The 144,179-nt window shown below is 38.1% G+C and overlaps 1 protein-coding gene across 1 annotated transcript; it reads left to right on the forward strand.

Moving 5' to 3' along the window:
* Positions 1-24,145: 24,145 nt before the first annotated feature.
* On the forward strand, positions 24,146-98,052 carry SLC15A5 (solute carrier family 15 member 5; the record flags this gene model as incomplete). The annotated part of the gene is made up of 9 exons (XM_081127804.1): positions 24,146-24,506; positions 28,641-28,863; positions 39,991-40,160; positions 46,111-46,331; positions 53,914-54,100; positions 65,134-65,322; positions 74,503-74,634; positions 92,678-92,792; positions 97,905-98,052. 9 exons carry the CDS (start codon positions 24,146-24,148, stop codon positions 98,050-98,052), a joined length of 1,746 nt encoding a protein of 581 aa, XP_080983930.1.
* Positions 98,053-144,179: the final 46,127 nt, after the last annotated feature.

Here is a 144,179-nt window from a genome sequence, read left to right on the forward strand (position 1 = left end):
AACACTGCAGATACAAAGACAAACAAGATAGAAATAAGGTGTCTGGCCTCATAATGTTCTTAGAGGAGAGAGAGGCTTTTACAAATGAGATAATAAAGAAACAAGACAATTACAAAAAATTGTGATATAAGAGGTATGAAGAAAATGAAATATGTGTTGTGATTGCAAATTACAGTAGGGAGATCACTATGAACACAAATTTCTGACACATCATGAGCTGGGAGAGAGCATTCCAAGCCAATGAGACTAATGAAAAGGCCCCCAAAAGAAAGCAACCACAATAGAAGCAAAAGGCTTGATGTTTTGAGAAAGAGAATGAAGTCCTGTGGCTGTTATAAAATGAGGTTGGAGATTGGCAAAAATCTACTAATGGGAGGCCTTCGAGGCCGTGGTTAGATGTCTAAATTTTACTCTAATCAAATTGGGAATCAAATGAAGGGTACTATGCTGGGCCAGGTGTGGCTCAGTGGTTGAGCATCGACCTAGGATCCAGGAGATTGTGGTTCGATTCCTGGTCAGGGCACATGCCCAGGGTTGTGGGCTTGATCCCCAGTAGGGGGCATGCAGGAGGCAGCAGATCAATGACTCTCTCTCATCACTGATGTTTCTCTCTCTCCCTCTCCCTTCCTCTGTCTGAAATCAATAAAGATATAGAATTTTTTTTTTTAATGAAGGGTTCTAAGTATGGTCTCTGTGTTGAAAGGAGAAAATTTTAGGGGGGAAAAACAAAAGTTGGTGTCCCATCAGGAAGTCACTGACATTGTCAAGGCCACATAGTTGTTGAGAGGTGGATAATTTCAAGTATGTTTTAGAGGTAAGGCAGACAGTGCACCTTCCAAGGGTGAGTACCGTAACTCTGAGAAGCTGTTTCTCAGTGAGCCAAGAAGTGAGGCAGGCTGATGAGATTTCCACAGAAGTGAAGGAGGAGGACACTTGGAACCAATCTGTTAATTTAAATTATAAAGTAAATAAAGAGAAGAAAAAAAAGATCCTGAATATAAATGTGCTTGCAAATGACTATACACGATCAAAAACATCCTTTCCAGACAGAATTATAAGGTAGGTAATGTTTGTCTTTGGTGTCACAATCCACACTTTAAAAAGTATTATAGATAATTTTTGAGTGCTTACATAAACTAAGGGTCCTTCATTCATTTTCTCATTTAATTCAAACAACAGCCCTATCAGCATTTACTAGGATTATGCTCATTTTTACAGATGCAGTGAAATTGAATTTCAGTGGAGTAACTTTCCCACAGTGATAGAACTAGGGAACACACAGCTAGGATAGAACAAAGATGCCTGACCAAGAGCCTGAGCTCTTAACTATTAAATAAAACCACCATATTCCACCACTGATGGCACCTCCCAACTCTCTCTCTCTCCCCCTCTCACCCCCCTCTGTCTCTCTCTCTCTCTCTCTCACACACACACACACACACACATACACACACCTCTTTACAATAAAAATCTTCCCTCAAGGAGAATTTATTACTCTCAGTCTCTCTAAACCCACTAACAACCTATGTAGTTTTGATGAATTACATCTTTCATTTAAATAGGAGAACCACTAATTGTGAAAACCAAGCTTGAGCAAAGCAGTAGAAGAGATACTTCCTGAGACAGAGCTGCCTTACTGGTACCTCTGAGAGCACATCAGATCCAGCCCTGTGGATAAATGCGGCCTTATCCAGGAAAGGATGAATGATAGATGATTTGGAAGAAGTAAATGACAGGAGTGTAAAAATGTTTTAGGGCAAGGGACATTCAAATAAATGCTATTGGGTGATTTATTTTCCAAAAGGTGTTATATTCACTGCTGAAACACACCTACATGTCTGCCAGAAATGTGGCTGTAAAAAAAATCTATGTATATAAAAAATTTACACTGTAGCAAGCTGACCTCAACCTTTTATTTACTAAAGCCACCATCTTAGTGCCAAGAACACATTTCCAACTTCCTCTGAGACTTCAACACCTGGATGTCCCACAGCTCCCTCAAGCAGAATGTATTCAAGATTCAGCTCACTACTTTCTAAACATTTAATATTTGAAATCTCAGTTAATGCAGCATTTCAACAGTTGCCAATGCTATAAACTTCCAAGTTTTCATAATTGCCTCCCTTACCCTCACTTGGCTCTCCAATTCTAATCCAAGGCAATGGCAAATACAGAAACTCCTTCCCTTAATTCTATCACACATCTACCCCTCTTTACCATCTGCAATGTGACTCATGCAGTTCAAGTTTTCAACATGGCTCAAGTGCAATACCTTAGCCCAGGTTTTCAAAAAATCAGAGCTTAAGGAAAGCCTGAGTGCTAACATTTGCGTGAGGGCAAGAATTGGAGGGAAGGAAAAGTGAGGCAGAGAAAAAGCAAAAGCAAATATGAGATAACCTATTCCTGAATTAGCACAGCTTCTCAGAGAAATCCAGCCAACTCCTCACGTCCACAAGGCAGAAGGAAAGCAGCACTGGGAAGAATCTACGGGAGAGGAAGGGCAAGCAGATTATCTGATGGTCCTGTCTTCCATCTCTTACTGCACAAAGTACAGCTCCGGGGTTTTAACTTCCCAACACTTCCATTTTGGTTACCAGGTCTCTCTGGATAGCCACTGGAGAAGTTGGAGCCTCCAGGTATCAAATCAATAGCCGCATGCAGTGTCCCAAAGGTTATATTGATTACTGCCGTAAAGAATCTACATATGACACTGCAGTCGGGGTTACACGCTTATGGTGAACCTGTCATCGTCTACCAGGTTATTGCAGAAGCCAGGAAGATGAATTCAGCAGCGATATAATGGGAACCATTATCCCTCTATCCTTCAACCATTTAATGAAAAGACTCATCTGTGACATCCCTCCTGGGATGTAATATTGCTTCTGATTCACTATGTTGCCTGCGGGGTAGAGAGGAAGATTCTTCAATCGGTCCTCCAGCAGATCAAAGCTCAACATCTCTCCTTATGCTTCACCTCGGCCTTGGATTTTCAAGTTTCTCACTATCAACTCCATCATAACTGTTATTTATGGTCTTGCATTATGCTAGTTGCTAGAAGAGTAGTGAGAAAAAAGACCAAAAGTTGAGTACAATAAGAATCTCTTATAATCAAGGAGGTTAAAAGCATATGTGTACATAAATACTTATAAGACAGAAGACACTACATAAAGAAGTAAGTTGTGTGTATTGAGGTGAGAAAGAAATCCTACCGTGGATGGGGGTAAAACAGGACCAGGAAGAGTTTTTCAGAGGAGAAGCATTAAAAAAGGGCTTTTAGGAAGGAGCAACATTTTTTAAAAAGAGACAGGAACAATAAAGGAATCAAGCTTGACCAAACTTGATTGTATTTGTGGAGCAGAGAGACAAAGTTATGTGGCTGAAACATACCAAAATGCTATTTTTGTAGGTTAAAATTGTATGTTAGGGCCAAACCGTAGAAGATCTCCAATGTCAAAATAAGGAATTTGCATAGATACAGAGAACAGGCTGGTGGTTGCCAGAAGGGAGAGGGCTGGGGGCTGGGTAAAAGAGGTGAAGGAATTGAGAAGCACGAATAGGTAGTTACAAAATAGTCCCGGGATGTACAAATACAGCTTTGGGAATACAGCCAATGATGCTGTAATAACTATTATGGCGCCAGGTGGGCACTGGAAATATCAGGGGTATCACCTTGTAAAATACATGATTGTATAACCACTACGCTGTGCACCAGAAACTAATACAAAATTATATCGGATGTCAACTACAATGGAATGAAAAATTTTAAAAGAATAGCACAAAAATAAAGGCATCTGGGCTTGTTTTCTTTAAATATTTGGAGACCTTGAGAGGGCACAAATGTGACATATTTTGAAGACTTACTTGATAATCATGAGTTCAGGCTGAAAATAGAAATAGCTGCTGGGAAGCTCTTGCAAAACTGGGTGTCAACCCAATTCCCAAAGCTCCACCAGACTTATATGCCATTCAATATCTCCGCTGTCCTACTTCCTACACCCGGCACGTTTCTATTTATTCAACATCCTTGACCAATTCTTTTGGCCTCACCTGGTACCCCTGTCTGGTCATAGGATTCTTGCCTCTGCGTCTGGATAGGCAAAGCGCAGCTCAGCAGGGAGATGGGGTCAGTCTACACTTGTAATAACGGCTCTTGGGATGCTTTCTCCATGTTACTGTAATATTTGCTTGCGTGTCTCCCTCACTCCTACCTGACTGTGCTCTTCTGAAAGCAGTCATCATGCTTTGTCTACGTGCCTCGGGCCCAGCAGGATGCCTGGCACTCCCCAGGTGCTTGATAAATATTAGTTCGGTGAGTAAAATTTTCACCATATCAACTGGGGGGGGGGGGGGAGCAACAACAACAACAAAAACAAAAACTTGATGGTTATGTAAAAACTTTCCCTGACCTCCTATTCCACATTCAGAAGAGGATGCAGTCACTGAGCCCATGGCCCAGGTTTTCTGGGAAACCCCCAATCTAAGATAGCTTATACTTATGTAAAACAAATTTAAAAACCCAATCCTATGATACTATTTCATAGAGCCATATTTAATGCATTTTTTTACATTTTCCTTGGGGCTTGTCATGCACAACTCTGGTCACGTAGAGGTGCTCAGTAAACATGTGTTTATTGATTTGTTAGATAAGCATTTCAGAAATAGTAATTACCAGTCACTCAGAAGCATTGTACAATATTAATCTAACATGTAGTCATTGACACCTCCTATGTGTGGCACCATATCAGGTACCAAGGGAGACTTGAGGATGTCTGCAGAGTGTGCCAGAATCCCCAAAGAAGTTCCAATTGCATCAGCCTATTCATACCACTAGCCAAATAAAACTCGAAAATTGACCTGATGAGGTGATCTAAAAGTCTCTTTAGGCTCATAATTTTCCAAGGCTCATTATACAATTTCACATTAGAGTTTTCAGCTCTTTAGGTCAAAAAGTAATAGACCAAAAACAAACTAAGAATATAAGCCATATTTAGACCACTGTTGGAAGACTCATCCCCCTCTCAGCTAACTGACTGAACCAGAAAGTCTAATCAGCGCTACAATCACTTTATACTGAAAAGCATTCACTGTACTTAAAACAATCTAATGTTAATCAACATTGTACATTAAACCTAGATCATGTTCATTAGCAAGGAAATCATTTTTAATAGAAAGAATTCAGTTTTAATGTTTTGTAATGGGCCATTTATTAGTATACAAGAGGGTCAGAAGAACTAATTAGAGACTATTTGAGCGAGTGTAAGTAATATGGTTTTCCCAGGTTGCCAACTGGGATTCCAAATCCCAGAACAGAACACTTAGATGCAGATATAGTATCATCAGCTTTTACGTGCCTATGGGATTACTTGAGTGCCCCAAAGCTTAATTTAAATGCTGGGTTGTGAAAATTTGCCTCACTAAAGCAAGTTTAAGTCACATTCGTCCTTTTGATTTTTATGAGATCTGAACAGCTAAAAGCCAGCTTAGTTTTTTAAAAATTAGCTCTATGGCATTCTTTTTTCATTTTATGTACTTCAGTGTAAACATTAAAGAGAAAAAATCTTTTCTCTTTCTCACATGGTCCAGCATTCATGACAGTAATTATCTGAATTGCTTAATTCCCGCTATCTTCCTGCCTGCGTGTAAGACACTTTACCAAAACATCCTCAATGTGAGACCTTCCTAACAGTTTCTTTTTTCAGCAATTGTGAGGAAAGTTGTCTAGGAGAGAAAGTAATTTTGGGATGTGATAGCAAGGCCCCTGAGGATATAAAAATTCACTCAAAATGCATTGCACAACTGCCTTGGGCAAGGAAGGGATACCCGAGCTGTGAACATCTGGCTTGCAACTATTCTTACACAGGGAGCTCATCCTTCCCACCCTCAGTGTTTCCCTGAGTCCTCTGCTCCTGCCCTTGGGGGTGCTCCAGAATTCAGGGAGCCATCCTAAGCCTCGCCCGGCCAGCTGGGAGCCACATGGCTATGGACTCCTTGCCTCGCTCTTCAAGATCAGGCTCTCGCCCTGCTCCTCACGTTTACCTTTCATGGCTTGTACTTTCCTTATTTCCAAGGGGTTTTTGGTTTTTCTCTGGATGTATAAGTTTATTCTTTAAGCAACAACAAAACTCTTTTTTTCTTCTTTTTAAAGATAGTTCTTTACCAGTTACCTCTTTATTTTCTCTTTAATTTTGAACTGAAATTATAACCCATGTAAAACAAAGTATAAAAGTCAGGCTTATGATAAACTTATGCAAAAGAGATGTGTTTAAGTAAATGTAAAAACAAAACAAAACAAAAACAAAAACAAATTAACTAGACCCAAAAATGTCCCCTAGATTAGTCCATAAAGACAATGGAATCTACAAATGACAGTCTCATTCTGAAGGTGGATAGAACAGCAAAGAAGACTATCCAAGATAATCTTCCATAAGAAGAGCAAGGAGGGGCGGGACATTAGTCTTATCAGACACCAACATTTTTGTTAAAGCTATAATAGGACAATGTGGCATTCGCACAGGGTTAGAGAAACAGAATAATGGAAAAGATAGAGTCCTAAAATAATCACACACTAATAATATGGAACAGGAATTAGAGATCAGTGAAGTGAGGGGGGGCAAGATGATAGTTATTCAATCAGAGGGGCCAGGAGAATTGGTTATCTATAAGGTAATTAATTAAATTTTATTCTTAACCCATAGCATATCAAAAATTAGTTACTATCTGTAGATTTAAGACAAATATGAAAGGTAAAACTATAGAAATTATAGAATAAAATATAGAATATCTTTGCAGCCTCAGAGAGCAGAGAATTTCTTAAACAATGATAAAATCTGCACACTATGAAGTAAAAGGTAGATATATCACTACATTGAAACTAAGATCTTACATTCATCAAAAGATGTAAGGGGTTAAAGAGACAAATCACAGGGTGGGAGGTTTTGTTATACATATTTTTATCTGTAGAATCAATAAGAAAAAGACAACACAATGGAAAAATGAGCAAAAATATGAATGGGCATTTCACAGCAAAAACAACACAAATAGCCCTAAGCATGTGAAAAGATGCCTACCTTTACTGGTAATCAGGAAAATGTACATTAAAACCACAGTGAGAAATAAATAGTTGATTTTTGAAAATTAAAATGATTATAAAAAATCAAAATTGATTGAATTTTGATATTCTTATCATCATTTTAATTTTCAACAATCAAATGAAAGGTAAGAGCCTCTAACACACTGCTGGTGATGATTTAAATTGTTACAGCCGCTTGGGAAAAAGTTTATCCTGACAATGCTGAGGAAAATTAAATAAGAACACATCCTATGATTCAGCATTTCCATTCCTAAACACACATGCTGTAGTCAAAATGTTTGTACAATATCCCCCAAAATTTATATGTTGAAAACTAAACCCCATGATATTAGGAAATGAGGCCTTTGGGAGGTGATTAGGTCATGAGGGTAGAGCCCTCGGTGAGTAGGGTCTTTTATTTAAAAGCAGAATCTTTTAAAAATAAATATTTATTTAAAAATGGAATCTAAAAATATAAACAAACAAAACAAAACAGAAACAGACTCATAGATACAGAGAATGAACGAATGGTTGTCAGAGGGGAGGGGAGGAGAGAATGTGTGAAAAGGGCCAAGGGGAATGAGAGGTACAAACTTCCAGGTATGAAACAGATAAGCCATGGGATGTCATGTACAGCACAGGAAATATGGGCAAAGTTGTAATGACTGTATGGAGACAGATGGGTACTGGGATCATGGTGATCCATCATGACGTATATAAATGTCAAATCACTATGCTGGACACTAGAAACTTATATAATATTGTATGCGAACTATACTTTAATAAAAAACGTTTTTAAAAGAAAAAAGGTAGCCTAAAACAGCTCCTTTACCCCTTCTGCCATGTGAGGACACAGAGAAAAGGTGGCCATCTAGGAGCTAGGTCCTCATCAGACACAGAATCTGCTGGTGCCTTGATCTTGGACTTCCCAGTCTCCAGAACTATGAGAAAGAAATGTCTGCGTGCGTATAAGCCACACAGTTTATGATACTTTTGTTATAGTGGCCCAAACAAAGACAGAAACTACCATAGATAAACTCTAATCTATGAGGGAAGGAGGCTTGTATAAGAATATTTTTAATAGTCCCCAAAAGGAAATGATCTAAATGTCTATCAACATGACAGTGGATAAACCGTGATGTATTCACCCAATAAATAAGGCCTAAGGGTGGAGGCTAATGAATTCCTATTATATGCATCAAACAAGACCCCTGGAGAACTGTCCATTCCTGAAGATTGAGGCTGGATTCCTGGTAGCACATGCATATGCCAGCATGTGGGAAAGAATAGAAAGATGCAGACAGTCAATCGCCTCCAAGGAGGTGACTGGCAAGCCACACACATCACTTCTAATCATACTATCTTGGCAAAAACTTAGTCACACGAGCATACCACAGCTGCAAGGAAGACTGAAAAACACCATCTCTAGCCAGGCAGCCGTGTCTCTGAAACGCAGGTGAAACGTTCTACTCCTGTGGCAAAGAAAGGGGGTAATGTGATATTGCAGCAGAGCCGAACCCCTACGACAGCATCTGCTCAGTTCCGTTCCCTTCCAGTCTCCCTCTGAAGATAACCTCTGCCCTGAACTGGCTGTCTATCACTCCCATTCAGACGTGTGCATCCATGACAATTACTGATTTTGTAGATTTGTAACCTTTATATGCGTGGCATCAAGCTGCATGTGTCGTTTTGCACGCTTTTCCCATTCATCCTTATAGTTTCGAGTTTTTCCTTGTTAATACATGTAGCTCTAGCTCACTCCAAGAACCGGCTCTATAGTATTCACATGTGAGTGGAATACAAACTACTTATTAATTCTCCTGTTGGTAACCATAGGTTGCTTCCAATTGTACCCCAAAGTCCAGAGCGCAGAAAAAATGTGTTAGTGCTCTAGTCCAAGGTGAAGATAAGTGTGCCCTGAGCTACATGCTATGTCTGCACTATAAAAATTAAGGAGATGGAGCAGATTGGGGGAAGAAAAACTTGTTTTAAATCTTCATTGGCACGTCTTCCTCTTCTTCATAAATTTTAGTTTTCCCCAGTCTTGCTTTTTTCCTGGTTCTATAAGCTCTCCATGTGCAATATTATCTGTTCCAATTAATCAAAGTATAGAGTTAGCCACTGCAGCAGTCAAGTTTTCAGTCTTCCTTCACCGCTCAGACTCCCTGTTTGTCCCTCTTTCCCACCTTCTTCCCTTGTCTGCAGCTCCCCTAGACCCCCACCCCCAAGTTACTAATGGAAAATGGTTGAGCTCTCTCCAACTCCAATTGCCACATCTAATTCTGTACCTTATTTTTTGAGAGTGGGAATATCTAAAAACTAAAATAATAATAAAATTTGAAAAACTATGTATGGAGATTTGATTAGGTTCTTGACGAAGGACTTCTGTCCCTCCAGCCCACGTGTGTTCATTGTTACTTGGGGCAGGAGGGTTTTTTTGGGGGAGTGGGCAATTGAAAGGGAATGGTAATGTTTCCAGTTACAAATACCGGGGTATCAGTATGTGGTATCCTCCTTTGTGTGTGAATGTCTGAAAACTTCTTTTGTGTGTCTCCTCTAAGCGTGAATTGGCACTGATTGATTTAGATACCTTTGTGTGTTTCAGCCACTTTCCATGATTTGAATCTTGGGCTTGAGTATAGTTGACCAAAGTAGCTCAAATTAATTAATCCTACTTTATTTGCATACCCGGAGTAGGGTCTCTAGGATATTAATGCAGATTTATGTAAAAGGCACCAAGTTAATATAGCTCTGGCACTTCTGGAATGGAACTGGAGCCTAGTTCCAGAAAGAAATGTTACAATAAACATCCACCCTTGGAAACTATTTTTCTTCAACCAGGGATGATTTTGATGTGTCTCACAGAGACTTATTTTTTAGAAATCAGAAAACCTCTTAAAATAAAATATGCAAAAAAGAAAAAAAGAGAGAGAACTCATAGACATGAACAACAGTGTGGTGACTGTGGGGGTAGAGAGGGGTAGGTGGAGGTGAAAGAGGGCATAAACAGTGATGGAAAAAATAAAATAAAATATATGCAATTTAAATGCTAAGGCAAAAGTAAAACTTTGGGAAAAACAAATTAGAGAACAAAGAAAGGTTGGATTCTTTTTCCTAAATCATAACTTAGCTTGAAACAACCTAGAAATTTTGTTACCACTAGGTTTTTTACACCTAATCTTCTCAAGACTACAATCCACGCAGCAGTTCACCCTCTCCTGGGTTTCCTACAGGACCTTGATTGAGCTGGCTTCCTGCAGGCTTAGGTAGGGCGAGCAAGAATCCATCCCGTGGTGTGAGGCTGGAACCCTCCTGCGTGACCCTCAAACCACACCCATATCCTAAGTGCAAAGATTCCATTGCTCTTATTATTTAGGCAACAAATAGGATATACAGTAATACAAAACAAATAGGAAAGCTTTGAGGACCTAAAAACAGCCTGGAGGGCCATGGAAGCCTGGGAGACTGGATCAAGTCAAAGGGCATAATACTTCTTTCACTTGCTCTCAACATTCCTTCCTACCCCCAACACGCATGCACACACACACACTTTGCTTGTTCTGATAACTTACTTAATATAATTGATCAATTAATTGTAAGTGAGAGGAAAAAAGTCTTCCAGAATGTATGAAAAAACTTTTTGTGAAACATTTACATGCTTTTGGCACAAACAAGCAAGACTGAGGTGCCCCAAATAATATTTGAGGATAGAAAGATACAATGGGAAAAAGTTGAAAGGACTTTATAGGTCAAGAGGGAGTTATTAAGGGGATGCAACTGATCACTAAGTGGATAATATATTAGCAGTAGCAGGAGTATCTTGAATTTATATAAAACTTTCTACTTAATGTCAGTTGTAATGACTTATTAATAATTAAATATAAAGTGTGCCTTGATTTCCTATCTCTATAAAATGGGCGTTAAATTCATCCCACATTTCATCTACATTTTCCAACACACCCTCCCTGATGGGTGTAGTAGAATAGTATTCTTAGCAAAAGGGACAGGAGAAAGAAATCAAAATTTTATTGAGTGCCTACCATGTTCCAAAGCACATTAAATACATTATTTCATTTAATCCCCATAACAATCATATAAGTATTATATTATTAATCAAAACTTATAAATTGAAATCAGAGATTTAGAAAAGCAAATAACTTTTTTAATGTTTCATAGGTAGAAGGTGGAAGAATTAGTATTTGAATAGAAGTCCATCTGGCTTCAAATCCCAGCAAGCTTTCTTTCCCCTGTGTTAAATTCCTCCCTAATGAATGTAGTATGTAGCTGTGAAGAGTTAGCAGGGGAAAAATTTCCTGTATGTCCATAATCTAATTTCCAGGATTATCTTAATGGAAAAAATGAGCATCAAGCCTCATAGCAAAACCTGCTAGTAGTGAAAGTCTTTTGGGAAATCTTGGAATACCAATCCCTTTAGTTAGTTTGGCAACATGGCTTTGCCTCCTCCTACTAGGTCATGCACAGCCTAAGCCTTTCAGTAAAATGCTGCTGATTGCAAGTGACTTCCAAACCCAAACAAGCGTTTTAGGTCTATTTAATAGATCAATACAGTAATTCGCTGCTGGGCCCCTGAAATCATTTGTTTGAACCTGATGTCTATGTAGTCAGATTGAGGTGTATACATTAGCGTGTGCAGGGAATTAACACAAATAACTTGCAATGAAAGATGTTGGACCAATTTAGATCGTGTGAAGGAGGTAGTATTTAACTCATTTCCAAGTGACTGGGATTAAATAGGTCATTATAAAGGCAATGCCTTCAAGGAGCATCACAAAGGAAAATAAACCAAAGGCCAAAGGATATGTTCCGTGATGTGTAGACACTTCAGAATTCAACAGAGCAGAGGCTATGAAGAAAACAGCTAAGAAAATACAGATAGATGATGAACTTATTGCCAGAGGGGGAAAAAAAGTAAGAAAAACTTGATATAAATTGAAGGGTGTATTTTTTCTCCTTTTCCTGTTTCTTCTTTTGTTTTAATCACTTCTATTTGACAGTGAAAGACTCTCCCAAGGGAAATAGTAGAGGACCTGTTGCTTGATTCACTTAAACTCAGTGGACAAAACACCAGAGGGGAACAATTTTGCCTTAACTCCCCAGAGGAACAGGGTGTATGTGGAACTAATAATAATTTTCCATCTCTAATTTTGATGACACGAAAACCAGTTATGTGCTTATTTGATCTAACGTTGGATTGGATTCTAGAAGCAGCATTTCATACCAACTGAAGTCTGTTAATTATGTGTGCTGGGCCATCAGCCAAAAGACCATGACAATAGCCTGAAGGGAATAAAGTAAAAAGTTTTAACATGGGTCCTTCTATCAGGAACAGAGAAATGGCCATAAGGAGGGAAATTTCATTGCAGTTGAGGTGTGGCTCATTTGTCAGGTGTGGAGTAAAAGAGGGTTCTCTGTAAGAGAAACAAAAGAGAAACTCTTGAAAAGAGAGTTAAAGGAAGTCCTCTGCTGACCAATGAATGACTTGAATGTGCCCATCAATGTAATACTGATAACACAGAAGTCATATAAACATTCATTTATTTATTCCATCATCAAACAAACAGATGTCCTACAGCCAAGTACTTTGCCAGGTGTCAACAGGAAGAAGAATAAGACTTCACCCATGTCTGCAGGATGGAAAGACAAGCTGGGGGGAAGATGCAAACAGACAGTTATAATGTAATTCCTCAAAGCACGGTGTTACAGAAGCATGGGCAAAGAACACATCGCCTGCCATGGACTAAAGCATGGAGACATCTTCCTAGAGGACAGGAAACCTGAAATATATCTTGAAATACGAATAAAACTTAACCAGCTAGGGACAATAGTCTTCATGAAATAGGAGACAGAATGGGCTGAAGGAAAGTGAGGCCAGACTTGTGTTGGGAATAACAAGTAGTTCAGTGCAAAAGCAGAGAGTTTGCTGCAGGATGAAGAATAGAGGCCAGACCATGGGAGCAATGGGAGTCTTCTCCAGGGGCAAGACCTTCATTCTGGAGAGTGGCAGGGTGAAGAGGGGACTATGGCAGATGAATAGAGACGGGATTGGAACATCACCAAAGCGGAGACAGGGTCATCAGCAGGAAAATTCTTACAATAATTATGGCAAAGGGTAATGTGGGCCTGAGGAAGGAAACTAAGGACAGAGAAGAGAAGACAATCTGAAAAATACCTGAGGATAAAAATGGGCACAGCCTGATCAATGACTGGGTGTGGGGGAAAGTGAAAGAAGACATATGCAAAACCTCAGAAGTTTAAGTGAGAAAGGGGAAGGCAGATATGAAAGGTAACAACACTTAGCCATGGGTCCAGGAAATCGCCTAAAAGAAACCATGTTGAAGACATGTAGAGAGAGACTATCTGAGAAATCCTGGTCACAGCATTTCCTGAACATATGTCCTCATTTTTACTTGGAGTACTTGGTTTGAGGCCATCTAATAACATATCCAAGTCTATTATATTTGTTTTCTGGGATTTTTGTTGTTGTTTTTTACTGCATAGTATATATCTATATGCTACATATAAAAGTGCCTAAGTACATTTTGGTTGACTGGGTTTGAATCTAACTCCGCTCGTATTTACTGTGGCATACCTGCTTAAGTCAGATGCCAAGCTAGTTTTATAATGGTCTTTTAGGCCCATCATTTCTTTCTCTTTTCTTTATTTTTCTATCAGCGTCTCCAATGGACTGAGGCACAACTGAAAGTTCCTATCCAACCTGATCTTCCTGCAGCATAATTTTGATATGAATCAGCACTTTTATTACATAAATCTCTATTTTCAGCTCAGGACACCAGTATATAAGGCATTATATTGCCTGCCATTTAGAATTTCTGACTCATTCAGAGTTGACCTATAAGTATGGGTTAGGAAATGATAAAAATCAAAACATAATTTTGGTAGCTATTTGGACAGATGGAACATCAACATGCCCTTTCTATTCTGATTTTTACTAATCTGCCATGACATATAAATTTTTTTATTCACTTAACAAGTATTCATTGGACACACTATTTTGAGGCCCTTAAATGTTTCTGTGGGAAGAAAAAAACAGCAAAAATTTCTGCCATTATGAAATTTAATTCATCTACAGGGAAACATTCAATTAAATGTGTGTGTGTGGAAAAGGGGGAATGTATGTGTAAAAAGTAGATAGAGAGATGATAGATTAGATAGATGATAGATGATAGATATAGATAGATAGATGATAGATAGATAATAGATGATATAGATAGATGATTGATGATGATAGATGTAGATAGATAAATGATTGATAGATGATATAGATAGATGATAGATAGATGATAGATAGATAGATAGATAGATAGATAGACAGACAGACAGACAGACAGACAGACAGACAGATAGATAGATAGATAGATAGATGATAGATAGATGATAGATAGATAATAGATAGATTAGATAGATAGATAGATAGATAGATAGATAGATAGATAGATGATAGATAGATAGATGATAGATAGATAGATAGATAGATAGATAGATAGATAGATAGATAGATAGATGATAGATAGATGATAGATAGATGATGATAGATAATAGATAGATTAGATAGATAGATAGATAGATAGATAGATAGATAGATAGATAGATAGATAGATAGATAGATAGATAGATATAGATAGATAGATGATAGATAGACAATAATGAATTTGGTCAGAGTTAGGGATATAGGACTGAGATGTTTCTTGGGATGTGGGACTTAGAGTGTTAAAACCAGGAAAGTCTCATGAAAACCAGAACAAGTTGGTCGCTCTAGAGTGTGAAGCAGGGACACAGTAAACAACTGTAAAGAGGACTCTCAGTGAAGGCCTAATTGAGAAGATGGTATCTGAGTAAAATCTTAAAGGTGAAGAAGTTGGACATGAGTATATCTGGGGGGAAAGCATTCTAGATAGAGGAAAGAGCTTAGGAAACAGCTCTATAATAGGGGCTAGTTTGGGGTGTATGGACATAGTGAAAATACATATACAGACAGACTATGCCTACAAGGCAGCAAAATTTAAAAAGGTTTGAGTCAGAAGAGCAGTATTTAAATCCAGCATCTTCTACTTCTTAATATTTTGATATTGGACCTCCCCAAACTCTCTAGGGAAATAATTATACATTATTAGAAATATAAAAACAGTAGATTTAAATAGTGAATGGATAAAATTATATTTGTGCTGAATCAACAAACCAAAAGAACTTGGACCCAAATCCATTGTAGCTGTTCTTTAATATCTTTTGAGTGATTTGGACTTTGTCAACATAAAAAACATGAAACCAATCAATATAATTTTTCTTGTACATATTTCTGCCTTTTACTTTAACAATACAATAAGAGTGTAGGAATCCTAAAATATTCAATAAATATTTGGTATGACCATAATAACCTCAACCTTTATCTGTACCAAGACTAAGTAAACATTTCGCACATACACAAAAAAACCCGGAAACTTCCATTTTCTTATTATTTTACTTCTTAACAGCTTATCTAGATAATTCAGTGAAAAGAATCTAGCTGAGAAGGATTTTATATGAATTAGCTAGAATTATTGTTTCAGCAAACTATACAATTAAATTTCATATTCATTTTGCATGTTGTGAAAAGTTTTTACTTGTTCAGCTAGAGTGAACAGTTTAAATAAAACCAGATTTACAGAGCTCCAAATCTTTCCTCCCTGGTCATTTTCTACTCAAGGATATATTTTGGCCTAACATGTACCAAATCACAACAGAAGTCCCTTTCTTTTCATTTTTACCACATCCTAAGCAATTCCTCCAAGGACTTTCTCAGAGTTATCTGCAGATGGGAAAGGCAATTCACAATGCAATAAAATTTATAGCTCATAAAATTATGAATAAGCCAAACGTTAAAAAAGAAAAGTTAAACTAGGTTTAAAATGATTTTTATAATATCAACCACATGAATTGACACAGAAAATGAATTGCAAATGTAAGGGAATGCAACAACTAAATGCTCTGTGCTCTCTGGGTGTTAAATGGAGATTGTCAGCATAGCACAAAAAGATTCAGGAAATCGTCATTGATTTCTCTCAGCAGAGGTGGCCGAAGGAAGGCCCAAAGTACATTTTTTTTAAAGCAGATTAACTGGGTATGACTGTAAGGACAAAAGTCAAAATAAAAGAAGATGTTTGGATATTAGATGATGAAGTGAGTCAACCTGTGTCATCATAATTAGCTAGTTTATTAATATTAATAATAGAAGGAGAGCAAAGGGGAGGCTCTTTGCTCTCCCTTTGTGGTGAAATTATAAGCATGGTCGCTTGGGCAGCTTCACCAGAAGCTACAGCTTCACGGTCCCCAGGGAACCACCAGTCCATTCCCTGCAGATCACTGGGAGAAGGGATCAAACCAAGCGGGAGATGGGCACAGGTGCAGTGAAGTCAGGGTGGTGTAGGGAAGGTGCTTGTCTGTCAGTCTAGCTTGGGGAACAATAGGTTGGCTAGGGAGTGAACCCCAGTGCAAGGCCACAAAATCTTGGAGAGTTAAAATCCCCAAAGAGCTCCCTCTCTCTTGCTTGCCCTTGCTCATTTGCTCTCTCCTGCTCTGTGACCCACAGCCACCCATGTGTTCGCATGTTCCCTCTTCATAGCTCTATGGCCTTAAGCAGCCACACGGCCCATGGCTGTGCGGACCCCACGTGCAATGGACTGCAGCTGGGAACACAAGCTAAGCTAGCCAGATGCTGGACTGGACTGGACTTTAATATGGAACAGAAATCCTGGGCATTGGCCTTAATTCTGGCCCTGCTGAAGACATGGTTGGACATTTTCCATGCCGGGATGTTAGAAGATGGGACCTTGGAGGGAAACCTCTATATTTTTTTATTACTAATAAAGTTTTCCATGAAACTCCACCCCCCTGTGGGGGCCTCAGGAAATTCTTTTCCTCGAGGCACCCCAAGAACTCCACTTCCGCCAATAACAAACCCAAATTATTGGTGTGATTATTTTGTTAAAAAGAATAAAAATACAAGAAAATAAAAATTAAACAATCCAAACTTTACTTTCTCTCAGTAGCAGTCCTTTTTCAAATGAAATAATAGAATTCTTAGCAATATTAGAATAACCTCAATTTTCCATCTCACTTACCTAATTACCATGGATACCCCTTAGAGACAACTTCAGAATCTAGAAGGATGATTGATGAAAACAGACATTACGAATATCCAATCCAGAATTTTTGAGTCACCTAAAGATTTGTGTACACACTTTTCTTATCATATACACTTTTCCTGGATAACCTCATTTATTCTATTGGCTCTAGTGACTATACAATGATTCCCAAATCAACATCATTATGACTCATATTCTTGTGCCCCAGACCCATATTTCTTTCAATATTTGAATGTTTCCTGGTAACTTTAACCATATGCTTAAATTCAAGCTAAATATCTGACTCCATCCTGATTAAAGGCCATTCACCCAAATGTGTGTAGAAGGGACGGGGGGGAGGAGGGATTAAGTCACGTTTTATACATCCCCCTCTGGCCAGTATACCTGCCCCATTCCAACCAATCAGCATATTACTTCTATACTAGCCAGTTCCACTGGCCTTCCAGCCATTCTTCCCATTGCTTCTAGAAAAATGCTTCTCATTGCTCTTAGAATATAGTTGGTACTCCATCAATTCACGGTGGAACACTTCTGATAACTTTCTACTGAGTTCAGAATAAAATCTAAACTCTATCCCAACACAAGACTCTCCATACTTTTGCCCTGTCTAGCTTTTCTCTCACCACCCCTCTTTACAGTGTGCTCTAGTATAACAAAATACCTGCAGGTCTCAAGCTCTCTTTTTGGTTTCACACATCATTGCCTGTGGCCCACTTCTCCCTCTTCCCAGAATGCACCTCCCTTTCTTCTTGGCCTGGAAAACCCTTTGCTCCTCGAGATTTCACTCAGGCATTACCTCCTCCAGAAAATCTTTTCTGTACAGTCTCATTAAGGTGCACTTCAGCTGTTATCCCAGAGTGCCCTGTGGGTACTTCTACGAGAACAATTGTCACTGTTTCTAATTGTATTTTTATTTCAGTCTTACCATCAGACTATGAATTCCTTGAAATCCAAACCTGGGTCCTTCTTATTATAGTTTTCTAGCACAGAACAAATAAATATTTCTTGAATGAATGAAGTAATCTTATCACAGTTAGATGTATATGGCATATCTAAAATACATAATATATTTATTGGAGGAAATTGAAAGTTAAAGATCAGACCTCATTCACCACTGAATCCTTAGCACCAAGCAGAGTGCCTGACAGACAAAAGGTGCTCAATAAATGTTGAATTTTTAATAGTCCTAAATTGGATTGAGTTGATTTGATGCCGGAGTTCATTGGAAAATCATGCCAACCCTCTGTTCTCTTGTCCTATGCCAAAACTTAGAGTAATAGTCTGTCATTTGAGGACTTATACCGGGCAGAGCAGTACGAAAAACTTAAAAGTCTGGTCTTTATTCTCTCGGAATTTTACAATCTAAATTTATACATAGATGCATATATATGTTTAATATCAGAATCCATCACATGAATGAGACAGACAGGGTCTTACTAGGCCTATAAAATAGTTCACCACTCCCCCGGCCTGCCATGGATTCAGAGATAACATTGTCCACATTTGATTATGCTATTTTACAATACAAAAACTTTTCTAAAATACAAGTCAGGAGCTAAGAAATGAGTCAGAAAAAGACATCTCATCCTGAGATAACTCACTCCAATTTCCTCATTAGTGAAAACGACATCATCATAAAGAATATCTGCCAACAATCTGATATAAAAATGTACATGCATCATGAAAAATAATTGCTGTTCCATTACTACTGAATTATAAAACCATAGTACAGGTGCAATAATGCAAGAGCCTTGAAAATATGAAAAACTGCTTAGCTTAGGTAATTACATGTGTTTGAATAACGTCCCCAGAATAAAATTTGCAGAGTTTGAAGAAACAATGAAATCAGAACCAAAGTGCTATTTATAACCATATATATTTTTTAAATTTTGTGTTTTTCCCCCTGTATACATTTTGAAAGGCCAGGAATAATTTTTTAACTCTGGGGTCCAGGGAGGGAGAATAATACAGGAGCTCTTGCTCTGTTTTCTTCCTTCCCTACCTCTCCTATTGGATCTGCAAGGATAGTAATGCACAGATAGAAATCTAGCCCTAACCACGGTAATTGCAACTTTTAAAACACTTAAATCTTACGCCCTCCGTGCAGTTTACATAGACAAAAACCAAAATTTATAAGAAGACAATTCTATTACTACTATGAAGAGGATATATTTCTTGTAAATTTTCAGGGTCTTTAGGAAGGAACACTAGAATCAGAAAGCTAGAAAGGGCCATAAATATCATCCAATCTAAAGTCCTTATTCACTATATAAGATAGCTGAGGTCCTAATGAGTTAAGTTCAGTGTACAAATTTGTGGAGATAAGGGAAGAACTGAGTCTAAAAACACTTCTACAATATTATGGATTTGATTAAGCATAAGCTCTCTTCATCTGGGTTAATTTCTAAGTTTCAAGATACGCAAACTTAAAAGCTCTAAGACAGATTTTTACCCAACTACAGTGTTTTAGAAACAAAATTGGACTGGCAACAAAAGGGCATACATTTTATTGCAAGACAAGCTATTAATTAGCTAAGTTAGCTTAGACCAATCATCTCAATTCTCAGACCTTCAGTTGTAAAACACCATAAAACAAGGGATTTGTCCAAAATGCCTTCTTTCATATCTAAGATTGTATCATTTTGAAATTAAGGGATGGTTGGTCTAAAATTATGAGTTTTTTAAATCAGGTGCCATCATTCTACCTCTATATCTACCATCTCCAACCCCATGGTAAGAGACCTTTCTTAAGGAAGACACCATTCCTTCAAAACATGTCTCTACAATGGTCAAGATCAGATTAGAAAGAAATGGTTGGTTTAAAAGTGGAAGCTTCGTAGTCATCAACATTTTAAGGCCAGTACTATAGAGGATAGTTATTTCCTCCTATATATCTTCCCTAAAATTGGTGCAGGCAAAACCCAAATCTTAAATGAGTGACAAGGAAATAATTTTACCTTCACATTAACATAGCATGTGATCCAAATACTTGCTTTTCTTTTCTGAAAATATAATCTATTGTTAAAGTCACAGCTAAAGTGTTTAGTTTAAGAAATAAAGAAGAAAGTGACTCTAAGATGTTCAAATTAAAATTGAATCAGATCCACATTTTGTGATTATTTTCAAAACAACTAAATTGTCTTATTTTAATAAAAACTTTTTCTCAAAAAAGTTAATTGTTGTTCTATTGTTTAGGGTTAGCCTTGACTATAGTTCCTACAGCCTTCTCTAGGTGCTTTGCACAGGATCGGCACAGTGTCCCCATAATTTCTTATGAAATTCTAATGCCATTCAGTAGGAGTGATTAAATAGTAATCTTCTAAGCTGCCTTTGCCTTGAAAATGTTTAACATTGTCACACAAAGTGTCATTGAAGGTTATGCTTCACCTGCACTCAAACAAGAAGTAACTCTTCCCACACACACAAGGAAGGGAATTTGATTCCCCTTTTATCATCTATTGCATATGCCAGAGGTGTCTCAAACTCAGGATGTCAAACAGCAAAATCCTCTTACTTTACCCCAGATCGGTGCCTTTGTTCTGAATATCACCACTGTCCACCGTGATGTCTGTGCTGGAAACCTGGACATCATCTTTGATGTCCTTCCTCCAATGAGTCCTAAAAATCCTGCCTCCAATTTTCTTCCAAATCCTGGTGCTTCTTGTTATTATTCATTTTTGTGTAGATTACTATGCGAGTACTCGAGGTGACGGTGGTAGTAAAACAAGTAGCTAAGGATTATTGTCTTGTCAATACCTCTTAACTGGTGCTCACACTTCTGATCTTGAGTCAAAAAAAATGATTTGTTATGAAAGACTTGAGTCCTTTACACCCTGCTTTATTGTAGAAATTCAATTTATTTGGACAGGTCCAGCATATAAAAGAGGAATAACTTCCAGAACCAATCCAAATTCTGTCTTATGGAGCCATTTGTGATCTGGCTTTTTCTTTTCTTTTCAGCGTCATCACTCATTTCTTTTCCACATGCCTGCAGCTCCCTGGGCCAGGCCTTCTGAATCTGCTCCTGCTCTGAACCAGTAAAAACAACCTCTTTAGGTCCTTTGAGAGTAACATGTTCTGTATTTTAGAGAGCATGCTCTCTGTTAAGTGTATCTCTGCTTTCAAAAACAATATGGACTTCTCAATTAAAAAAGAAAGTCTGAAGTTTGTATTGTAATTTGACATTATGTATTAACACACCTAAAACCTTTCCCACACTTTAACTCAGTAAAATTGTTTCTGAACAACTAGCCTAAAAATATAATGTGGGCGTGGGCAAAGCTTTGTGTGCAAATATTCATTCCAGCATTGTTGATAAAGGTGTGTTTTCTTTTCAATGTGGCTTCATGGTCAAAAGTTAAAGAAAAATTACTTATAACTAATCTGACACAAATGTTACCAACAGTGGAGAAATAGTTAAGTGAATGATGTGTCTATTAATACAGCCATAAAAATGTATGTTTACAGAGAGCGCATAATGGTATGTTAAAGTGCTTATAACATTACCTGCAAAAGGAGTAGAAAATGTATTGTACAGTAATTGTACATAATTATATAATTTAGATACTTAAAACCTACTAAAAAAAATAATCATGGAAGGAAAAACATCGAAACAAATGCTCCAAAAACTTTCACTGTTTGTTTTTTCTCTTTTATATCTATCTTTAGATATTTTCCAAATTGTATCTAATGTACATACATTGCCTCTAAAATTAAGGAAAAACATCACTTTATTCAGGGGGGTCACGAGGTGGAAGGAGAGGAAGAGAAAATAAGCCTGGAGGTGGGGAGAGTTGCATAAAACTAAAGTATGCGTAAGGCCCCACCCAACGTCTCAAACTTGCTGATCAAGATGATGACATTCAATATTCCCTGCCAAGTGCTCTCAAGTGGAGTTGGTATTTGTCTTTCAAGCTCATTCTGAGCTTGGTATTGAGAAATACCAGTAAGAAAGAGGTGTTTTCCCTCTTGCTTTAACTCTATTCAGCAAATGCTGCTTCTCTCCCTAACTCAACCACCCCCAAACCACAGGTTCCCACCACCTGTGTGGCCTGTTTGTGAGCAAGGAAACACAGAGGAGCCAAGAATTCTCACATAACCATCACCAGGCCCTGGGAGGGGCAGCTCAGGCTGTGAAACAACATTCCGAGAGTTCTTTGTCAGCTACAGAAAAACTCTCTCTGGCATCTGGGGCAAACATAAAGTGTCATTTAGGTTCTTTGTAAGCCACAGAAACCAAATGTGGCTAACTTAATCAAATCAAAGTTGATTGGAAATTGAGGCCTTTACAGAAGGAAAAACTAATCCTGCCTCCTGGAAGACAAGAACCAAGGAGGCACTGAATTCCCCATCAGAGCCTCCTGGGCAATTCCTTTCTGGGCACTGCCATCTAATGACTCAGTTTCCACCATGACTGTCTTGAGTCCTCCACTCGGAATTAAAGTTCCTGGGGAGAAAAAGTGAAAGGACTGTCTTTGACCATGTGCTAATCTCCTTGGCCAGAAGAAAAGAGATACCCTGATTAATAGCCCCACCAGGATCTCATGTCATAGATGCAATTCATTCCCCAAAGGTAGGATGACCACATGTTGGCGTTTGCCCTAGACAGACCCAATTTATAACTGTTTTTCAGGAATAACTATAAATAGCATCACTTTTACTCACAAAAGTGTCCAAGTTTGGATAATAAATTGCATTATCACTCTACACAAAGGAAAAATAGGGCATTGTTACCAAAGAGGGGGAAGTGATGCTGAGCAGATGAAAATAGCTACCATTACAATGAGACTATTAGCAGGGGTCAAAACAAAGTGTTTTGCTCCCAATCTTTCAGGTCAAAAGATAAGAATCAGAGCCAAAGCCCTTATCAGTCTTTTGCTTTTGACTCCAACATGAAAATAACATTTCTATCCTCACTCCCTATGTGTTGAATTATTATGACTTTGACCCAATGGTTCCATTGCCTTGTCTTTGTATGTCCTTGCAGCTAAACCCCTGAATGTTAAAGTGTTCTCTTTTACTGCTGCTTTTTTAGCTTAATTGGTGCCCTCCTGCTTTCCAAAATAGAATGCTAGCATCCATTCACCCAGCTGGAGGGTCAGGGTGATACCAGATCCAATATTCCCCAAAGCGTGTGTAGGATGGTTGCTGCACTCCTGCTGCTGACTAGTAATAAGGAGTCAAATAGCGCCTTTTGATTCTGATTTCCTCCGAGAGGCTGCTCTACAAGCATGGGGTCAACTTAAAGGAAGAGGGATTTTTGTTTAATATTTTCTCCTTTCATTAGTGCACTTAAATTACTTTCTTGCAAACTCTGCTTGTTACCTAAATGTACTAGCACTTTTGTTACCTAATTAGCTTTCTTATCGGAAATCCAACCAAAAATAACAAGAAATGTAATAATGATAAGGTATCCTGCCCCCTCGAAGCAGATTTCCTTTCGCGCTTTATCTCCTGGCTCTGTTCTGGCTTGTTTAATTAAAGTATCAGAAATTATTAGATTCAAATTATTTCTTGATCTAGTGCTCAAATTCTCCAGAAAAGCTGCTGCTTCTGCCTCAGTATTTAAACCTTTATCAGCGCGAGGCAGATGAGTTTCCACATGTATGCAGCTGGATTCAGGGAATTCGATATAACTTTGGAGGGAGAGCCTAATTTAGCCTCTGAGTAATTAGACAAACAAATCAGATCTGGCTACCCGGGGCCACCATGAACATTAAACACTCATGTCTCCTCTCCTGTGTGCCTGGGTCATCAAAACGAACAACATCAGTGTGCAAGAAACCTATGAAACTTCAGCGTGGAGTTGTGAAATTCAAAGCAAAGATCTCATTCATTTTTTTCATTAGAGAGGTAGAGGTAAAAAAAATCACCAAGTTCAAACCACTGACATAAGTCATAGTCGAGGAGGGTAGTCATGTCTGTTGTAGACTTTAACATAACGGAGGAGAAATCCCCCTTAAATCACGGCGTTGAGAAGGGGGAAAATATAAGATGTCTTGATTGCTTCTCTTCATCAAACTCTGTGAAAAAAATTCATGTTGGGGTCTGCTGGCTTCTGGTGGAGCTGTGTGAGAGGTTCACTTTCTTCGAAGTCGTCTGCAACGTGATCCCCTTTTGCACTGCCCAGCTTGGCCACCACAGCCACCAGGCAGCCATTCTGAACTTGTGCTTTATCGGAACCTCGATACTCAGCCCTGTGTTTGCGGGATGGTTTGCTGATGTCTGTCTAGGAAGAAGCAAACTGGTATATTCTTGCTTATTTCTGCATTTTCTAGGTGAGTGTCCTCTCCTGACTGGATTGTTTTGCAACTTAATTGAATGGCTTGTCGTTAGAATTTTTAGTTTATATTATTTCTACCTTGCTCTTAGGGTAAAGTGTGATTAATGAAGCAAGAATGCTGTTTCAATTTATTTCCTCTCCTGTATTATTTGAGCGATGCTAGGAAGCGTGTGTGTTGGAGGGTGCTTTGATACCTATGTCGTTGCACTGACTATGTTTTATAATAATTACCTCTTTACATTTCTGTCTTTCGTAGTCCTTAGAACACCTCCTTCACCTGCTCCTATCCCAGGTCCAAATTCATGACAAATGCTGTATGAAACTTGAAGTTCATTTACTTCATAACTGAGATGAAATATGCTAAGAAAGTCTTTGAAGTTCATGTAGAGTAATTGAGAAATATTTCCATCAAATGGTGGTCTTTTAATTAGTCAGGTAGTAATTAAGATTGCACGCAAAGATGTGTTTTCTATATCATGAAATACGGCTGTATGCTAAAAAAAATTGAATGAATTCAAACCCTACACTGTACCTCTTTACATAGGAAAAAATAAATGTATCTAAACTTTTGGAAGTAACAAGAAATGTTGGGGAAGTACCAGAATTGTTTGGGGTAAAGTGAACAAGTTGATAAACAGTCTGGAATTTTAGACTGAAAGGTTCGAATTGTTCTAGACAACAAGGACTCACTGACGATCTGAGGAAAGCATCTGGGGAATGCTTTTCTTCAATAAATAGGATGGTCCAGCACAGTGAGAGGTTAAATAGAGAGAAACCAGAAAATCTCAGGAGGGTGGTCTAGGCAACGGAGAAGTGTCAATCCAGGAGAGGCCGTGAAAAAAACAAAAACTAGGCAACTAAATTAGGACATAAATACGACGGAGGAACAAAAATCAGCTCCAAGCTCCTGAGTTGAGGAGCTTAGGAAGGTGGCGCGTATGCTATTCAGCGATATAGAGAAGTGCGGCAGAAATGCAGGTTTGGGGGCACAGTGGGAGAGGCGAATGAGGAAGGGATGGGTGTCAGATATGCAGCATCTCACGGTCTCAGGCAGGTGGCAAAGTACCACTCGCTGAGTGGATTAGAGTGTGACACAAACTCATAAGCTTCTTCATTGCTTCAGTCTGTGGAATAAAATCTAAGTCACTGCATGGCAAATATTCATTCACCGTTCAACAAATACTTCTCATTGACTACTCCATCCCAGGCATTGTTCTAGAATCTGGAAATGCAACAGAGAAGAAAGCAGTCTCTTCTCTGCCCAAGTAGACTTTCTGGTGCAGGGAGAGAGAAATAAGTAAATAGATACTATGCCAGGTGTTAACGAGTGTCACCATGAAAAATACGCTGGGTAAGGGCACAGGAGAGACTAGATAGTCACAGGATGCTATTCTGTATCAGGGAATGCTTTCTGATAAGAAGACATTTAAGCAAGGGCCTGAATGATTTACTCTTAACTTGGTAATAGGCCATATCAGTAGCATTTGGTAACTTCTTAAGATGGTCATTTCTGCCTGGCCGGGCGTGGCTCAGCCGTTGAGCATTGACCTAGGATCCAGGAGATCGGGGTTCGATTCCCGGTCAGGGCACATGCCCGGGTTGTGGGCTGGGGAGCCGATCAATGACTCTCTTATCATTGATGTTTCTCTCTCTCCCTCTTCCTTCCCTCTCTTTGAAATCAATAACGATATGTTTAAAAAACAAAACAAAACATGGTCATTTCTATTAGTCTAAATTCCTATGCAAATCATCAGAGTAGGACTGAGCCTCAAACTTTGCAATTTAGCAATCAAAACACCTAAATCAAACTCCATGTCCATTCATTTATTTATTTATTTTTACTAAAAGTTATTTCCTGTGTCTATCACTCACAGCTGCCAACAATTTCCAACCAGTCACTAAGTATCAGAGGTTCTATCAAAAATGTATCTTCTGTCTGAATTGCTAAAACCATAGCTCAGAGAGGCAGTTTTCTTTCATTGACCATCACAATGGCTTATTTACTGGGCTCAGCTATCACTGTGACTCTAGTCCATATACCTTTCCACCGGTAACATTCACTATATATTGGCTCTATTATCTAAAAACTAAAATCCAATTTGTACATAAGAACCCTTACAGTCTGTCTTGAATTTACCTCTATATCACAACCACCCTAAACTCCCCCTTGCCTACTTCCTGCTTTTCTAATCTTACACATGCCCTTTCCTATGCCCAAAATTGTCAGCCTTCCTTTATCTTTCCATCCCATATTCAAGACTTGAAAACTGCTCTTCCTTCATGTCCCATGTACTGTTTATTGCTCACTTCTCTGCGCTCAACCACACTCTGATCATACCTATATGATCGCATTTACCACCTCACGATATAACTGCCCACCTGCATGTCTGCCCTGTCTTGCACTCAGCTTCTCAAGAGAAGAGCCAGTCTCTCAGTCCCCACCTAGCAGGGGATATGACACATCCTGCTGCTTTACACAAAACCACCAAGTCCCGGCGTGCGGAGTATGCAGTGCACAGTAGCCTGCACCATAGGCTTTTAGTTACATCAATTTTGTAGCATATAGAAATAAAATTTTGATCTAATGAAATCAGTATATGATGACATAATCTTAAAAGATGGAAGTGCCTTTCTCACACAAAGGAACAACTAACAGTTCTTTGTCTTGACATAAATGGTTGCTGCAGGAAGCAATTCCTCCACCCATTCTCTTTGGAGAAACTTAGCCTGGCCAGGCCTCACTTCAGCCTTCCAGAGACGAGCACTGAGTGGCAGGGAGAGAGAGCAGTTGGTTTGATGTAGGCTAACCTTGATAGGAAATATTTCAAGCTCAGTAGTTAAAAGGGCCTACCCTCATGATAAATCAACCTGTTACCAAACAACTATTGCATGAATATATCCTTCACATAGTGAAAGCCACCGAATCGTTAGAACCACTTTTTGCGTTAAAGGAGCTTGTAGCCTAATTGAGAAAACTAACCATACAAAATTTATACCAAAAATATGAATGCCAAATTAATCAAATGGGGGACAAAAGCTAACATGCAGATGCCATTTTTTGCTAATCAAATTGATTTTTTAAAATTTTTAATGATTTGACCACTTGAAGACAGGAATTCCAAGAAAAGGGAGACTACACCTGAGTTTACTTGGTAGCACTGAGTAAGTCACTTAACCTCACTGAACCTTCCTCCCTTCCTCCCTCCCTCCCTCCCTCCCTCCCTCCCTCCCTCCCTCCCTCCCTCCCTCCCTCCCTCCCTCCCTTCCTTCCTTCTTTCTCTCTCTCTCTTTCTTTCTTCTTTCTTTCTTTCTGAAAAATTAGAATAAGAAAATCTATCCTCTGACATCACGAAGTTTTTCCAAGAGGAAGCAATATAGTACACAAAAATGTTTTTGCAAGCTATAAAAAGTTTAGCAAAATATGGAAGTGAATCGTAATTTCTATTAGACAGGGAAAGTCTTCAGGTGTGGTCCCTGCGAGCAATCCTCAGCCCTCCACGGTCACTCTTTCGTCCCCTCCCTTCCTGCTTAACTGCATCGCCCACCTGACCCCCCTCTCCGTGCGCAGCAAAGAAGGCTCCAGCCCACTGCGAGAGAAATGACAGAAAGAAGGCCATTAAAGTAACAACAGAAGTAGAAAAGGAAAAGAGAGGCTATGTTCTCTAACTATAATAATATTATTCTTAAAACGTTTTGCTTAACAGGCTTCTGAGATGTCTGAGATCATCACATTTTTATCACTCTATTGATTAAGAACAAATAACCGTTATTAACAGTGGTTTCTCTGGGGGTGAGATTACAGGCATCTTTAGTTTCTCACGTTATGTATTTCTAAATTGTTTTAATTTTGTTAAAATGGGCATGATTTGCTTATACATTCTGAGAAAAAAGATAGTTCAAGCTTAAGGGGGGAAAAACAAGGACTCTGGATTAGTTAAAATACACATTGAAGGAAATTTTCTCATGTAGAAAAATCATGCTATCTCCAGAATGACAATGGTTAAGAGATATTCTAATAAGACAATCACATAATGCTGGTGCTTTTGGAGGTAAAACCTTACTTATGACGCGACTTGGTGATTCGATTGGTTTATGCTGTAGCTGTTCTTCCCCCCACCCCTGTCTACAGGCACTGCCTTGTTATCTGCCGTTGCTTTCCCCTTGGGAGATTTCTACACAGCCCGCGGCCACGGGCCCCACAGCATGCCAGCGGGGGCGCGGGCCGGGCTGTTTCACGCAGCGTTGCTGGCCCTGGGCCTGGGCGCGGGAGGAGTCAGGGCCATCGCCTGCCCTCTGGGCGCTTGCAGCCTCCAGGAGCATGGCCCACAGAAACCAATGTCTTGTTTGAACTGGTGAGTAGCACAGGTTGGGACAGAAACAAGGTTGAGGGCATTCCTCTCCCTCTGGGGATTCCTCATTGTTTGCTCTCTGGTGCCATTCTGACGGGAGCTCAGTCTTCGCCATCGGTTGGGGTAGGGAGTTCACAATGTGACCATGCTGGTGACAGTGACTCAGTCACTAACAGCAGGAACCTGAGCCCGGTTAAGAGCAACTCAACTTACCAGCACTTTCTGGAAACACTGATAAACGAATCCTCTAATAAGTACACAAGTGTAAATTGGCTTCACATCTTGAATACAATGTGGCTTTGGAATCAAGCAGGCCCAGGGGGGATGTCTCACCTCCATTTAACACAACTGCCTGACCTCGGTCAAGCCATTTATTCTTTATAAGCTTCAGTGTAATCATTTCAGAAGGGTTATAATAATACTTCTTCTTGGGTTTTATTAGAGGTAATAATGGGTATATTGCCAAGAGAGAACCTGGCACACAGTAGGTGATCAATAAGCGGTAGCTATTATTATTATTCTATTGGATTAGACTAATTTGACAGGGATTATACATTCAGAGGGCAAAGAAGAGAGAAAATGATAAGGACAGAAGTATGGTAGAGTTTTTTAAACCATCAACCAGTACCTCTGTTTGCATCCACTGTGCCCCCGTCATCTAAAAGAGTTTGTACTCCCTGAAAACCAAACCGCCTCTCTATGGGTCTCTGCCTCTTCCAATGAGTTCTTGTATAGTTTTATGTGGTTTTAAGGAACCAATTTTTATTATCAAATAAAAAAATTTTAAAAACTGAAATTTTGATCTTAAGGTAAAGCATGTCAGCATTTAATAGAGAATTTTGTTGTTTTTATCCTTAGTCATCAGTGGGTGTCAAACAGATCTGAGATACATTAAGTCTTTTATTCACATTTTTCTGTGAAATGGGTTGTCAACATTTTTCTAAAATAGTCTGTCTTTCCAAAGTTAACAATGGATAATGTTAGCAAAAGATAAAGCAATTAAATGAAAAAAACGTTAGCTAGGTAAATACAGCTATCCAAGGCAGTTAGCCTCTCTCTCCCTCTCTCCCCCCTCCCCCAATTATATTAATATTACAAAGCACTCAGGCCTATTTTGGATTAGGTCCAAATGTCAGAGAATCATGCAGTTTCACCAAAGGTGGAAGGAACACTTCACTTCTTTATAGCAAATTCTGCCTCCTCAACCTGCCCAAAGGAGAAAGAAAAATCCTTTTTTAAAAAAATTCTATTCGGAAGTTTTAATCCTTAATTAGCAACATCATTTTGATTAAATAAGACTCTGGAGGATTAAGACTGGAGAGCAATCAGTTGTTCTGAAAGATAGCTCTGGAGAATTTATTGTACCGTGGTCTCAGTCATTGAGTTGTGTTTAATCAAAGTGACATTTCTCAGTGTTGATTACAAAGGAGACATTATATGAATGAAATATTTCCCTGGGGAAATGGAGGGGACTCCCAATGGGTTTGTGCTTTAGAACTTTGCAAAGGGGGGTGGGAATGGGGTAAAAATGAATTTCTGCAGCTGTGTGGAGCCAGACCAAATTGAGGATGAATACACTTTGATTTGGTTACCTATTTTTCCTAATTTCATTAAAATCTCTAACAAGAAGAACCACTCAGCATTTTTAAAACCTCAAGTTAAAGCACCTTGAAATGTGTATAAAGCTCCTTAAAGGCCGAATCTGGTTGTTTCTGCTTCTCAAAAAAATTTTTTTAGTTTAAACACTAAACTACAGGGTAATTTTTTAAGAACAGCTGTGTGTTGCAGTTTATAGAAATGAATGATAACTATTCCTGTAAATACAGCAGGGGTTGGTGGCAAGACTGACAGAGACCCCATTGGGCAGCCAGGCAGCTGGCAAGATCCTGGCTCTGTCACTTAGGAGTTTCATGGTTTTCAGCAAGTTCCTTAACCTCTCAGAGACCCAGGTCTCTCATCCACAAAATGGGAATACCTTGGAGGGCTATTGCACAGCTTATATATAAAGTATCCTAGCACATTATAGGTATTCAAATCAAAATAGTGATTACTATTATTATTAAATGACAAATAAACCATCAGCTGAAATCATTGTCTAAATTCCAGAAAAGAGAAACCCATTTAAGAGGGGGCTATCCTTCAAATGGGCAGCCCATTCACTTGTAATCTATTTCTCTGAGTGAAAAAAGCCTCTAGAAATTACAAGCCTGATTAATATAATGAATGTCAGTAGCATCTTTAAAAAACAACACACCCCTGGAATCTATAACCCCTAGAAGGCCTCATCCAGTTCTGTTTTCAGCACAGATGTCAGATGTTCATAGTTACAAGACCTTTAATGAGATGTGTCATTGTATCTACACCACCTAAAACTTCCCAGTGATCATGTTAAATGGTGTAGACTGCAAGTTTCAGGCACTGAAAGCACCACTTCCTAGGAGAGCTGCCAAATGTAGGTGAGTAAAACCACTCCCAGCCAACATCACCATCTGGTACTGGATCTTCCTCAGCATTGTACCTCATTGAAAGAATGAAGCGAATCTCCATAAAAATCAAGTGGCATAATAATCTGCCAACATCCTTGCACCATGACCCAAATCAGAACCGGGCTCTTTCAGCATTTTCCAAAATCTGAGGTGTACAATTAAGAGTCACCACACTGGAGATCATCTAGGTAAATACACTTGTGCAGAATCTTTTTTTCCTCTCAATTGAATTTATTAGGGTGACATTGGTTAATAAAATTATATAAGTTTCAAGGGTACAATTCTATAATACGTCATCTGTATATCGTATTGTGTGTTCACCACCCTAAGCCAAGTTTCCTTCCATCACCATTTATTTCCCCATTACCCTCTCATACCTCCCCCAAGCCCCCTTTCCCTCTAGTAATCACCATCCTGTTGTCTGTCTGTGAGGGTTGTTTTTTTGTTTTGCTTTGTTTAGTTTTTCTTATTCTTTTCACTTTTTTTTACCCAGCCCCCTTACCCTCTCCCTTCTGACAGCTGTCAGTCTGTTCTCTGTGTCTATGAGTTTTTATTTTGTTTGGCAGAATCTTCTCTGGAAGCAAAAAAGAAGGTGGATAATTAAACCTGTTCATGACCATCATTTAAAATTCTACCACACCTTCAAACCTTGCTTCCATATTTCTCGACTTACTTGACCTGATAATTTACATCACATTTGGGTATCAGTCTGTTGCTAACCAGTTATCAGAGTGAATCATACATGATTTAAAAAGCCAAATATAACATTGGTAAAGGTCTTGAAAAAGTCTAGAGACTTACTCCATTCCACAAATGTTGAATATCTAATACTCAAATGGACCCTACTGGATGTCTGTCTCATATTAAAATGTTCTGATTTTAATACTTACTTACTAAAATGTAATATCTTTTGTCTTAGGGAAACACGAGAGGGAAAATTTTATTATCTCACAGCATTTTTCCAGAAGCAGTTTTAATATTCACTGAGTGTTGTTTGAGAGCCTCACCCCCAACCCCTTAAATCAGAATTTTCTGGCAACATTGTTAAGAAATGTACATTTTTAGCAAGTGCTTCAGGATTTTGAAAACAGTTCCAGAGACATAAGGAATGGGGATTCTAAATGTAGGCTAGAGATAGCTTTGAAAAGAAATAGAACTAAACATTGAGTGAACGCCCCTAATGTACAACCAGACTGCTTTGGAAATTTTGATGATTCATAGTAACTTTTCACATTTTAAAATCTACCCGATTGAGAAATCTTACATAATCCTTGAGAAAAGCAACAAAATATGAATGTGCAAACATTCTGCAATAGTAAAGTCATAATTTATAAGGTACACTTCAGCCAACAAAAATCAAAGCAGTTCATGGAATAGTCGTAATACTCATGGTTACTCAAAATATCCTCTGAGTTGCATAACGAAGAATAGCCTATAAATTGCTTTAAAAAAAAAATCACTAAACCTTCCAAAATTGCATGGGCTCTGACCAAGTTTAACAAATGCTTCTCACTTACCCTAATAACAACAGGCATCCCCTCCTTTAGCTCTGCCAAAATTGTAAGCTCTCAGGAAATTCACTGAGAAGTTCTCTCCAACATATAACTGTGGAAACCAAAGAACTTTGAGGGGGGAAAAAAAGACAAATTCCTTATATTTCTTACTGGTCCTGCTGCCTCCTGCCTTTTCTTAAGCTCTGCTTGGTAGTTTTTAAGTTTGGTAGGTACATGAGGAGGGACTTACGTTCATCAGTAAACATGAGATGGTTCAAAGGTCTTAAACTCAGAAAATGAGATACATAAATAACTGTTAAAATGGGTGTGTTGGCACCCCTACGTTCATTGCAACATTATTTACAATAGCCAGGATCTGGAAACAGCCCGGGTGCCCATCAGTAGATGAGTGGACAAAAAAGCTGTGGGACATTTACACAGAGAAATACTACTTGGCTATATATATATATATATATATATATATATATATATATATACCTTTTGCAACAGCATGGATGGACTGGAGATTATTGTACTAAGTGAAAAAAGCCAGTCAGAGAAAACAATGAAAAACAAAGACCATATGATCTTACTTATATGTGGAATCTAATGAAAAAATAAGCTGACAAACAAAATAGAAGCAGAGGCATGGATGCATGGAACAGACTGACAGCTGTCAGAGAGGAGAGGCGGGGGGGGGGGGGGTGCTAGATGAAAGAAGGTGAAGGGATTAAGCAAAAAATCCTATATGCATAGCCCAAGGACACAGACGGCAGGGCGCTGCCAGCCAGAGGGGGGGGGGCGGGTGGAGGTGGGCAAGGAGGGCAGAGTGGGGACAGAGAGAGACTTTGCTTGGGGTGATGAGCACACCATGCAGTGTGCAGATGCTGTCCTGTTGAGTTGTACACTTGAAACCTGTATGGTTTTGTGAACCAATGTCACCCCAATAAATTCAATTAAAAATTTTTAAGAAAATAATACAATAATTAATAAATACTAATTCAAGAATTTAAAAAAGGGAGAAAGAGAATGAGAGCAGTTAAAAGAGAGGCAGTGAGAGCAAGAGGAAGAGAATGAAACGTTCCCCCAAATTTCTTGATTAAAAATACCTTTTACTTTAATCTCGCTGTATATTCACCAAAATCAATGATCTTCCTGTATTAGACTGCCATTTCTTTAACAGCATTGTTGAAAAAAGTATAGATAAAAAGTAAGAACTGTATAATTTCCATTCGCTCCTTCTCTCTCCAAATTTACGGCTGCCAGAGTGTTCTTCGAAGTATGTCAACGGGCCGATGGTTACGCTAAAAGAAGCTACGATTGACAATAGACTCCTCTAAATAGCTCAACTTTATCGCTTTGAAGAGCTCTAAATGCCCTATGAATTATCTAAATATTGTTCAATACAGAATAAAATATTCACTCTGAACTCTTTAAATTGTCCACTAATGCTCTAAAGGCCTGAAAGTATGATACTTTCTCAGATTAGAAAAGACCATTTTAAACCATTTCTCCTAAAATCAGTCTAAAGCTTGGCAAAATTGTTCAGTCTAAGAAATGGCAAAATATGTGAGAGAGTTTTTAAATTATTACTAAATAAATTCAAGTAAATATTTAAAATAAATACTCTCTAGAACAATGCTGACTTTTGCGGAAACAAGGTTTTTTCCTTATTTGTGTTCAACACAATAAAATCATGAAGGCAAAAAAAAATTACCACCTATATATACTCCGAGTTACTTGCAGTTCCCGGTCTGTATTTAAAAGTAGACTAAAGAAACATATTTTTACCACTGCTTTCAATTTTCCTTAATCACTGGTATTTGTTTTGCTTTAGTGCTTTGCTCTCTGACTTTCTGTGTGAAAGGTGCTTTATATATTCAATTTGCTAGTGAGCTATGAGATGAAAGGAGTCTTAATGGTGAGTTTGAAGACTGTGGATTTTTATTTCTTTTCTTTTTTTGCAATTGATATATATATACAATTTCACCCTTAATTATCTATAGCTTGTCCTGTTCATGGATCAACAAAGACGTATATAAAACATGCCTGTACTAGGCAATTCTTTCAGAAAATTACACAATCAAATAGGTTGGGTGGCATTTGTTCAAATACATTTAGTACTTTATGTGAAATCTCTTTCTATGCATAGATATTCAGACTATAATTCTTTGGTTTCTAACTACCTTTCACAAGATTTAAGTCCTGCAATAATTATAATTTTCCTTGACCCTCTCTAGAGAATTCAGTTTACATCACCATGTGGTGTACTGAAGAGTCACACAGTGCCCTCTTGGATTTTCTCAGCAATACTTAACATTCAAAAAAAGAATTTCTTAAAGACTGAATGAAATAGAGCATTGCTTTCAGCTCCAGCTTCTCTCAGTTGCCACAGCCACAACACAAATGTGCAGCTTGCAACAGCGTGAAAGGATGACCCGAGGCTGAGCCTAGGGACTCTATCCAGTGGCCCTAGAAAATTCTCACTTTGTACCTCACCTACATTGTGATGTTTCTATTAGTGAATTACAGTAAATCAGTTTCCTTGGCATGACTATGTTTGATATGGAATTACTTTCCTAGATCAATTATTTAAAATTTGGAGTTTTTTAATGTTGTTTCTTTGATTGTTTGAATTTTTATAAGAGATGCCATGTTGCTCATCAGTTAGTTAGCTATTACCTATTTATTGTGGAACTAGAGCTGTGCTAGGTTCCATGGAGGCATGGAGATAAAGAAAGCTGTTGTCAGGTAGCTTGATGATCTATAAATGAGAAGACAAAACTGACAAAAGTGAAAATCAGGCAGTGAATATTTGCTTTAGAAGTTTAGAGAAAAGAAGTAGAATATTCAAGAGAAAAAGGAATGAAGAGTTCTAGCTGGTTTGGCTCAGTGGTTAGAGTGTCAGCCCAGAGGCAACCAATAGGCATGTCTCTCTCACATCAGTGTTTCTCTCTCTCTCTCTCTCTCTCTCTCTCTCTCTCTCTCTCTCTCTCTCTCTCACATCAATGTTCCTCCCTCCCTCCCTCCCTCCCACTCTCTTTGAAAAGCAATGGAAAAAATATCCTTGGGTGAGGATTAAAAAAATAAAAATATAAATGAATGAAGTTATGGGACTTTGAAAGTGAGACAGGTCAAGCCAAAGAATGAGCACAGGGATGGAAATGAGCACGCATGTTTATAAGATAGGAAGGAGACTAGCCTAACTGTACACATCTTTCCAAATAGACATCACATATCTAGCGACCTCTCTCCTTTCCTTCGTTACCATCTGGTCCAGTTCAAGCTTAGCGCTCCCCCAGACTATTACAACAGCTAGGACTGGTCTACTTGCCATGCGCTATCTGCAGTTCATAGGCTGACACATTAATCTTTTTTCCCATTTAAAATCAGATCGTTTCAGCCCCCTGCTTAATTCCCTTCAAATGGCTTCCCAATGCACTAGAAATAAAATCTAAACTCCTTACTCTGAACTTCAAGGACCTAAAAGATCTGGACCACAGATAACTGCTTCATATCCTTTACTAACGCTCTGTTTCTTGTCACTATGCCCTAATGTCACTGTTATTTTTGTTCCTGAAAAAGTGAACAGCAACTACATTTGCTTGGCACTATACAGCTACCGTCTGTGTTCTTCATTCAATCTTTACAAAAATTCTGTGCAGAGGGTATAATCCCTATTTTAAATATAAAGACCCAAAATTTCAGAGAACCGCAGATCACAGATCGTGTGATTATCAGAGCTGTAATTCAAACTCAAGTCTCTGACAACCATTCTAAAGAGAAAGGACAATATTTATAATTAATGGTATATAAAACATGTTAAGAGGCATGAGTGAAAGGTAATTCAAATGTTAAACCCTGGATTAATGAGGAAATGGTGGTGTCGTGAAATCTATAACTGGAAATACCTGGAAAGAAGTATAAAAAAGACACTGAGCCAGGTAGCCTTTCCTTAGAGGCTGCACCAGAACAGGTGGCTTCTACTCACAGCTCTGCAACAATACAGCTGTTAGAATTTGGAAGAGTCTGTTTCCAATGCTCGAATTTCTTCCCTGAAGAACAGGGACCTTGGATTAAGCAAAGATGTTCTAAATACAACACAAAAAGTATGCTCCATAAGAGAAAAAATGATAATTGGACTTCATTACAATTAAGAATGTGTCCTCTTCAAAGACACTCCAAAGGGAATCAAAAGACAAAATATGGGCTGGAAGGAAACATTTGTAAATCACTTATTTAATAAAGGACAGATTCAGGATATATAAAGAACTCTTCAAAACTCAGTAATAAGAAAATAACACAATTTTTTACAATGGAGAAATGATTTGAACAGAAACTTTACCAAAGAAGATATACAGATGGCCAATAAGCACATGCAAAGATGCTCAATATCACTAGTCATTAGGGAAATGCACAATAAAACCACACATCTATTATAACGACTAAAGTAAAGACTGACCATACCAAGTGTTGTCCAAGATATGGAGGTACTAGAACTCTTATACAGAGGTGGTGGTAATAGAAATATGTTACCACTACTTGAAAACCATTTGGAAAATTTTAAAAATGTTAAATATACTTCTAACTGGTATACCACTCCTGTGTTTTACCAAAGGGAAATGAAAGTCTGTCTATTCAAAGACCTGTACATGAATATTCAAAACACCATCATTTGTAATTAGCTGTAATCTGAGGAAAGTGCCCATCAACAGATACGTGGATAGATGAAATGTGGTATATTTATATAAAGGAATACTCCTTGGGAATAAAAAGGAATCTGCTAGTGACGAACACAACAACACAGAAGAATCTCAAAATAATTATGCTAAGTGCAAGGATTCAGATAAAGGGTCCCTATTGGAAAATTCCACTTACCAAAAAAAATCTATCAATTGAAAACTAATCTGTAGTGACAGACAAAAAAAGATGAGCAGTTCCTGGAGATAGGGAGGAGGTGGCAGCAGGGAGGGATTACAGAAGAACATAAGGAAATTTTTGGGAGTGATGGACATGCTCATTCTCTTGAGTGTGGTGATCATTTCATGGGTGCATATATTTTCAACATTTATCCAATTGTACACTTTAAACACTTGCAGTTTACTGTATGTCAGTTACATCAATAAAGCTGTTTTAAAACAAAGTGAAAACAAAACAATAATAAAAACAATATGGTATTGGCATAAGAATAGATTAGTGGAACAGAAGTGAGAATCAGAATAAAGAATCACATTTATGTGGTCCATTGACTTTCAACAAAGGTGCCAAAAAAATTCAACAGGAAAAGATCACCTTTTCAATAAATTGTGTTGGAATAATTACATAGCATATAGAAAAAAATTACCCATGACAACCTACTGAAAATTTTATTCAAAATGTATCATTGACCTTATATAAGATCTAAAACTGTAAAACTGCTAAATAAAGAAAGAAAAGAACATCTTGTTGACAATACCTGCCCTACTTCACTACTTCAGCTGAACACTATGGAAACTGCCCTGCTCTAGCCCCATAGTTTCAGCCGAAAAAGGAATCTGATATTTTACACACACACACACACACACACTTGAGCGGAAGCAGGCAAGGGCACTCGGATTCCCCAGCCTGGGCGTGTTAGTGAGCCTTAGAGAGGAGCTGGTCTTCCATCCCCTGCCCAGCAGAACCTGGCAGTGCTCCAATTCACCCTGGGGGCAGTGCCAGCTGGGCACAGCAGGGAGCTAAGCCTCCATCCTCCGTGGGCTAGTGGAATGAGGTACAGTAAGGAGGCTGGTCTTTAATTAATTAACAGCCTAATTCTGCATCATTTCCTCTCTCCTTCAATTAGAAGATGTACAGGAAATGCCAGAGTATGACTCCCAATGGGTCACACTCTTGACAGACCCATCCCCCTGAATGTGGGAATAACCTGTAATCTGACTTCACCCAATAAATTATGGCAAAGATGACTGGATATCCCGATGATTATGGAATGTTATATGGCAAAGGCGAAGGGATTTTGCAATATAATTAAGGCCTAATTAGTTACTTTGGAGGTAATCGAAGGGGAGATAATCCTGGTATCCTGGGGGGGCCTGATCTAATCAGGTAAGTCCTTTAAGTTCTAGTGATAATGTTAAGTGCCCTAAAACTTAGGTTTATTAGTGTTTGCAAAATAAAACATTTATCAAAACTCATAAAACTATATATTTAAGTGGGTAGATTTTGTTATATTTAATTTTACCTCCATAATTTTTTAAGTTAATATTAAGGACCCCTCCTCTGCGATGGGATTCTATGGCAGGATTTGGGCCCAATGGAAGGTTGAGAGATAGAGATGATTTCCCCACAAATTGCAAATCTGACAACTGAGTAGGTACCTATTTGGGGTGTTGTTGTTTTTTGGTTTTTACATATATCTTTATTGATTTCAGAGAGAAGGGAGAGGGAGAGAGAGATAGAAACATCAATGATGAGAGAGTCATCATTGATCGGCTGCCTTCTACATGCCCCCAACTGGGGATCAAGCCCGCAACCTGGGCATGTGTCCTGGCTGGGAATCAAACCGCAATCTCTTGGATCCTAGGCTGACACTCAACTGCTGAGCCACACCAGGCCAGGCAAGAGATAGGTACTTATTTGTAATACTACTGACAAGGAGACACTGAAAGTTTTATTCAAATGACACTCATCTCTTTGATTTAATGCATGGTCTTTATATAACCTGAGTTCTCCTAAATTTTCCCAGGAATAAATAAAAAGATTCAACTCTTTAGCCATGTAACTTTCCAGGTTCATTGGGTGTATTCCGTTGTCTATGGCTCCTTTAGCTCCACAGCAGAGTTGAATAGTTGCTGCAGAGACCATATGACCTGCAGAGCCTAAGCTTTATATGTCAGGCCCTTTACAAAAAACATTTGTCAACTTCTGCTTTAGATAAAAGAGGACACTGTTTCTACATCTCTTCTAAATAGAAAGGAAACAAAGCTAATTAAACTGATAGGACAGCTGATAAGCGTAAACTTATTTAGAAATCTAATAATATTTGTAAAATGTAGTTGAGCTAACATGCCATAATTTTTATAGCTTACATTTATGAAAAAGCATTAAAATTAGCAATTGTTATCTGAAGTGACTCACTGGCATTTTTCTTTTTGTCTGTCTGTGCACCTCAGGTTTTACTGGCTCATGAACCTAAATGCTACTGCAGTCTTTCTAGGAATATCTTACATTCAGCACTCAGGAGCGTGGGTCCTGGTTTTACTTATCCCTTTTATGTCTGCACTTATGGCTCTGATAACTCTTCATATGATGCATTGTAATGTGATTTATCAGCCAGAAAAATGTAAGTCAGTCACATTTTATATTAACTTTTTGGTTTTTATGGTTTTCTTGACATATCTCTTCCCTCCTTGATTCTCTATGACTTCTCTTTCAACTCACAGAATTTGTAGATCCTGCCAGTTATTACATGTGGGAGCAACAGAGCCTGCAAGAATATCAATAATCTCGATCTTCTTTTAGCTGTCCCTTGTTAAACAGTTTTAATAATGGAATGTTTTAAACATAAACAAAAGTAGTAAAAAATCACATATGAACCCATCTATCTATCTCTCAGCCAACTTGTCCTTACTCACTTTTCGTCATCCCTCCTGGCAATTTTGAGGCAAAACCTAAGTAAAATCGCTTAGTATAATTCCTCTCTATCTGGTTAAACCACTAACTTCACATACAAGTAAGTGCATTTGTTCCAATTTTCTTTATACTTTAAGGTATCTTTAAATTTTAATTTTGTTTCAAATTATGTAAAATTTATGTCCAAAACAAGATCTATATACTCTTATATTCTCCCCTATTCTTTTAGGGATCAGTTTACATATTTTTCAAGAATAGTCAGTCCTTTTTAATGAGACAAAATACTAAAATTTTTACTAAAAAGTCTGTATTTTCCCCCATTAATTTGAGATATCATCTTCACTGTATACTGCCATTTACATTTCTGGAGTTTCTATTCTGTTCCCTTGATGGACCTATCTATTTCTCTGTCTTGCTTAATTGTGACCTTAATTTCTAACATATTTTACTTTAGGTAGTACTTTGACTACTGTGACTGTCCCTACTATTTATCTAGACAACTACTACTAATGACAATGCAATGAGTTGTATTTTTAAAAATTAGGTGTATTCAGTGTTACTTCATTTTCCTTACATACCTGTGAGGTAGGTAGAAAGGGCACGTATATCTTTTTACAGATGAGACTTTATATACTTTACCTTTGCTCCTGTAGCACCCTGAGCATATCTTTACCATTTCATCTGCCGTGTTATATTGAAATAATCAATTTATGAATACAGTTAGAAATTCCTGTGTCTTGCACACTTGGAATATGGTAAATGCTCAGTCAAGGCTTGTTATAACTAAGTGTAGAAACTAAGACAAAATTTGTTAAATGACTTACCCAAGACCTCACAAAAATGGCTAAAATGGAACCATAACCCAGGCCTTATTTTTCTCGGTTAATGACATAACCCAGGTCTATGACATTAACTGCCAGCCTATTGTAGCCCACATGTTACATTTTTTAACATGTGATAAGGTAAGCATTCTTTGGACATTTACAAAAAAATTTATTAACTGCTAGTAAAATTATAATAGAAAATGTTGCTCAGTGGTTTGCTTTACACAATAATCTATAAAATAAATATTTTGGATTTTTTTCTTTTGTTTTGCTTTGTTTCCAAGTTATAAGATCACCCAACTCTGGTGAAGTAAAACTCTGTCTTCCCTCTAGCAAAGTATATAATCTTTATTTTGGCTTCTTCCTCTCTGATGACTAAATTGGAAATTCCTCAAAGCTGTAATTCAAAGCCATAGGTGACCTTAAAGAAATGATTTTTTATATGCTACCTTTTATTTTAAGGTAACTTTTCAAATGTGGACCATGCATTCCATTATGTTTAGCTGTCAAGCAGGGCCTTCATTTGCATTTCTTCCCACTGCTATAATTTTGAGAACTGGCAGGTGACCAAAGAAGAAAAAAATGTGCATCTACCATCTAGAGTGCAATGTAGGCTTTTTTATTATAATTAAGTAGCATAGATATTCATGATTAGATCAAGGTCAGAGGAGCAGAACATCAGAGCCAAGGACTTAAAGGTACAAAGAATAGAAAAATTGCTTTCGGAAGTTTTTTTAATAGTAATGGCGACAATCTTTAAGTTTTGCAATAAAACATTTTAAATAGCTCATCTGTTTTATTTTAAAATGTGCACGCCTGGTGTGCTTGCACATTTAAACTGGAGCTTGAAGTCTCAGTTGCATTTTTATTCCAGTTTTTTTTCAGTTCCCATTTCTGCTCCTGGTGCAGAAAAGCAATTTGAGAATTATAATGACAATGGATTTTTTTTAAGACTGAGTCTACATGACACCCAAAATTATTTGTACTGAGGCATGAGTTTTCTATTAAGTCTAATGGATTAATCCAAGGCGGCAGTGTGATGTGTAGATGTAGATGTTTTCAACCCCTAACATTCAGTGATAACTCTGTGGTTTGATAAGACAGGCAGATTACTGTACAGTTCTTTGCTTTGCCCTCTCTATCTAGCTTATTGGCTCTCTCTCAGTCCAGCGGATCAATTTGGGTTTATTACTTCTCCATCCCCTGACTTACAACGCACATTGCTTACTCTCCCTCTGCCTCCTTGGCTAAGTTTTCTCTTCCTAATTGATGCAGAGCCCTAGGATTCAACCAAGGGACCCTGGCTCTTCGCTTCCCACCCTCTTTCCTTAAGTAACCTGTAGTCCCATAGTTTTTAATGCCAACCGTATACCAAGCACTCAGTTTCATATTGACCTCTCTTCTGACACCTTGAAACTCATAAATCTGACTTCCTCCTCAACATTTTGTCTTGGTTATCTAATAGTCTCAAACTTAACCTCATCAAAACTCAACTCTTGATCCTTCCAACTTCAAACTGACTCCCTTCTTGCCTTTTCCATCTCAATATAAATCACCAACACCCAGTTATTTAAGGAGGGAAAAGTAGTCATCCTTAATGTTCTCATTTCTTCAACCTCTCTCCACATCAGAAAATCCTATTGATTGTTCACAAACACATCCCATCCTGTTCACTTTTCTTTGTTGCGACTGGTATGTCTAAGTCAACACTACCTCTTGCCTGTCTCCCAGCTTCCTCTCTATTCCCTAAAACCCATTATCCATGCAGCTACCAAAGTTTCAGCATAAACTTTTAAAAAGTATACACCCTATGTTATATTTATTCTGCATAAAACATCTCAATGGTGTCCCATATCACTGAGGATAATATCTAAGCTCCTTACTTTGACCTGATGTCTGACCCCTGACCAACTCTTGGACTTCATCTCTTCCCAATCTTCTAACTGAGCTACTACCTCATTGGCCTTTACTGTCCCTGAACCTCTCATGACATGTCTGGCATATGCTTCCTCCAAGGCTCTTTGCTTACTTCCAGTCTATTCAATCCTCAGTTCAAATTTCCACTTTTAAATTCTCCTCTGCACCAAACCCCACAGTAGGTCTCTATCTTATTTGTCTATTTTGTTTTTATTATTGAATTTGCCTAATTATTTTCTTGCTTGTTTGCTGTCATCCCCACCAGAAAGAAAACTCAGAGAATTGTAGGTCTTTTTTACTGCTATATTCTGAAAGCCTAAAAAAGTCCCTGGTACACAGTAGGTACTTAATAAATATGTTAAATGAATAAATAATTATGTTCACATTTGTTTGGCACCAATTATAAGCACTTGCAGTGCTGGCTCAAATTTTAGACCTCATTTGTGCTTAATCATTCCTTCTTCTTAGCCATTTTATTTTTGTTGCTTCGTATCACCACATCAGATACAACTTTTTGTTTCAATAAACTTGTTTTTCAAAGTATGTATTCAGTTGAATCCAGTGGTACTCAAAGCCTGATCCATGGAGCAGAGCTGATCAATAAACTGTTTGTTACTGGTATGCAACAAAATAAATAGACACTGAGAGAAAACATGGAGAAGTATTTATGGAAAGTTGCGTTTTATGTCTGTTGAATCTAACAATAAAATATAAGGACTTATATTTTGTATGTCTTTGCTTCTTATTTTATTCTTTTGGTATTTCATTTTTATTGTATTTCACAAATGTATTGGCCATGATAGTTATGAATGTGTTTTTAAAAACTGATCTTTTAACACAGCTAGTTGAAGATGCACTAATCTAAGCTATCTCTCTTTAGAAATAATATGATAGCGGCATTTGGCTGTTTAATAAAATTACAGGTATCAATTTATCATGCATAAGAACAAATCCAAATTTACCTTGCAACAAATAGTGAATTGTTTATATTAAAAAAATAAGTAGTGAGTTTAAAATAAATATTCAATAAAGTCCTTGAATTTGAAATATAGGGAGAAATATTGAGGAATTATCTTTGGAAATAGTCATTCATTCTGCAAATAGTTATCATTTAGCAATAAAGCCTGTTTGAAAGCAGAGAGTAAGTTGAATCAATGCCAGTAATGACTATCTACACAGCACTATTTTACAAGAGTTGAACAGAGAACAGGTTTTTAAGAAATAGAGACAAGATCATAAGGAAATGTCAGGAAGTTAAGCCTCCTATCCCAGACCTATTCAAATTCTCTCTGACTGTTCATCAAGACATTCTCAGTTCTCATCTTACTAAAACCTTAAGTAAACTAATTGAAATAGCTAGGAAAGTCTCAAAATAGAGCAATTCTTCCTGCAATAATGAGATATCCCTACTACTTTTTTCCTAAGAGATATAAACCTTGGCCACTTACAGGTGCTTCTGTCCCTATGGCCTTCTCAGTCCCCTGGGCCTTTTATTTGTGTCTGGAATTAGCGACTAAAAAGAGGCAATAGTGACTATTGATATGAGCCCATCTCGTGTCAGCAGTTACCAAACATACTTCCACTTGACCTCAACACACTTCACCGAGGCCACCAAAGAGCGACTACTGTAATCATTCTTGGTCACTAACAATTTGAGCTGGATTTGATTCAGTGACTTGGAGGTAAAAGGCTCCATATCCAATTACCAGGCCCCCAGCTTCCTTAATTAACCAAAGACTGACATAATAGGTCTATTACAACTCTTAAAGAAAAGACCAGGTCAAATCAATATAATCATTCTAACCATAAAAAGAAATATTAATATTCTTTATTTAAATATAAAATTCAAAACTCTGTGGCATTTAAATGAACTTGGTTAAAATGCATTTCATCTAGAATTTTATTATAGGAAACTTGGACATAATCAAAATGACAACCAAACTATACTTTGAGTATTTATAGCAGCCTTCTTTGGAGAAACTCAGACGTTTTCACATTTCCTTTCCCATTTATTCTGAAACTATGGTTTGGTGTCTACGTAATCTGTGGAAGGATTTATCTGGTCAAAGGGGTTCTATATAAAACTGTAACAATCATGATAGCACAACTGAACTGTTAACTAAACAGGGGTCTTTTATCTGTCCTCGTATCAGGAAGTCCTAATGGAGTCAAAGAAAAGGTGAATCTGAATCGTAAAAGAAGCAACAATGCTGTTGCAAACCATTAGCAGTAAGGGACTGCAAACATCTAAAGCATTAAAATGCTTCTGATATTAAAGCAACAGCCACATAAACCCAGAGGAAACTCCTGGAAAAGTCAAAAACCAACTAATCCAATCTGAACTTTTAGTGACACTATCAACATGGATAAAGTCATCTGAAGAGTTCGAAGTTTAACCTTATGTCTGAAATTCAAGGATAAAGTCAAAGCAGAGAACACATTTCCCTTCATCTCCATGTCAAAATATGAAACCACCTTCTACATGACAAGTAAAGTGAAGATTATTTATATAACACTTTATATTTTAAAAATTGTCCCAGTTCTTTGTGTTAGGGCTGTAAAAGAAAGTTCAGGTTGTCTTATCCATTAATGAGTTAAAGTTAGAGACATCTGAGAGATTCTAAAATTTTTACTTTGGTGTGTGTTTTTTTCTCTCCTTTCTTCCCTTTTCAATATGTTCCCATTGATCTTACCTTTTTCGTGTTTTACATCAGCTGTCAAGCACCACCTTGGACTGGTCACCAGAATGTCAGAACCCTTGTCAGAGCTTGCTCCTTTGAATTCAACCCCTTGGGTGCTAAAGCCTTCTCAGTCCCTTTGCTGTCCTTCATCCATACAACTGTCATCTTTCTGATTGACATCTTGGAAAACGAAAGAACAATTCCTTCACTAATACATGCTATCTCCAATTATTTGCAGGTTGCTCCCTCCTGACCATCCTTGGGGTGTTTGCTAATGCACTGAGAGCATGCTGTCTGCGACACTGCCACCTTCGTGGAGATCTGACGAGCTGGTTAGACCACGCCAAGGAAAAAAATGGTGGCTGCTACAGTGAGCTCCATGTGGAAGACACAAAATGCTTCTGCACCCTTCTCCCTCTCTTCATTTGGCAGCTTCTTTACAAAATGTGCATTATGCAGGTAAGGAAGGGTAATTAGTACCACCCCGAAGAACAATAAAATAATTGCATATTAATAAAGAAACACCTATTTTCACCCCAACAAGTGCTCCCCATACATTTTGTTGGGCAGTTCCACTGTAAATGCTTCTAATCATTATAGGCTCTAATTTTGAAAGCTAGGTGGGGGCAGGTAGAGGCCTACCTGCAGAGAACCTTGCTATGTTGTTTGTCCTGTAGAACTATAAATGTCTGTCAGTAGAAACAGACAATACTTCAGAGAGCATAGTTATAAGGCATAAAAGCAGCAAACGAAAATATGAGCTCTATGAGCAATTACCCAACTTCCCTTTAGCCAAAGGTTTTGCCTTCCTCCCTCATTAAGCCTTTAAAAACTGCTACTAACAAGTAGCTAAATTGGCTGATTCGAGTACCACCCCCACTGTACTCTTAAGTATAAGTACTAATGAGCAAGTGATTCTCTCCCTACCCACTCTTAGTTCCTTGGTGAATCAGTCCCTATGCTGTGGAGAAATCTGAGGAAAAACAGTAAGTTCAAAGTATCCTTTATAAATATATGCTATTTAAACAATTTTTGATGTAGTAATGCTCAAAGACTAACATACTTATGAAGAAATATTATGATTTCTTAATATATTCTCATATACCACATGATTATGAAAGTCCTTGAAGGAATTTCGGACTATCCCCCAACTTGGAATTTAAATGGCTAATGAGTAGTTGTACTGATATGTCAGAGACCAACAGAGCTGAAAAGAAACTTAGAGATTAACTTACCCAACTACTTCATTTGTTGTAAAGGAAACTGAGGCTCAGAAAAATCAAGTGAGCCTGGTTGGTGTGGCTCAGTAGTTGAGCATCGGCCCATGAACCAAGAGGTGACATGCCCAGGTTGTGGCTCAATCCCCAGTAGGGGGTGTGTAAGAAGCAGCCAATCGATGATGTTTCTCATTGATGTTTCTATCTCTCTATCCCTCTTCCTTCCTCTCTAAAAGTCAATAATTATTTTTTTTTAAGAAAAATTAAGTGATTTTGGAGGGGATGAGTAGTTTGCACAGTTAACAGCATTAAAGGAAAAACAGAATATAAGTTCTAACTCTTAGTATAATGCTTGTTTCTCTAAACCCGGGGCTAGCAAATTACAGCCTGCAGGACAAATCCAGCCCGCTGTCTTTTTTTGTATGTCCTGTAAAGCATGATGGTTTTTACATTTTTATATAGTTGAAAAAAAATAAAAAATAAAACAATATTTTGTGGCACATGAAAATTATATGAAATTCAAACTTCAGTGTCCACAAATAAGTTTTATTGGAGCATAGCCATTCTTGTTTGTTTGTCATACTGTATTCTACTTATGCATAAAAAACAGCAGAATTGAGTAGTTGCAATAGAATCTGTATGTGGAAATATTTTCTATCTGGTCCTTCACAAAAAAGTTTGGTGACCCGTGCTCTAAACAAGGCAAGAAAGCTAGGCTGACCGAGCAGATTCAAACTCCCTCCTGATTCCACAATAGTAGCTGGCACAAAAAACCCCAAATATTACCCATATATATGATCATTAATATCATAAAAATGTTTTAGAATGAAGAAATTAATGAATACAAAATTACTAAGTGATTCATAGCTAGCCTTGAATTTTCTGTGCAAATAACACAAATTACTGATTCTTTAATCTTCATAATGTAGTGACACCTGATATTTCTTTTGACTGAGCCTTCTCTGAAAAATGTCATATATTTTTAATTTGACACAAATTGCAATAAATTCTGATAACATAATTCGTAAGCATCTCGCTAAATCCAGGCACCTGATTTATTGCAAAGAACAAAAACTAACACTTATTGATAAGCTATATGTGTCATAGCTTCTGAAAGATGACTTCACAGTATCTCATTTAATCCCCACAACAGGCTTGCAGAGCTCATACTATCATCCTAAATCTGAGGCTCAAAGACATTAAGTAACTTGCAACTTGTTCAAGGTCACCCTACTAGTATGCAGCAGATTGGTCATCCTAATTCAGGGCTGGTATCAACACTCACACTTTGCTATTACCCACAATGCCTCTCTTGCACCTGGGTTAAAAATCTCTGATACAGACTATATAGGTTTCAAATGATATATAGTCATGTTTGTCAGAAACTTCAAAGAAAATGGTTAGAATGTACTTCTCAAGAGAAGCAAAGAAAACTTCCATTGGGATAGGCTGGAATTAGACTTTTGCCTCCAGGAGAAATAATCACCAGTATAAAGATCATCAAAGAACCAAGAATAAAACATCATAGAATTTCATATTTTAAATTTAGTGGCCATTATTGACCTCCAGTTCCAAGACATACATTTAAAATATGTTGATATTAAGGTTGATGATGTTGCCCTGTGACATTATCATTCATTCAAAGGTGAAAACGAATCTCTATTGACAGCAGTTATTCCTGAAAACTTGGAGGCTTGTCTGAAATGAAAGTATTTAAAACTTTAAAAAGGGATGATTTCAGAACTTTAGGCAGAAGCAGAAATGATTTCAAGCTTTCAAGACACTCGAGCCTTTTCTTAGATTAGGCAATATATTAATATTGCTTCACTAAAGATTAATAGTATATTTGCCACATTATTAAGTTAACAGGTTTCTGTGTCTGTGATTCATGCCGATAATAACTTTATTCCTATTAACAATAATTCTCATTTGAAATCAGTAACAGAAACTTCCAGGTTGTGCTGGGAGCCTTTCCATCTTACAGTGGTTCTGCTGCCAGCACTTTTTTTAAGAAAACATCATTCATTTTCCTCTGATTGGGTGATGCGTGCCCAATAATTTTATTGAACTAGGGCAGAACTAGCTCACATTCCCTTCACTCTTGCCATCTGTACCCAACCAGAACAATCCTTGCTTACAATGCCATGGGTCAAATTAAAGATTGGGAGATAAATTATTACTGGGACATATTTCATATAAACAGGAAAAAAATATATCATTGAAAATGTGGTCCCTTCCTGGGTTTAAGCAATGAACATAGTGATAGGCTCATTGTATAACTGGTGGGCTCGTTAACAGCTGTAGTGACTTATGACTGACTCTCCTACCCCTGCTCAAGTTGCACAATTGATGACAGAGAAGGGGTTAGTGAAGGTTTTACACAGGCCTTGGGTGGGGAGTAGGTGTGGGGTGGAAGGGGTTAATGGGGAAATAGGGGACATCTGTGGTACTTTTGACAATAAAGATATATTAAAAAAAAAAAAGAAGAAGAAGAAGAAGTTATCACCTTGATATTTGAGCAAGGCTGCTCTCCCAGGATGGTAGGAAGGCAGGAATCTTATGGTGGTTCACGCACTGTTAAGAAAAATTGGAGAATCCATTTCTCGAGGACAAGACTTGGGTTGACTTTTTCTCCAAGACATTTAATAGCCTTGTGTGCCACTGGAAATTAAAGAAATATTTTACTGCCAATGACAATCATAAAGATGTGATTATTCCAACAAAGCTCATAAACTACAATAGTGTGGAAAGGGTCCCTTTTCCATGACAATGTGCTTTAGTTCTGATGTTATAACCTAACAACAGGTTTGGAATATATAAAGAGGCTCCAAGTTAGGAGTAGAGTTTTAGTTAATATTCGGTTTTTTTTTTAAATGGAGAAATTCTAACATGACTTTGAAGGCTTGGGATGGCGCACAGGGTTTCTTTTTTTCTTTCTTTCTTTTTTTACCTGCTACTTTATTGTACAAACTTTTTCCATGTAGTTCCCTGTTTGGTCCTCTAGTGCCACACAATTTATTTGAAAGGAAAGTAGGGACATAAGCAAGTCTTCTTTTTTCTCCTGTTACTTGGCTCATGTTAGAATTGAGGCCAATCCAGGGAGCCCACAAACACAGCCTCCAACAAGTTATGTGTTCCCACCATGGGCCCCTCTTCTTAAGAAAAAATTGTGCCACTAAACTAGATGCTATTTAAAGGGTCTATTCTAACCCCAAACTTTTCAATCAGGATGAAAACAAACATCCTTAATGCTATCTACTGGTTTTTGCTTTATTGTTTTAAAAAAATGCTATATGTAAAACTTAAGCACAAAATTAGGGCCATTTTTACTTTTCATAGGAAAATTAAGAAGATAGACTAGATTACAAAAGATTTCTCCATAAAGAATCAGTACTTACAATAACTCCAAATCTATGGGACACAGTGAAAGCATTCCTGAGAGGGAAGTTCACAGCACTACAAGCCTACCCCCCAAAAATGAGAAAACCTTCTAATAGACTTTCTAACCCTACAACTTAAAAACTTAGAAAGAAAACAACAAGAAAAGTCCAGAGTAAGTAGAAGGAAGGAAATAATAAAGATCAGAGCAGAACTAAATGACATAGAGACTAAAAAAAAAATACTAAAGATCAATAAAACCAAGAGCTGGTTCTTTGAAAAGATAAACAAGATTGATGAATCTTTAGCCAGACTCATCAAGAAACAAAGAGAGAGGACCCAAATAAACAAAATCAGAAGTGAAAGAGGTGAAATAACAACTGACCCAAAAGAAATACAAAAGATTGTAAGAAAATACTGTGAACAACTATATGCCACCAAGCTGGACAACCTGGATGAAATCGACGAATTCCTAGAAAAATACAACTTTCCAAAACTCAATCAGGAAGAGTTAGAAAACCTGAATAGGCGATAACTGCTGATGAAGCAGTAATCAAAGGGCTCCCAGCACACAAAAGCCTTTGCCCGGATTGCTTCACAGGGGAGTTTTACCAAACATCCAAAGAAGAACTAACACCTATCCTCCTCAAACTATTTCAAAAAATCCAAGAGGAAGAAGCACTTCCAAACTCTTTTTACGAGGCCAGCATTAGCCTAATTCCAAAACCAGATAAAGACACTACAAAGAATGAGAATTAAAGGCCAGTATCTCTGATGAACATAGATATTAAAATCTGCAACAAAATATTAGCAAATTGGATCCAGCAATATATTAAAAAGATCATTCACCATGACCAAGTTGGATTTATTTCAGGGATGCAAGGCTGGCACAATATTCGCAAATCAATAAACATGATACATCACATAAACAAACTGAAAGACAAAAATCACATGATCATATCAATAGATGCAGAAAAAGCATTCAATAAAATCCAACACTCATTTTTGATAAAAACTCTCAGCAAAATGGGAATAGAGGGAACATACCTCAACATAACATATATATGTTATGATAAACCTACAGCCAACATCATACTCAATGGGCAAAAACTAAAACCATTTCCCCTAAGAACAGGAACAAGACATGGGTGTCCATTTTCACCACTCTTATTCAACACAGTACTGGAAGTTCTAGCCACAGAGATCAAACAGGAAGAAAACATAAAAGGCATCCAAACTGGAAGAGAGGAAGTAAAACTGTCATTATTTGCAGACAACATGGATGATATTGTACATAGAAAATCCTAAAGATTCCACCAAAAAATTACTAGATTTAATAAATTAATTCAGCAAGGTAGCAGGATACAAAATTAACACCCAGAAATCGATGGCATTTTTATACACCAATAATGCACTCTCAGAAAGAGAAACTAAAAAAACAATCCCATTTACCATTGCAACTAAAAAAAAAAGGTACCTAGGAATAAATTTAATCAAAAATGTAAAAGACCTTTACTCAGAAAACTACAGGACACTGAAAAAAGAAATAGAGGAAGATATAAACAAATGGAAAAATATACCATGTTCATGGATTAGAAGAATTAACATCATTAAAATGTCCATACTATCCAAAGCAATCTATAAATTCAATGCAGTCCCTATTAAGATACCAATAGCATTTTCACAGATCTAGAACAAACAATTTGCAAATTTATATGGAACCAAAAAAGATCCTAAATAGCCACGGCAATCTTGAGAAAGAAAAACAAAGTTGGAGGAATCACAATACCAGATATCAAGTTATACTACAAAGCCACTGTAATCAAAACAGCATGGTACTGGCACAAGAACAGACATACAGATCAGTGGAACAGAACAGAGAACCCAGAAATTTAACCACATCATTATGTTCAATTAATATTTGATAAAGGAGGCAAAAACATACAATGGAGTAAAGATAGTCTCTTCAATAAATGGTGCTGGGAAAATTGGACAGGTACATGCAAAAAAATAAAACTAGACAACCAACTTACACCATCCACAAAAATAAACTCAAAATGGCTAAAAGACTTAAATGTAAGACATGAAACCATAAAAATTCTAGACAAAAACATAGGCAGCAAAATCTCAGACATCTCTCATAGCAATGTTTGCCGATACATTTCCTAGGGCAAGAGAAACTAAGGAGAAAATAAACAAATAGGGCTACATCAAAATAAGAAGCTTCTGCATTGCAAAAGAAACCAACAAAACGAAAAGGAAGCCCACTGTATGGGAGAACATATTTGCCAACGACACATCTGATCAAGGGTTAATTTCCAAAATATATATGGAACTCATACAACTTGACAAAAGGAAGACAAACAATCCAATTAAAAAATGGGCAAAGGACCTACATAGACACTTCTCCAAAGAGGACATACATTTGGCCAAGACACATATGAAAAAATGCTCAAAGTCATTAATCATCAAAGAGATGCAAATTAAAACCACAATGAGGTATCACTTCACACCTGTCAGAATGGCTCCATCAACAAATCAACGAATTGTAAGTGCTGGCAAGGGTATGGAGAAAATGGAACCCTAGTACACTGCTGGTGGGAATGCAGACTGGTGCAGCCACTATGGAAAGCAACATGGAGTTTCCTCAAAAAATTAAAAATGGAACTGCCATTTGATCCAGTGATCCCACCTCTAGGGATATATCCTAAGATACCCAAAAAAACAATCACAAAGAACTTATGCACCTCTATGTTCATAGCAGTGCAATTTACAATAGCTAAGATCTGGAAACAGCCCAAGTGCCCATCAACAGATGAGTGGATAAAAAAACTGCGGCACATTTATACTGTGGAATACTATGCAGCTGTAAAAAAGAGGGATCTGTTATCCTTTGGCACAGCATGGAGGGAACTAGAGAGTTGTATGCTAAGTGAAATAAGCCAGTCAGAGAAAGACAAGTACCACATGATCTCACTTATATGTGGAATATAATAAACAAAATAAAGTGATAAACAAAATAGATCCAGAGACATAGAAGCATGGAACAGACTGAGGGATCTCAGAGGGAAGGTGGGGAGGGGGGAGTGGGTGGGGAGAGATTAATCAAAGAACTCATATGTTTATAAGCATAACCCATGGACACAGACATTGGTATGGGGAAGGCCTGGGGGTGGGGTGTATGCAGAGTGTACAGGATCAATGGGAGTAAAAAGGCAACATCTGTAATGTTTTCAACATTAAAGAAAAAAAAGGAAAAAAAAATCAGCAGTATTGTCAGTAGATTAAATAGAGCTCCTACTGCCCTTTGACAGCTCATAATTGGTACCTTGAAGACCTGGGGAACATTCCAATCATCTGTCACAGAGAACAAGGCATCCACTGAAGGATTTTCTCCAACGTTAAACCAGTCTTAATGCATGACTCCTTTGCTCTATCAAATATAGATTCCTTCAGGATATTATCTGCAGACCATGAATTCCAACCTGAATTTGGATGGATTTCTTCTGCCAATTGCAGTAATGAATGTCATCAGCATGCTACCACTATTAATTCTGGCTCCTTGTATGGAATATTTCAGCACCTGGCTATTTCCCTCTAAGAGAGATGGACCATTTCTGTTGGCATGCATTCGTAAGTACAATTTACCATCACGAGTGAATTCTTTGCAACTTTTCAAAATAAAAATACACTCTACTAAGCTCTAAGCTAGCAATATGCTCTACAGAAAAGTCTGATTTTGACAAATCAGGTAGAAGGTGAATTTGAGAGTGACAACAGGTAATGCAGACATCAGTGTCCCATTTTCTTCTCATACTTTTATGCTTCCTTAGCAGACACATCTAACAGAAAGACATAGTGGAACTTCCACTATCACCAAATGGCTTATCCTTCTTCAAGTAAGGTGGTCCTCACTCCTAAGTCAAAGTTGAGTGTGTTCTTAAAAATTAACACAGGTAATGAACCCAAAGAATAATGTGAGGCCATACTTGGGAGGCATCAATTTCTGAACCAGTAGCAAATTTCATTTAAAATTAGTACTTTGATTAATAGCTTTAATATAGTACTTTTCCAAATAGTAATGTATATAGCAATGATTTTCCAACATTTTTTCCAGCTTTACGGAGACATAATTAACATATAATATTATGTAAGTTTAAGGTATACAATGTGATGATTTGGTATACATACTGCAAAATGTTTACCACAATAGGTTAGTTAACACATCCTTTACCTCATTACCATTTTGTTGTTATTGTTGTGATAGTTAAGAACATTAAAGCTCTACTCTCATTTTTTTAGTAAAAAAGAAAAATTAGGACGTCTTACTTAGAACACAATGCATCATAAGATAAATTTTCTCTGACTGAAAAGGGAGAGAAAGAACTGAAGCCCATTCTGATCACACTCTCCTCTACCTAGCTGTGGTCCCTTGGGCACCGACAGGGACAAGAGGACAGGTGCTGGTACTGTAAAACCAGGATCAGTCTAAGAATCTGAGATCTGGATCTCAGCCCTTGCCCTGCTACTGAGGTGCTGCTGGGTGACTTTGAAGAGCCACGTAACCTTTCTTATCTTCTAGTTCACTTACTATTGTCATTTGGGGCATACCCTAGATAAATTTGGGGTGCCTCCGTTCTGTAAGACTTTTGAAATCACTCGGGATAACATCAGTGCTGGGAGCACAGTCCTGACACATTGCAAAAGCTCTATAAATGTTAGCTCATAATGAGTCATTATTTGCAATTGTTTGGTAAGTATAAACAGAAAGCAAAGGGAGTTGCAAAATTCTTAATAGTATGTAATGGTAACCTGATGTCTTAGTGTCTACTTGAGAAAGAATTCCATTGAAGTAAGGCCAAGCATTTCAAAGGTTGTCTTCTCGTTGTTAACCTCTTCTGATTCTTAATTCCTCCTTCTTAGAGATCTGTGGAAACTGCAGTCTTCTGGTAACCCATTATTATATTTTTTGCTCTCTCCCTCTGTTTATAGAAGTTACATTTTAGTGTGTGTGCTTCCTGTTACTTAACAACGCCATCAACAAGATTAATCAAGATCACATCACAGGGTAGATTTGTTTTTGGAAAGAACTCAAAGTGACTAACCTCACCTTAGTCTGTCTTATCTTCTTGTCTCCTGTTACAGAGGCCTTCAGTGTATAACCTTTTCTGATTTATTTCATAAGCCAAACCCCAACATTATTTATTGTAACAGGTTTAGTCAAACTACAAATAGTAATAGGTTTTGGCAATCCTTAACTCTTAAAGTTTTTTTTGGTGTGCCAGTATAGAAATCCCAAATCTCAAAAGTATTTAGTGAATGTCCAATATTACTTGAAGATATAAAAGAAAAGTAAGACATTGTACATACCCTCAGCAAGGACACTATTAAAACAGTATGAATGAGGAAAAAATGGAGGTAAATTTATATTGCAATATGGCAAAACTTTTGCGGTCTTGTAGAGTACCGTGAAAATTCAGTCTGAACTTCCAATTTTGGGTAATTACAAAAAATAATTCTTTAATTAGGCTACTTTAGGAAAAACATGTTATACAACATGGCTGGAAGAACTACATTAGAAATCCTTCCTGAGAATAGAAACCTGAAATTCATTTTAAATATAAGCAATTTTCTCTTGAACAATCCTCCAATCTTGCATATTTGAAATCACGTCTGTTCTTAAGGAAAGATATTTTTTCCTGGATAGATGAAAGTTAGACAGAGTCATCTGATATATTGTTTGATGTTAATGAATAAAATATTTCCCTTCAAGACTGGTAACAGAGTTGTTGGGCAGCAAAAAGAAAAAACTAGACTCATTTGAAAACACTGAGCTAATTTCCTTTGAGTACAGAATACTGAATTCAGTTGTTCCTGGCCCAGGCTTCATTCATTTGTTCACCCACGTACTTGTTCATTTCTTGGCTTATTATTTTGCTATGGAAATATATAAAAGTAAGATGATGTGCATCTTTTTAACTAGATGTTTGTTTAAATTTTCCATATTCTGCTTATGATTATAAAAGCTGATGTTCCATCAGGACAAATAAACACAAACCTAGGGTACTTTTTGATCATAATTTACATAACTGAATTAGTCTAATATTAACATTTCCTGTCACTTTGAACTCAAGTACCTTAAAAATGTGAGTGATATGTGTATATAAAGTATGAACAAACAAATATTTATGAGTTCTTAATTTGAACCTAGGCACCTTCATATACATACCCCATTTAAACTCATGATCAAACAGCATTTGATAGGTCAAGGGTCTCAAAGCTAATAATTCAAAGATCATTTGAACTCAGGTATTCTAATTCTAAGGCCACTGCATCACCACCATTTTATTATTATTATTAATTATTCCAAATACCAGCTATACAATTTGGCATCCTTACTGTTATTTCCAAATAAGGCTCTTAAGTGAATGAAAAAATTATTTTGTCACCAGAATGGCAGTTACTCCTCAGATCCCCACTCACTCCCTTCCGCGCTCAATCACTCTCCTCCCAGGGACTGTCAAGTTTAAGGAGGCAGATGGTGCAGGTGCCTCTGCCTAGTGTGTGATGTGGACAATCACAGCCCAGGCCAAGAGTGAGCAACAGGGACATCTCATTCAGTGGGTCAAACTAAAAATTTAATTAGGAAAAAATAAACTTATTTTTTTTAATGGATTTTATCAACAATGCAACAAAAGAGGGGTTTCTGATTCAAGATATGACATTCATGAGTGTAACCTCCAAATAAATCAAGAAGTATATTACAGGACCAACTATTCTAAAAAATCTTCAAAACTTCCAGAAGTAGCCCAGCTAGGCGTGGCTCAGCGGTTGAGCATCGACCTAGGATCCAGGTGATCGGGGTTCGAGTCCCGGTCAGGGCACATGCCCGGGTTGTGGGCTTGATCAATGACTCTCTCATCATTGGTGTTTCTACCTCTCTGTCCCTCTCCCTTCCTCTCTCTGAAATCAATAAAGATATATTTTAAAAAGAAAAAGAGAGAGAGAGAGGGAGGAAGGGAGGGAGAGAGGGAGGGAGGGAGGGAGGGAGGGAGGGAGGGAGGGAGGGAGGGAGGGAGGGAGGGAGGGAAGAAGATAACAAAACAAAAAACTTCCAGAATTATGAAAGACAAAGGCTTGATATTCTCAGGGTTTTATCAAGACTGTATTTTTCCTAACATTACATATGAGGGGATTTGTCTATTTAAAAGTCAACCTTGATTCACCGAAAATTCAGAATCAGTGATATCACTGTGATTTATCTGACTGCCATAATTGGACATACTTCATTTTAGCCTTTTTCAGTTGAAAAATGTTTGCACCATGAGTATTTCCTTTGTTTAGCATTAATTAAAATCCTGCAGTATGTGGCATTTAGTAGTTAGTGCTGACACTCACAAGTATTAATCTGACTAAAATTAGCCTAATTAAGATTGTTATTAAGCCTTACACAAAGCAGAAGTGTACAACACAGTGGGTAGCAATTATCTTGGCTTTTAAATGACATTTAAATTGAAATGCGGATAAAGTACATTCAAATATCTGCCAGACCTTCCTCTTTAAAATAAAAACTTTAATATTCAAATTCTAACTCAAAGTCCTGTATGTTGTAGGTACCGCCAAGGTGTTGGTCGTTTTTTACATAACCAGTAACTTCTACTAGTTCTAAGAATTAGCAGTGATACGAAGTTTCTTTTTTTCGTTGGAACCAAGGTGCTTGATAAATTAAAAGTCAAGTCAGGGATCCAATCACCTTCACCAAGAATAGGATTGCTTTGGGAAAACTACTTTACCTATATTATAGTTTCAGAACTAATCATTTTTTTTCCAAGAAATATCACAGCATATACCCATTGTAAATACCTGATAGAAGGAACTTTGTGAACACTAAAAAAAGAAACACGTAAATATCTAGTCTGAAAAACTCATTTGTTGAATTGTTCAGTTAATAAAAACATATTAATGTTCTTGTTTTTCAAGTTGACATCAATTTTGTAATTGTATTTGAGGTGAAGCAGACAATCTAGTATACCATCTGAAGCAAAAATTGATGGCTTACAGATACACTTATGTATCTGATGAAGAACCTGTTCCTTTCTCAGGAATTAAAACACAAACTAGCCTGGCCTGCATGGCTCAGCAGTTGAGCACTGACCTAGGATCCAGGAGATCATGGTTCGATTCCCAGTCAGGGCACACGCCCGGGTTGCGAGCTCGATCCCCAGTGGGCATCATGTACTCTCTCAATGACTCTCTCATCATTGACTCTCTCATCATTGATGTTTCTGTCTCTCTCCCTCTCCCTTCCTCTCTCTGAAATCAATAGACATATATAAAAAAAAAAACAAAAAAAACACAAACTAAAGTTGAATCTCCTGAAACAAGTTCTAGTAGTCTAAAGAGAAACAAAAGACAGAATATGGGTAGGTCGGTTCAAACAGAGAAATACGTCATTAATCGGAGAAACAATAAAAGTAAAAAGCATATGACATTCTAATAGTGGGTTAGAAATATCTTCCAGAAAGGCAGCAGATACAAAGGACAATAACATTATAGCTGTCTCTACAAGAGTGGTTTATGGATACCAGTATGTTCTCACATGAGCAAATTTCCTATTCTGGGAATTTGCCAAAATCATGGATCCAAGGACAATTTCTCAAGAACTCAATAGAGTTTCATACTTGTGGTTGTGTTACATATCAGAGACTCATACATCAGACTACCCATAAAAACCCATAGTTTTCTCAGTGAGTAAATTTAGCCAATAACTGAAGAATCCTAACATTTCTATTTTTTAGTATGAGAGTTTGCTTCAGTACAAAATAGCAAATGCAGTCTTAATGTTTGAATAAATTCTGACTTTCTTTTATTTCATTGTGGTCTAATTTGAAAAATTATTACATGGTAGGATAATAGAATAAACCATAAGAGCTTCAATACTCCTATGGACTTGTCTACAACCACACAGCCAATATTAAAACATACATTATTTATCTGAGTATAATATCTCCTTTGGAGCCATGTGCTTTATCTTGTAAATACAGGTCCACTAGAGGTTTAAAATGTGTACATTCTGATAAACTGCACTCTGCTTTGGACGAGTTATGATCTCATAGACGTTAAGAATAAAAATGGAACAGATTAAATTTAGGCTGGAATCAAACTTTGTTTTGAATTTCAAAAAAGTCATTTTTCACTGGCACCAGAGTGCAGTAGCAAATAAAAAGCAAATGCAGTTATCTAGATCCTTCAGGTAAAATATGCTTTGCCTGGGAACAACTGGATAAATAAGTTAAATATTTGTGCTTTGCTTGAAATTGTCTGGAGAACTCTTTCATTGGATTTTGCTAGATCAGTTCTCAGAGTGCTTTATGCTGGAGCAGTGCTTCTCAGAGTTTCATGTGTATAGTAGGAATCTCCTAGGATCTTGTTTCAATGCCCATCTGATTCAGTTCTCCTAGGGTGGAGCCTGAGAATCTGCGTAGCTAACAAGCTCTGAGGTGATACTTACGATACTGGTCAGGGATTACTTTGAATCAAGGACAGAGAAAGAGGCCAAAAGACTGTTCTCTCACATTTCATATCTGTGTACAGGCATCCATGACCCAGAGGAAAATGCCACAACTTCTCATCAGGTCAGAGCTAAAATTCAGGAGTAGGCAGTGAAAGCTGATGACTTAACCACTGCACTCATGGCTGGCTCTGGCTTGCCACTTGCTTTTGTACGGCCTGCAAGCCAAGAATTGTTTTAACAGATGAACGATTGCAACTGACCTCACGATAAGAAAAAATAACTTTGAACACCAGTTAAATGAAAGTGAATCACTCCCCAAAAAGAATTATTTTGAATTCCATCCAAAAACAGGTAGAAATTTATTCTATCCTTGTTACATAAGTATCTTCATATCTTCAGAATTAGCCTTTGTCCCACAGAAACTAAAATGTTTATTATTGGCTTTTTATGGAAAAAATATTTGCTGATGTTTTGTCTACACTATTGCTTCTAATGCTATAAACTTTCTTGGATAAAACATAAGCCTTTTTACATAGCACATGTGATAACCAAAAAAAAGTGTGTGTTTTGGAGGGGGGGGGTGTGAGCGGACTCGATGTTTCTTATTTAGATGACCCTAAATTAGTTAGAATGAAGGGTAATATAGAAGATGGTCATAGAATTCAAATTCTAAAATAAGAAAGCAAAGAAAGTTTGAAAACTTATTCCTAACCAGCTCAGAACTTTTTTAAAGTTCATATGATTATCATGGACAATATGATTTGTGTAATTTGAGCAACTAAATTTTTATGTAAAACCTAAACATACCTGTCTTAGCCTTCTAGGGCAGCCACAGCGAGATATCATAGATTAGGTGGCTTAAACAACAGAAATGTATTTCTCACAAGTCTGGATGGTGAAAGTCCCAGATCAAGGTACAGGCGGGTTTGCTTTTTCCAGAGCCTCTCTTCTTTGACTTGCAGGTGGCCACCTTCTCGTGTTCCTCACGTGGCCTTTCCTCTGTGCATGCACAGACCTTGTGTCTTTCCTTCTTTTTCTAAGGCACCAGTCGTACTGAAACTGGGCCCCACCCTCATGTCCTCATTTAACCTTAATTATCTCTTTGAGGGCCCCATCTCTGCAGGTAGGGACTTCAACATATGAATTTTGAGGGAATAGGATTCAGTCCAAAGAGACACATATGTTATATATGTATAAAGTCATCTGTAAAATCAGGTTACATATTATAATGGATTGGCAGCATTTTCCTCCCTCAGTGATATATAAAAACATGTTTATTCTGATACTCGAATGCATCTTAGATTGAGGGAAACATGGTAGCTTAGAAGACAAATAATGCTGAAAGGCTTTTAACAAGAAGTAAGTCTCCAGGCCCAGCTTTCTCCACTACCCAGTCTTAGTTCCTGGAGGCAAACCATTTTTAAATCTTTGGGTGTTGTTTGTCTAAGTTAATAAGTAATATGATTATAAGTATATTTTTATTTAAGTCAGTAATCAGTTATATACGTATAACTCAGCAACGTATAACTCAGTGGGATTTTATTCCACTTTCTCATATAACATTTTATTTTCTGTATTTAAAAAGTATCTGATTTTTCACAATTACTTATTTTTAAAATGTTTTCCTTAAATTTTCGAACTGCTCTACCAGTTTACCATATCATCACTAGATTTCCCCCAGTGCTAAAACAAATAGGGTAATGTGCCAAAGGCTCCTTTTCCTCTGGAGATCTTGCAGACTTTGCGTCCTTGCAGATTCCCACGTCCTTGTTCCCTTTCTTGACTGTGGCCAAGCTGCATGGCGCTCTCCTCCGTCAGATCTCTAGCTTACCTCTCTTCCTCTTTCTTGGTTTATGTCTTCTACTATCATTTGTCTTCTAGCAACTTCCTAAGAAAAGGTACACAGGAAGTATATTTTCCAAGAACTTAGATCATTGAAAAGTCTTCTTTTCATCCTTGCGCTTAATGAATTGGTGTATATAGAATTCTAGGTTGAAACTCATTTTCTTCAGAATTTTAAAGCTATTGCTCTAATGTCATCCAGGGACTTGAATGACTATTGAGAAGCCCAATGCCCTTCCGATGCTCATCCTTGTGTTTATGACCTCCTTTCCCAACCGGAGCTCTCTTCTCTCTATAATACTCTAAATGTCATGTTTTTGTGCCATGGTGAAGGGCTTTTCAGTCATAATAATAATTGCTACTAATTGCTACCAGGAACTGTAGCAGAGAAGAGAAAGTAGCAAGCAATTAGAGTGAGGTAAAGAGAACAGACAAGATCATACAGTTCATGTTAAGGATTTTGGATTTCATCGTAACTGTACAGAAACCCATAGGAGGAATTTAAGCAGAAGAGTGATACTGAATTTGCATTTACGTAAGATCACCCTGACTATGAGGTGTGTAACAGGTTATAGGGGGCAAGAGTGGAAACAGGAAGATCAGAATTGAATATGCTGATGCAGATAGTGTGGGTTAAAAATTATGATTTGGATTAGAATGATGGCAGTGGCCATGGAGAGAAGCAAGTTAATTTACAACATATTTTGGAGATAAAATCTAGAGAATTTAATAATATATTTGAAGGTAGGGGGAAGGAGAGGGGACCCTAGATTTCTGCCTTGAGTACATAAAGGTACTGGAGGAGGTGATTTAGAAGAGTGAAGAAGAATTGGGGGAAAGATCAAAAGTTCTATTTCATGTATCCTTCTCTTTGAAACCTTCCTTTAGAGACATTATTTATCTTTCTGACCTTTCTTTCAGGGGTTTCATTTTTTTTTCCTGCCCCCAAATGCAAATATTTTTGAACGTGTTCCTTAAATGTTCTCTTCTTTCCTTCCTCAATCATTTTTCAATTTCACCTGACCCTAAATTTCAACTTTATGTAGATGATTCATTAATCCCTCTCTCTTGACTCAACCAATCTTCTGACCTATGGTTCACATTTTCAGTTGTTTTCTGAGCATTGCTCTTTAGATTATCCTTTTGTACCTCTAACTCAACTCAAAATCAAATTCATTTTCTCCATGTCTACTGTGGGTCTTATCTGTATTGTCGTCACTACCATCTTCCCGACGGCCGAGACCCATGGTCAACATGCACATCTGCTGCCTCGTCGCCCCTTGCTTCAGACGTTATGGTATCATCAGTGGGACCTATTATATCTTGTGTTTGTACCGACGGCCTAGACCCATGGTCAACATGGACATCTGCTGCCTCGTTGTCCCTTCCTTCAGATGTTATGGTATCATCAGTGGGACCTATTATATCTTGTGTTTGTGCCCTCTGTCTTTTCTGGAAGTGGGTGCCCGGTTGTAATTCAAGCCCCCCTTATATTTCACCAAGATTATTTTTTAACTTCCTAGCTATCTTCCAACCTCCAATATCTCTCCCATTCTGTGAACCAGCACATGGCCTTTAGAGTAATAATTTTAAATGATAATTCTAATCCTTTCACTTCTAATATCTTCAATGATTCCATTATCTTCAGAGGAATTTCAAAATTCCTTAAAAATATATTAAATGCCTCTTATAATCTGACCCCAATCTATTTGCTCCCCTGATTCCCAATAACTTGAGTTTCTCACTATTCTGAAAATTTGTCTGACATTCACAACCCTGTGATCTAACTCATGCGATGTGTGCTGCCTTCACCTCTTCATATTGAAACCCTTTTTCCTTTAAAGTATAAAATAATTCCTCTCATGTCTCCAACTAGAAATAAGTTCTTCTTCTTATATCCCCCAATAGAATACAAGTCTCCAATGACTGAAAAGAGATATTGTTCATCTTCTAATCCTCAAGTGCACCTAGTACAATGCCTTGCATGTAGCAAGAACAGAGTAAATATTCAATTGAATTGACATATTAACTCTCTTTCTGATGAGGCTGCGATGTGCCAAGTAATCTAGACAAATGCAATTATGTGATGAATTTGAGCTTAAAGGTAGATAATATTGAAATTCGTGTTTTTTATATGAGCTGTTTATAAAACCAAAATCTCTACTTCACTATGAATGGTCCTTTATGAGACAATATAAAATAATAATAATCCCTCAAATTTTCTGTTATTCAGATTTCCTCCATTTTTTACGCCTTCTGTTTCTTGGGAACTCAATAAAGAATGGACTATTGATACATTTAAATGCTGCGATATAATCAAAAAATTTACCTACCAGTTTCTCTATCAACCAAAATAAACACTAAGCTATTTAAACATTAGATTGATTTTTCTGAATTGAAAACTTTGTCTTATCTGAAATTTTATGCAAGTTAGCAAGATGTGACTATCTCTAAATTTCAGCTAAATTCCATCAAGCTAAATTTTGCCTATGCTTTAACGATGGTAGTAAGTCCAATAATATGAATGAGAAATTGAGAAATGGGATGGCTGCAGTAGATATAACCTGTAGCAAAACTATAACAAAATCCCTACTCATTTTCAATCAAAATTTTCTAGATAAGTCCTTAAAAGTAAAAGAGAAAGCTGCTTCCATTTATACACTGTGCCTAGTTAATTCACCTTTAATTTTTTTTTCCCTAAACAGAAGTTTCTAGTCTTTAATTCTCTAATAGCTGCTTTACTTTTTCTGCAAAGATTAGAGAAATGTCAGACAACTGAAGACTGATAATGCTTACAGATTATTTCAAAATCATTTTAAAAATAACTCTTAAAAACTTGTGAAGAGATCATTTTATTTTAAATGCCCCCCAAATCATTTTTTATTTCTATATAGCTGAAAAAGTTATCAAAAATGACATATAATCTTATCTCAGGATAAAAGTTCAAAATGATTGCTTTATTTTTAATAGTAATTGCTACTAATTGCTACTAGGAATCTTCATAATAATACCAGTATATATTCTTATTTAAATCTCATAGGCACCCTCTGAAGTAAGCATCATTAACCCTATCTGAGAGCTGAGGAAAGTGACAATGAGATTATAGGACTTGCCTGAGGTCATATAACCAATAAGGAGGCAATGCAGCCAACAGCCTACCAGAGCCTGGGCAAAGGGTGGTCCTACAGCACATTAGCTGGCACCTGAATAACTTCAGGGCATAGAGTCAATGCATAAGAAAAGCTATAGCCACTTACACTGATTGGGGCTCTTTCTTTAATTTTTGTCCTCTTGCCTTCTTTTCCTGCAGTCGCTGGACATCTTTCTGCTGCGTTGTCCGTGGCAGCAGCTGGCTTCTTTGAAATGCACAGAAAACACTTCCCTCCAGTGGAGCAGCCTCTTGCAGGCAAAGTGCTCACCGTTTCCTCCATGCCCTGCTCCCACCTGGTCCTTCAGTACCTTTTACTTGGAGTGGCTGAAGCCCTGGTCAACCCAGCCTGTGAGTAGCGACTTCATCACCTCGTGTTAGAACATACTGAGCTTCAGCACAGAACACATCACCTCATGCGGCTGGCAACCTATTCACTGCCTGGAAATTTCCTATGTGTCAGAACAAGCCTATTTATCACACTTTTTTTTTTTTATGTTTAGTTTTTCGTGGTTCCTCTATCACATACAGAGCAATTATTAATTCTATGTGAATGTAAATGAAATGAAAGATTTACTAACCTCATTAAAAGCGGTAACCGTTTGGTCAGATACATGAGAGGAGGGAAAACTTTGCTAAAACCTAGGCGAAAACTCCAATATCCTCATGAAGTCTCTTCTCTTCTACCTTCCCTCTTCTCACCTCCCTCCCTCTCACTCATAGATAAAGTCACTCTCTCCAAAAATGACATTTATAATGTAGTTTGAGAGTCTATGAACATGCAAATGAAATGAAAGTGTGAAAGTTTTCCAGATAACTTTATGTCTTTAAATTAAATTACACTAAATTAAGTGTGACCACTAGTGTTTCATAAGACAGGTACAAAATACCTTCATTAAATATCAAAGGCTTTCTGGATTGTCTAGATTGCTAATATTAACTAAATTAGTCACTTTAAAATTCATCAGAATATTTCAGTGACTTCTTGAAATAGAGTAATGTGTGTGTATGTGTATATTTATCAGTGTAACCTATTGTCTTATATTTCTACCTTCTTTATATTTCCCTGAAGTAGGAGCTCTGATTGTAACTCAAGCCCAATTATAGTTTACCAAGACTATTTTATAACTTCCTATCTTTCTACTTTTAATATCTCTCACATTCTATCTATACAACCTTTAGAGTAATCATCCTAAATGACAATTCTAATCATTTCACTTGTGTCTAAAAACTTCAATTACTCTATTATACTCAGAGTTATTTTTAAATTTCTTAACTATATATATGCTTAATATATATAGTTAAGAAATTTAACTATACACGTACATATATATATCAAAGCAATTCATTGCAAAAAGTCAAAATAAAATTAAGCTTGTACAATTATAGCCATATATGTGTTAGAAACTTCTTTTTTAAAATTTTAAATCATCTCATTGCATGTACGAATAAATTATTTTATGAGATTCTAAGGTGTGGATATCATTTGACACTATGAGGAATAAAAAAAAGGTATAAAAGAATGCCACTATACAAATGTTTGTAACTTCTCTGATGCTGTTTCAAGAAAACTATTGGAACTAGCCAAAATTTTGTGGTCTAGATAGGAAGAAAGATAATGAATAAAGGTGATGAGTGAATATAGTCAGGAAATTTCCCTACAACTTAGCAATACCAGTTCAATATATGATGGGCAGATCATGTAATATAAATCTCTTAGCTCACCCTCCCTGATTTACCTATTAGGAAATCGAGGTCCCACTATGTCAATTGACTACAAAGGTCATGGGTAGGGACCATAAGACTTTGTTTGGATTTTTAGCTTTGCACTTACTACAAGTGTGACCTTGAGAATTAATTTAACCTTTAAGTTTCACCTTTCTGATCTTTAAAAGGGAAATAATTACAATCCTTCTTTATATCACAGTATCAGTGTAAGAATCAATGGGAATGTGGACTACTCCTTGAGAATTAGATGACATAAAAAGGTGTTTTGAACTGTAAAATCAAGAATTACTCTTGCAGTACAACATAATGGTTAATATCTATGATCTTAAAGTAAGACAGATCTGAATTAAACCCCAGTTCTGCCACTGACGAGTTGTGTGACCTTGGAAAAATTGTTCTGCATTTCTGAGCCTTTTTCATCATCTGTAAAATGTGGAAGGTTGTTGTAAGGACCAGGTGAAATATTTTATGTAAAGGAAAAAGCGGTGTACCTGGTTTATAGGTGGCATTCAATAATTAGCAGCTATAATGTGTGCTGTTATTATTGTTATTTTTATCATTATATTTCACATAAGTTAATAGTGCGAGACTCAGACTCAAGGATCAAGCACAGCTCATAGCTCTTTCTACCACATTATTACAACTCAAACATCAGGAGACCCGGTAAGGTGAGCAGAATTGTGTCTTTCTCAAATTAGTCATTTTAGATTCTTTTTTTCCTCTTATTTCTCACCTCCAATCCAACAGCAAGTCTTAGTCTTTACTCTGAAATATAATCCAAATTTGACTATGTCTCACTGTCTCTTTTGCTATCTGCCTAGCTCTAGCCTCAATTCTATCAGAGCCTCCTAACTTATCCTCCTGTGCCCTCTCCTGCTCCATGAGTCCATTGTCTTCAAGAGAGCTATCATGTTCTTTCTAATACATAAGTCCTATCATTTTCCTGCTTAAAAGTTTCTAAGACTAGGGAGATAAATTTCTTAACTGGTGAATAAGGCTTCACATGATTTAGCCTCTGTACTACTCCAACTACATTTTATAACATTCTTCCCCTTGCCCACTTTACTAGAAATGTGATGATCTTTATTCTATGTTTCTAAGATGTCAAACTTATTTTTGTTCCACGGCCTTTGTTTCTGCTCTTCTCTCTACCTAGAATCCCCTTTCCTCTATGTTCAAATGGTTGGCTTCTGCTAATCAAGTTTTCTCAAAGATCATCTCTTCAAACAGGCTCCCCTGGTCATCCTGTCACTTTCCAGCCCATATTTTTAGAGTGCTTGTCAGAATCTGAAGTTGTCTTATTTATATGTGTGTTATGTTGCCTGCCTCTCACCAGAAGAATGTATAGTCTTGGAATCAAGAGTCTTATTCTTCTGTTCATCCTTTTACTCTTTTGTGTTCTTCCTTCCTGAAAAGTGCACATACAAGGTAGGTGACCAATAAATATACTTAGTTGAATAAACAAATGAGTGAATAATATCTAAAGCTATCTCTATTTGACTATAATAGAAATACATTATTCAAATTACTGACAATATCCTACATTGATGGCATGAAGCAGAAAGCATAATGGATCATTCCCCAAATTTCAGTGGCTATTTCCTTCTCTACTAAGCCATGCTATATATTGGATATGATTTACAAGGGGGGAAAAAACAAAACAGAAAACTTTTCAGATTATGTCTTCATTATAGCAGCCCATACCCCAATTATCTCATAACCTGTGTTCATTTATTTATTCCAAAAAATACTGCGTGGGTATCTACAATATGCCTGACACTGCTCTAGATGCTTAAGACACACCAGTTTTTAAAAAATCTGCCATTGTGAACTTACATTCTACCAAAGGGCAAAAGATAATAAACAATAAATGTAAAACATAAATTATACAACATGTTAGAAGGTGATGAGTACTATAGATAGAGAAAATGTAGGGCAGGATAAGGGAGATTAGGAATGTCATGCATAAAAGGGAGCAAGTTGTAGCATTAATTGATGATCAGGATAAGCCTCAATGAAAGGTAATATTTGAGCTGAGACTTGAGAGAGTTGAGGAAGTCAGCCACACAGACATCTGTAAAGAACATCATTGCTGGCAGAGGAGTCAGTAAATGCAAAGAGAGGAGTGTGTCTGGCAAGAAAGTGCAAGGAGTTTGGTGCAGTTGGAGGAAAGTGAGAAAGAAAGAAACTGGTAAGATAAGAGTTAGAGTAACCATTGTAAAGACTGAGTTGGGCCCTGAGTGAAATGGGAAAAGGAGTGACATGATATTAACACTTTTAAAGAATACCTCTCTGTGTGTGGAGAATACACTACAGGGAGGGAAAGAATAAAACTGAGACTGTAGTCTAGATAAGACAAACAAGTGTCTAGGCCAGAGAAATAGCAGGATAGGTGGTGAGCTATCGTCAATTTATTTATATTTTGAAGACAAAACCAATAGGGTATGAGAAAGAGAGGATTTAATAATGATATCACAGCTTATGACCTGAGCAACCAGAAGGACGGAGTTGCCATCTACAGAGCCATAAAAGGCTACAGGTAGGACAAGCTTTGGGGAGAAGGTCATGAGTTTAGTTTTGGACATTTTGAGGACAAGATGTCAAATAGAAATGTCAAACAGGGATTGGATATCCAGGTCTGTAATTTGGTACTGAGATAAGGGATAGATGCAAATTTGAGAGTGATAAGCATATTGGTAGTATTTAAAGTAACAAGACTAGTTGAGATTATCAAGGGAGTTAGGGTACATAGGAAGTCTGAGGAGCCAGAGATGCAAATTAAAGAACTGAGCCCTGAGGCATTCCATTCATTAAGGCATTCTAGAAAAGATGAGAAATTTGCAAAGGAGATAGGAAAGAAGTGACTTAAAGAAGATGTGGTACATATATACAATGGAATACTACTCAGCCATAAGAAAAGATGAAACAATGCCATTTGCAACATGGTCTTGAGAATATCATGTTAAGTGAAATAAATCAGATTTAAAAAGTCAAGAAGCATATGATTTCACTCATATGTAGGATATAAAACTGAAAGCAACAAATGAACAAACAAGACAAATTATCCACTTGTCTCAGATCAAAACTCATAGACACAGACACAGTGTGGTGGTTACCAGAAGGAAAGAGGGCTGGGAGGGAGGTAGCAAAGGGTAAAAGGAGTCAAATATATGGTGGCGGAAGGAGATTTGACTTTGGGTGGTAAACACACAATGCAATAAACAGATGATGTCTTATAAAATTCTCTGCTTGAAACCTATATAATTTTATTAACCAATGTCACCTCAATAAACTTAAAAAGTTGGGTTTTTTTAAAGAATCTTTATCTCAGGGAGGCTGAGCAATTTTCCCAAGTCAAACCATAGCTACAAAACAGTTTTGTACATCACAACTTCACAATAAATAATATTTGAAATGTGTTCTTCTGAGAGAACAATAAAAAATGCTATCAGTTGGGGGTGCCAGGGAGAAGTGACGGGTGAGAAAAGAAGAAAACCAAGAGAGTAACCTCTTAGAAGTCAAATGAAGAAAAGGTGTTAAGGAGGAGGGAGGGATCAGCTGTGTCAAGCACTGCGGTTAGATCTAACAAGATGAGAACTGAGAATTGACCATTAAGCGATTTGTGGGTTATTGGTGATTCTGGCAAGAGCCTGTTTAGGTGGGCTATGTGGATGCACCTAAGAGTAATTGGAATAAATCTGAGAAGAACTGGAGACAGTTCATTTGAAGGATTTTGCTACAAAGGAGAACAAAGAAATGGAACAGCAGCTGACAAAGGAGGCTAAGGAAAGGGTTGTTTATTTTTGTTTTTAAGGAAGGAAAAATAATGGCATCGCACAGTACGTTGGTGGGAATAATTCAATAGGGATGTGAATTTATGGCGTCAGGGAGAGGGAAAATACTGGAGGGAGAGAGGCCGAGATCTAATTTACAAGTGGAGAATTTGGTTTTAGATAGTAGCAAGGCTATTTCATCAATGGTAACAGTTTGGAAGGCAGAGTGTGTAGGTGCAGAAGCTCATGGGTACGTAAGTATGGTGTGAAGATTCTGTGGACATCCTCTTCTGGCTGATTCCATTTTTTCAGTGAAGTAGGATGCAGAAGAATGAAATTGTTGTCCAGGACAATGGGAGAGTGAACGAACTAGAGGATACAGAATGTTGTCAGGAAGCATTAGTAGGCTGCTTGAGGTTTATGGGCAGGAATTTAAAATGAGTTGGACAACATGGTTATGGATTTTTCTTCTGCCACATTAGGCTGCATGGATATAGGATCAGAGATGGCAGACAGTGAATTCTTTTGCCAATCAGGTTCTAGAAAGCAAGAGACAGGCAAGGGAATGAGAGTCTGAGAAGGAATATGATTATAACGATTGACCATGAAACTTAACGTGCGTAAGAAGATTAGTGAGGACTTGAGGGCATGAAGGAAGTGACAATAATAAAAGGAGCAATGCAGCAGAGGTCCTGGAGGAGTACAACCATTTGTATGGTTGAGTGGTAGACAACGAGCTGGGAGGGTAGAAGGCGGCAGTCAAAGGGGAGTGCCAAAGTTGAGATTACGGAGTGGTTACAGTTATTGGAATAAGATGGGTTCTCAAACTTTTACTGAAAAGTGTCAGATAGTAAATAGTCAGGTTTTTCACACCAGTCTGTCACAACTGCTCAACTCAGCCATACACAAGCAGTCGTAGAATGGATGTGGCTGTGTTCCTATAAAACGTTATTTATAAATAGGTGTCAAGCTGGACCTTATGTGACTATAGTTCACCAACCCCTGCTCTGGGGAACAAGGTTCAGAGTGTGACCATGGTTATGAATGGATAGAGTGGGGGACAAGGACAGTTAAGAGGAAAGAGGTCAAGGAATGAGAAACCAAGATTTGGCAGAAGGGAAGGTTGGAAGGATGACCTGTATGTATATTATAACTGCCAAGAATTAAGACAGGAGCTGTACTGGAGGGACTGATGATGAGAAAGGAGCTGATAACTGAGAAATAGAGAAAAATGGTCTAAAAGTTGGCAGATGACAGCATGAAAGAGAAGTATTAGGTCATATAATCAGATTATATGAGAATCAAATCTTAAGCTTTTTAGACATGAGAAAGGAAAGTGGTAACTGGATAAAGTTCCATTTTCTGGACTGCAGTACTTCTCCACTTGGTCAAAATAACTTCTTACCAAACACAATAAACACATTTCACTATTTAAAAACAATAGGAGTAAAAGTAATTTCTAACAAGGAGTCCCCAGTACCAGGTGCCTCAAGAAGGAGGTTATCGCTCCATAATTTGTAGATTCTGTATACGCTGTGATGGGACATCTTTGCAAACATTAACCAGCCTCCACCTGGAGGCACATTTCAGCTCTCCCTGGCAAGAAGACCAGCTTTTACATACATTTTGAATAGTTTTTACTGGGTCTTCATAGTAAAATGAGAATTTGAGAGTAGTGGCAGACCTGTTGATAATATCTACAGCATAGTGTGCTTACAAGAAGTGTCGTGGAGCCCAAAAAATCAAGTTGATGATTACTAAAGTCGAAAAAGATCAGAACATGCAAGAAGATGCCTGAATCTAGAGATCCGAGGACTTGAAAAGCTAAGTCCCATAAAAGGGAACCGAAGGCTTTCAAAACGATGAAAATGACACCAAAGAGAGATTAACCAGCAGGCAGAGGCTGGCAAAGTGTGCTCATGAATTATATACCGCACCAGAAGTTCTAGCAAGAGAAAAACATAGGATTAATAATTAACTAGCCGAGCAATAATGGGCTTGTACGTTCTGTGTTTTCTCCGTGAAAGAAAATCGGCTTAGTCTTTCTGCCCATTGTTTGTCTCCTCATATTTATAGAGAGGAAAGTTCATGAGCCAAATCCTTCTTGTAACTGTGAATAATTTCTTCCCAAAGCCTCTTCAACATTTCTCTTGTTATCTCCTTTGGATCTTCCTGAAAAAACTTGCGGCCTGGCCTCAGGCTCCTGCTGGTGATTTGCACTGCGCCAGAAAGCTGGGGCGCCCCGGGCCCCTTGCCGCCAGTATTTGAAGCCCTCTCCAGTTTTCTATCGATCACCATCATTACCTTCATCTCCAAGAAGTATTTGTGGTATCGAGTGCCTGTTTAGCACTGCCCTTGGTACCTTCGCTCTCCACCCTCCCAGAGATGAAAACCCAGGAAAGGCGTACCCAGGCCTTTCGCACCCTCAGCGCCAGCACTCGGCACATTTCCTAGGGCACAGGCAGGGACGCCTTTCAGTGTTTATGGGACGTTAAATAAAAACATGGGAGGACACTCAGAGGGCAAAACAGAAACATTAAATGAAGGCAGGAGGGAACATTCGTACATTTACATTATGTATTAGTAAGTTGGTTTAAAAGTGCGTCGCGAGTACATTTATTGGGGTAAAGTACAGCTGGTAAACCAGGGGTGAAATCTGCCAGAGAGGGAAGGGAGGAGATAAGTTCTCTTTCTTCTTACAGAGAAGGAAACTGAAGGTTTCATGTTCACGATATATTGATTTTCTATCACCACTTTTCTTTTTAGAATGGGCTTTAATGTTTGTTTATGACCTCTCATTGTAGAAAAACTTGCCAAGTACAAAAGAGCAAGGAGAAGAAAAATTAAAAACCCAATAATTCAACCATTTAAAGCTAAAAATGTTCCCGTTATTCAACATTTTTTCTTATAATTGTTTGTTACACATATAAAAAGAGAGAGATTAGTGTAATAAATGCCTGTGTACCCATGTTCCAGCCTCAACAATTTTCAACTCACAGCCGAACTTGTTTTATATCTACCCTCACTTGCATTCTCAGTTCCTCCTTGTATAATGTTGAAGCACATCCCAGATACCATATTATAATATATAGTAAATAGTTGAACATATATGCCTAAGATTGCCATGCATACTTAATAGTTATGTTAATATGGTATGTACAAAATTATACATACTTATTTTCATCTATTTCTGATATCAAAATTATTTTTAATTAAATTTTTCTTTTTGATGGAGGTATAATTGACATATAACATTATATTAGTTTCATAGTTTCAGATGTATGACCTAATGATTATATATTTGTATACACTGCAAAATGATCACCACAAATCTAGTTACCATAGGTCACCATAAAAAATTATGAATTTTGGTGGGGTTTCTGTGTGTGTGTGTGTGTGTGCATGTGTGCTTGCACGTGTGTGATGAGAACTTAAAAGATTTGCTCTCTTGGCAACTTTCAAACATGCACTACAAAATTACTGACTATAGTCATTGTGCTGTACATTACATCCACATTAGTAATTTATTTTATAAACGAAAGTTTGTGCCTCTTGATATCCTTCACCAATTCTACCTACCCCCTGACACCCCTCTCCTCTGGCAACCACCATCCTGTTCTCTGTATCTATGAGTTTTGTTTTAAATGTTTGTTCACATATAAGTGAACTCATAGGGTATTTGCCTTTCTCCATCTCACTTATTTCACTTAGCGTAATACCCTCAAGGTCATGCAGGTTGTAACACATGGCAAATTTTCGTTCTTTTTTATGGCTGAGTAGTATATTGGGACATCCAACCACTGATTCCTGTAGCTGTACAAGGATATATTTTGTCATATTTGATTCCTTGTAGACACTTATAAATTTTAAGATCATAGTATATCTTACTGTAGTAGTTTTAACAAACTCCAACTCAAATTTTAATTCTATCAGTAAACTTTCTTTGAAATATAATCAACACTAATTTGAACAGCATCTATGAAAGTATATTAGAGAGAATGTTCTAAATTCTGACCTCCTTTTTTCTCAGTCTCTATAATATCATACAGATTTGTTCCAAGTACCATCAGAGGAACCCTGACGAATTTTCTGACCCTGTTCAATGGATTGGCTTGTTTCACGGGGGCACTGCTGGTGGAGTTGGTATATCTCATCTCACAAGGTAAAAATAGGTTTATGGTATGTTTATATATATTGATTTGATGACTAGACAATTGGGAGACAAAACCTTAAGAAGAGAGGTTTTGCCAGTGTATTCTTTTTTTTAATTGCTCCACTTTTGCAATTAAAATAGAATTAAAATAGAAAAAAGACTCTTGCTGTATTCATTAGTTTCTGAGAACTGTTTTTCTTTTGATAGGAAGAGGTAATTATAGAATGTAACTTCTCATAAGACCCCATCCACTGTCTTTCCTTAGTGTATTTTAAAACAAACTGGTCATTATATCCTTATCAGGTCTTTCAGTGAGGCCATATTTAATAATGCCTCATAGTTGGCATAGGTAATCCTCAGAAAAGGTAAGTCCTGTGTAAATAAGGGTATCTGGATGATCTTTTTTCCTTATAATTCACTAGAAATCTTGTCTATGCAACCAAAGAGAAATTGTGCATTGAATAACAAGTGATCTTGGAAAAATTTTCCCCATAGAGACTTTGGTCAGAAGAAGCAACCAAACTGAAAAGTTCATGTGCAACCATAAGAAGTACTACTCTTACATGTCCTGGTAAAAAATCAGACATGATGACAATAATGATTAGCGGTCACAGTGAATGTCTTTGGCTGTATTTTAAATCTACAGACTTTTCCCTTGATTTGTTCTAAGATGTTAATATAGTTTAATTTTTTTATTTACTTTTGCTTATTATATAGAAAATACTACAAGTTTTATTCTTTTCTACTTTAAAAAATACTTAAGTTGTGCACTTAAAATACTGTAAAAAAAGTGTTGGTTTGTGTGCTCTTGTAGCCAACACACTTAATTTACTTACTTTCAAACTACAGAAAAAATAACTGCTATGAATGAGAAACCCCTTTTAACACTAAGTCTCTATTCAAAAAATACAGGGTGTCCCAAAAACAGTATACACACTGAATAATTATAAAGGCAGTGTTTATTAAAATATATTTCATTTTTAAAATGTAATAGAATCAGCTGTTAAAGTATATAGATTTTGGGGGGATACCCTCTATTTATCAAGGACCTCCTTTGTTTCAGGCACAATACTGGGCACTGACAATACCATGACAAACAAAATAAACACTTCCAAACCCTCATAAAATTTCCAGGGTCATAGGGAAACAATAAATTAAGAGTGATAAATTCAATGGTAAGTGTAGCAGAATTTTAGGGAACAAATGTACAATCCATGATTGATGAACAAGATTAAACCCTGCCCTTGTTTTAGTTAACTAAGTAAAAACATGTATTGAATACTTACTATGTACCAGGCCCTGAACTACATTCAATTATGTGAGATATAGTTCCAATTCTCAAAGAGCTCAAACCCAAACTGTCATAACTAACTGTGTGAACTGTGGCAGGTTGTTGACTTCTCTGATGATTAGATTCTTTATATGTAAACAGGTAATTAAGCATTGGTATTAGAATTTATGACAGCCTGGAAAGTCTTACCTATATCGCCACCTAAAACATCTTAGGTGTTGAACATATGATTCTTTCCTTCACATTACGCAATGAAGATGTTTCTGAAAATTTGCTAAACGTGTAAATTTCTATTATCAAATCACATTTCATATACTCTAGAAGTACTACAAAGTCAAATATTACTACGAGTTAATATCTTACATAAATCTAAATTTTTCATATGCGTTCTTGAGCAACTTACCCAGAGTTAGGCCAAACCTCACTGGTTAATTTCCCCACTAAACTGTCCTCACTTTAGACATCAGCCACAAGTTGAGGGGTCCCCAGAACTGCCATCACTTCTGATAAGCTGGCTATAAATTTGGAGGTCCCCACAGACTTCCTCGGGTTTTATAATTTGCCAGAATGACTTGCAGAACTCAGGAAAGCACAGCACTTAGATTACATCTTTATGAAAGCAAAATAATACAATTCAGATTGAGCCAAAGGAAGAGACACCTAGAACAAAGTCTGGGAAAGTTCCAAAAGTAAAACTTCCCTTATCCTCGGGGATGCAGTATTACCAACCAGGGAAACTTACTTGAGCTTCAGAGTTTTTACTGAGGTTTTATTATGTGGTCACGATTGGTTGAATCACTGGCTATGTAGCTGAACTTAATTTCCAGCATCTTTTCCAACCCCAGAGGTTGAGCTGATATGTGACTCAAAGCCCCGTCCTCTAATCACATGGCTGGTCTTCCTGGCTGGCCAGCCCCCATTTGAGTCATCTGTTAGCATAAGCCGTCGGGTGGGGTTTGAGGGCTCACCACGAATAACAAAGATACTCCAATCACTCAGGAAATTCAAAGGGTTTCGAATTTACCTTCTAGGGATCAGGGACAAGACCAAGCAAATTCTACACTTCACTATTTCACTCAAAACCTAAATATCTATTGCGAATTTACATAGCATGGTAGCACAGGAAACATTACTGCATTTATTACAACAATCTTATAAAGGTGGTATTACAACCTATGTTTTAAAATGTAACAATTTAAGCAGAAAAAAGACAGTGAAGTACTCTAGTCATCACAACTATTACCTGACAGAGATCTGAGCCTCTCAGGGTTCTGAAACCAATGTCAATATTGATTACAACACACCAAAGATCTATTAGGAGTCACCCTAATACAACCACCTTGGATGAGGGTCTACATATAAGATGTTATTGATAATATTCTAGATAAAGTAAAAGGTAGATAAACAAAAGTTTATATAATTCTGGCAGAGTTTGGTGCCCATGAAAGGTTTGCTAAGGACATATGGTGAAGACATCTTAGCAAAATAAGATGTGCAGTGGGGCACTCTAAACCTGTATTCAGAATACCATATAAATTACCACTAATTAATTTTACTTCTTAAGAGTTTTCCTGTTCCTGATAATACTGTTATATCAAATCATATCCCAGTAAGTTAGAATGCTACAATTGGATATTACCTTAAAGGTCATCTAGTCTAACACTGTACGAAAAACTATTAGATATACTAGCATCTGCTAGTACCTCGGAAAATTCTCTACTTTGAGATATAACCTGAGTCTGCCCATCTGTTGAGAACTATGTTCCACAGAATAAGTCTAATGTTCTATCCACATAGCAACTCTTCAGACATTTGACAAATATTCAAAGAAAGAATGTGGCACAGGGTTAAAAATGTAGGTTCTGGAGTTGAATCCAGGTAGTCTACCTATGTGTCCTCAGTTTCCATGCCAACAATAACAATAAATAATTCATCATGTTGTTCTGAGGATTAAGGAATTAATACATGTGATAAGATAGCTATTATGATAGTCTTCTATTTTATATACGAACCGCCCCAGTTTTCTCCCATTGCATGATTACCTGATTTTTCACTATAAAAACCCCTCCATCATTAAACAAGCAACAATTTGTCAGTATCTTTCTTAAAATATGGTTTCCAGAATCAAACACAATGCTCAAGATGATTGATATGTCACTTTGATTAACATTCTCTCTCTCTCTCTCTGAATGCCAACAGGGATTATGTTGACTTTTTCAGTAGCTGCATCATGCTTATGGTCAATTAAAACCTGAAGGTTTTTTTTTTATTTTTAACAGCCTTTCTACATTCAGTTCCACTCGTCTTATCACAATTTTTTTTTCTAATTAAATGCAAGAATTTATCTTTATCCTTAATAAATGTCAGCCCATCATCCTAAATAACACATTTTAAAAACTTGATTCTGTCATCCATTAAATTACTAATCTTCACTTCTTTACTAGCTTTGTGTCATCTGCCAATGTAGTAAGCAAGTAACTAGACTTCTTCCAGGTAATTGATAAAGTGTTGAATTGGACAGAACCAAAAATAGAGCCTATGGAAAATTCCTAAACACCTCACTGCAAGTTAATGACAATCAACTAATCCTTCCCTTTGGGATTTAATCAGCTCCCACTTCACTTAATTACTATATTCAGCCCACGCACTTCTCCATCTTCCCTGAGTGACATCACAGGACTCATTGTTACATATTTCTCTCAGAATAGGATATGGCTTTGTTTACGACAGTCCCTTTAGCCATCAGAATAGCACTTATCAAGAAAGGAAATGAAGTTCCTTTACATGATTTGGTTCTAGTGACCTTACACTGATGTATAGTGACTAACTAGAGCCCTTAAAAGAGAGGGATCCTTTTACCCTATGCCTGACTTTGGGTTAAGTCATCATCTCTCTAAGACTGCTTCCTTTTATTTAAAAAAGGAAATGCTTTGCTTTGCTTTTCTCAGAGATGTTAAGATCAAATTAAATAAGGCATTTTAAAATTTAATGTCAGAGATTATTTTAAATATAAAATTAAGTCATATATTATAGTGACCCCTTTGGTTAAAACAAAATCAGTTCATTAGTCAAACCACCAGATCAATTTTTTGACAGAGCTGACCATAATGAAACCAAGACTACTGCTATGTGCTCAGACACCCCACATGCCTCCACATCCCATTTAGCACATAGGATATTTTAAACCTTACGCATTCATGTCAGCTGAGCGTGTGTGTATACGAGAGTGTGAGTGTTAGTGCATGATTGGAAAGGGTAATCAGCTCTCACAGGCCCCCCGTCTCCAAGCTGCATTAGTCATTTTTAGCACCGTGGTGGAGAATGGTGTGAATGTGGAAATGCAAAAGATTTCTCAAAACTTGACTGTGCAGACAGAGAGCTGCTGGAGTGACATTTTCAGTACAAGTGAGAAAACTGATCCTTCTGGGATCTCTAACTCCGAGTGCTTTAAAGGAGAAGATACAAGACTAAACCCATCCTCCTACGCTAATCATTTCAGGAATAGTTTATCTAAAAGTAGCAATGCTAATATAAAGGAGTGAAGAAGTCAGTCAAACTGCTTATTTCAACTCTATCCCATTAGCAACCAGATCAATTTTCTCACACATGAGTTCGAGCTTACCTTTTGACAAAAATAACAAAATAGCATTCAGTGAAAAATGACATCTTCGTTATGGACGTGCAAGTGATTGAAAGATCCAAAGCAAAATGCCTGAGAGACAAAGGATAATTGGACAGAATCAAGAGGTCAAGGTATACATCTTTTTGTCCCCGCTAGTCCTTCCTTCTCAGAGTTCATGAAAGGAACAAAGAATTTAGCTGTTTAATTCCTATCAAGATCATTTGGAATTAAAAAATGTGATCTTTTAAAATCCTCATTTAAATATCTATGATTATTGAAGCCACTGACAGCCATGTCAGCGTGAATCACCTAGTCGCTCTTGAAGCAGGAGTCTGCAGTTGCAGTCAACTTGAGAGAAGGAAATATTTATGCATCTGGAAAGGTGTTCATCTGGTTTCACAAGCCCGTTCTTATTTTTCAAGAGATGTTTTTCTTCAAATTCACATCAAAGCCTTGGGTCCAACTTCACATGCATTTTGAGGTGACCGATTTTTTAATCCAAAGGGGAAAAGAAGTGGCCTGCTACCCCATAATCTGTCTTTAGTTAGCCATGCTTTACTGTCTGTCAGCTGGCTTAATGCCAGAGTTTCTGTGGCCAACTAGGCAGGCCCCCAACAGCTCCCATAGGCAAATCCTGCTTATGGTCCTCAGTCAGAATTAGATGCAGAGACCTCCTGTACAGCGGGGTTATGTATTTCAGAAACAATTTATTCTACACTCTCAACCTTTGGCTCCACAGAAACCCTTGGAGCTGCTCACAGGCCTTAGGGTTCTTAACAGTATCAAAGCAGGGCCCAAACTACCCTTTAGACTATGGAAAGCAACCGTCCATTGCTATTGGCTCACAAGAGGTAGAAAGGGACAGCTTTGAGTCAGATAAATTTGAGTTTAAGCTCAACTCAGCTCTTAAAGAGCTATGAGATCTTGAGCATGTTAACTTTTCTGAGTCTCAGTTTCTCCTTCTCTAAAATGGTGTCACTAGCAACTTCCAAGAATTCTATGAGGACAAGAGGAAATAAATATAAAGCACCAGATAAATAAAAGCAAAAATGTATATATACTTTTGTTGTTGTTGTAATTTGAGTGAGACCTCAACATTTTCCAAGTGAGCTAGGATTATCATGCATATGATATTCTGGCATAATAATTTAATAATTCTGCAGAAAAGAGTGTGCTCCATAAATACAGAGCTCAGTTGTCCCATTCAACTTCAATTCCAAGTCTAGATTGGGACGAGATGAAATAAAGCAGTGCTCTTAGATTCTTCTTGGTCTCGTGGACCCCTGTCATTAATGGAGCTTCCTTTGCATGGCAAACTTAGAAGTCTAGATAGTTAGAATCACACCCATGTCCACAGTAAGAGTACCTGGAAATGCATTTGAAGTTGACACTAGAAGGATGGGGTGTACTTGGCGTGGTGAGCATAGGAGTCAAGTATTTCTGAAAGAGAGTATATATACCAATGCTTGGGAGTAGAGAATCACGAGGTACATCAGGGGAACTCAAAGAAGATCAGTGACCTAAAAATATTCAGTAAATATTTTCTGAAGAGAGAATATGAGGGGAGAATTGCATGAAATCAGGTTGAGGAGTTAGAAGCAAAATCATGCAGGACCCTTGGTTTACAGGGATTTATCTAATTTGAAGGTAATAAGAAATCTTTAAGGCATCAGGCAAGTGACACAATCTATTTGGTTTTAAGATCATGTGGATGCAGTATAATTTGGAAGGGGGAGAAAATGGTTGGGGAAAACCAAGAAGGGTACAACTGAAGTCAGCCAGGCAAGTCTGGATAGTGATTAACAAGGAAGAAAAGAAGCAGATGGAGACAAATGCATGGATATAAGCTTCATTTGAAAGATGGAATCGATAGTCCTCTGCAATGGTTTTGATAGTCAGGGGGAAGCAGGGTACAAGAAAAAGGAGAGGTGTCAAGAAGGCATCCCAGATTCTGCCAAGAGCAACTGGGTGGGCAAAGAAAATGTTCTCCATTTTCTAAGTGGAGAACACCCGAAGACGAGTGGGTTTAAAAACTTGTCACCCATTCATTTTTTAACATATTAAGTTTGACATACTTGTTTGACATCCATATAGAAATATCTGGAGCTCAGAAAAAAGATCTGGGTCAGATATATAAATATGAGAATCTATGGCACAAAAATAGCATTTGAACCCATAGAAGTGAATGAAATTACCTAGTGTGAATATTAGGAGAAAAATGAGGAGAAAAAGGAGCCTGGGACCTAGACCTGAAAAGCCTCAGTATTAGAGGTTACACAGAGGAGAAATGGCCCAGCCCGCTGGAGAAAGAAAATTAGCAGCCAGAGATTTGGGGGGGGAGGGAGGGGGGTACAACTATACACGTTTGTGAGTGTATATTCATATACATACATATGTGTGTATGCAACATGTATATTTCACTGCCAATAAGAGAGAGGGTTATTTCAAGAAGGGATTGGTAAATTGTGTTAAATGCTGCTGTAAGATCAAGTAGAATGAAGAATAAAAAGTATTTATAGCCGGCCGGTGTGGCACAGGGGTTGAGCATCAACCTAGGATCCAGGAGATCGCGGTTCGATTCCCAGTCGGGGCACATGCCTGGGTTTCAGGCTTGATCCCCAGTGTGGGGCTTGCAGGAGGCAGCGGATAATTGACTCTCTCTCATCATTGATGTTTCTGTCTCTCTCTCTCCCTCTCCCGTCCTCTCTCTGAAATCAATAAAGACATTTTTTTTAAAGTATTCATAGATTTAGCAACATTACAATCACTAATAACTTCAGTAAGAGTCACTTCAGTGGTGAGAGGGGAATGAAAACCAGATTGGAGTAGGGCGAAGAAATACCTAGTGAGGAAAGAAATAAAGGTATTGCATTTAAACATCTCTTTTGAAGAACTTGGCAATGAAGATTTAAATAAAGATTTAAATGGTGGCTGGATGAGAATATAAAAGGATTTGCCAGATTTAGCAAGTAAAAATACAGGAGACCCAGTCACATTGAATTTCAGGTACACAGCAAATACTTTTTTTAGTATGTCCCATGAAGCATTGTGGGCACACTACAAACAAAAAATTATTTGTGCAATATTCAGGGCATGCTTATCCTATAAAATAATTTATTGTTGTTCTAAAATTCAAATTTAACTGTGAGTTCTGTATTTTATCTGAGAAGGTTCGATGTGGGCTCAAGATACTTTCTTATTTGAGAAACCTTGAGCATATGTAACAGATAAAAATATTTGGAGAAGTTAAAAATGCAAGTGAAAGAAGGGAGACTGACTTATCAAAGAATGGATACTTCCTCCCTGCACTGAAACTGAGGGAAAGGAGAGGATGGTGCTGGTGCAAGCAGATGTGTAGTTCTGGTTTTGGAAAGGTGCTGGAGCCTTTCTTTCAAGGCTCCCAATTTCCTTTATAAAGCAGCAGGTCAATAATGAGGGCAAAGGGGGAGCAGGATGAGAATAGGAAGAACAGGGAATATGAACTCATTGCAGGAGCAAGCAAACTGATTTAGAAGTGTTAAGACTGCTTGTGATATCAGACGAAGTGAGTGGCCCTTTTCCCCGTGGGTGCTGGGGGTGGAGTCTTTACAATATCTCAAGAAAAATAATTTTCTGCGACCCGCCTGGGAGAACGAGTGGTTTTTATTTGCATGGAATTACATCCCTGGGTTTCCAAAGTCCCATCTCTCTTAGTCCAGTCATAGAAGAAGTGTAGCTGGAGTTTCACAAAAGCTAGAAGCAAAGCGAGTGTCCTGCGTTTCCTTTGCATGTTGGAGCTGGGTCTAGTTCAGCTTTGGGCTAGTTGCGGTCCATTAGTTCATTGTGTGGGGCGGGTCCACATGGCTGTGGCCACCTGGGTGAATGCAGGAGAACATGCCCCAAGCAGCAAGAGTTCCAAGGGTCCCGAAAATACAAGAGCAGGGGATTAAATATCCCAAATTTCCAGGTGCTTGCAGTGGCCACACCCATTCTGGCCAACCATCTCTATTCCCAGGGGTGACTGACAGTAAGCACCTTTACTAGTCCCCCCAACTTTACTGGGCTTGAATCTATCTTCCTTTTGCTGGACCCCTGGGGAGTGTAAAGTTGTAGCTTCCTGGTGAAGCTGTCCAAGTGACATACCTATAATATCTGGCCTTCCCTTTGCTCCCATCCCATCCCATTATTAATAACTAGGTTAATTACATGGTAGTATTGGCAGTGTTGAAGGCCCAGTTAACGCTGGTGATCATGAAGAGTGATATCAAACTACCTGAAGCATGATTTTGCCCAGTGACATTCAGGTGCTCAAAGCAGGTATGAAGTTGCCTGGTAGATTTTTAAATGGTCTAAAGACTACAAGATACAGGAATAAAGGCACTAACTCTACTCTTGAATTAAAGTAATTTGGAGTAAATCTTATAGGCTATTTTTTTCCAAATATTAAAAAAAAAGAGAGAAAAGTTTTCTTCTCATATTCTGAAATGAATAAGTCTACACCATTAGCTAAATGGAGTTGCAAATAAGAGAACAGACTGTACAAACAAGAGATATCAGGCAAAATCAGTTCCTGCTATATCCATAATATGATTTAAATTAAATATTTTACTATTTTAAGTAGCTCCACTTAGAGATTGACTTATTAATTCAGTCCACAAATACATACTGGGTTCCTACTATGTGTAAGTACTGAATTAATAATACCAAGCCTGATATTTAATTAACAAGAAGAACCTTATAGAAATAGTTGACACTCAAATTAATATCAGATATATTCATTTGACTAATGCTATTACAATTACAGTTCATGGCTAATGACATTATCGGGCTATTATCTCAGAGCATTACCTCTCTTCTAAAACTCATTTCCATGATAATTCATTGAAATCATCATGAGAACACACTATCTTGATGGGTTTTTACCTCCCAGTGCTCTTCAAGAGGAGAAACTCACAGTACTGTAAAAGAAAGCTTGTTATCCCAAATATCACCCATGCCCGTTCTCTGTGCAGTTCAGGTGAACAATGCATTGCTGTTTCTCTACAATTTTGAAAGACACGGTGTCCCTTCTCGGAAACAGCAACTTGACTTCATTTTAATCCACAATTCCCAAGAAGTGGGAATGCAAATTAAAGTGTCCATGCAGACAATGTTATGAGAGCAAGGTACTGAGCTCCTGCAGCTTTGGGACCCAATCTCGGCGCACCCATTTTATTCAACACATTTCTTCTATGTCCTTTACAGGACTTTCGAAAGACAGCTCCTCCTCTCTGTGCCTCTGTTTCCTCGTCTGTAAAATGAAGGTGATCACCTGAGTACTTATTAGATGAATATGGAAAAATGATAGAAAAGCCAAAGTAGAATATAGTTGTTAGGTATTATTTCCTTCAGGTATCATGAAAATTAATGTGTTTTAAAAATTAACTCAGGTAGGAGAGCTATGAATCTCAAATGAAGCATTTAAATCAGGTTACTGAAAGGAGGAAGGAAAGAAATTAACATTTATTAAGTGTCAGTTACATGCAGACCTTGCTATATGCATTTCACAAAGATATTATTTCATTAAATCTTTACAATTCTTTGGAGGTGGATATTTGTAGCCCCATCATATATAAGAGGAAAATGAGCTCAGAGAGTTATATAAGTTGCCTAAATCACAGCGCAGTGGTGGACTCCTGGTACCGGAGCTCTTTCTGCTGCACAGGGTTTATTTCCCACGGCACACAGCACATCCACCCCGGAGAAGAACTGATACATCTTTTTAATTGCATAGTTTTTCAGTCCCAAGCAAAAAGCACAGATGTGTCTAAAATAAAGTAAGGTATAAAATCTATTTCAGTCTTGTCTCAACAATTTTGGATTATTGATAGATATCAGCATTACAAAAAGTAACTTTAAAAAAAGAAAACCAGCAAAGTCTGAGGGAAATAATTGCTTGCTGTACCCAACTGTTATTTAAAAGATTCCAAAAGGCATATTTTCAGATCTTCAGACTTCCTTTACATTCAAAATAAGACAGTAATTAGTAAAAAAGAGGAAAATTGTTTTTTCCTCTGAAAATTGATGGCAGAAATCTGCCTTGAATCAAAAGCAATATGCTGGAGCACTGAAAATAACACCACTTCTGCCTGAGGTGAGCATACTGAGTTTACTGGAGTGAGTGAATCTTAGGATTCACATTCAACTGTTATTGTTACTTAGGGTAATAGGATTTCCGAAATAATGTCTTCGGACAGCTTCATAAATAGCATATAACTTCCAAGTTACAAATGAATTTTAGAACCATTTTATCAGTTTTCTCCAAATCCTATTTTTAATAAGGGAAACTTGTTAATTTTAGAAAATAATAAAGCTTTTATAATATTTAGTGTTTCATCTACAACATAACTTTTTATTTACTCAATGTTTAAAAATTCAGTTTAGTAAGATTTTCTTCTCTTTATATGTATCCTGAAAATTTCTTGTCAGAGTTATTACAGGAATTTTATGCTCATTTTCTTTTTGTTGTTATGAACTGAATTATTTCTCTTCATTACAACTCTCTGAGATAACCACTATTATATAAGAAGATTATTAATGATTATCTTCAGCTTGCATTGAACTTCTTTAACTTCCTTTGCAAATTTATGAGAGTATTTTAGTTGATCTTTTATGTTTATGGCAAAATTATCTAATCTTCTAAAATTTTTATTAATTGATTGTCTTGAGAGAAAGAGAGAGAGGGAAACATGTATTTGTTTTTCCACTTATTTAGGCATTCATTAGTTGATTCTTGTAAGTGCCCTGACTGGGGATTGATCCACAACCTTAGTGTATCAGGACAATGCTCTAACCAAATGACCCACCCAGCCAGAGCTTTAATGTAATTTTTTTATCCATATTTCCAATATTAACTCCTATGTTTTGTATCTATCAGGACACAGAACTTCCAGAGCTATGTTAACACCAGAAGACAATCACATGTTATCTTGCTCATGATCTTAATATGAATCTCTCTTATTTTTCTATTAAGCATATTTGTAGATTTAGAAAGATAATTTTAAAGGATGTTCTTTAGCATAAGAAAATTTATATTTCTTGTTTTCTGAGATTTAAACAAATCAGGTTAAATTCTATTGAATGTTTCTTAAACAGCTCTTGAGATAACCTTTTGATTTTCTTACTGCTCCTGACATTATATAGTATATTTAATTAATAGATTTTTAATTATTAAATTACAAGAAATAAATAATACTTGATAGCATCAATACTACACTCTGGAAAGATGCATTTCTTCCATGAAAACTGAAAGATGCATTTAGGACTTAATGTCTATTTTGAAGATAATTCTTTGTAATTTTCCCCCACTATTTCTTGCCATTAAGATTTTTCATTTCTTCTTAGTTCAATTTTGGCAATTACTCTTTGCCTTGGTAATTATCCCATTTCTATATAAGATTTTTTGCACTAATATAGAATATTCATAACTAAACATTGTTATCTTCTCTGATTTTTTTTGTGTTCTGACCAGGCTGTCAAGGTTTTTTGTTGTTGCATTTTTTCCTGTAATGAATTGGCTCTTAAAACTAATGATGCCATTGTAATGAACCCAGTTATTAACTAATTAACAGGAAAAGAGCAAAGGGAAGGCTGGATGAGATAGGCATGCCATTTGTGCTAGAAAGGTCTGTTCCCTGCAGATCCTGGGGGAAGGGACTGGGCAAAGAAAGAACAGGCCCGTGCCCAGGGAGGTCTGGATGAGGCAGGAAAGGTGAGTATCTGTCAGTCACGCCTGGGAGCAGGCCACTGGCCAGAATGGGCGTGGCCACTGCAGGAGTGGGGAGATTTGATATTTAAGCTCCCGAACAAAGGCGCTCTAGCTCCTGCTTGCTCTCTTGCTTGCTTGTGCTCCTGGCTCTCCTGTGGCAGGCGTGTGCTCCCCTGGGTTCACCACCATGGGGACCCCTCACATAAGGAACTAATGGACTGTGACTTGCCCGATGGTATGCCAGACTTAACTCCACCACGGAATAGAGACTCTGGCCACTGGCTTTGCTTTTAACTCTGCCGAATCCCCAGCAGCACCTTTTCCAGGACTAGTTTAGGGAAATGGGACTTTTGAAACCCAGGGATGTAACTCCACGCAAATAAAAATCACTCATTCTCCCGTGTGAGTCTTAAGAAGTTCTTTTCCTCAAGATATTGTAAGAACCCGACCCCCAGCACCCAGAGGGGAAGGAGATCCCCCACTTCCACAGATAACACTATTAAATCTAATATACTTTAATATGTGTATTCTCTACTCTTTATTTCCTTTCATTTTACTTCCCTTAGACTTGTTTTATTTGTTTTCTACTTTTTTTAATGTTTAATATCTAGTTCATTTATTTTCAATCTGTTAAAAAACAAACCTCAACTGAGTAAATTTGAAGATCTAATTGGCTTTACTCAATGATTCATGAATCAAGCAGCATCCCATCTAGCAGGGGAAAAAAGGAACTCTGAGAAGGTGTTCAAAACAGAAGACTTTCACAGGCAGAAAAGGGTGTGACAAGCAAGTTATTAGCAAAAGAAAAGAAAGGATTATTTCAGACAAAGTCACCTTCCTTTGGGGGAAGAGCAGGAATGTACCATGCAGATTACCTAGTGCTGGTCAGGAAACTGCTGATGGACTGGTTAAAGGTCAAATTCCTAGGAGAGTTTAAAACCACAATTAGGTCTTGGTTTGCTGTCCTGAGGCAAGTGACTCCATTTTCGGACTCTTGGGGTGTGTGTGTGTGTGTGTGTGTGTGTGTGTGTGTGTGTGTGTGTGTGTACTCCTCAATTTGTAAATACAATTTCCTCATTTTCTAAATACTGTGTAATTGTGGGTTTTATTTCCGCTTTGACCAACTACAGTTGATCCTTGAAAGTCACAGGTGTGAACTGCACTGGTCCACTAATACATGATTTTTTTCAATAAACACAGTTGGCCCTTTCTATTTGTTGGTTTTGCATCAGCAGATTCTACTAACTGTGGATTAAAAATAGTACTTTTGACCCACAATTAGGAATCCAAGAATGCAGTGGGCTTACTGTATGTGTAATTGTATGTCATTTTATATAAAGGATTTGAGCATCCACTGGTTTTGGTGTCTGCAGGGGTCATGAAGCAGTCACTATGGATTCCAAGGGCCAACTGTAGTTAAATTTGGGGGAAGTCATAAAAGTTATATGTATAAATGTACCACAATTTTTTATCCACTCATCTACTGATGGGCACTTGGGCTGCTTCCAAATCTTGGCTATTGTAAATAACACTGCAGTGAACACAGGGTGTATATATTCTTTTGAATTAGTTTTGGGTTTCTTTTAAAATGAACAAATAACTCTAGCTGAACAAGAAATATTTGGGGGACTTCTGAATAAGTCCAAATATTTTGTGTGTTACATTACCTCAATGATCTAAACTCATTATTCACTAGCTGGTTATAGCATTAAAGTGTTTAGGGTTCATTGTGAGTATTAACAAATGTCACTTACTGTTCCCCAGACTCTTTATGTGGCACATTCTTTCTCATGTTGTTAACCTTCCTATCCACCCAACCTAAGATTTGGAGAAGTTTAGTTAGTTCCATTCTAGACCTAAAGTGTTCTCTCTATCTCCTTTGCAAGGATACTCATGATTTCAATCAGCTACTAGAAATGTCAGGTGAAAAATGGCACAAATGTGAATTATGACAATAAAAGTTTATAAGCTACTAAAATAAAATTATAGTACCTAAGAGCTGAGTCAACTGACAATGTTAAATGGAACATTTTACAACCCGTCCTGGGATAATGATAAAAAGAAAAAAAGTAGCACACAGAACATGAAGAAATATCTGACAGGAAATGGGCCAAGATCAAGCTCAGGCTACATGACTTTGGATGAGCTACCTTAAAAGTCAGGATGGGGAGGAGGTAATGTAATGTTTATGGAGTGCTTCTTCTGTGTCCAACTGTTGACATCTATTATCTCTTTTACTTCTCATACCAGCTGGTGAGAGGGCTATTGCTGTCATTTTAGAGAACAGAAATCGAGGCTAAAGTGGTAGAGTTAGACAAATGCCCAACAAAATTGTTACATTAATAGAGACAATGTTTGACATCAAAAGTCTCTCTGACGCCAAAGCCCATGCTCTTTCTATAGCTTTGTATACCCAATGCTATCGCTTTGTGTAGCTAGATCTCTATATAAATAGAGCAAATGTTAGGTTTTATAAAGAATCTTTCTTTCCAACTTGATGCTAATGTTTGTTCCTCACTATCAATTCAGGTGAGGGTGCTCTTTACCATGAAGCTTATCATGTAAATTAGCTACACAGAGACTGTTAAATTATAGCTAAATAAGGCAAAAAATATAGTGCTAGCATGAAGATTAGCATTAGGAAGAAAGCTAAACTCTAAAAATGATACTTAAGGAGGAATATAAGAGTGTTTTCAGGCATTTGAATAGGTGATATGGCAATCTTTCTTCTTATTTTTAAATAACTCCATTCATAGACTATTTTGCGTTACTCACAAATTTCCATTGTCTTTTCTCTAACCTTTCTAATTAGTCATCCTTCTGTCACCCCACATGCCCATAATACCAAGTCACAGTGCTTCTCGTCTGTGCCCACCACAGTACCCCCAATGACAGACACAAGCACACTGGCATGCCCAGGGAAATCTGGTGCTGCCTCCCAATAGGCTAGTATTTGCTGTAATTGCACAATTTCTTAGAAATATTATGTTTTACCTTTAAAGATCTTACAGAATTTATATTCTTTTCTCTCATCTTACTTTGTTATAAAGACAGTCTTTTCAATTACTTACCATAGACCAAAATTCATGCTCCAGGAAGAATTAGTGTCATGTTAATTCTGAGGCATCGCATACTCTGTGAAAACTCCTCTTACTCTAGCCAGAGAAACACAGTGATAAAATGATATAATCATATGACATGCAAAGTGCTGATGTGAAATGGAAAGGGCAGAAATATGATTGGGATATTAATTCAAGAGAAATAAGAAAATAGGACTGTTTAAATAGGCTTAGCAGGATGGATTAGTTCTTTCTGAAAATATGTGTGGTGTTATCTCAGCTTATCTTGACTTCCACCCCCAACTCTCCCCATTTAAGTGCAATAAAATGTTTAATTTCTACACACACACACACACACATTTAGAGGGCTACAAAATATTCAATAGCCAGACACAGAGGGAAACATTCATTGAAACTGCTCCTGAATATCAGATGAAGGCATCATGTCAATATAGCAATAAAACCATAAATTTTTATTGTAATGGAACACAAATTAATAAAATGGGAAAGTAGAACTTACAAAATAGCTTTAAACTCAATACCGCATTTCATTTATAGGTCCAAGATTATAATGGACAAAAGCTAACGTTCATGGTTGATCCATAATAATAGTCATTGAGAAGTTAAATGACAGAGGAGAAACAGCTTTAAATGGGAAGTGGCACAATTAATCACAACTGTCATACTTATGCACTTGCTGACTATCAACCTTGAACAGAGCATTTAATTCAAATCCCATTTAAAAGTATGCACTGTCAAGGGAGAGGCCAAGAACCATTTTCTAGTTCAGGAAGCAACCCACAGTCCATGTGCCAAAGATGGCACTGAAAATCAAGTCTATTGGCATATAGACTGATTGCTCTGATCCTACACCCTCTTCACAACCCATTGCAGGAGCTGCTCCTATTAAAAAAAAAAAAAAAAAAAAAGCCAGAAATCTCGGCATCTGACTTTTCAAAGATGATCTATTTCTGTTCTCATAATGCATAACATTATTTGGAAATACTCTGCACGTGCAGAACTCAATTGAAGTTCTCTCTCTGAAGAGAGATTTTGCCTTTTAAACACCCTTTTAAACATTCTGAAATACTACATATTTGTAATATATTTGTTAATACTAAGATCCCATTGCTGTTTTAAAAGCATCACATAAAAATAACTGTTGAATATATAATATAATACATTGTTAAATAATGTGTTGATGCGGTGTTGAATAATATCTCAAAACTCACTGAAGAGAAATTGAGTGTGTGTAGAGACAGAGATGATATACAGATATAGATAATGATAGAGATAGATATAAATAGATGATACAGATATGGGTATAGCTAGAGAGAGATGATATACAGATATAGATAATGATAGAGATAGATATAAATAGATGATACAGATATGGGTATAGCTAGAGAGAGATGATATACAGATATAGATAATGATAGAGATAGATATAAATAGATGATACAGATATGGGTATAGCTAGAGATAGAGATGATACACAGATATAGATAATGATAGACATAGAGATATAAATAAACGATACAGATATGAGTATAGCTAGAGAGAGAGATGACAGAGATAGGTAGATAGGTAGAGATACAGGGATAGAGATAGAGATTTGGACATAGAATGAGAGAGAGAGTTATAGCAAAGATCCAAAGCAAAAGTCAAAATTTAGGAGCAAAGTAAAAATAGTTACCTTGAATCCTAAATACTTTCACCTATACTTATATAATAGTTTCATATATGCCTGTTCAACACCAGAAGGAAGTATTTAGAAGTATTAAATGGAAGGAATTACTCATCAGTTCAAGAAAACATCTTCCTGTCAACCAGACTGCAAGTAATTTGACAAATATTATAATTAAGGTAATGCTAGATTTATCTAAGTTGTCAAAATAATGTAACATCTGGCATCTATACGTATTAGCTCACTAAGCTCACAATGAGCATATGCAACACAGACTACCTGGTCAAGGCAAATATTTGTCATTCATTTAATGTGTATTTACTAAACAATCCCTATGAGCCGGCCACTGTTCTACATACTAGAAATTAATAAGACAAACACGGTTCCTGCAAATTAATAGGGTAATCAGGGTTACTCTTACAGCCCAGTTCTTCTGACACCTACACTGTGTTATGCAAATTAAGTTTTTCTGACCTTGGGTGCCCTGCTTGTCATTTTACTGTTATTTACAGAATTAAATAAATTTTGACAATGAGTTTCAGATGAGGCTTTTTTGCTTTGTAGATATTATTGAAGCAAGCCAAGCTCTATGAATCGGGGAATGATAAAATATTCACAGAAACGTACAATTCTGCTGTTGAATAACAATTACACTTATTCCAAACAGGCAATTGGTTTCCAAACACATTAAACAAAGGCGATTTAGAGAGCTTCTTCTTCTTCTTGGCATCATTAACGTTGTTGAACGCCCTGGGATTCTGGAGTATTTCACAAAGGCAAGTGTGTGTGTGGTAAGATGAACAATTTCTGAGTTCATGAAATATTGACCTGGGAACCATCACTGAGCCAACAGGAACCCTGCATGCCATGACAAGTTAGCATATTAGAGAAATTTAACAGATTATTCAGAGCCAGAAATTTCCATTTAGACTTCACTTTTTTCACCGATCCTTATAATAAAAACAGTGCTTTACTTGCTTCTAAAGCAAGCTTTTTTTCTCCGTTACGTAGTACCAGTTTAGAATTAGAAATAACCATATTGGTAATAAAATGAATGAATCATTATCATTAAAAGCAAATATCATTAAATAAATAGCTAGAAATCTAATGATGCTTAAGATTTCTATTCCATTCTGGCCTTTAAATCAGCAGTGACCATTTCAAGGTCAATAACAAACTGGGCAAAATCATTTAGCCAGTCACCTGAGACCATTTAATGGCTTAATATGTTTTGTCTACCATCCAGCCATTGCCAGTGCACCTCTTCCCCTCTCTCCGTCTCTCTGTCTCTCTTTCTCTCTGACATATTCTTGGATGGCTGTGTGCTTTTGAGCAAACTGCCTAACCTCTCTGAGCCTCTGTTTTCACACATGTAAAAATAAAGACAATAATACCAACCACTTATGGGCTTTGGGGAGATAAATTTTAATAAAGGGTCAAGCATAATATCTGCCACATGGTGGGAACAAAACAGATCTTCATTTTTCTCAGTTCCCTCCATTCGCTTCCTCTTTAGTTGTGTTTATCCCATCCATTGCCACTTCTCCCTTGCCTACATCATTCTTTTACTCACCTAATAAGTTTCTTTTGGAACATCAGTCATGTGATAGGTACTATAGTCAACTAAAAGGATAAAATGTCAGTAAGTCAGTAATGCAGAGTGCTACCTACGCTTATGTTCCAGCATACGAGAGAGGCAAGATGAATGACAAAATCATACAGAGGATGTATCACAGAATTTTACATTTGCACATATGTAATTTTATTAGCTCCAATAAATGAAACCGCAATAAATTTAATTAAAATAAATAAAGAGGCATAAATCAAATGAAAAAAAGTCTTAATGGCTACGTGAGTTTTATCACTTCTTACCATCCAAAATGTATGTTATCAAATTGACCCTCCACAATGTATAATTTCCCTAAAATGTCTATTTCATTCTTAGGTTGAAAATAAAATTAGAAAATCAGAGTCTTGCAGAAGGATCCAGCAAGAATGTCCTCAGCTTTGTAGTAAAAATAGAGTCAGCAACAAAAACTGAAGCTGAAGCACGGGCTCTTTCCCCTCCATCCATTGCCTCCAAACACAGAGCTGGTGCCCATCTGCCAGTTCTCACAAGCCTGTACTATTTCTCAATTTTCGCTTTTTCTCCCACTGTAAGATTTGACCCTTGTCTTTTTTTGCAGTAGTTTAAAAGGCAATCTCTAGAGTCAGCCCAGCTGAATTCAGTCCCACCACTTAGCTGTACTAAGTTCAGCCAGCTGTTCGGCCCTGCTAACCCTCAGTTTTTTCATTTGTAAAATGGAAACAATAAGAATAGCAATTGTGGCATAAAGTTGTGAGCATGAGTAAGTACTCAGAGAGTTGGCAGTATTAATAATAATGGCCTCACACTTTGCCTTATGCTCCCTCCTTCCTACTTTTTATTCTTCTAGACTCGTGCTGAGGTGTGACCAAGACGACCATGGTTAGGAGCTGAGTTCAGGTAGAACTAGCACTGCAACCAGAAAAAGCAGAAGCTACTAGCTCAGGGACTTACTCAGTCATTTATTCATTCAACCAACATACTAAGCCTTGTCCCAGGAACTAGAAAAAAAGAATTGATAAAAGAAAAACACTAGTCTGCATGAAGCTAACATCTAGTGCTCAAATTAAAATATGTGTGATTCTTCCTCTGTGGTTGTCAAGCAGATGAGTTGTTAGTATAAAGAAGTGAGAGATGGTGGAGTGGGATGTAGAGGAGGCAAGAATAAAAATGCACAAAGCACCAGAATTGGAGAAACCAAAGATGAGAAGGGACTAAGTGATAATACAGTGTTTATTTAGAAATGAATCTGATTCTTACTAAATCTTATTTATCTCCTGTATACTCTCTTTTCTCTTTTTCTGCCTGCTTTTTAGGGGAAGGGGGGAAAATAGGGGATAAGACAAGCAAGAAGGGAAAAAATTCATTTTACATATGCTGAGCACTGCTGTGTCTTAGCACGCTAGGTACACACAATTAGCCTCGTGTAATCTTTACCACCTTCCTGCTCCACTGTATTTAACAAACCAAAGTCAGAGCCCTGGCCCAGTAGCTCAGTTGGCTAGAGCACTGTCTTGATACACCAAGGTTTAAGGGTTGATCTCTGGTTGGGGCACACACAAGAGTCAAAAAATGAATGCATAAATAGTGGAACAACAAATCAATGTCTCTGTCTCTCTCTCTCTCTAAAATCAATAATTTTTTAAAACTAAAGTAAGAATTAGATAAGTAAATTGAATAAGTTTAGACCCAAGTTTGTTTGTCTCTAAAGCCCATACACTTTCTCCTATATTCAGCTGCTTCTAAATTCCATAGAAGAGCCCTCTACCTGCTCTCTCTCTCTCTCTCTCTCTCTCTCTCTCTCTTTTTCTCTCTCTCTCTCTCACATACACAGACACACACACATACACAACTCCTTAACTATGTTAGGTAGGCAAGAAACCAGAAACCAGTCCCTTCAGTTAAAGTAACTACAACCACCATCATATGCTAATCAGCCACTCCCCAGGAAAAGAATTTCTTCTCATATAGTAGAAAGGAGAGTCTGGAAAATTTGCCTACAGAGATTAAGTAGCTAGAACCAACTACTAGAGCAAAGGCACACATTGCCTTGGGAATCTCTTGCCCATTGGGATCAAATGGGCTAACTCAGAAGAGTTAGACAAGAAACCGTATGGAATTTAAGGTGGGAAAATCAGTGACCTCAGGGAGGAGTGCATGATTCTGATTTATTTCTATACTGATTGTTATTGTCAAATACTAACAAACAGCAAGTATACAAAGAAACAGGAGAAAACACAGGTGTCACAGGGACAGCATTATTGAAACATATTATTTATGAGTCAGATAGTGTTTGTTCAAAGTACACATCCAATCACAATCCAATTTTTACCAAACCCAAAGGTGTTCAGAGCCAGATAACAGTGGCACATCTATCAAGAACAGGACAGTCCCAAGCTATTCTTGTCCCCAGGATCTTGATGATAGTGGATTAATTATGAAATAGCATCCTCCTCAATATACAGGTGTCATTAGGTCTGTGTTAGCACTAGAAGGCACCCCCAACCCCCACCAAGTTTATATTAGTGTGATGCAATCCTGGCATAAATTCTAAAACCATCCTAATCTTGTCAGGGAGTGACAGATCACCTGAGTACAATTAGGAATTAGCCATGAATGTCAGGCCAGACTTACTTTTTATTTGTACAAAAAAACAACAAACAAAAACACAAGAGCTCCCTGACTTTGTATAGAGTCCTCCTCAATCAAATCTGAAATAGGGCAATAGTGACATGTCATACCTAAGGCTCTCCAGGTTGTAAGTAAAATAAATAGGCAGAAAAAAATGTAATTTTCTTGACAAAAAGTATTAGATAACCATCTCCCTAGTACTTAATATAAATACATATCCCTCACTGGATGCCAATATTAAAAGGTATTAAAGCCCGGCCTGCGTGGCTCCCTGTTAAGCTTCCACAAGATCACAGTTTGATTCCCAGTCAGGGCACATGCCCAGGTTGTGAGCTCGATCCCCAGCAGGGAGTGTGCAGGAGGCAGCCAATCAATGACCCTCTCTCATCACTGATGTTTCTCTCTTTCTCTCCCTCTCCCTTCCTCTCTCTGAAATCAATAAAAACATACTTCTAAATAAATAAATAAATAAATAAATAAATAAATAAATAAATAAATAAATAAATAAATAAAAATTGTGGATGTTTCTGGGGGGAGGTGGCAAAAGGGTGTTAGCTTTATAACAATCCTTCTTGCTCTTCAATGTTGTAAAACACATCTTATCAAGTTGATATCTATCATTGCACTTATTTTGTCAATGATCCCAGTACTCTTTTGTGCATAACCTGTAACAGTAATTGAAAGCGACACAAGTCAGATACAAATGACCAGTTATTCATGCATGTTCTTCTTTTACAGTTATTTTTAGCAATATATTGAGAAGGAAAAGGAGGTTTGGAAACCTCCACAAGTCAAAAATAGATGTCTGAGCCCAGAAACTAATATGTTCTTGATAAAATTGAACTTAAAAGCCATATTTATTTGTTCATTCGACAAATGTATATTGGATATCTACTGTGTACCAGGAACTGGCCAAGGCACTAGGAATAAGCAGTGACTAAAGCAGTCTGAGATTCCTATTGTCCTGAGGCTTACTCAAAAGTGTTTAAGAAAATAGTTTGTCTTTAGAGGCAGCATTCCATAGAGGGAAAAGGCCAGGATTCCAAGTGGTAAGTGAGCTCTGATTCCAAACCCAGCTTCTGCCAACTACTATTCACATGAACCTTAAGCAAGTTATCTCACCTCGTAGAACTTCAGTTTCCCTACCTGTGAAATGGGATGATTCCATCTTTCCAGGGCTGTAGAATTCAATAAGTCGGGGTGGGTGTAGTACATAGTGCCCTAGCATGATACTTGGCACTTAGAAGACACTCAGGAAAACCAGGTTTTTCTTGGGTCAAGGTAGAGGGTACACATTCTAGAAATATATTCATGGATTTCTTCTTCGACAATGATGTTCTCCACATAGTCTCAGCACCAACTTTACAAATCCCCACTGCGTCTGGTACACCTTTCCTGAGTCCTGGCCACCATGAAATCTGTGAAGTTGACAGGATTGGAGACTTCACTTTCTCACTGCATGCTGTGAAACAGCACCATCTAAAGGTACTCATGAGACACCTTCATATGCACTAAACCTCCTGGTGTTTGGGTGAGCAGGGCTCTTAAATAATCATCACTGTTGTGCCAGTATCTATGGGCCCGTAATAAAAGGTAGACAAGCGCAGGAGGAAAGCAAATGATTTATCAAGTCATCTACATCTGGTCCTAAAAAAGGCTTGCTTTCTTTCTTTTTCAGATATTGTAATCTAAATCATTTTAATGTCCAGAACATCAGTGGAAGTCATCTTGAAGAAACACTTCTCCTCCATGAAAAGTCTCTGAAATTTTATGGCAGTACGCAGGAATTTTCTTCAAGTATTGATCTTTGGGAGACAGCCCTATGAAACTATATTTGACTTCACCCGTCTTATGAGCAAAGTATTCATTGTTTTCTTCATCTGAACGCTTTATGCATTTTAGTTTGCACTGATGTGTATGGGAGTGGCTTTATGAATACTATTTGTGTGCTATATTTACAAAAACTAATTATGACACTAATAAACTAGTATGCTTTTGCACTTATATGCTATGCATTAGAATTAATAAAGTAATTTCAAAATCTAGGTGATTACAACAAAATGACAGTTTTCTATACATCACAATATTTTACAACTGTTTACAATGGTTAGGCCATTAAAAGCAACATGTGGTATTTTTTGGAGTTCTAATGTGCCATTAGAATCAAAATAACAGTATGTTATAGTCTTCCTTTTAATATATTTATTGAGCACTTATTATATGCTGGGCATTGTGATCTTATAGTATCAATGTCTGAACAAATAGTAAATCTTCTTATGATTTTACTATATTTGATCTTGATGTTACACTATCAAGAAATGAACTAAGGAAATTTTCTCAGAATTGAAAAGCAATGTTACTAAAATAGAGGACCTTAACGAAGAGCAAATATCCACATGCTGAAGAAGTTGTAAAATAAGTGTAAATGATGGAATTACTGATACTAAAGGAAAGAAGGGAATTAAAGAAGGTTAAATGAGAGCAGAGTAGTCAAATGAAATAGAGATGCTTAAGTGATCCCCTAACCCAAATGACATCTTTGGGTCACCACTGTTACCAATTCAAACACATTCAGAAAACTGTCTTCCAAACAAGATTTTTCCTGTATGAGCAAAAAATGTGGAAAGTTATTTTCTAAAAAAGTAAGTAAAACTAACATGCCATATCTTTGTCAAAGTTTGATGGAAGGCCACCTGCTTCAGGTGAACATTTTGGCCCCTACCACAGATTGCCTTAACCCCAATCTTTTTCCAGGAGTCAGTAGTTTGAACAAACACACCCAAATTATTCGTAAGCTCCCTAAAGTTTGAGCACCACTGCTTTCCAGGACAGTTCATGTTAGATAGGATAGGTGGGTTTGTCAGCTGATTGCAAATGATTCTGCAATTAAACACCCCCCCTTGTGTATGCCTAAATTATTTTAGATCTGTAGTATAAGAGATTTATTCATCTTGATTAGGTATGATATGCATTTTTAATTGCAAAAGAGCAGCTGTAAAGCACCAGGTGTTTCTCTTACTCAAACTCTAATTTGTTCATTGGCTTTTTTTGAGGACAAGTGAAAAAAAAAAAAAATTAGCTCTTACAGACATCAGTTCTTGCCCTGTAACTTCTTCGAATCCTTCTCTTTGTAGCATTTGTTCTCTGACAAAACAGTGAGGCCAACCCCTGATATGCCTTAGACGCTTTCTTTGCTGCAAAAGGTTAAATGCCAAGTTTGCAATTTGAGTTTAACGAACACCCGAAAGATCAAGAAAACTTTAAACACCTCACTTCAGGACAAGGGAGAAGCTCTAACAGTCTCTCTCACCATTAGAAAAAGGATCTGTCTTATTGTGTTGTTTTTCCCTCCAAAAAAATGTGCCTTACTCTCTTAGTTTCTACATCATAATAGAAAAAGGTGCTCATTATGCTTTCACTCGTCTTTAGAGATAAAAAGAGATCTACAGAATTATAAAGTGGACCCAAAGCAAACACTGAAAGAGCTTAGCATTCTCACGTTGGGCTTGACACTCGTGATTAGCTAAATTGCAGTAACTAGACCTGCTTCTGCTCCGAACGGGATGCATTCACACAGCAGTTTCTCCTCTAGTGCCTAGCAACATTATCATTGAGCACCTGGAATAGTTTAGGCATTAAGTGTAATTGGTTTTGCTTTACATAAATCTGTAGCTTTGTAAATAAGCGGAGCATTTCAGCTTCTATATAACACCAATTAACTTAAAGGGATGCGTTGTTTGCAGAAGCCTGCTGAGTCTCTGCTGTATTTACCAGGGAATATGCTCAGTGGTGGGCAAGGTTCTGTGTCCCTGCCGTGTTCCATTTACCCCCAGTCACTCGGTGCCAAGGGTCTGTACTCAGCCACTCATTTGCTCCATTTTTCAGTTGTGAAAGATTGGGAAAATGAAGCCTTTCCTAATAAGCACCTTCTGTGCTCTATTTCTGTCCATGATGGAGACCTGAAAGGCAAGGGATTTGAGATTGTTTTCTGTGACCCAGAGAGCACAGGTCTGACCCCATCTTATTCTGTCCACAACTGACAGGGACAACTCTTTCCTTTTTTTTTTCTTGCAACACTGGAATCCAATGAAACCAAAAGTCACCACAGTGTGCCTGTATGCAAAATTTCATGATTATTATATGAAAATGTTTCCATCAGAGTGATTTTTTAAATAGCATTCAGAAATCCGCTCCTAGCTGTTGGTAAATTTGTCCAGGCTCTTGGATATTTCCCCTTGTTATCTCTTCACTTGGCTTAATCCCTTATCTCTCATATCCCCTTCAGGTAATCTTGATTTATAGCATTCATTCCACCCTGACCAACCTCTAATTCTCTCAGTTTCTGAAAGTGTTTTTATTGACTATCAGATTAATGGTACACCAAAAAAAGCTCATGATTCCCAAAAGTTTCCTGTTAATATTGTGTGATTTACAAACTGAAGGAGGGAGAGACACTCCTTCTGAACGCTGTGAAGTTTCCTTGTTTTATGAGAACAGAGCTTCAGTGTTAGTCCCCTGACCCCGTCCTGCGACGTGCGTACACCCTCTCCCCTGCGAGAGAAGCTGGAGCACAGGGGCCCGTCACGGGCTTAGAGTAAAGCCTCTGAATAGCATCAACAGCCAAGCGATGACAGCACACAGGTGCTGCTAACATTCCGGCCGCTTGCTGAGAACAGGGACACGAAAGGAGCCACTAATAATAACCACTCATATCCATCCCCCCGTTACAGCTTACAGGGTGCTGTCACACATATCATCACATTTGATTAGCACCACTCTCTGGGAGATAGGCCCGTTTTGGAAGCAAAAAATTGCAGCTCCAAGACATTATATGATTTATCAAGAGTCGCAAAGGTATGCCCTGGCATGTGTGGCTCAGCTGGTTGAGTGTTGTCCCAGGCACCAAAAGGTTGGGGGTTCAGTTCCTGGGCAGGGCACATACACAGGTTATGGGTTCGATCCCCAGTCGGGGTGCCTAGGGGAGGCAGCCAACTGATGTTTCTTTTTCTCCCTCTCCTTTCCTCTCTCTCTAAAATCGATAAAAGTTTGTTTTTAAAAAGTATTAACCATAGTTGTGCTAAAAACAGAGTTTGACCTCCGTATTGTGTCCATCTTCCTAGGTGTGTTCAGAAACTTCACTCCAGTTTTAAACAATTCAAGGCAAATTGAAACACTAAAACTACACTCTTCTACACAGTCTTTGCTATGAGCCTGTACAAATGTATTGAATTCATATTATGTCATAAACTTATTCATACATTAACTATCTGGAACATATTCAAATAAATCTTTGATAAAACGCAGGTGAAAAAAAAAATATAATAATAATAGAGGGGATCAAAGGGGGGAAAGGGGGGACCTCTGTAATCCTTTCAATAATAAAGATAAATTTTCAATAAATAAGTAAATATAAATAAAAAATAATAATAGTCATAAAGAGGCACAGAGATAGATGTCACAGATGGGACTTGAACCTTGGGCTTTCTCTAAAGTTCCAGCTCCTACAAACAGCAATCAAAATGTCACCAACACTGGATCATCCCCAACCACTTAGGTAAAACACTGTCTACATCACCCACAAAGGAACAATAATAAGAGGAACGACCACTAGGGGTTAGAGACCCTGACAAAATTGTTAATAAAAACAAGGGTCTTTCTAATATCTCCTCCCCCTCACTCAGCTTCCTCTGAGAGGCTATGCACTGTCCTCAGGTGGACCTTAGGCTGTCAGAGCACCCTACTGAAAAGACACACTCATGCTGACCACATTCAGAGGGTAGGGAAGACACCTTGGGCTCAAATACATCCTTTTCAGCAAAATTTGCCCTGGATGTGCTACAGTTAATTCCCAATTGCCTTTAAAAAGAACAATTTGAGAAAAACAAATTTTCCCCAAAAAATATTAATAATTGTAAAGACTCCTGTAGCACTTGCTAAAAGCAAGGCACTGTTCTAAGTGTGTTTAGTATATTAGCTCATTTAATCATCATAATAACCCTATGAGCTAAGTACATTTGTTAACCCCATTTTGCAGATAAGAAACATGAAGCAGAGAGAAGTTAATAACTTTCCAAAGGTTATACAGGCACTATGAACAAAGTAAAAATTTGGACCCAGAGAGTCTGGCTACCAAGTCTGGGTGCTAGCCCTTTCTATATAACTGCCTCTACTACAGCTATTGTCTACAACAGGTTTGTACATATTCTCAGAGGGATTCCAAGGAAGACAATGCCTTAGCCCAATAGATTTCAGGCTTTTTCTGTCCGAATAAACAAGAATACGACTCCTTCCATGCAGTAATTGCTGGGTTGAAACAATAGGGAATTTTAACACACTTAGGTTGTGCCCCCTCCCTCCCCTTTCGTGAATAATTGTTTCTGCTAAACAATTATTTTCTGCTAAAACTCAAAGGTATGACTCTAAAAGCAGAATTTCAGGCTCTATGGGAGTGAGTACATCTATCTAAGAATTGTTGTGTGGGTACTGTACCAGTGCTATTTCAGTCACAATGTAAGCCATCTTTTCCTCAAAACAGTCATCATTGGATCAAGATGGGAACCTTGATCATCTAGGCTTTCCCCTTCCTTAGCATCTACAGAGACGTCCCCTGTAATTCCTCCAAACCTGTTCTCCAGTGAGTGCAAAATTATCAAAGATAGTCAAGGAGAGTAATGACAAGATTCAGTCTCTCTGTCTCTCTCTGCCTCTCTCTGTCTCTGTCTCTGTCTCTGTCTCTCTCTCTCTCTCTCTCTCACTGTCCCTCTCTCTTTCTGGCTGTGTGTCCCACTAAGGATGTCTAGAATTGGATACTATTTGACAGCCAAGATCACATCCCAAGGTGATGCACTGTCACTAGTCCACTCAGAGACCATACTAACTATTAAATAATGAAAACACCCAAATCCTAATCTATCATCCATCTTAGACAGTTTCGAATCCATTTACTGGCTGGGAATCAGGTTGTTTCTTAAGCCTGCTAAACCACAAGTGACCAAATCTCATATAAATACAGTAATGAGTCAATAGCCTATGACAAGTGTCTATTACCATGGTAGCAGCAAGTCAGGAGCACTTTTAATGACATTTATGCAAACGGCAAGGAACAACTCTGCCAAGCATAAAAGATGGAGGAAAATGGAATCAATGTGAGGATGAAATTTGGTAAAAATTGGGGGGAAGACACTATAATATCAAAAATACTGCTAAGAAAACATACATGCTATCATCATAGATAATTTTCATTTTCCCAAAGCAACCTCTTGAAGCAAAATGATAAGAGTGGAGAAGATATGCTAAATTTTAAAAATAAGAGAAAGAGCTCTCTATCAGAAATGCTGGAGAGAAAGTGTGCACTCTAAAAGCGAGAGCCTTGAGAGGCCATCTGGAAATGCTGACTTCCCATTTTGAGGTAATGCATTGCACACAGTAGGTGCCTCAATTCATATGAATTGATTATGACCCCTTGTGCATGCCATAATGCTTTTTCCCATTTCCCTAAGCCTCTCTCTCATGAGTTAAACCTTTCTGACCAGTTTCCACGGTGTCTCCAGAAACATAGACTTCTGTTTTTTGCGCAGCTTCTGCAGCTCTGCCTTATTTCATTGCAGCCAACCATGCCTGAACGACGGGAACAAACAAGATGGACAAGTGTGGCGGTGAATGAACCATTTTATTGCAATTAGAAGTTCACAGAGAATAAATTATCCTCTAGTTCAAGCTGTCCAGCAGTAATTCTCATTAATAATAACACTTCAACAACAGCCTGCTTCCTACAACCACAGTGAGTGCTAGAAACTTTATCATTACTCTTGAAGCAGGAGTCACTTCCCAGACGACCAGCTTGGACTGCCATACGCAGCACAGAGAGAGAGCTCACATTACAAAGAAGCTAGAATGCACAACTGTCCATGAAGTTCACCGGCTAGATGAGCAGGTGGGAAAAATCCAAGGGCTTCTCTCTTTCCAGCTATCTCTTCTAATTTATGCTAAATTATAAATGATTTTTCACATTAATGAGTAAGTCAAGCTAAAAGAATACTTTCCTCTCTTCTTGCCTCATTGCGGACATCTCTTTTACTACAACACCCTTATTTCCTACACGTGACCACAGGGTTATAGAGGATTTGTGGTCCACAAAGGCAGTGATTTTTGTGGATCTGTATGTCTCCACATACATACATTATACATATACATGTACATATATATATACATATATGGTGCGAGAGAGAATTCCAGACAATTGTTGATGCTGGCTATCGGCTAAGAACCTCTGTGCCTCTCCATATGGACTTCTTCATGCCGACTCTCTACATGGGCTACTTTGGAGCTTGGTGGCTGGTACCCCAGGGCAAGTCTCCTCCAAAAATGAAATAAATCCAGGCAGAAACCCTATTGCCTTTATTAACCTAGCCTCGGGCTGCACCGCATCACTTCTGCATTCTATTTGTTGAGGCAATCAGAAAGTCCTATCTATATTTAAAGAGAGGGGAAATACACTCCATCTCTTCATGAGAAGGCGCAAGATGCTAGAGATTCAGCTGAGACCAGAAATGTTGCTGTGGCATTTTAAGTTTAAAGAGGAACAGATATATGTTAGACAGACAGCAGTGGCAAGAGCACTTCAAGTGCCTCATGGTAACATAAGTAAAGCAAAGTGTGAGACAGCACAGCTTATTCTGAGAACTGCAAGTCATTTGGACCTCTGACGGGAGCAGTTGTTTGACTGGAGCACATAATTCAAGGGCAGAATAATATGACAGATTTGTGTTTCAAACACAGTACTCACTCTAGAAAGTAGAGGATAAATTGGTAGGGGCTAGGTAAGAGTTATCCCAGGTTGGTGACAATCTGGAAGTGAATATTGGTAGGAGGTCATGAAGACTGAGGTGAGGATGACAGGACTATGGATGGGGAGAAGGGGAAGAACATAAGAGATTCAAAGGCAGGATAATAGCAAGAAACCATTTATTGAATTTCCACTGTACATTTTATCATCTCATACAATTTTCACTAACTCTATGATCTTAGAATTATTATTATCTTCAGAGTCATAAAGCACTTATAGTTAAAACAGGTGTTAAGGAACATCTAGCCAAATTTTTATTTTATAAATGAGGAAATCTAGGCCTGCAGAGGTGAGGCAACTTGTCCGTAGATAAACACCAATTTAACTGGTGAAGCTTCCAGTACTTCTGATTCTGTGTTTAGCTTTAGTAGAGTGTGAATTCTCCAAAGAATTATCAGGGAAGAAGAAAAGTGTCCACAGTCAAATGCTGGATTTAACAAATAATTTAGTATGATTAGTTCAGGACTCCTCAGAAACTTTATTACATACTTTGAAAATCACTAAAAAATGTATTTGCTATTCATAGTTTTCTAAATTCATGTGGCCATACAATCCTTTACTCAGAGAACACTTCTTATCACTGGTCTTCTTTGTATACATTGGAAATGTTGGTAGGATTGTATGGGCACATGAATATAGATGCAAAAATCCTCAATAAAGTGCTAGCAAACCAAATCCAACAGCACATTAAAAGAGCCACTAAAACCAAGTGGGATTTATCCCTGGAATGCAAGGATAGCCCAACATACAAAAATGAATTAATTTGATACACCACATAACAGAATAAAGGATAAAAGTCACATGATTATCTCAACAGATGCAGAAAAGGCATTTGACAAAACTTAACATCCTTTTATAATAAAATTCTCAACAAATTAGGAATATAGAGAAATAACCTCAACACAATAAAGACAATGTATGAGAGGCCCAGAGTTAACATTAACTCAGTGGTGGAAAGCTGAAAGCTTTTCCTCTAAGATCAAGAACAAGGCAAGGACGTCACTTTTGCCACTTTGCCACTTCTAGTCAATACAGTCTTGGAAATCCTACCCACAACCCGTAAACAAGATAAAGAAATAAAAGGCATCCAAATGAGAAAGGAGGAGATAAAACTGTCCTTGTTTGCAGATGATAAGATTTTTATATATGGAAAAATCCCAAAAACTCTATAAAAAACTATTATAACTAAAAACAAATTTAGTAAATTTGCAGGTTACAAAACTAACAAGTAAAAATTAGTTGCATTTCTATATACTAAAAACGAGCTTTCTGAAAATGAAATTAGATAAACAATCCCATTTACAATAGCCACAAAAAGAATAAAATAAAAATCAACTTGACTAAGGAGATGAAAGACTTGTATACTTAAAACTATAAAACACTGGAGTAAATTTGAACACTGACATTATTTGATAATATTAAGATATTGTTAACTTTGAGATATAATAATGGCATAGTAGTTATGTTGTTTTAAAAGAATTCTTGCCCAGCCGGGCGTGGCTCAGCGGTTGAGCATCGACCTAGGATCCAGGAGATCAGGGTTCGACTCCCGGTCAGGGCACATGCCCGGGTTGCGGGCTAGGCAGCCGATCAATGACTCTTTCATCATTGATGTTTCTACTCTCTCTCTCCCCCTCCTTTCCTCTCTCTGAAAGCAGTAAAGATATGTTTAAATAAATAAATAAATAATTCTTACCTTTTGGGTATTCACATAGAAATACTGATGTATGCCATAATGTCTAGTATTTGTTTCAAAATAATTTAGGTTGAGGGAAAGTGGCGAGAGTTTAGATCAATCAAATTTAGCTATGAGTAGCTAAATACTGACATTGGGATTAGGTGCACAGAAGTTCGTTGATCCCTCCTCACTATTTTTGTGTATGTTTGGAATATCCCATACCAAAAACTTTTGTTTAAAGTGTGCTTGTTATAAAGGCTATCAGTAATCCAGCTTTTTTTGTTTGCTTTTTTATTTTAATCTAATGTTTGGAAGATCCACTGGGGAGTGGAGGGGAGCTTAATCAAAGAACTTAGATGCATATATACATGACCTACGGACGCAGACAACAGTGTGGAGAAGACCTGGGTTGGGGGTGCGAGGGTGGATGCCTGGTGGAGTGTTTCAATGGGGGGAAAGGGGTACATCTGTAATACTTTCAACAATAAAGAAAAAAAAAATTGTTAAAAACAAAAAACTAAGGGAAAGGAAATAGGAAACAAAAACCATATTAAATGTATTTGTTTTCCCCAGTGAAAGAAGTTCCAGATTTCAAAACTATAGTTAAATAATCTGCCCCCAATCTAAAATAAAAGACTAACATCTTCAAATTCCCATCCTTCCTATTGGCTGTGCTGCCTTGTTGTGATGAACCCAAGTTAATAAAGGACATATATTGCGGTGCACATGAGGAATTTTTATCTTGACTCTGAGGATATGTAATAACTCTCTGTCTTTGGTATCTGATAAAAGGAAGGCATATGCCCAGAGGAAATTCCAGTCAACTGGTATATTCCTTGGATTTTATTCTTCACCCCTAAAAAGATTTAGATCCTATGTACAGCTGACTTGGATATGGATGAAGTTTAACAAATGGAAATAAGTATTCTTCTTACCCCCACATGCAATCACAAGTAGAATTACTTTAAATGTGCAAATCTAGTTAAGTAGGTTAAAGACATGGGGGCTAGGAATTTAATAGAGAAAATAAAAATAAAGAAAGTAAAGGAGGGAAGGAGGGAGGGAGGGAGGGAGGGAGGGAGGGAGGGAGGGAGGGAGGGAGGGAGGGAGGGAGGGAGGGAGGGAGGGAGGGAGGGAAGATAAGAGAAAAGGGGGAAAAGAAGAAAGAAGGAAACGCTGACCCTCCTGAGTAGAATGCAGAACATTTCAATTTAGTAAGTTTGGTGCAGATGTTCTCATAAACCCATGAAGAGTGGAGCCAATTGCCCATTAAAGATTTACCAGCCATTCCTAATCTTCACTGTGCAAAGTGTCCTTTGGAGATTTCCCTGTACTAGTTGGTGAGGATTACTTTTCCTTTCAAAGTCATTTATGGTCACTGAGGAATCTGAATTCTAAGAAATGGATTGTTGGTTATATAACTGAAAACTTACATATGATTACAGACTTTCTCAGATCTCAAGTTGTCCCAAAATACTATAATAGGACCTTAAGTGTGTGCAAAAAAAATATTTTGACCAAGTATCTAAAAAGTTAAATAAATAACATCCTAAAACCAGATCATCTCCCTACGTTTGGCCTGTAAAAGGGACATTTACAGGAGGATAGAGGATAGTAATCTTTCCCTCTTAAGCCACTATCTTCAGCTTTGCAAAGATGTAAACAGGACTAAAACAATACTTCCTACCTTCCGAGATAACTGAACTGGCAAAAATCTAGAAAACACCAGTAACCCTCTGAAATGTTGAAATAGCCTGATTCAAATAGTTCAATTATTCACATTCACATTAATTATTTCAAAGATATATACTGACTGCTGATAAACCAAGGTCAATACCTAATAATACAAAGGCAATGAAAAGAGAAAAGACTCCTCATGGGGCACACAGTCCAGAAAAAAATCAAGGGGTAGGCCTCATCTAAATCCTAAAGGAACGGTATAATTTAACCAAACAAGGTGGGCCATTTGGAGGCCTCCTCAGGTGAATACATTGCTGGAGGAAGTCCTTGGAGATCTAAAATTATTCTTGCGAGGTCTCTTAGAAGGGGCCTTATCTTCTCTACATTCTCATTCCAGGATTGGTTTTAAAGAGAGTGGAGAAAAGAATAGAATCCTTGGATAATTTGGGGAATGCAAAAGAAGTGACAACAGACTCCCTGTGTCCCTTCTGGAACTCTGGGAGACAGCATTTGCATCCATGCAGTCAGCAATCAACAATATTCATAAGGACCTTGTGTGCCAGGCATATCTTCATAGGGCTTTTGTTTCATGGACTAGAGCAAGGCAGCCAGTGGAGCCAAATAGCTTCACGGGATTTCTGGGGCAGAGGTGTAAAGATTTCTCCAAGTCTCGAGCACTCCAAACAATGTGGGAGGACACTGACCTTTCCCCTCATTCCCACCTATTCAGATTACAGAAGTTACCTCTGAAAGAGAGAGAGGAGTGGGAGCAAGAGAGAGAAAACAAGTGCTCCAGTGGGCCCCGCAGTCATGATGAGGGGCGCGGGGGCAGGAAGCATGGACGACCAAGTGGGCGACTTGCATATCTCAGGAGAACCGGTATAGGCCACGCAAGGACCGAGGAGTACACACTGTCTCTTCACTGTTGCTGGGAGACTGAAAACATTACAACTTAGATTAGTGCCAGGAACAAAACGAGAAATTATGACTTGATGAGGTTTAAACCACAAATAAAGACAACTCAGAACTGACTTAGATTCTGTTGATTATAAGCAGGGAGTAACAGTGTCTTTGAACGTATACTTAGTTGAATTATATAAAGTTCTTTTTTATACAACCAGGACACTTGAAAATACTGCAGTCTGTATACAAGCTGCGTATGTGTGTGTGTGCGTGTGTGTGTGCGTGTGTATTCACAAACATAATTAAAAGCACCTGAATATCGGATTGGACACTTCAGAATAGCCACCTTGGGAGGTTCTATATGATGTTGTCATCATTCAACTCTTTCTTAAGCATTCAGCATCATTTTATAACCCGTACAGGAAAATCAATTCCATTAGCTTTTATTGATTCTCCATGTTTGATTACCAATTGTAAAATAAAGAAAGTAAAAAGTAAAAAAAAAAAAAAAAGAGCACGAGAGAGAGAGAAAATGATTTGTTTAAATCACGGATTTATTCACCAAATGTGACCCAGGTCATTTCCAAAGTTCAACAAATATGTCATGTTTATTAGCTCTGGTAATACGCAAAGAATAAAAGCAATCCTATAGTTGTTGTAAGCAATAACTACTGTTTTGTAATACATACATTGTCAAGGTGACTATTTTGAACAAAAACATTCATTTAGTATCTTTGTGAAAAACAATCCAAAAAATGGCCACATTACTTTATAGTCATGGATATTCAGGGCAGTGACAAACACCTCAGCTTTGACTAATGGCTATTTCCCTTGACATTACATGTCACTGCCTCGATCTCCAGAAAACCTTATATTTCTCCACACTTTGGAAAGAGCTTTTTCAATGAAGCCACAGCATAAGAGTTGTCATGCAAGAAGAGAGGATAGCCTGAGAAAAGCTGGGTCACATAGCCTCATACAGGTATCTTTGCACTTTTACAAGCATTACTCTTAATCTCATTTTTCATTCCCATCTTGCAACTTTATGCCTTCCTATTGATCTTAGTTCTGCTGCTTAGAGACACCAATGAGAAATGCTGAGAACATTCAATAAATAAAAAATATCCATCCACCCTGTACGTGATTCCTCTTTAGAAAATTATGCAAGTAAAATAGTGTTTTTCTGCTCCCTGTTCGTTCTTGAGACCAAAGTCTATGCCGTGCATGTGGAATCGACTCCAGGGATGGGTAGAGGGTGTTCTAAATTTCAAATCTCAATCCTGGTTCTGAAGTCCAAGATTGCCTTAGAGAAGTTGCCGTCTATAATTATTGATTACCCTGCACATACTGTAATTGAAGTCGCATCTACAAAGATCTCAGTTTAGATTGTAGCATTTGTGATTTTTCCTGAATGAGAAATGCACTTATTTGCATTACTTCTATATGAAAAAAAGTTGTTTATAAATCAGGAAACACTTTCCCATAGCACACATTTTGCTAGTTTGAATTTAGCTAGGAATCTTGGTATATCAGTGCATATTTCATTCCAATGATCCTTTTTAAAAAACAATTCATAATCATAATCAAAGACCACCTGAGAGGTGAGTTTTTTATCAAACAGGTAGGTTAATTCAGAGATCAAAATTATACCCTTCATTTCTGTACTATGGATAATTAAGGTAAATACCATAGAGTAGTAAGGAAAGAATCCTAGGCATCAGGAAATGTGGGTTCTAGTATTTGCTTCCTAAGATATCTGGATTTAATTTTATTACCCCAAGCTTTCTTTCTTATTTATTTATTTATTTATTATTTATTTATATTGGGGTGAAATTGGTTAATAAAATTATATAGGTTTCAGGAATATAATTCTACAATACAAAAATCTATACATTGTATTGTGTGTTTACCACCCCAAGTCAAGTCTTCTGCCATCACCATTTATCAGCCCTTTGCCCTCTTCTGCCTCCCACACCCACCCTGCCCTCTGGCACTCACCATACCACTGTCTGTGTCGTCTGTAAAAATGAGGGGGCTGATACCTGGTCTCCACCACCACTGATATTTTCAAAGCTTCATGCACAAATTGTGAAGGTGTATTTTCATAAGCACCGTGTTACACTTCGTGGCAACTTTATCTGTCCCCCAGCTCCATGTCTCTTAAGAGAATTAAAAATATTTTGTCATGGAGAGCAGAGTACTAAGGATGGAACTGAGAGGCTGCACTTGGGCAGCAGTCCCAATCAGATTCAAGTTCTAAGTGACAACCCTCCCCACCCTGCAAAAGAAAAACAACAAGTAAACAAACAACCTAACTTGGCGTGATGAGAAAACAGCTATTTTCAGTTGTTGCCTGGGCACCTGACAGCACGGCAACGCCGCTCACAGCACAGTCTGGACATTTACTTAAGAACCTCAGTTTATGATTCCACCACAAGTTCCTGCTTTGGTCTTCCCAAGGCACCTGTTTGTTGTTATTCCATTTTCATGTTCTTTTTTATTTTTAAATGTTCCAATTACAGTTCACTTGCAATACCATTCTGCATCAGGTTCAGATGCACAGCAGAGCGGCCAGAGAACCCCACATTCCACAGTGTGGTCCCCGCCCTTCCCCGCTGACACCTCAAGCACCTATCTGACCCCTCATGGAGGCACCACAATTGACTACATTCCCCATGCTGCAGCTGCAACCCACATCTCTGTGAGTAGTTTGCAACTACCAATTTGCACTTCTAAATCAAGTACAAATCCCTTCATGGTTTGCAACCACCCCCCAACGTCCCTCCCCTTTTCCAACTGTCAGTCTGTTCTCTTTATCTATGAGTCTGTTTCTATTTTATTTTTTCATTTGCTTGGTTTTTTAGATTCCACATATACATAAAATCATATGCTATTTGTCTTCCTCTGTCTGATTTATTTCACTTAGCATAATACCCTCTTGATCTAGTGATGGTGTCGCAAAAGGTAAGATTTCATTCTTTTTTATGGCCAAGTAGTATTCTGTTCTGTATATGTACCACAGCTCTCCTATCCTTTTAAAATAACCATTTACGAGAGCTTGAACAAGATGGCGTGTAGGTCACAGCCGCACCCTCAGCCTCCCGCAACCACGTCGACATCACAACTAAAATCAGAACCACCGTCACTCAGAGCCTCCTGCGATCTGGCTGCACAGAAGCCCCACAACCAGGGAGCTGAAGGAGCATCGAGAGCGGGAGGAGGGGTGGAGACGCGGGCAGATCGGGGCTGAATCGTAGAGATCCGGCCACCGGCCCACACCCAGTGCCCCTGGTTAAACCCGGGAGGGAATCTCGGTGGCGGAGGTTTCCCGGAGGAGGGAAGGGTCCCAGCCCCACAGCAGGCCCCCAGCCCAGGGCTCCAGGGCCGGGAAGAGACGTCCCCACAACTTCAGGCTCTGAAACCAGCGGGGACTGTCCCTGAGGGTCGCAGAGGCTGCGGGAGCCCCAGCAGCTCCTCTAAAGGGCCCGGCACGGACTCACTCGGACGCTCCCTCTGAGCCCAGCGCCGGGCAGCAGCCTGAAAGGACCTGGGACACTCGGGGGGAACTAACCTGCCTGAGATCCGGGCGAGAGGCGGAGGGCGGCTTCCTCCCAGGCAGAGGAGCTGGCAGAAGCCATGGCTCCTTTGGCGAGTCCTCCCTGCACACAGCCGGCAGGCAGGCGCCATGTTTGAATCGCCAGCACCTGACTCACACCTTTGGCCCCGCCCCGTGATTCCCGGAGGCCCCTCCCCTCCCCACCTGCAGCTCATCCGGGCCATTTCCAGGGGCTTTTCTGTGCAAGTGGCCTCTCGAGCCTCATGCTTAGGACTTTCCTAAAATCTCTCAAACAAGCAGCGGGCCCCATACGGCTTGATAAGTGGCCCCAGGCCTGGCACTAGCAGGAGCTGGATTGGCTCATAGCTTGGCCTCTCCTGGGCAACGCCAAGCCCAGCACAAGCAGCAGCCAACTACGGTTTGCTGTGTAGCTCATGCTGGGTGGCCCTGGGCAAGGCACTGGCACAGGCTGACTTTGCACCTCCAGGGAGGCCCCAGAGACAGTGCACCTGGTGGTCAGACTCAACCACATTGGACTACAACCCTACCACATCCACGAGTGACACACTCAAGGGGCGCACTTGGTGAACACCAAAGCTCCACTGGGGTAAATCCTGCTCCATAGGGGTGTCTCGAGCACAGCAGCTCTTTGGCTGTAGTTGCATCTGGTCCTCACAGCCAGTTGGCCTGGAGGCCAATTCCTTCCAGTGATACCAACAGCAATCAAGGCTCAACTACAACAGGACAGTGCACACAGCCCACACAGGGGAGCACCTACAAGGCCCAGCTCAGGTGACTGGGGAGGCTGAGCCACTGGACGCTACAGCACACCTACTACACAAAGCCACTCTACAAATTCCAGGAAACATAGCAGCTCCACCTAATACATAGAAACAAACACCTAAAAGCAGCCAAAATGTGGAGGCAAAGAAACATGTCACAAAGGAAAAAACAGAAGAAATATCCAGAAAAGGAACTAAATGAAATAGAGCCAAGCAAGCTACTAGATACAGAGTTTAGAATAATGGTTATAAGGATGCTCAAGGATCTTAGTAAGACTATTAAGGGAACTAGTGAGATCATCAGTGACATAATAAAGTACCAATCAGAAATGAAGGCTACATGAACTGAAATGAATAATTTACGGGGAATCAACAGTAGAGGACACTGAGAATCAAATCAACAGCTTGGAACATGAGGAAACAAAGAACACCCAACCAGAAGAGCAAAAAGAAAAAAGAAAATCCAGAAATATGAAGATAGTATAAGGAGCCTCTGGGACAACTTCAAGAGGCCCAACATTCATATTATTGGGGTGACAGAAGAAGGAGACCAAGAAATTGAAAACCTATTTGAGAAAATAATGGCAGAAAACTTCCCCTACCTGGTGAAAGAAATAGACTTACAAGTCCAGGAAGCACAGAGAGTCCCAAACAAGAGGAACCCAAAGAGGCCCACACCAAGACACATCATAATGAAAATGCCAAAGGTTAAAGACAAAGAGAAAATCTTAAAAGCAGCAAGAGAAAAGCAGTTAGTTACCTACAAGGGAGCACCCATACAACTGTCAGCTGATTCCTCAACAGAAACCTTGCAGGCCAGAAGGGAGTGGCAAGAAATATTCAAAGTGATGAAAAAGCAAGAACCTACAACCAAGATTACTCTACCCAGCAAAGCTACTATTTAGAACTGAAGGTCAGATAAAGAGCTTTTCAGACAAGGATAAGCTAAAGGAGTTCGTCACCACCAGACCAGTACTACATGAAATGCTGAAGGGTCTTCTTTAAGAAGAAGCTAATGAACAAAAGAATCTGATGAACTAAATAGATCGAGACATTGATGCATGCAACAGACAATCATATTTCAGAGGGAAGAGGGAAGGGGGTGGAGGGTGGGAAGAGATTAAGCAAAGAAGTTATATGCATATATGCATAAGCCATGGGCACACACAGTAACAGGCTGAAGGCCTAGGGAGGGGGTGGGAGCGAGGTGGAGGGGGTCAATTGGGGGGAAAAATGGGACACCTGTAATACTTTCAACAATAAAGATAAAAATAATAATAATAATAATGACCACTTACAATGGACCCAATAAAAGTTAGTGACTTCTGCTCCAACCACCTTATAAGTGATAGGTTCTTGCTACCCTGCTATCTCCTACTCACTCATGACCTGGGACAAAGGACTGCCCTTCCCTGGCAGTTGGTGGGGCCACCAACCCCACCCTCTGCCATTTCTCAGATCTCTAATAAATCTCATGATTTTCCTTCCTTTGAGAAAGTGTATTGAAACTGCACCTTTAATCAAAGTGACCCAGGGTTTTTCACTTCCCCCAAATAGGAGGTTTGGTGCTAAGGAGCTACTGCCAAACACGTGTGGGTGGGCAGCTTGTGATTCCTCATAATCTGCATATTCTTAATTTAATACACCAGCTACAGGCCTTCCAATAAACTTGACAAAATAAAAAAAGAGGATGTCTTGGCTCATGCCATTGAAAAGTCTAGTTATGAAGTGAATTGTAGAGCCTCAAAATTCCTGTGTTCAAGCCTTAACCCCCAGTATCTCAGGATGTGACTGCTTGTGGAGAAGGGGATGTTTAAGGTTAAATAGGTCATATGGGTATGCCCTAATCTAATCTAACTGGTGTCCTTATATGAAAAGGAAATTGGAACACAAAGAGACGCCAGGGGTGCACACCCACAGAGGGATGAGCATGTGAAGGAGCAGCAAGGGGCAACCATCTGCAAGCCAAGGAGAGAGGCCTCAGAGGAAACCAACATTTTCTGAAAGCACCTTGATCTTGGACTTTTAGCATCCAGAAAATAAATTTCTGTTGCTTAAGTCATACAGTCTGGTGTTTTGTTATAGCAGCCCTAGCAAAGTAATACAAGTCCCTTGCAGGGCTGAATATATTATTTGCAGAACCCAGTGAAAAATGAAAATGTGGTGCCCTTGATTCAAGAAGCAGGAAAAAAATTGCCATTAAAGACATTGAAATATTAGGCTTTTATTCCCTTCTTCTCTAGCCTTCTTCTAACTTGTCATGGTAGTTTTGTTGTTTGGGGGGATTTTTTTAGTGTTTTTGCTTTATTTTTGCTATTTAAGTGATTCTAAGAAAAGAAAAATTAAAATGTTAAATTATTAGCCTGAATATTACCATTCATTTCTATATTGTGCAATGTCAGTTTTAAATGCAAATGTAAGAACATTTAACTCACATGCAGGATCACCAAAATTGCACAATTGGTGTTCGGTAGCCTATACATGCATATGTACACCATTCTGACCAGAACAATGGAAACGCTGCAGAAACTAACTCAACTGTTTTTATTTCACTTCTTGATACACACACATTCCACCAACACTTGCTACCCTAGATTTACCAATGACTATGGAAGAACTGAAAGGAAAAGGAACTAAAGTTTGTCCTTTCTTTCCCTTTTCTTCTATGTCATAATTTTCAATGTAAGTGATTGACTAATACAGGGAAGTTCCACACAGGTAAGAGATGATCTGACAGGGTGCTTTGGTCGGTTGTGTTTCTTAGAATGCCACTGCCTTCCTCCTGCATTCAAAGTAAATTCCAATTCAGAGGGAAAGCATGTCCTCTCAGGAATGTCAGCAGCCTGCTTACTCAGTCATAGACATGACAAGCTTGCCTTGTACTTGTGCAGAGTCTCAGTGAATCTCTACACATCGTGGGGCTCACTAGAATTCTGTGCTTCTGGTTCATCGTAAATGCTATATGCAAATGTGGGGGCAAAGGAATGGCAGACACATATTACATGCACTTCTCTTCACGCACACGCTCTATTGTCCCCTTGAACTTCACTTACAAAATGCAAGTTCAAAAATAAAATGTATTAAGATTTTTAAGATTGCAACAGCTGATCATTAAACCAAATACAGGGTCCTTCTGAGCAGAGGGCCCTGTGCATCTGCACAGATTTACACCCATGAAGCGAGTCCTGGTCCCTTGATATGACGTTATGGAGAGCTCACCATAGCATCAGAACTCAATGTCTCTTTTCCCGTTCTCTGTCTCTACTTACCTCCAAGTCCCAGGATAGTCCAGTCCAATAATTCTTTTAGCATTTTTCCTGCATTCTTACCATTATCATCACAAATTTATCATCAAAGTATCCTGGACCCCAAAATATCATGTTTATTTCTAGCTTTTATGAAAGAATTGCTTTCAAACATTGCAGTACCCAGCACTGCAACTGTCTTAGCTTTGTTCTGTTCAAACTTCCCATGATATTTCATTTCTCACCAAGTGCTTTTTCAGCTGGAGAAAAGGGGTGGCCAGAAAGAGGAGGCTGAGATGTTAGAGGTAGAGAAGGGAGAGTGAAATGAGGTCACATTTCCAGTTTATATCACGTTTCTCCAACTCACCCCTGGACCTATAACTGTTGGAGCACAGGCCTACTCAAAGTCTTACCTTCGGGGTGCCTCACAAGTTCTTATGGAAGAGCTTTCTCCATCCCATGTGAAGTACCAATTATTGTGTTCCACCTCTCCCCCACACACACACATATTCCCCACACATACTTTTAAGCCACTCAAGAGTATCTCGCTGGCACAGTTGCAGTATGTACCCACAGGGAGGCCACCAACTGTAAAGGTCCTGCTTCCTAATGTGCCCAAGACCACCCCACCCAGGTACCACCACTACCAGACACCCTTGTTGGAGCCTAGGTATCTTGACAGCTCCTGACATAATTACTGTTAGAATTATTCTGAAGCTTTCAATTGCTAAAGCCACACTTTGTGCCCTGCCAAAGAGTTTGCCCATTTTGCACTCCTCTTTGCCACTCAAATACCAAAGCAGAGTAGCCAGGCACTTGTGGGTCTTTTGGTAATGTTAGTGGAAACAGGCAAGTAGAAGACTAGACACTATCACGCATTCAAAACCCTATCAACTACCAAGGCCAGTAGTTAGAGAAAGCCCGGGTGCCTAGAACTCTTTTCTCCAAGAATTTCTTCCCTGGACAGAGAATGCATAGAGTTGACAAGTCTATTGTGCAAATAGGCTCCTGATGAGTGATCTCATTGGCTTGGTTTTGCCAAAAGGAGATGTGTCCAACTGTCTCAAGTGACAACAGCTTAGATTCAAGGTTGGAACTCACTAGCAGTAATTTAATTCTAGTGATGAATTTGGGTGGAAAAGGTCTGAGTTTGAGATCTTGTTCCAAACAGGGAGTTACAGGGATATAAATTACAGAAATGTTGCTCTATTTCTCATTGAAACTTCTGTCATAAAAAGTTCTGAAGTCGAGTTTTATAGAAACTTAGCTCTGAATGAGAACTTAGACATCACCTAGTATAATCCCTTCTTCTTGGCATATGAAGAAAAAACATTTTTTCAGTTAGTGAGTGGCAAACCTGGAACTAGAATCCAGATTATTCTTTCATTTTTCTCTTCATGGAAAAATCACAAGAACAGGGCAGAGATTACTGATACTCTCAGAGCTTTGGCATTAGCCATATTTGTCCTGGAGTATGGAAAACTTGCCCTCACACAATCCAGATCACTTCTTATTCTGTACTCTCATGAGAAATATTAGAGAGAAACTGTCAAAATCCTGCAAAGTTTGATTGGCATCTACTCCCTAGGTTGATATAACAAAGCCAAAGTTTTACATCTTATTTTCCATAGCAAGTACCCTGGCTAATCCAGTTTTTTTATTAAATTTTTTTCTCATCTGTGATCCATCTAAAAGAAATGTTCTCATCTAAATAACTTTCTCTCTCACACTTACTCTATTTCCTGAAAACTAAGATATAACTCTAGAAAGCTAATGAACTCACATCTCTTTAAATTTCACAGCTCTCTCTGATGTTGACCTCAACTCCAAATGTAGCTCTCCAGAGGTATGGAAGAGTTTTCACAGAACAGAAAACAGTAAAGGTTTAAGTCATTTTCATAATGGAGAAACTGAAGCAAAGTTAAGTAGGAGTCACACAAAGACACCCTAGGGATATGACTGAGACACACGTGATCTTATCCCTAGGCTACTAAACAGAACCTATATATTATTTAAAGAATAATCTTGCTGATCTTCTGCTCTCTGTCTATAATTAGGTAGAGATCAAGTTCTTTTTGAGAGGTGTGCATGTGTTTGTGTACGTGTGTGCTTGAGCAGGCGTGAGCCAGTATTTGGATCATAGCATTTAGCCCAAATAAACAGTTTGCTATTTAAAACAAATCTAATGCTTCCTGAAAACTAACTCAATAATCTCATTCAATTCTGCCTCCCTCTTCTTCATTCTAGGACCCCCAAGACTAGTCCCTTAGGTCACCACCATGAATGATTTAGTTGTCAGCCTTTCTGCTAAAACAGCCTACTTGGATCTCAATTAGTGCTAATTATTATAGGGACTCCATTACCCAAGTGAGGAAATGTCTCCCCTGATAAAGTCTGTGCTATAGAAAAAGAAATTTAAATTTGCCTGTGCTTATGAATCAAACATCCAAATTGTAAGTGAGCCTAATGTCTGACCTATGAGTAGGGTAAATGTTAAGACTCAACATGACAGAAGTGTACTCCCATAGTACCAATTCATGAGGAGCCAAAGAGAGTGTTGGTAGGAGTATCTCTATGCATAAAGGAAGATTAGCTGCCATTGGCATCTGGCATAGCACTACAGCACAGGAAGCCCAGGCTATGGTTAAAGGAACAGCCCAGAAGGAAAGAAGTGGTGTCTCCCTTGTCCCCAGCTCTGCCACTTCTCACTAAGTGCGAGCTTCACCAGATCTGTCTCTAGTCTCCAGCTGGCCTTCTACTGACATTTCCTCTAAGGCTGGGTTTCTCAACCTCAACACTGTTGATACTTTAGACTGGATAATTCTTTGTTTTAAGTGGCTGTCCTGTGCATTGTAGGTTTTTTGCACCACCCCTGGCCTCTATCCCCTAAGTTCCAATAGCATCCACTAGTTGTGACAACCAAATCATTTCAAGATATTGCCAAATGCTCCCAGTGAAGGAGGGGGCAAAACTGCCCTTGGTGGAGAACCACTCATCTACATCATAGAAACTGAGGTCAGAAAGAGGCCATAGGTAAGCTGGCTCTCAGACGATGACTGTTAACCTTTATGGTGGCTCAGTATTCTCACAGAATTTGTCTGGGAAATTTTTTTACCTGGTATATATAAATATACTTATGTACATTCAAGCAAAATTTTACTTCAGAGACCCCCTCAAGCCCAAGAATTAATTAATTAGGGCATTCATTCCTTTATGTCAAAGTGGTCATTTTTCATACAGGACTTCCTCAAGAAGCAAAGCAAAAAAACAACAACAAAAAAACAAAAACAAATACTGAAAATGTAGAACTTCAAATACAGACAAGTTTACAAGACAGAGACATCTTAAAATAACTGAAGTCTAATCACAGAATGGCTCGGCACAGTTTAAGGGCTCACAAGCTCTACTTTCATTACCGTTGTTCTGAATGACTTCATTCCATTGCTTCATTTTCCAACTCTACCTGCAGCCCCTTTCCTTCCCAGAAAAGCATTGAATTGGAAAAGCAGTAATAACCAACTTTTATCTAGCACTTACTGAGGGCCAGACACTGTTCTGAGCACTTTTACTCTATGGGATAAGTGCTGCTATTATTTCCATTTTATAGATAGGAAACAGAGGCACTTAGAGATTAAGTAACTTTCCCAAAGCCACACAGCTAATAAGCGGCAGAACCAAGAGTCAAACCTAGACAGTCTGGTCACAGAGTCCATGTTCTTGGCCCCTCTGCCCTCCAGGCTACGTGAGGTCCACAATCCTAAGCAGACAATGGATAATATTTTCTCACACTGAGAGAAAGTTCTCAGACATTTCCCAGGACACCTCGTTATAGCAGCCAGGTCCACAGACGTTTAGCCAACTTCATTTCCTCCGTGTCCCCTTTCCTCCCTCAGTTTCCCTGTCTCTATTGCTTCTCTTCCCACAGGAACAAGGTAAATCTTTGTTTCCTCATAGCATCCTCATTAGTCTCCATTGAATTCAAATAATTCAGGTATCATTTTGCCATTGTTTCTCAAAGTTCAGGCCAAAAACCATCTGAGAATGCATCACCAATAGTACTTATTAAAAATGCGGATTCTTGGGATCCACCATAGGTTCACTGAGTTAAAACCTCTGAGGGTGATGCCCAAGACTGTGCTCTAAACAAGCCCACAAGTGATCATGACACACACAAAACTTTGAGCTCAATTCGTGATTGGTTAGCTCAGCTAGTTAGAGCTAATTAGGTTATAGTTCAGTTCTCAGAAGAAGGGTCACCATTACTTGGCAGCTCTATTCCTGCCCTTTCCTTATTTATTATTTATTGGTCTCAACCAGCAAGCAGCTAGGCAGCATGGGGAAGTGGAGAAACAATATGCATAGATAAAGTCAAGCTTACTACCCAAACTGGAAAACTAATTTCTAGTGTATTATTTTTATTCACAATGGGCAATATGTTTTCCATTGCCAATTCTTGAATGAGTAAACATACATAATTTATAATCAAGACATAGTATTAGTTTCCAGAAAAAGGAAACCATCAGTGAAATATGCCCCAGTTCTTAGTTAACTTATGTCTGTGTCTTAGACCCAAAGATCTTAAAGGCAGCAAAGCCCGTAATTGACCGCACACAGCGTCTTGCATGGTTACATTGTGGGTGGAGTCTTTTTCCAAAACATGGTCAACAAAAGGTCTCCATGGGCTAGCCAAAGCCAATTTGCAAGAGTTGTGGACCCTGATTAGTATCATTTCAGCCATGGACCCTGATTAGTATGATTTCTTCATCCACCCAATTCCTGAACTTCCAAACCTCTTAACAGCTTAGATTGATTTTCAACCAAGCCAAAGCTAACAAAAGTCTTTGGGCCTTAGTCAGATCAGACGGCATCTCTGAATCTGAATTAACTTTTATTTAAGCTGCCAATGCCAGAAGTACTATCTATTTTATTTTGTTATTTTGTTTTATTTTTTTTGCTAACCTATATAGAAATATTGGTGCTATTATAGAGAATACATAACACACAAAAAGAGCCAGCTTCCTCCTCTGAGGCCTACTAATTAGTAGCCTGGTAGTCAGTGCTTGGAAGTGAGCAAGAGCCCCCCCGCAGTAGATGGGCTCCAGTGCTGTTTTCCCAGCAGGAACCGTGTGCTGGGACTGCTCCTTAGTTACAGGCAAGTTTTATTGTTTTCCCTAAATGAAAATAAAATAGTCTGGTGGTAGAATGGAATTGGAGAAACAAGACTTCATTTGGGAGCCTGATCGAAACTGTGGGAGGAAATTTTCTCAGTTTCCCATATTCTCTGTTTCAGACCACGGTTCCAGAACTAATGACATGAATGGCACCGCACGTTGTCCTCTCAGCTTGACTTCTGCACGGCCCTGTGACTGATGGTGCAAGTCACATCTCAACTTTGCACAATGTTCTGTGCTTCGGCTTCTCATCAGTGAAGAAACTTATTTCATTTGCACTCTCCTTCCCTCGCTACACAATCCTAAGGAGTAACTAAGTGTAACGCTTTACTTTTAAGAGGGTTCCATTTTCCAAGGCTTTTTTCTTGTTTAGGTGAAGCATTCAGTAACTGTGCATAATTCTCCCTCCCAGAAAACCTCCCTCCCTTCCAACAAAAGGAAGAGCTGATGTAGTTAAATAATTTTCATTAACTCTGGGTAGATAATAAAATAAAATATATTATGAGTAAAACTAAATCTTTCTACTTTCCATTCGAACTATTCCAAAGATTTTTGAAGGTTTAAAATCTCTTTTTAACTTTTAATTGCCTCCCAAATTCCTAATATACTTGACACATATTCTAAGACCACCATGTCTTAGGCTCTTTCGTATATATGAAATATCACATAAGCTTCCTGACAAGTCTGGGGACAGCACTATTATCTCTCTTTTACAAACAAGGGCCTGAGGTTCTGGAAAGCAAAACAGGCTTGTCCCATGTCACAGAACCTCTAAGTAAGAGAATAAAATTCAAATCGTGGCCTTCTAACTCTAAGTTCAATATTCAGTCAACTGTCCTATAGTTATTACCTGAAATAGGACATAGTGGGTTTTTTTACCCACCCCTGAGAATAGCTAAGTGATCAAAATTCAGAGCATCTACCATGCTGAAGAATCCCATATACTTTATACCCTCCCTCTCATGTAGCAGTTTTTCATGTATTTTGCAAGGTTAGCGTGCTCCCATGTTCTCATTCTTCCGAATGTTTCGCCTGCAGGAATTAAAACAGCCATATCCTCAGAATCCCTTCCTTTTTAGAGCTTTTCAGAAAAACTAGTAATTGGAGAGCATTATGGAACGAACTAAGCAATGACACAGAGTGGCACAACCCGGAGAATTTCTTCCCCTGCACTCAGTCTCTAAGCCACCCATTCTAGTCCATCCTGCAGTCGCCAGGCGCAGGCAGAGCTGCTAAGCACACCAGAACTCACAGAATCTTTCTAAAGGTTCCCTGCAAAATGCATTGTTTTTATAACTGCCAGTTAAGTGTGGCCTCGGCTGCATTTGAGGAAGAGTGGGGACATCCAGTGGCCATGAAGGTTGATAACAACTGAAATATCACCACAATGGTATGTGATGCTTTGATATAAACTCTTGTGCCGCAAAGGGTCTTGAAACACTTTTTGTTTTGATCATTTAAAAATTTTTATAAATAGGATCCTTTGGTAGCTAGCATAATTGTATTTAGAGTTCAATTGGCAAGTATATTTCCCCTCAAAAATCACATTTTTGAATAACTGGGTCATGGTCCACTGCTCAAAATGATCTACCACATTAAACCAAAGTACATGATGACATTAACTTCTTTTTTAAAAAACTGAATAAACTGTTTGGCTCAGTCTGTTTATATGCATGACCTTCTGGCCTCAGGGTGTGCAGGGTACAACCAATATTAAAAGAAGTCTTCTTTTTGACAGAACAGAGAAAAATGGAAAAGTTTGAGGGGTCAAGAGGTCTCATTGACCAGATAGTGCAATTTGGGAATTCAAATCTTTCAGAGAAGAAAGACCACCTTGAATACAAAGCTCATGTAGACAGTTCATTTAATGATTCTTCTAGAATATAAAACAGAGTCTGCCATCTCTGTTTTGTGGGAACACAATGCTTCATTTGAGGATTGCTTTGGAAAGACCAAGGATCAAGAGACCAGGGTTCCTGCTCTGACTCTCCCACTCATTAACCACCCAATTCCGCATTAGTCAGCACACATTTCAACTCAGTGCTCTCCTCTGTAAAATAAGTAAATCAGATAACCTCTAAGGGTCTGCCATTAGAAAACATTCTCCAATCCCATTTCCTTATTTGTGATTTACCTATTTGTCTAGTATTATGACTGTACAAAAATCAGATGATACCTTGAGGTCTTTGTAGAAGATTCTCGCCTTCTAAAAGAAAGAACCGCCAAAGATTCATGAACAGAAAGTTTCAGGAACCTCTGTACTTAGGAAATTATATACCAACATTAAGCTAGATGATAGAAACGCCTTGCAGTGTGACCTCCTCTAAACTCCCCAAGCACCTTATTAGACCTCCTATCTTCTGTGAGGTGCAGAAAAAGGGAAGATGAAATGAGAACCCAGGTACCCTGTCCACTCACCCCTGCTCTAAACAATGATCATAATGATTTCTGAAAAAACAAAACAAAACAAAAAGCAGGAAAAACTGAGCAATGCCCCTGATCTCACCATGGTCCCAGCAGTTTGCCATAAAGTGCACTCGAAGATCTCTCTCATTTCTATCCCGCCAACAGAGGAGTAGGAGGCAGATCAGCAATAAGGGACATCACAGGAATTTGCTTTCTCTGCCTGAAGAAGAGCCATTCCATTTCTTGCCTGAAGTTTAATTTGATTATGCATTCATTAAAGACGAGTGATGGCGATGATTAAACAAAAACATCTTTAAAATGCAGAGTTCATTTCAGCCCATTTGGTTTTGTTACACACAAATCGGATTTGCATTGCATCCTGCACAGCAGGTACTCCACTTGAAATCAAAGACAGATGCTTTTATGGGATTAAAAAGAAAACCTGGGGGGAGGGGGAGAGGGCTAGAGATTGAGATATTTTGCATTTCCGTAATAATAGCTTTAAAATGAAATAGTGATCATATTGCCGCTTTATCCATATAAGTGTTTGGGCTGTAATTAAAAGGAAACAAGAACCCCCACCATAACTTGAATTGTTGTCAAAGAAGAACATTTAATTTTCAGGGGGGGAAATGACTTTTCCCATAAATGTCTAATAATACCTTAGCATATTTGAAATTTAATCATAAGTGGCTTAGAATTAAACCAATTGAATTATTGCTGAAACATTTCAAGTGGTGACATTAAATGCTTTGTTTGAAATTAGCCATTAATTCAAAAGTCTTCTCTGGAGCTGCTGTGAGAATGTAGCTCCTTGTCTGTAAATAGTCCCTGGTTCTCACACTATGTAATTAATCTTCATTCCTCTAGAACACTCACATTGCTGGCTATTTACTCTGATACCTTTGGTGAAATTACTCTGGACACTATAATTTTATAATTGATATCATCTGCTATTTTAAAATTTTTATATATCAGCTAGCTGGACATCTGTTGGGAACACTAAGTAAAAATAAAGTCAGACTAGCAGAGCCCCAGTGGGCCTCACCTTTCCATTACTTCCAAGAAACTCTGTACAATGAATGTAGTTAATCGCTTACAATGTCTTGCAGAGGGTCTCCCTCTATAACAGGGTTATATTAGCATTTCTCATCTATTTAATGACTGCATCTTACGGTAGATTGATTGCACTGATGGCCCCAATTATTGGCCTCCCTGTATCTGTGCTCATTGCAATGTAAATTGGCAGATCTTCCCATGAAGAGGTAGAATCTATTTCCCATCTCTTAAATTTGAGCTAGGCTTGTGATTTGCTTTGGTCAATAGGGTTTGGTGAAAAAAAATGATATGCCAGATCTTAGTCTAGGCTCTGGGGCCCCTGTACATTCAGCTCTTTCTCTTTAACCCCTGATTCTGCAAGGAGAACAAACACAGGCTAGCCTGAGGGAAAAGAAGAGGTATCTGGCCCAGTCACCGCGTAAGTATTGCCAACATCTATCCTACCCCCAGATGCAGAAACACCTAACCAAAATGAAGCTGACCACAACCAAGACTAGAGAACTGCCTCGCTGAGTCCAAGACAAAAATTCATTGACTTGGGAGGTTCTTGGTTACACAGCAATAGGTAACAATAATATGCGCCCAGATCAGATGTTTTAGGTAATATTTAATTTGGACTTTAAATGATGAGTAAGAGTTCTGATGTTTGCCGCAATACTCATGTCATAGTATATGTTCTATAAATATTATTGATTTATAGTTGAATGGATATTTATCTCTTTTAGACTGTTGCTCAATATATTCTAATAAAATCTCATAACATATAACTATACCCTTCATACTTTTGTAAAATACTTGGGGGGTGGGTAGAAAGAAGCATTGTGTGCCACTCTTTTCCTCCCTGAGATTATTGCACACAAAAAGTGACTCAAAAACATGGATAAAGGATTTATTGGACAGAAAAGCCAGACTCTCCTGCAAGTGCTGTAGCTGGCCTGAAAATTCGTGTGATATCATACCTTGATGATGTTTTAAAACCTTTATGGAGGATAATTCCACATTTGAGCATGGATATCACTTCCCAGTGATCTGCAAACCTCCAAAAAGAAGTGTGTTTCCCAATACGCTGAACTTACTGAAACAGAATTGGAAGAAATTTTAGAGATTGCCTTGCCCGGCCTCCCTCTTCACATAGAAACCTCTACCTCAGTTTCCCAGAAAGCTAGTAATTGTCATTAGTAGCTAACATTTAATGTGCACTTATTAAGCACTTAATCCTGTTCTAAGTACCATCTGTCTATTAGTTCCTCACAAAAATGTTGTACGTGCCATTCTAAAGTTGGGGAAAATAAGCTCACAAAGGTTAAGCAATGTGTCCAAAGTCATGTAGCTAGTACATGGCAGAGATGGGGTTCGAACCCTAGAGTCTACTCTCTGAGCTATGAAATGGTTCTTCATTGTTTTTTTTTGTTTTTGTTTTGTTTTGTTTTTTAAAATATATCTTTATTGATTTCAGAGAGAGGAAGGGAAAGGGAGAGATAGAAGCATCAGTGATGAGAGAGTCGTCATTGATTGGCTTCCTCCTGCATCCCCCCCCCCCCCCACTGGGGATCAAGCCCACAACCCGGGTACGTGCCCTGACTGGGAATCAACCCATGATCTCCTGGATTCTAGGTCAATGCTCAACCACTGAAACACGCCAGCCGGGCATGGTTCTTTATTGTTAACAACTAGATCCACTGGTAGAAGACTGAGCTCCCTTGTGGTGAGGTGAGTTCTTCCCTTCCCCAGAAATGCTCCAACAGAGGCAAAACATCTGAAAACCCACAGAACACAATGGTTCATGCACAAATCTTCCACATTGTAATTTCCACCCATTGGTTCTGTTTCCAGCCTTAAGAGCAGCAGAAGAGAAAAATCTCTTCTACATGATAGACTTTCAAATATTTGATCCCTCTCTTATTACTCATCTTTATCCAACATAGTTTTCAGGTTCTTCACTAACCTGCGCAGCCTCCTAATGAAATCTTTACAGCCTTCCCACTCCCTACCTCACTATTTCAGCACAGACATGAGGCATCACTACAGCCTAATACAGCAACTGACCTTTATGTTGTGGTTTGTGGGTATATGGCTGAATGGTTAGATCATTTTAAGTAGAAAATTTGACTCTGAAAACTTAGATCAAATATTAAATTACTAAAACTACAAACATTTTTCAAGCCATTCTATAAACGTTGTATAGTTTTGTTCTTTACCTAAATGTAAGGTCCCTGTTAGAGCTTGGAAGGGCACATGAGTCAAGTCCATTACCAGATTCAAGACAATTTAATTGTTAGTTGATCATAAACATACACAACCTAGAAGACGATGTAAGTTCATTACTTCATTTTTCTGGATGCGTGGCCTTTTAATTTATTCAGAGTCTGCCTCAGAGAGGCATCCAGCTTCACTTCTCACTGCTGGCCCACTCCCAAGTTTCTACCTGCGCTTTGCTGATACATCTGTACCTGAAGTCATGATACCCATTCTCAAGTATGGACAAGGTACCAACGCCCATGCACAGTGAAGGATGTCTTCCAGATTCCTCAAAATGAAGCATCTAGAAGACCAACAGACTTTTCTCTTGCTAATATTAACTGCCTCTCATTGAAGAACTTAAATGATTGTTATGCTAACAGAACATCTGCTTCTTCAATTGTGTGGGGTTTTGTTTGTTTAACCAAAGTCTTTGTCAATAAGCTGCTGTTACTCTATAAAGATCATAGCTTATATTTCTGTATTTCATTCAAGAATCCTGATGACAACAGTAAAAGCAGATTAAATATACTTGGCTCTTGAACAACATGGGTTTGAGCTGTGCTTGTCTGATTATATGCAGATTTTTTTCAATAAATATATAGTCAATCCTCGTATACCTGGGTTTCATATCTGCAAATTCAACCAACTGTGAATGGAAGAGTATTGTACATCTATGGTTGGGAGTCCTTGAAGGCAAAGAGTCTACTGTGTGCACTAGATTTTGGTACTGGGCAGGGCGGGCAATGAGGGAGGTCCTGGAACCAATCCCCCAGAATACTGAGGGGCAACTGTAGTTAAGTTTTGGGGAAGTCAGAAGTTTTATGCAGATTTTCAACTGCAGAGAGGTCAGAACCCCTAACATCTGAGTTGTCCCAGGGTCAACTATATACATTTTATTTATTTATTTTTATTTTGTTAGTATGTGCAAGATACTTGCCACATAATGTGATATTTATATATAATTAGTAGCTAACTATTAGTAACTATCTAAATTTTATAACTGTATAAATTTTTTTTTCTCACAGCAATTGCAGGAGGCAGGATATTTTATGTCAACTATATTGAGCTATAATTTTAAACAATAGTATCCATTCATTTTAAGTATAGAGTTTGATGAGCTTTGATAAATGAATACATCATGTAACCACCATCTAAATACAAATGCAGGACATATCAAAATATTCCTTTGGACCACTTTTAAGTCAACCCTACCCACTTTCCCCATCCAGGCAACCACTGATCTAATTTCTGCGACATGTATTGCTTTTCCCTGTTCTAGAATTTCACTTAAATAAAATTATACAGTATATATGCTCTTGTATCCAGTTTCTTTTTCTCAGTAATATATTTTAAAATTAATCAATATTGCTGTATCAGTAATTCACCCCTTCTTATTGCTGAATACTATCCCATTGTGTGGCTATAACACAATTTGTTTATCCATTCACCTGTGGATAGATGTTTGAGTTGTTTCCATTCACCTGTGGATAGATGTTTGAGTTGTTTCCATTCACCTGTGGATAGATGTTTGAGTTGTTTGAGGCCTTTACAAAAAAAGGCTGTTATGAGCATTTTTGTATATATCTTTTTGTGGACATATGTTTTTATTTCTCTTGTATATCTACCTAGGAGAAGAACCATTGGGCATATGGTAGATGTATACTTAACTGTTTAAGAAACTGTCAAACTGTTTTCCAAAGAGATCACACTACTTTTACATTCTCACCAGCATAATAAAATAATTTCCTTTTCCCCCCACTGTTCCACATCCTCACCAACACTAGGTATTATCAGTCTCTTTCATTTTAATTATTCTAGTGGGTGTGAAGTCATATTCATTTTGTTTCCTATTTGAATTTCCCTAATAACTAATGATATTCAGCATCTTTTCTTGTATTTACTGACCACGACACATCTTCTGTTCAAATCTTTTGCTCACTTTGGAGGGTGGTTTGTCTCTTAGGAAGTTGTAAAATTCTTCTATTTATTCTGAATTCTATTTCTTTGTTAGAGACTGCAAATATTTTTTCTCAGTTTGTTGCTTTCCTTTTCACTTACTCAATGGTGTCTTGAAGAACAGAAGCTTTTCATTTTGATATAATCCAATTTATCAACTATTTTCTTGATAAATTGCTTCAAGAAACAATATTTCTTACACCAATATTTCTTTTATGGTTTAAGAAATCTTTGTCTATTTCAATGTTAAAAAAATTTTTTTCTATGTTTCCTTCTAGATGTTTTAGAATTTTATCATATGTTTAGGTCTATGATCCATCTCCAGGTTATTTTAGTATATTTTGTAAAGTAGGGATAAAGAGCCATTTTTCTTCCATACAGTTAGCCTTTTTATTAAAATTCATTAAAAAGACTATCCTTTCCCCCACTGAATTACCCTAGCACCTTTGTTGAAAGTCAATTGACAATATATGTCAATCTATTCTGTTCCATTAATCTATATGTCTATCATTATGCCAGTTTTACACGGCACCGATTACAATAGTTTTATAGTAAGTCTTGAAATCAGATGGCATAAGTTCTTTGTCTTCATTTCTCTTTTTCAAAATTGTTTTGTCTATTCCAGATCTTTGCCTCTCCTTGTAATTTTAAAATCAACTCATCATTTTCTATAAAAATCACATTCACACCAAGATTTTTTTATTGGCATTAGATTGAGTCTATATATGTTTGTGAAGAATTACTCTTAACTATATTAAATCTTCTAATCTATGAATATTATATAGCCTTCCCTGTACTTAGGTCTTCTTTAATTTCTCTTAGTGTTCTTTTGTTTCTCACTGTACAGGTCTTACACATATTTCAGCAAATTTTGTCTAAGTATTTCAAGAATTATTAACTAGATTTTTTTAAATGAGGGAACAAGATGATTAGAAAGATTATGTAGTTCATCAAGGGTCACAGGGCAAGAAAGTAGCTGAATCAAGATTTGAATCCAGAAGTGACTGTATCCAAAAACCATGTTCTTAACCACTAAGCCAGCAATTGTCAGAACAAAGATAGACTGAGGGCTCAGCCGGCGTGGCTCAGCAGTTGAGCATCAACCTATGATCCTGGGGATCATGGTTCGATTCCCAGTCAGGGCACATGCCCGGGTTACAGGCTCGATCCCCAGTCAGGGGCGTGCAGGAGGCAGCCCATCAATGACAATTCTCTCATCATTGATGTTTCTATCTCTTTCTCTCCCTCTCCCTTCCTCTCCCTGAATCAATAAAGACATATTAAAAAAAAAAAAAAAGTTAAAAAAAAAGATAGAAGGAGTTGAACCTACTAGTAAGCTTTTTCAAATCTTACATGGCACCTCCCTAGACATGCTGATATCTCATTAAAGAGAGGATTAGTGGGCCTGGATAGCTTGGAAAGCTCCCAAGGTGTTTCTGTTACAGGCTGCTGGTTGGGAACTACTGAGTAAGGCTATTTTGCAGTCATCAGTCTCAGCATGGTCAATTTTAGCCAGCCATCATTTGAAGCCCTTGCTACCTGGTTTCTAAAAAGATCAGGCCAGGACAGAAAGAGCAAGCTTGGCATGACACCAAGAGCCAGGCAGGTCCTACATTACCAGATGCAGTTTTATAAACATGAAAAATGGATTTTGCTCTCACATTCTGGTTGCGCCTAAGCTTCCATTCTATGAATAAGCTTATGGTGTAGTCATCAAAGATGAGACACACAAATTAATTTTGAATGCAAGTGATGTTTTAAAGTCCAACATTTGTTTAATTTGTTTTTCTTCACCTATTCTACTTCCATCTATTATATCTTCCCTTCCTTTAATGAGTTGAACATTTAGTTTTGAAATACTAAGTTTGAAAAATGGAGAAACAAGCAAGAAAAAATGGGATACTAGCCCTGGCTAGTTTATCATTCCTAAACTTCTACTTGGTCAGATAATCCCTATTTGCCAACTTGATCAAAACATGAATTTATTTATTTATTCCAAAAACATTTAGTGAGTAACTTTATGTACAAATACCTTTGTCCTCAAAGATATTGACATTCCAGCAAGAATACAATCCTGTAAACACAGGAGCGGTGTCTTATTTAGCTTGGAATTATCAACACCTAACACAGTATCTGACACAGAGCGTATTTACCGAATGAATTAATTAATGAATGGTATATGAATGAATACATTAAAAATTAAATTACTTTTTAAGGCAAATGCTAACAATGAGCAATTACTCTGAGAAAGCACAAAGTGCTATGTAAATTTTAAGCATTATAACTGTATTCAATTTTAGGTGGAATTTTAATTTCAGTTAGAATGAAATTAAAATTCAGAGTGAGTTCTTAGACAGTCTTAATAATGTCTTTTTTTATCCTATTTAACATTATTTTCTTCATATTCAACATACCATCAGTAGGATGACTGTTTTTTAAGTTCCTTCTTCAAGAGTTCTTTAATTCTCTGACCTGATTGCAATCACTTCAGCAAATTCACCCACACCCTGATTCTGCCATTGCCAAAATTCCCATATGGAAGGGGAGGAGCTTTCTCAGAGAACTTGGCACAAATCCTTATAATACGCTTATCACATTTTATTGAATTATCTGTTGACATGTCATTTTCCCCCACAAAGCAATGCCCCTTAATCCTTCACCTATCAAAAGTTTTCAAGATTTCAAAACACAACTCATAATTTCTTAAGTAAAATTTTCTCCTGAAAAAATTAACCCAAAATAAAGTTTCTTTATATTTAGAAAATATTCGGCACTTCCACTGTTTAGTTCAGTTTCCTTAATACATACATGACTTTCATTAAAGCTTTAAATCAATACGTAAAATCCTAAAATGAATATTCAGTTTCTGAGACACACATAAGCTTATTGGAGAAGATGGTTTTGAAGTAGAAGGTCATCTGCTTCCAGTTGATGGCAATGGTGCCCAGGTTAATGCATTTCATTATAAAAAGTCAGTCTACTCAGTTATTACCAAATTATTAGCTAAAAAACAGTGTTTTGTTTGAGAACTGCATGAAAATGAGGCATTTTCAAACAGAAGTCATGGGCCTTGTTCTGATTTTTTCATATAAGACAAATTTAAAGTAGCTTCTTTTCATTTAAGGAAAATATTTAAAGATTAGGTAAAATCACTGTTTTAATAACAGAGGGTCATTGCTCCAAATTCATTTTCTAATGTGTTACATTTACTTATCATTTTATTCAAATCTGATCACTACCAATCTCTCAGAGAAAGAGAAGCACTAGCAGCATTTTGGAAGCTCAGCATCTGAGGTAGTTGAAATAGTTCTTGGAGTGATCCGTTACTGAGACCCTTGGAAGGCCAAGATTTTTCTGCTCTACATAAATATGCCACAAGCAGATGTTTAGAGTTTATGCTGTGTACCAGCACCACCGAACATTTGAATATGCTTCAGGCTTATGAGAGGGACAAGACCAGAAACAATATTTGCCTCCCATGACTCTCAGAATTAAACTAAACAAGAGTAGGTAGTTGATTTTAAGTACAGCTTGGAACAAAATATTATATAAATAGGATAGTATGTGGCGTTCATTATTTAATTACGTACTACAGACATACTATTCTTTATACAAATTCTAGTGCCCATCCTTTCAATTCATTATTCCCCAAAATTATTTCCAAAAAACAACCCCAGGCTATGATGTTCAGAAAGTTCATTTTCATGGCAAATGCAATAGCAGCAAGAGACTCACAAACAGGCTAAAGAGGAAATTTGGAGAAGGAATATTCTGTCAAAAGATTTCCAGTCATATTGGCAATAGCTCAGTGACAGCGGTTACTCCAATAGTCTACTGTCGAAGGCAGAGTTACTGACTGACACATTCCATCAAAGCTTCCACTCACTGTCTCAGCCAACTGTCGCTGCTAAATGACTTAATCTTTGCTAAACTTTTATGCAGGAAAAGCAGAGTAGTTGAAATGCACCCACATATAGACCTAAAACTCTAATGAGATCATTTGACATTCTGATTGATAGGAAATCTACATTGTGTTTTGACTTGCCTGCCACCATTGATATGGTGTATTTCCAGTTTAAAAGGTTCAAAAGTGATAGTTATTTTACAGTACATGCCAGCTGTAACTGAGAACGAAGAAATGTGGAAATGAATGAGTTAATTGCCAGTTATTTGTTACAAGGTAAATTTTTAATCACATTTCATATGTATTATTTTTATTCTTAGTGAAAGTAATTGGTTAGGAGGACAGTGGGACATAAATATTTTATGTAATTGCCTAAAAATAAAGAGCTGTGTGGGTTCTTTCATGGATGTGTGTTTATATGCCTTAGGTTGAGGGAATTTATTCATGAATGCTGAAATGCAAGATAATGCCAGTTGCAACGTCTGCCTAAGTCAATTGTGGATCAGCCATTGCCATCCTAAGACACCCATAACTTTACTAGGATTTTGGGTTGGTTTGTATTTTATGGTAAACCCACACTTTCCAAAAGGGTGAATATGGCATTTTTCTGCTTAATGTTGATCTTTCCCACAAACCTTTGCGAGTAAGGGTAGGGACCAAAATGAATTCTGGGTGCCTCCACCACACTCTATTGCTAAGTCAGGTAAATCCTATTACAGCATTTACATATGAGGTAGGCAGAGAGGTCTGGCATCTGCATTCACGCGCATCCCTCCATTTCCACCACTGCTTGAAAATGATAAATTGCTATTACCAAGAGAATTAAGAGGGAAAATGTTTGGCTTATGTCATCCAAAGCTTCTTTACCAGGGGAAATCGGCCTAAGCTTGTTAGTCACCCAACATACTAAGGCTCTGTGGGCAAAGCCAACCACCTCCAAATTGCATTCTGCGAATCACTCTTTTCCCTTCCACTTCTTAAGAAGATGTCAGTCTATCTGTTTCTGATTCTTTACAATTGATTCTGTATACTGGGCTTCTCTCTCTCTTTCTCTCTCTCTCTTTTCTCCCATTCCCTCCCTCTTTCGGAGTTTTAAGGACTGATTTTCTTTTAACTAGGAAGTTTTATCTTGCCAGCAATCGGGGCTCAAATACAGACATACACAAGTTTCAGTCAGAACTCTTAATACGTAAAATTTTAATTGCTTCTAAATTTGGCAAAATGCCTTGCTTTTTCCAAATTCATAAGACAGATGAGACACAAGAGTGAGATAAATGATACCGTCTTGCTATTTCAAATGCCATATTGATATAGTCATTATGTGAGCCAATAAGGCTCACTGTCAGCTAATTTTAACCTGTTTCTGTGTTGCTTATGCTTAATTTTTGTCTTTTTTCTCTTTTGATATATGTTCTTCCCTTAATAGAATCTAAGTTTGTGAAAACTGAATCTTTCAGACAACTTACTAAGTGTCCATTAGGTGCAAAACACTCTACTTTTTATCTTGGACAGAGGTTGGGGAGCCTATAAACTAGGTATGCCTGACACATCGCATGGACTCAATAGTGTGAAAAAAGAATGGTTGGGGGAAGAAAAGGACAGCAAGAGGGAAGAAAGGGACAGCAAGCATCTAATAATTCATTCTACATAAGAAAATGTATCCTCTGTTCCACCATTCTGCTTTAATTTCTTCATAGCAGATGTTATTACCTGATACTGTCTTGATTACCTGTGTGTTTATTGCCTTTCTCCCTAGTCAAAAAGTAAGGCCCTCGAAAGCCAGAAACATCTTGGACTGACTCACAATTGTGAAAAGGTGTTTTTGCCTAGAACCCGCGAAATGCCAAAGAAGTGAGAAATCAAAGAAAAATGAATGAACCCTCTGACCTTAGTAGGGCAAAAATATTTTTCTATTTTCCACATTCACCCCCAATGAAAGGGTTTCCTCGTAGAATCTTTGCTCTCACCGCAGCGAGGACCCTGCTCTGAATGTACCTTGCTCATCTAGGAGTCAGAGGCTGAGCAGAAAAGAACTGGAATTGGAATTTGTCCCCATCAAGTAAGGAATTTTCTAATCAAGTCCAGGTTGGAAATTACTTCTTTTTTTAAATAGCCTACATGGATTTTTTGTCTTTTTTTAAAAGTTGAAGTAACATTGGTTGATAATATTATGTAAGTTTCAGGTGTACAGCATTATCATCTGACATCTGAATACACTACAATATGCTCACCACCATTGCAGCATTACTTACAACAGCCAAGATTTGGAAACAACCTAAGTGTCCATCAATAGTGAATGGATAAATAAGATGTAATACATACATACACACAGCGGAATATTACTCAGCCATATAAAAGATTAAATCTTGACATTTGTACATGGATGGACCTTGAGGGCATTATGCTAAGTGAAATAAGTCAAAGATAAATACCATATGACTCCACTCATGTGGAATTTTAAAAATGAACAAACAAAACAAAAACAAACTTATAGATGTGACAAAAGCTTGGTGGTTACCAGAGAGGTAGGGGGTGAGAGGAGGGGAAGACAGGGGGTCAATTGTACAGATGGATGGAAAGTAGATTTTTAGTGGTGAGCCCTCTAAAGTGTATACAAATATCAAACTAGGAAGCCAATTGTTTTTCATTGGACTTCCCCTAGCAGGTTAGAGATACGATCCTTGTACCTCCTTTTTAGTTCTGCTTCTCAGCCTAGCCCTGTTTCATGTTTATGTGGGTTTTTCTTTCATTTAATTCTGCTCCATTTAGCCTATAAAAGTTCCTCTACCTCTTCCAGGCTCAGGAGTTCTTATAGCTACTTTTTTGGAGTCTTATTTTTCTTACTTCTTACTTTGTTATATGATCTTTTTTTATATATACACATTTGATTTACTACACAGTAAGCTATTTCCTCCTGGGAACAGTGTGGTTGCCTCAGAGAACACATTAAAATAATGGAAAGTTTATTGTTGATTATTGTACATAATGATAGTTCAGATACTCTTGAAAAATTCTTTACTCCTCTTTGCAATTAGGTGTAGCCATTAGGACATCTTGTATATCACTCTCCAGTTTTCCTTAAAAAGCCCTCCTGTATTTGCCAGGGGTATAATTGGCTCTTCATTTTATATTGCATAAGTAAGTTAAAAAGAGGCAGCTTATCCTTAAGAGATCTGATGAGTAGGTTAATAAAAGGTGATAAAGAAAGTAAGACACTTCCTATCAATGAGTCTGGGGTCTCCTAAAAACATGTAAATGAACAGCTCCAAACCAAACTTGAGCTAGTGCCCACAGCTGTGATCCTGACTGCAAATTCATTAAGTACCGCCTCGTTTAGAGTCCCATGGTAAATAACTATTTGTTATTATTATTTTTTTCACTTAAATAAGATCCTATACCTTCCTGAAAAGTGTCATTTTGTAAAAATATTGCCCTGGGGCAGGCCTCTACGAAGAAATGTAAGATGCGTGCAATTCACACATCCTTGTGAAATGCAAGTGCCTGTGAACTCTGACGGGCTGTAATTACTGGCAGGCAGAGTTGGCTGTCAGTTGCAAGTATGATTTTAGTGGGATAAAATGCTTCACTACCGAGACTTCTTCCTGGGCGGCCTCTAGCAGACACATAGTTTAGGTGAAATTCCCCTATCAGACGTTTGTATGTTTAGGTCAATGATTCTCAAGAGGGTGGGAGAAGGGAGAGAAAGACGGAGGCAAGGAGAAGGGGAATATGAGAATTTTCATGATGTTTAGAAAACTTATCTAATACTTCACCATTTGGTTCTGTGATTACTGGTACTAAATCTCTTGGTTTTTACTTTCGTAGCTTAGAAAATAAAGTAGGAGCGCACTGAAAGATGCCTGAGTTTTGCAACATTGAGTAAAAATAGTTTAGGTGGAAATTTGCTTTCTCCCTGGTCCTTACAGTAAATGGAAGTGCCTTAGTGGGAATTAGTTAATCCCCTTACTTTCTTCAACAGGATCGATCTAGTAGAGCTTTACGATGAATTTGAAAAGTGGCATAATAAGATCAGGTTTGCTCATGCCTAGAACTTTCTGCCAACATTTCTTTGGTCCCACTGGGTCCCGCAGTGCATTCCAAGGTCTTGGGAAACAGTTGTGCAATAGTGGGAGGGAGATGACTGGGTTGATGATGATGATATGGTAAACCAAGATAGAGAACACAGTAAGTGAAACAGGACTAGAGACAAGGGGTTCAATATCAAGGATAATTGGTTTGAGATGCCAGGAGGATTGGGCCTAGGATATGAATCTCATCTGGAGAAAGATATGAGTAGCATCTATCTGCATATAACTATTTGAAGTCTTGAAAGGGGATGACCTCCCCCAGAGAAAGTGCACCACACAAAGAAGTCCAAGAAAATGCCTTAAGAAATTCTAACTATTTACTGATACTGGTGTGAGATTAATGGTGAGTGAAAAATATCTTCATTGTGGTATCACATTTTAAATCTAACTCTGCCTCTAAAACCTAGATAATGCCCTACATTGGACAACACCCCAGTAAGCTGATACTAGGCCCTCAGTTTTCATGCTGGTGAGAAGCAAAAAAGAAAAGCATGTCACATGAAATGTTAGCGTTTTATACCTGCACTATGTTTGAGGTCAACAGTCCATTTCCCAGAGATGAGCTATTTTCTGAAGGGCTGGAAAGAAAGGTGATTGTCTTCCTGCTGCTTCCATGGAGGCACGGGGCACGAGGTCTTTCAATGAAAAACTTAGTCTGCAATTTCTTATTCCCATTCAATCTCTGTCCTTAGTCTTTTGAGGGAGCTGGCTCTGTGGTCTCCTCAGGAAGCACGCGGAATCCTGTCCTGGACGTCGTGTTCTTCGGCCCTGCAGCATTCGCTGCCGCCTTGGGGTACCCGTCTCTTTCCTATTTCCGTTGCTTAGCCTCCCTTCCCCGTTCTTCCAGTATGGAATTCTGGTGCAGTTATCACCCCGCAGCGCTGGATATGAGCACGTAGCTCAGAATGCACAAGAAGACAATTCTATCCTCTTGGCCACAGTGATTTATTTGGGGTTGAACCTAGGACCATAGCTGGGCTGATTAAATATAGTCCCAAGACGTGTCTAGCATATTTAGTGAAGGGAGTTCTACTTCGCCATGAGACATGAACCTGGGAGGGTGCAGGGTTGGAGCTGCAAGTTTCCCACTTGCTTCCAAACAGAGCTGTGAATGAAGCCAATAAAGAAGGCAGAATGAAGAGACGATAGTAGAACTGGTCGCGACTGCATCATTTTAGTCCCTGGATCAAGTCATATCTAAAGTTACTTCTAGCCTGACATTTTGCAGTTCCCAAGCCAATACATTCTTTTTTTTTTTTTTTCTGCTTAAGCAAATTTGAATCAGGTTTTCTGTCACGTGTAAATCAAAGAATCTAATACAGAGAAGACGGTTGGAGTTATGCTACACATAGGAAGAAAATTCCAGACAACAATCTGCAAATCATCTGTGGAGAGACAAAACTCATGCATCATTCCCACAGCCTCATCTGTATGAGGGATACCCATGAACTCTAAATCTGGCTCTTAGTTTCTTTAGGATCAAATTGATGGAGGAAGTTCATTTTATTGTTTTCAGATGCAACTGGCACTTTTATATCTGCCCCCACCTAGTAAAGGCAAGATTTGTCCAGCTCTCACAATTCCAGGGAATATAAGATCAGGGTCTCCTTAGAAACTGTAAAACAATTTGAATCAGATTGTCTAGCTCTGTTCTGCTCCTTAGAATAAATTATAGCCCTAGCCCATGTGGCACAGTGGTTAGAGCTTCAGCCCTCGGACTGAAGGGTCCCGGGTTCGATTCTGGTCCAGGGCACGTACCTCGGTTGCAGGCTCAGTCCTGGCCCAGGTCAGGGCACTTGTGGGAGGCAACCAATCAATGTGTCTCTCTCACATCGATGTTTCTCTCTCTCTCTCCCTTCCACTCTCTGAAAAAGCAATGGAAAAAATATCCTTGGGTAAGGATGAAAAAAATAATAATAATAAATAGAATAAGTTACAGTTATGAGCAGTGCCACTGCAATTCCAAGACCTAGGATTATTTATGTAAACCTAATAAACTTGTCTTAAACCCAGGTTTCCTGCTCTCCAGCTTGGGGCTTTGATTAGTGTCATCATCAATTTGTCAATGATCAGGAGCCAAAGGGATTTTGATCTCAATGTTATGCTCCTTCAGACTTCCTCCCATTTAGGCAGAATCTTAACTAAGTGTGCTGATTAAATAGGCTTTTAAAATAAATCTCTTATCTTTTTACACAGATCAATGAAGAGCAGGTAAACTGACTTTACTATATTCACATGGCAAACTACAGGCAGAGGTGACTTTTTGTTTGCTTGTTTTTGCATTTTTGAAGGAAATAGGAGCTGGCACTGCCTACATGAGCCTTGATCTTTGCATCCTCTGACAGGGATTCCCAAAGGAAGGTCCTGTGGGACAGTATCTATCCCAGCAGGAAAACAAACAAAAGCCCGTCCTGCCTTTGAAGTTTATCACTTTTAAAATATTGCTATTATGATGATAAGCCCTTTTGAGATCGACTTTTTATTTTCATGGATATTCTGATAGTGTTCAAATCAGAAGCAAAACAAAGTCGCCTTTGGATTTCCTCTTTTGTGAAATGCGCTTCACTGAAAACTGAACACCTCATTAATGGGGAGAGAAGAGGCCAACAAGGTAGTCAGGCATTTTGCTGAAAAACTGGGTGTTGCTGGGTAGAGGGTGGGAGTCTCCCTACTACTGACTGCCCAGCTTCAGTGTGTCTTTAGACACAGGACCCAAGCATGGTCTCAGTGTCCCGGCAGTGCTTCCTCCACTGCTGCTTTCTAGAACAATGCATGTGACAGCTCAGCCAGCTGAGAAAACGTATTATCTTTGAATCCTCATGACCAATTTGTAATTAAGAGATAATGCTTCCGGGGGAGTGGTGTCACTGTTGCTATTGGAATATGAGTGGGATGTTGCTAGCCTTCCCCTAGCAAGAGGCATGCCCAGAATCAAAGTAGTCTTCTTCCACATTGGAGAAATAACTGGGAAACCCACAATGGGACAGGCATCCACTAGCCTCACCTTCAAGACAGAACATTGAGAGTGGTATTATTCACTGAATATTATTTATCACTTATGAAACCTATCGGGTCTTGACACAAGAAGTGTGCTTTGTCTTTTCCTATAGATCCAGTGACAATATTTTCATATAAGTCATGAATGCCTAGGGCATAGGATCTGAGTAGACAATTCACAGATGAAAAATTGAACAACAAAATTTAAAACCATATGAAAAAATTTTCAGCCTCATAACTAATTTGGACAATCCAATTTTAAATATCAATGATATAAAACCCAATTTATTCTTCACAGGGAAAAGCCTAAACCCTTCCTAATATCATGGAATTCTTCGGAATTACTTACAATGCTTTCTAAACCTTATTCCACTTTCACTCATGAGTTCAATGCATGGATGCAACCTCTCGTCCTTTCATTAAGCTGTCCATTTTGCAAACAATGTGCCAGAGACATGGATCATAGTCCCTTCTCTTAATTTTTGTATAAATAACAAATTGACCAAAGATTTGTGATGACAGAGAGGTTGTGAGTCAATATTTTTCTAAGCCCTACTCTAAAGATTGTCCCTTTGCCCCCTCTATTTTCAGAATCCCTACCCTAGGACTCAACCTCCCCCCCGACTCCTTCACCATTAGCCTTCCCCACCTTTGCTCTGGGTCTCCTATCTACATCAAAACCCAACTTCTCTCTCTTTTTCCTGCAGTTTTCACCCCCTCCTTGGCTCTGGGCATTGTGAGTCATGTATATTTTGTGCTTAAATTTTTTTTTTTTTCTGTGTCCCACCTTCAGCACAGAAAAACCAAACTAGCAAAGACTTGGAGATGTCCGGCCTTTCCCTTCTGTCGGCCCCACAAGCTTCTCTGAAAAGAATGGAGTGGTTTAGATATTTATTTTCTTGTTATTTTGAATTATACCACCTCCTTTAAAAAGCAGAAACTGCTGCACTCAGTTTAGGCTTGAAGTAACATTTTTTTCTCTTTTGTATTAAATTAACTAAGATTTCCGCAACAATAACACTCAATGCCAGTGGGGGTCTCGTGAGATAGACACATTCACACTTAACTACTAGGTGTACAAATTGATAAAAATTTGCTGGAGAGCAATATAAAAAGAATATTAAAGTCAAGCCATTTTAAAGAATCCATACTTTAGAGCTAGTAATTCCACTTCTAGAAACTTACACTAGAAATAACAATTTATTAATTGCCTTATATGTAAGGATGTTCCTTGCATTACTATTTATAATAATGAATTTAAAAGCCCAATGATAAGAGAATAATTGAACAGATCATGATATATTCATACAAAATGTAACCATTAAAAATCGTGGGATTTTTGAAGAAATTGTAAGGCATGGGAAAATGTGTTATTCCTGTGACTGAACTTTATCTAAAAGGATGATTAATTGATGACTAATTCCTGCTTATGCCTCCTGAAGTTGCAGCATAGTGCCTGTCATGTGATGTGTGCCCAATAAATACTTGTTGAATGATAAATAAATGAATAAATAAAGAAGTGAATTTTGGCTTTGTTAAATTCCTTCTCATTTCCTCTAATATTTTATGATTCTACATGAATTTTCTTTCAGAATATACAACTGCTTTCTCTTTCAGAGTGTACAGTTCAGATGGGAAGACAAGATAACACATATAACAATAGTGAACCAAAGAAGGCTCTACAATGAAGGACAACAGACTTCATCGAAGCAAGAGTTTCTGGTTCTGCGTGTAAGGATCTTGGAGGTCACCACTCCATCCTAACAACAAGTGAAAACCTGAACAGACTGAAACATCAACAAGCCTCCTTGGGTTCGTAGGAGAGGAGAGGACACAAGGCACACTGCTGCTCCCAGTACTGGAAAGACAGGCGAATAGAGGGGGTCACAGCTTCCCGGAGCAGAGACTCCCAAGCAGAAACCACCTAGGAACCAGAGGCAGGGCGGGAGAACCTGAACTGCAATTGAGGGTTTGCTGGAGGCTCAGTGCGGGCGACTCTTGCGAGTTATAACGAAGTACTGAATTAGGTTCAGACTATGGGAGATGGGGGGGCAAGAAATCATAAATATCCTGGTGAAAACTCATAAACCCAACTCCACTGTTTGGATAAACAGGCCCAAATATATTAGCTATTAATCTTTCTAAGAGTTACATAATATTCATGGTCAAAGGATAGCACATTTTTCCCAAATTGCAATAAACATCTTTCACGCATACTCCTACTCTCTCCAACACTTTGAGGAGACTAACATAGTTACATAATCCACGAAGAATTCAGATTTACACCTTCAAGCCTATGCAAAGACTTTTTTGTTCAGCTGTTAGCCTTGAAACCAAGCTTCCAACAAAGCCCAATCCTTCTAAAATTACCTGCATAAATATCCTCCAAAATAATACTTTACTGAAGAAAAATGTCAATAGTTAAAGCTGCCTATTATAGGGCAAGATTAAAATAAAAGATAGATACTGTATATCTATTTAGGTACCATAGCCCTTTGGAGGGTCATAAACTATAATGATATCCAATACCTTTATGCCCACCCCTGACCCCAGAAACAATTTTTGCTCTCTTGGGGGCAATATCATCCCCATTGAGAACGAATAGTCTACACTCTTCTGATGGGGAAACATTTTTAAGTGCCATGCTCTTCAAATGCAATGCTGGATCTGTAGGATAATCTTTGTACGTTAGCTTCACAACATATATAAAAGGCAGCACGTCATTTTCTTAAGCATTTGATTTCATCATTTTTTGTTTGTTTTTCCCAAAATGGTTTCTATGTCTCTGAAACTTAGGGGTGGGGGGGGGGAGGAAGTAAAATTTTAAAAAGAAAACAAAACTTTAACAGAAAACCAACAAGTGATTAAATTAGAGAGAAAATTCACGGCGTGGTCTAGCACTCCCGCGTCCCTTTGATAGGTTGCTACTGGCAATCCTCTACAGAGCGGCCTGTGTTCCTCTGTTCCCCTCCCCCATTCTCTCTCAATCATCCACTCTGTGTCTAACACATACAGCCACATATCTATATCACTGAGAAAGGATCAATCATTTCTTTCCCTGTGCTGCCGAGACATACAATATTTATCACAGGTTATAGAAAAGAAGAAAAGAAAACCGAAGAATGTTCCCTTCAGCTGTATTTCTGTTGCGGACCCAGGAGCGGCCCAGTCCTCTTCATTTTGCTTGTTTGTCGGCTCAGCCCAGAACAATCTGTGGCACACCGAGGCTGACAAAGTTAGGTACCCACCGGCCCCGGGAAAGAAAAACAGACCTGGTTATTGGCGATCTTCCTCACTATATTAAACACAACTCCCATTAGGCAAACTCCCTTCCATTTCTTTAAACCTCTCAATACCTTGTGAATCAAATATTTATCAACTGAGAACCTCTTTTCTAGCTGTCTGATGTTTCAGCTCTGACAAAGTTGGACACTAGCCAGTT

The sequence above is a fragment of the Miniopterus schreibersii genome, assembly GCF_964146895.1.
Source record: "Miniopterus schreibersii genome assembly, chromosome: 2".
NCBI classification, from domain to species: Eukaryota; Metazoa; Chordata; class Mammalia; order Chiroptera; family Miniopteridae; genus Miniopterus; species Miniopterus schreibersii.